This window comes from Bombyx mori, chromosome 12 (assembly GCF_030269925.1).
Source record: "Bombyx mori chromosome 12, ASM3026992v2".
Taxonomy (NCBI): Eukaryota; Metazoa; Arthropoda; class Insecta; order Lepidoptera; family Bombycidae; genus Bombyx; species Bombyx mori.
The window spans coordinates 11,592,575-11,736,753 of NC_085118.1; the positions used below are offsets into that span (position 1 = coordinate 11,592,575).

A 144,179-nucleotide genomic window follows, 5' to 3' on the forward strand; every position below is an offset into this window, starting at 1 on the left:
TCCGTCGCGGCAGCGATGCGGCTTAAACGGCTCACAACATTAATGAAGTGTGCGGAGTAAACCCTACAAACTAACCCACGACCCATTATTCGGTTGAAGACTTCCGACAAGGAAATTTTGATCGAAACAATGAACCCCGTGGTCGGCCGACAACTAAAATCAATAACAACAAATGGTGGTAGTGGAAGCTGACGATGGTCAATGTAGGTACCTAAATTAGCAGCAGCTTTAAGATTTAGTATCAAAAATATATTGGTTTCATTTTTCTTCGAAAAAGTGGCGCGATGCGATGACCCTCTTATCGTGGCCGCCTCTAACTACATATCCGAGCCAAGCGAATGGGCAACGCAAAGCCGCCGTCGCCAAGAATATTTGTCGGATTCTCCGGATCCACTCTCAGTGCTTTTAGGCTCCAAGCAGTGCTAACTGTTCTCGTCGAAAAGTTCGACGTGCAACCTATCCTATAGACACAACGCATTGAGTTTCTCGCCGGTTCTTATCAGTGGGTCGTAATTTCGACCCGATGGTAGATTAGGCAGGGAAAAAGGTCCAATTAGCAAGGTAAAAACTTGTTAAGTGGGTTCCACACGAATGGAACAATGCTTAACATACAGAAACGAACTTTCGATTAAAATTTATTCTTTTTGATAGTTGGAGCGGTCATTTAACATGACTTGGTTTACCTAGGTAATGTCCCAAAGAAAAACTTACTCCAAAAAAGTCATGGTCGCTGTTTGGTGGTAATGCCACCAACATTACTGCGAATGTGTACTGTGAGGAACTGGACACAATTATCAAGAAGCCCGCGGAGCTCTGGCCAAGCTTGGTTAATAGCTCACCTCCGTTGTTCCTACACGAGAACATTCGACCACATACGGCACAAGAGACGGTCCTAAATTACAAGAACTAAGGTTAAAAGTTTTGCGTCATTCATCGAACTCACCAGACCTTGCGCCAACAAACTTCTACATTTTCCAAGGTTTGGACAACTTGGTAGGGAAAAAAGCCCATTGAGTTTCTCGCCGGATCTCAGTGGGTCGCGTTTCTGATCAAGTGGTAAATTCTGCGAAGCACTGCTCTTGCTAGGGCCAGTGTTAGCAACGCCTCTTGGCATGAGCCCCGAGAGCTCACCGACACCTCATTACCTCATCTTAGGTAGGAAAAAATAGATAATTGAGAAGCAGTACAAAATGTCTGAAGAGTTAGTTGGCTCCCATACACCTGACTTCTTCAAGAAAGGCATTGAACAATTACCACTTCGCTGGCAGAGATGCATTGACACCATGGGTGCATGTTTTGCTTGATAGAAATAAACATTATTTACAAAAAAAATATCTTTCCTTTCTGTGGACTAAACCGAGATTTCGTAGTAAAGATTCAATAACGTGACTTCCGTGTTTAACGATTGCTTTATCCACATTACCATACCTAGAGACATTATGAGTTAGTGAAAGGTCGCAAGGAGGCTGTTCATTGCAGCTTAGATTGTTTGAGAGATTATATTGCCTAACTTATTTAATGACATACTCTTTACAGAATTACATCTTAATGAAATTATGGATATATTGCGACCAATGTGTCAATCAAATTATGAAATAACATAATCAGCTTGCTTTCGGTAGCAGAATCACGCTACATGCATTAAAAAGCGTACTCTTTTTTCTTGGTATTGTTGAAAATTTTGATTTTGAAATCAATCATGATTTGCATGTGACTAACCAGGCGTGTTAACTGTGCATAATTATATTGTTAAAATCAAGTGGAAATCCATTCAGCATTTTTTCTTAGATATCTTACACAGTTTGAGTAAACCGTAGTAGACCATGAGCAGACTACAGTAGGCCCTCCAAAACAGAAGGCCATAATCCCCTCTGTGTGCAATGGCAATAAAAAATAATCTTTAGTTTGTATTAATTAAACTATAGGGAATCAGACAGAAAATAAAATGCCACTGTTTTTGCAATATATTTATATTTCAATAATTTTTAATCAATGTTGAGTATTTATCAATATTTTGCTTGGTATTAAAATTCAGTACTCTAGGTTCAGTAAAGCTGGGTGCTGCCACCATGTAATTGCACTGTGCAGTGCCACTGACTGATTGCAGGCTGATTTATGAAATTTCAAGATGGAAAAGTATATACTTCATCATTCTTTCTTATTACCCTCTGCTGGGGTGTAGGGCATATAAATATAATAATATATATAAAGTATATACTTAGCTTAAAAATATATATTTTGTTTCTATGTACTGCAGTATTTAATAGTCATGTTAATTTTGGGAATTATCTCTATATTAACATTAGTGATGCAGGAGTATCGTAGGAGCCTTAGCATTTTTCAAATTTATTTCCAGATCCCCAAGCACAAATCCACAGATACAGGAAATCTGTCTTGCACTGAGGTCTTTTCAACAACATTATTGTAAATACAGTCAAACCTGGATAAGCGAGAGTTCAAGGGAGCACAATCTCATTCTCGCTTATAGAGGTTTCTCACTAACCCGAATTTCTCGCTAATGCACCCTCTGAATTTCATTTCGCGATTTTCTAGATTCAAACACATTCACTATTATAAGTTTATCATCACTTAATGACAGTATTTTAATTTTCCGTTTTGACATGATGCAGAACAGAACTTTTCTTCGCAATTGATTAACGATAAACTGAGTAAGTCCGACAAACAGGACGGTACACAGGCACACGTGTCCATTCAAAAAGAATGCGATAAAATAACAAGTTATTTAGTTTCACGAAATAGAATAGGTTCAATATTGACGAGAAAACAATACAAAAACAATTGTAGGAAGTTCCACGAAAGTTAAAAATGAGTCATAAAATAGCAGATGTTAAATTTGTAATTTGTTTTGTCATTTGTCCCTCCTAAATAATATAAATAACTAAAGCTCAACTGTCGCTTATAGAGGTATAATAGATAAGTAGCAGTCTCGCTTACGGAGGTCCATGAGGGAAAAACGACTCTCTTATCAAGGTTTTTGTTTCTCGCTAATAGAGGCTTAAAATGACGGTTCCTGGCTATTACTCTCACTTATAGAGTTTTCTCACTTATCCAGTTCTCATTTACCCAGGTTTGACTGTAATTATATACGAAAATAAAAATGGAAATAATCAAAAAGTGAGATCACCTTTAAGGCACTGATCAAAGAGTAAACTTATTATATAAAATGTGAACTATTTAAAAAAATATGGGATTACTCAGTCTGAATTCAGCTTTAGAGCAAAGTTTGTTTCTAAAGCCATGAATTATATTTTAATTCTTCATTTTACCAGAATGTATAGTATTTCATTCAAGTTATTACTCTTTCGAGGGAATTTATCATTCTAAGCACCATTTCTTTATCAAGATCATAAATCATTGTATTTGCTTCTCCATTAAAATTTATAGAGCTTGTTATCAGTTGCAGGATAGGGTACTGACTAGTTTTAGATTCGCTGCTCCCAAGAACAAGCTTCAAGAGCCAATCAAAGCTAGTAATAACTTCCCCATACGAACAATTGTGATGATAAATACTCATTAGTACAATATCTGACAATTTTTTTTTCAATAAATCTAAAAAAGCGATAAGTTTTTCTTGATTCCAATCTTTAGTGTTCAAGTGTTCTATAATCATGTTAATGTCATATTTATTCGTTGAAATGATAGTCCGGAGCTCCTGTTTTGCAGTTTGAATCACATTATTTTCAACAATTTCTGAAATCTTTTCATCGCTTCGAGTATACATGTTGTTTATTATTTCGTTACATATCTAATAAGGAAGAATTTATTTTTAGTATGTATTGGTTTCACTTTAAAGAAATTCAAAGACATTTAAAATAGACAATTTTGTACTTACTATATCAAAATGTTCTATAGAGTTTATTTTCTTGAATATAATATCCATTTCAGTATATATTTTGATAATACACAATTAGTTAGATTTTAATAAATTGATTGAAGATCAGTACGCTACCTATTCAAAATTTCAAATCATTGTTGTAATCTTTTTTTTAGGTATTTTTCGACCTGGTAACTAAGACCTTTAAGGCATGTCTTATTTTTATTTATATTCTTTTTTAATGAAAAATTCTAATATGGAGTGAAATGAAATGAAATGATTAATTTGAGACATTAATAAACTGGGATGAAATTAAATGAAATGAGGTGAGATGAAATGATATGGGATAAAATATAATTTTAGTAAGATGGTGGTCATTTACTGAAATTTTTCAGTGGACTTTTTGGAGGATCCCGAGAAGTTACGTCCAACGGCTATGTTTCATTATCCCACATTTGTGCACTTTCACAGATATTAAACAGTTAATAAACCACCATTATTACACATTTAAACTTGAAGAAACACTAAATTCTAAATAGACAAAATAAAACAAATGACACAACTTCACTCCTCGCGTTCCCGCCAAAAAGCCGTTATTACACTTTTTTTAAGGGATTTTATGACCTGGTAACTAAGACCTGTAGGTCAAGTCTTATCTTAATTTTTAATCTTATTTTTATGAAAATTTATAATATGGAGTGAAATGAAATGAAGATGATTAATTTGAGACATTAATCAATTGGGATGAAATTAAATGAAATGAGATCAGATGATATTTAAAGGATGAAATAGAAGTCGTCGTGGCCTAATGGATAAGACGTCCGGTGCATTCGTGTTGAGCGATGCACCGGTGTTCGAATCTCAGGCTGGTACAAATTTTTCTAATGAAATACGTACTCAACAAATGTTCACGATTGACTTCCACGGTGAAGGAATAACATCGTGTAATAAAAATCAAACCCGCAAAATTATAATTTGCGTAATTACTGGTGGTAGGACCTCTTGTGAGTCCGCACGGGTAGGTACCATCACCTTGCCTATTTCTGCCGTGAAGCAGTAATGCGTTTCGGTCTGAAAGATGGGGCAGCCATTGTAACTATACTTGAGGCCTTAGACCAAAAATATAAATATATATTTGTGGCATCTTCTGTTTTTCTATGTTTAAACTAAACTAAATACCTACCTATGCGATTTATGCGAAATCAAAAAAAGAGGTAGGTACTTACGTAGGTAGGTACGTTAATATCGAATACGCTAAAGTACCCGAGTAGGTACTTCTTCAAATTAAAACCTGTCAAATGTGTTGACTTGCAAAAAATCATCCATTTAAATAAGTTTATAAAAGGATAGAAGAGCATTTTATTTTATTCGAACAATTCTGAATTTGACAGTGATAACAAGCTTACAAGGCCCCGATTACTCATTTTATATAAGACCCTCCGAATACAGCCTGTTGATATATATATCTGTGTCATAAAATGCGCTAAATACAAGGTGCCGTTTCTAGTAGATACGGTAATACCGAAAATCAAGATTTATGAGAAACATTGCCAGAATGAAGCGATCCTGTGATGGATAGCCCGTAAATTAATGAACACTATAGTCGGATTTTTAATTAGACGAAGCCAGCTGACAGTAGCTAATGTCACTTTGTGAAATAATGTTGCTATATTTAAAGTAATAGTGATGCGTTCAGTTCTCGTTCAATCACATGAATGAACAATGAGTGTGAAGAGTTAATCATTAATTTCAAATTATAAAAGAATATAATTTATATTGTACAACAAAATTGTATTAAAGTGCTCCAATATATGTTACTAGTATGTAACTACAATCAGTTTTTTTATTTTCATTACCTACCTATAATTGTTATATTTTATACATCTATAGTTTCAACTATATGATGTATTGGAAATAGGACAGTCTTACAAGCTTCCTCGCAATGTTTTTCTTAATGTTTAAAACACTCGATATTCCGTACAGGTAGATACTTTAGGAACATAATATTTCGTCGAAAAGTCGTTGGTATGTACAAAGCACGCCTAAAATTCGAACCCCGTACCAGATATCGGAAATTCGGCACACCGACTATTCACTAGACAATCGAGGCAATTTAATTAATTCAGGAGTTTTTTCAATCGTTCACTTTGTCACAACACTATTTTTATTTCATCAAAAACTGACAACACAGTAAACGTCAGTTGACTTCGTCTAATAAAAAATCCGACTATAGAGGTAAAGTAATTAAATCAAAATTCGCATTAAAAATTAAAATAAAATTACAATTTAATGGTTTGGATTCATTATAACTATCTTTGTCGCTGCAAAGAAATATGTGTCTTATATTAATTTTCAGTGCTCTGGCATTAATATGCTACTTTAAAAAAGTCACGTCCGACGTAATTATCATGCAAAATAATACACAGTACAATATTTTTCACCAAAATCAACTGACAATTCCAGCATCTTTTGCTAAGGAGTAGAAAATGGAGTTTTTATCGTTAAGTAGTTGTTGAGGGGCCGCATATTCTACGAGCTGCCCGCGGTCGAGCACCATCACTTTGGTGGAGTCCATGATGGTGTTGAGGCGGTGCGCGATAGTGAGCACCGTGCACGACGCGAACTCCGAGCGGATCGTCTTCTGGATGAGGTCGTCAGTCTCGAGGTCGACGGCCGCGGTGGCCTCGTCCAGCACCAGCAGCGGCGTCTTGCGTAGCAGCGCGCGCGCCAGGCACACGAGCTGGCGCTGTCCCACCGACAGGTTCTCGCCGCCCTCCGCCACCTCGTGCCGCAGCCCGGCCGGCAGCCCCTGCACGAAGGCACGGAGGTGGGCGTGTTCCAGCGCGCGCCAGATCTCCTCGTCGCTATACGCCTCGAACGGGTCCAGGTTGGTGCGCAGCGTGCCCGAGAACAGGATCGGCTCCTGCGGGATGATGGTGATGCGCGACCGCAGCTGGTGCAGCCCGAGGGTCGCGATGTCGACGCCGTCGATCAGGATGCGTCCGGCGGCTGCCTCCACGATCCTGAGAACCGTACCGTAACGGATCAGATGCATATCGCACAGATAGACTGCGATCAGGCCCTTGTGTGGTCGAGTAAGATAGAGAGAGAAATAGAGAGAGAAAGAGAGAGAGAAAGAGAGAGAGAGAGATCTCACCTGAAGAGCCCGAGCGTGAGAGTAGACTTGCCGGCGCCGGTGCGTCCCACGATGCCGAGCTTGTCGCGCGGCGCGACCGTGCACGTGACGTCACGCAGCGCCGGCTCGCCGGGGCGGTACTCCAGCGTCAGCTGCTCCAGCTGTAGCGCTCCCGTCTCGGGCCACGTCACGCCGGGCCCTTTCCCTAAGTTCCACGCAGCTTCCTAATAAAAGCAGTTATTCGGAAATTTCAAAAATTCACATGAGTGCTTATCGATTTATCTCTCGCAATTTCATTTAAAATAGGTTATTAAAACAATTACGGCTCAAATCAATCGATTGCCTTCTAATTAAACAATATTGGTAGAATCTTACCTTATTTTTCTCAGAGTATTCTTTTATCCGTTCTACAGCTACAATATTACTTTCAATTTCAGAAGCTAGCCGAACAAGCCAATTCAACGATGCAGTTACCTAAAGTCCAAACGTAATCTTTTATTAATTCAAAGAATAATAATTTTAAAATAACGTTGTGCTTGTTTTTCTTTAAAGCTAAATTACCTGCATAGCGTAGGTTAAGGAAAGTCCCACGAGACCCGAGCTTATAGTATCTCTGCTGAGAACAGCAAACATTGCAGCGAAAAATAATATGAAGTTTCCAATGAATTCTAATCGGAAACCAAGCCATCGCTTTCCTACTACAATCGCATAGCAATAAGCGAGGTTGCGATCTAACTTTTCATTTGATTCTTCAATAAACCTGCAAATATAACTTAAATATTTAACTGATTACAGAAGTGAGCGAAGCATTCATCATTTTGCTCATTTTGAAATGATAGAGGAGTAACGCACATCATACCCTTTCATGCAATGTGTTCTCGGGCGAAGTGGATATGTGTCTTACCATTAATGCGCAAGTGGTGGTTATTAACCGAATTAATAAGACGGGTATTATGAAGGGTAGAAGAAATAGGTATCAGAACATTGTAAGGTTATGATTACAGCGTTACTGCTTTGCATGATGTTGCATGCCGCGTATCTTAATATAACTAGTCAGGTCATAAGTATTGTCACACAGTAAAAACTTTTCTTTTAGAATGCTGGCCACAAAAAAGTTTGTTGAATTCGAATTTCGAATTGTTCATGAAAATAAAAATGTATACTTTTAGAATTTTACTCATTTTTAAATATGGAGTGGACGCTTAAAGAAGACCGTGTTGCAGTTATTGCGTTGCATCGTTGCGGTTACGCGCCAATTCAAATTTTTAACATACTGAAAAATTTGAATATAACTAAAAGATTCGTTTATCGTACCATCAAACGATACAATGAAGACTCTAGTGTAGATGACAGGTCAAGAAGTGGTCGCCCTCGGTCTGTTAGGACTCCAGCAGTGATAAAAGCTGTGAAGGCGCGAATTCAAAGAAATCCCAAACGTAAGCAGAAACTGTTGGCCCTTCAGATGGGGTTAAGCAGAACCACGGTGAAAAGGGTGTTAAATGAAGACTTAGGGCTTCGGGCATATCGAAGAAAAACAGGACATTGTTTGAATGCTCGTCCAATGAACCTGAGATTGAAGAGATGCCGCGCTTTGTTGAAGCGGTACGCGGGAAAAAAATATCGCGAAATTATGTTTTCGGATGAAAAAATTTTTACCGTAGAAGAGAGCTACAACAAACAAAATGATAAGGTGTACGCACACAGTAGTGAAGAAGCGAGCAACCGTATTCCGCGTGTCCAACGAGGTCATTTTCCATCCTCGCTCATGGTATGGTTGGGAGTTTCTTATTGGGGCTTAACAGAGGTACATTTTTGTGAGAAAGGTGTAAAAACGATTGCAGTTGTGTATCAAAATACAGTCCTGACGAACCTTGTGGAACCTGTTTCTCATACCATGTTCAATAACAGGCACTGGGTATTCCAACAAGATTCGGCGCCAGCTCATAGAGCGAAGAGCACACAAGACTGGCTGGCGGCGCGTGAAATCGACTTCATCCGGCACGAAGACTGGCCCTCCTCCAGTCCAGATTTGAATCCATTAGATTACAAGATATGGCAACACTTGGAGGAAAAGGCGTGCTCAAAGTCTCATCCCAATTTGGAGTCACTCAAGACATCCTTGATTAAGGCAGCCGCCGATATTGACATGGACCTCGTTCGTGCTGCGATAGACGACTGGCCGCGCAGATTGAAGGCCTGTATTTAAAATCACGGAGGTAATTTTGAATAAACTTTAGTGTCATAAGAATCTATGTTTTGTTAAGTTCATTTTGGTATATGAATGGTTACATAATGAATAAACTTGTTTCAATTATTTTACATTAAACATGTGACAGAATTTATGACCTGACTAGGTATATAATACTAGCTAACCCGGCAGACTTCGTAGTGCCTCAATCGATAAATAAAAGACCTAAGCTTTTGTATAAAATAAACTTAAAACAAACAAAAAATCCGTACGACGGGGGAGACATCAAAGGAAAAACAAAATTGTTATTTTTATTTAATTCCGAGCATTTTCATATTTATCTACATTTTAAACCTTCTCTGGACTTCCACAAATAATTCAAGACCAAAATTAGCCAAATCCGTCCAGCCGTTCTCGCAAGACTAACGAACAGCATTTCATTTTTATATGTACAGATTATAATTTAGTCAGACCCAAGTGTTGAGCTGATTTACCAGCCTGCGGCTTTAGATCCACACTGTCAGGGCAGTAGGTGTCAATAAATGGCACACCGGAGAGAAAAGTTGAAAATGTTTCCTATGGTTAACATTCGTAGCATTGTTTTGATCATCATCATAAAGGCGTTATCATTAACGAGACAAATCTGAATCAACATTCATAAAATAAAAATATTAACAATGTATTTAACGGTGAGACGACAACGAAGTTACTGCTTTTTCTAAAGAAATTGTTGGTTACTTGAAGTGAACAGGCTTACCTTTAATTATGGAAATATAGCGTGATCCATTTTAGAATTATAAATGTAAAGTAGCTGAAATCGCGAGTACACCTAATAGCATTTTATAATGAAAATCAGCAATTGGATACCTATACCATGCCATATCAGGAGATTAAAGACACGATGTCGAATATCTATGATTTTTAAATTCGTTTAAATACTTTATTGAAGCACTGCTTTTCGATTTACCAGATTTTATTTATATGCGGATGATTCATTTTTACTGATAGATTTCTATGCGGCCACTTATAGAACCCAAATCGAAAAAAAAGAACTACAATAATTCATAGTTAATTCTAAATATTATTTTTGTAATAAAAACTATAGGTATTTAAAAAATTATACCTCTCGGTTACGTTGAAAGCGCGAATGGTGGCTGCTCCACTGATCGTTTCGCCGAAGTGTGAGAATATCGGCGAGCGAGCTATGGACTCTAGCCGCTTGAGCTGACGAGACGTAGCCACGTAGAACCGTTGTATTACATAGTACACTAGACCTACTGGTACAACTATTGCTAAGAATGATGGCGTCGACAAGCTTATCACGAATAAAATGCCAATGAGCTGTGAATAAATATATTTAGATGAGTTCAATCGGAATATATTTAGGGTACCTTTTTACGTATATACAAATATATACATATATAGGTGGAAGGGGGATTCTGAAGAATTGTTTGGGATTGATCAAGTGATATTGTTTTACTATCGCACCGCCTTAATATCTAGAACCACTAGAATCATTCACAGTGCTTTTACAGATATCTTTATTTCCACATACCATTAGGCTTTGGAATGAACTCCCACCCACGGTGTTTCCTGAACACTATGACATGTCCTTCTTCAAGCAAGGCTTGCGAAGTACTCAAATGTAGGTCAAGCGGTTTGACTGTGTCTCTAGCATGATAACTAGAGATGAATGGCGATAACCACTTCTCGCCAGGTAAGCCGTATGCTCGTCTGCCTATAAAGTAAAAAGTAATAATATATATTCATTGATTAAGTATGTTTACTCACTTCGAAGACGCAATACACCCCATTGATTAATTGAGAAGGTAGCATAGAGTCAATAATTTCAATATCTTTAGAGAATCTTGACAGTATTCTGCCAATAGGCGTGACTTCGAAAAAATGCAACGGCGTCTTTAACACATTGTCCAGTAACAGTTCGTGGATGACCTTCGCAGCTCGCCAGCACGCCAAGTATGGTATCAAGTCGGCTAGAAATGACGATATCGCTGAAAAGCAAATTTAAAATCATATTTCAATTTAAGCGGTACGTACTTGTCCAAATGATTAATGATTTATTAATCGTATGTCAGTGGTCCCATTTTTTATTACATTATTTAGGGTTGTCATAAAATTATGAAATTTAACGTAACGAACGCACAATGGCATGTTTTTAAACACCTACAAAAATTTAATAAAATGAAAGCCATTGACACAAATAATTAATTGAAGTAATCGTCAGAGAGGACCTTGAGCTAATCGTACCTTGTCCCATACCGAGGCCAGCGTATACTGCGAGGTACTTGTTCCGCTGGTTCAAATTCATAGTACTGTTAACAACCTGAAAAAAATAATCGAAACCAGTGATTAGGCGAATGTGAATTCATTCAAAGATCATTTTAAGTTCAAAATCACTTTACTCGTGACTAGGGGTCTAGGGCAGCTGTCGGGGAACTTTTTTAATTATTACACCAAAATATTTTTGTGTAAGTTGATATTATTACCCCATGGCGAAGAACAAAAAAAAACGAAATCTCTTCTTTTTAGCATATTTCATATTAAAGCCCCCATGATAATTTTGAAAAGAAAACGATAACTAAAAACTTAATTTAAACATCATTTATTCAATTTATCAATACATACATTTGTGTGTTTGTGTCTCTATGAACTTATTTTTTCGTTTCGTTTCATTTCGTTTCATCGAGTTTGAAATCACAATGATTCTAAAGAAGTTTCACTTCAATATATACTTTTTACTCACAAAAGTTTCATTTTTACCCCCCAAAATTTCACTTTACCCCATTTGGGGTAATTTGCCCGGTTCCCCGACCGCTGATCTAGGGGGACAAGGGGAACTAGGAGTCGTTTTTTTTTCCTACCTATGCTGATAGTCTTGAAAAGCTATTTCAGCGTAACCTTAACTAGTAGGTGAGCTTACGGGGCTCAAACCTGACGACGTTGCTAACACGAACACTAGAAAGAGCCGTGCTTCGCAGAATCTACCACCGGATCGGAAACGCGACCTACTGAGAAGATCTGGCGAGAAACTCGGTGGGCTGTGTCTGTGGGTTAATTTACTTGTCGAGCCCTTCGTGGTAAGCGACGGGTTCGGCGAGGATGCTGCCCCGTGCTTGAGGTACCCAAAAGCTTCGTTAATTCATCGGGAGGATCCATAATGACGTGTTCAGGACAGTATTGCTTACACATAGCGTGCTAGCGTTATGTTGGACGAACAAAACTGTGGTAAATTCATTGAATTCACGTACTTCGTTCTCGTTGTCGGACCATTCTGCCAACCAATAGCTCGAACCGATATGAAAGAGCTGTAGAACCACGTTCATTAGTATAGTAGCTGCTGCGGCCAGTACGCCGATGTTTTTCAAGTAGTGCTTGTAAACCATCCACGAAACCTAAAATTCCACGGTAGTTACTTAATAAAAATTTTATCTCGTAAAATTAAACAGGATTTTTTTTATCACACGAAGAGTTTCTTACACTGCCCCTTTCAGATTTCTCTTTTTCAGTATAACTAACGTGCTCGGCGGATTTATTTAAAATAATTTCTTCGATACTTCTTTTAAAGCTGATAGCTAGTTTTCCTGAAATACAAAACAAAATAAATTTGTGATAACAAAATCGAATAGTACAACTCGACCAAGCTAAGTTTGCACCTCGCATCGATTACGTCATACTGCCGCTTAGGTATGGTCTGAAAAAAGGATTCGCTATGACTTTAAAAATGTAAACAAATGTTTGTTAGATTTTACTTTGCATTTATTGTTTTTAACAATATATTATACATTAGAATATAGCGGTATCGGGTTTTTGTATTAAGACAACCCGGGCGTTCTTGCACTTTTAAAATTTGTATCTCAATTGCTCAGTAATAATTTTCCTTTATGTTTCTTTTTCAGGATTATGTTTCTCCCTTCACTGTGTATCACCTTTCTTTTCATTTTGTTGCCCACAAAAATCCTCTCGAAGTAAAATAAAATGAACATTGAGCGTTCAGTAACAATAATTCAACAAAAACTTTAAAAAAATAGCCCAATAATATAACAAACATCAACAAAAACCTAACAAGAACAGTTAAAACATGTAAATTTCAACGGATAGGGAGACGAAAATTCGTATGACGCGTGTCGGAGAGAAAGATGCTAACCGTACTGATGCGACAGGGCGATCGCGGGAAGGTGAGCGGGGAAGCGGGCGGAGCGCCGCATTCGAGCGAGATGAAAACTTAGCTTGGTCGAGTTGTACTTACAAACTATGAGTTAACAATGATATTACCTGATCGGTCCTCTGCTTCTGAGTTGCTCTCGGAATGTAAACGAATTCTTTGTAAATTCTGGTGGGATTCTGTCCTTGAGCATCTGTATTCGTGGTCTTGTTTTCTGACAGCTGAAATTAATATAAGAATTTAAAAAATATATGTAGGTACGAAGGATCAAGAGTTTAGATAAATTTTATTGTTTGAAAAAAAATTAAACTGTATTGTTGTGACAGTACGCAGTAATCATTACAAAAAAAAACCATTTCGGATAATACTAGAACTATAGGTATATTAATCGATTTTAGTGATGATTAGGCTTATTAAATGATAGGCTTAGTTTTGTACCTAGATTCTTATTCGTACTTATATATTAGAGGACATAAGTATCAAGTTACTTTAAAATAGAATTTTAATTGTGTAGTCAAAACTTACATTCGACTGATGACCGTTCTGCATCGCTTAGATGATGAAGCAGGAAGTCAGCAAAGGCGCCCTTCTTCTCGAGCAGGTGCTGGTAGGAGCCGGCCTCGGAGACCTGTCCGTCGCGCAGCACGACGACCAGGTCGGTCTGCGCGAGGTAGGACACGTTGTGCGTGACCCAGACGCGCGTCCTGTCCTTGAGCAGGCCGGCGGGCCCGATGACCTTGTCGAAGATGTGCTTGCCGACGTGCGAGTCCACGGCGCTGAGCGGGTCGTCCAGCAGGTAGTTGTCCGCCTCGTGGTACACGGCGCGCGCCAGCGACACGCGCTGCTTCTGACCGCCCGATAAGTTTATACCTATACAAGTTTATTATAGATAATCAAGAATATATTTACACAGAATCAACCATAAAAGATGTAACGTAACGATTTATTTACAACATGACAAAAAGTAAATTGTGATCGTTTAATTTCAATAGATTTCATATTTTTATTTAGTAACCTTGTACACCTTGAGAAATGAGACTGAAGCTTTGGCAAGAAAATTTGTTTTTTTTTAGATTACGCTATCATACCGTATGATAGCGGTACTAATTTTAAATTTTGAGAAAATAAATGAGGTATACATATTATTTTTCAGGATGTAGGGACATATTATCTTATACTTTGTCTAGACGTAAATTACCTATATTGTAATTGCACTAAATGATTGGTTCTCGTTACCTTTTTCACCTATCTCAGTTAGATCTCCTCCGGGAAATATTTCCAAGTCTTGCACAAGAGTACAGGCGTTTAGTACATTCTTATATTTGTATTTATTAAACGGCTTCCCGAAGAGAATGTTATCTTTCAATGTGGCATTCTGTATCCATGGCTCTTGTGACACGTATGCTATTGTACCTGGGAACGAAATTATAATAAAAGTTAATGAGGAAAACGCATTAATATAACCTGCCTATATATCCGAACGATGGTGGTATCATCTGAATAAGAACAAACTAGTTTATTTAGTTGGTTTTCGTTGTTTCTATTCATTCACCTTTATTTTTAATTAATTCTGATTTCATAAATTTTCGGCTAACCGCATTTTTTCATTACGTAGGTACTTGTGGAACATTTTTTTTCCTACCTAAGCTGATGTCCTTGAGAGGCCATTTCAGCGTAATCCTAACAAGTAGGTGAGCTCACGGGGCTCAAACCTGACGTTTTTGCTAACACGAACCCTAGCAAGAGCCGTGCTTCGCAGAATCTACCACCGGATCGGAAACGCGACCCATTGAGAAGATCCGGCGAGAAACTCAGTGGGCTGGTTAATATTAACAGACGAACGTTAAAACGTACGTGAACGTACCGTGAACGTTGACACGTCCCGACACCTTAGTCATCTCGCCCAAAAGTGCGGACAGTAACGAGCTCTTCCCGGCGCCCACAGCACCGACTATTGCCACCAAAGAACCTCGGGGCACACGCAAATTTATATTTCTCAACACCGTACTAGAATCTTGACCTTCCCACGAGAAGTGTCCGTTTTCCACAGTTATCGGATAGGCTAAAAACAAGGTGTTTGTTTGTATGTAGTAATAGTGATTTATAATGTGACTAATTAATTCACAGTAAGTAATACTCACAATATTGAGGGTCATGTTCGATTGATTCTAAATCTAAAACCGTTGAATTCAAAAATTTATTTAAACGTTTTATGCTAACGGAAGTCTGAAATAAAATTTATATTATATATTCATTGTTCACATGTCAGTTTCACATCACATCAAACAAGTCCAGAAAACATTACATTAAACTTCAATGAATTTTGATGCGTTTATCAATTGAAATTGTTTCCCTTAGATTTTCGATGGTACTTACTTGAACGATATTTGATATTGTGTTTGGCAGCATCATTAATGGATAACGTAATATGTTGAATAGAGATAAGGCCACAAATAATTTCTTTGAATCCAAACTCTCCGAATCATTTACTAAAATAAAACACCCAAAAGACGTGAGTGAAACCTAAAAAGAATGTTATTTTTCTGTACAATATATTACAGTACATAATTTAATAAGTTGGTAGGTACTTTTGTTCTTAAGTCATCGAAAGGATAACGAACAAACATTTAAAAAAAAACGGACTGTAAGTTTCATTACAAATATTAACGTAAATAATAATAATCATAATAATTAATTAAATCTTAAATTTTAAAGTATAAAGTCATTGAAATTTTGTAGAGTATTTATTGTTTTATCCAACACGTCGCAAATAGTACAAGTTAATATATTAATTTTGAAAATTAACGTAAATAATCATAATCATAATAATTAATTAAATCTTAAATTTTAAAGTCATTGAAATTTTGTAGAGTATTCATTGTTTTATCCAATACGTCGCAAATAATACAAGTTAATATTATAATTTTGAAATTGAGATCATAAGTTTCAGTGGATCAGCAAGATGTTTGTACGTTAACAGCTTCCACGAAATCTTAATCGAAAATAAAATGAAATAGTAGGTATTGGTCTGATGATGCACTCGAAAGGTGAGTAAAGGAGCCTACGAATCTTAAAGTTGTTTAATTGCTGTAAAAAAAAGGTTTTATTGACCCTGTAGTGTAGTAAGTAACCTTACCAGAAATGGTGTCGCAGACCACGTTAATGACGTCAGGGAATCTAAGTAAATCACTTTCTTCAGTATATTAAGTTCTTTATTTCTCACTTGGTCAATCTGTCCTTGAAAACTTAATTCCCAAGCATACATTTTTAGGACCTGTAGCAATGTAAGTGTTGTTTTGGTGTTTATAAAATATTAATAAATAAATCCGATGAAATTCATTTTCCGTAAAGTATTTGTAAGAAAAACGTATTGTGAAACACAAGTAAAGTTTGTCTTAATAGATAAAATGCCATGACTAAGGACTACTAGAGATGACAAAGTACCAGTGTGCTTGCTCAGTGTGAGTATTTAACTTCTCGATCGCGTAACCTACGTTTGCCGCTAGGGGCGCTGTTCAAACTCCATACAAATTTGAGTTAATTTTTACACGATCGAGTAATTAAAAAACTCGCACTAAGCACCTGTGGGTCACAGTTAAATGGTTATCAAAGCCCATAAGGCATCGCAACATAAATAACCACCCAACTTGAGCCATGAGGTCTCAATTTTAGGTATAGTATTACAGCTGCCTCACTATTCAAACCGGAACGACTACTTTACGACAGAAATAGATACGCTGATGGTACCTATAGGTACCAGCTATCAGTACACCTACCCTGGTAGCAATTACACAAACAAAAATTTTTGAGGGTTTGATTTCTATTACACGCTATTCTTTCTTTTAACAAGAAAGTATTGTCGGTGAACACGTGTAAAGTACGCAATTCGCTGGAAAACAATGGTAGGTATCAGCCTGCGTTATTTGAACACCGGCATAGTCGCATCGAATTCCATACGATTAGACGAGACGTCTTATCATTTTGGTCACGATGACCTTAAATCAACGTTTGAGTACCGCCATAGCGTTATCAACAAGTCCGCGAGCACTGAAGAGCCGGCGGTATTCCCACGCCCGCGCTTATGGATGCTAGTCTTGCGTCATCATCATCGTCAGCCCACAGTCGTCCACTGCTGGATATAGGCCTCTCCCAATCAACACCACTGAGCCCGGTCTTCGGTTCTCCTCATACACCTCTTGCCGTATGTAAATAAAATGTATATTTCCTTTATATATTAGAACAAGGTGGTAGTCGCTTCGATGTTGAGAACATGAAATGCGAGAAGAAGCTCATCAGTCGCAATACTCTGCAGTCGAGTACGTCCGACGTCCATGGAACTCCATACGATAATAATAAGAACCAGTGTGCTTAGTGCGAGTTTTTTAACGTTCTCGATAGCGTAAAAGTTAGCTCATATTTGTATGGAATGGGATCGTTTGCCTACGTTTGCCGCTAGGGGCGCTGTTCCAACTGCATACAAAATTGGCTTAACTTTTACGCTATCGAGAACCTTAAGAAACTCGCACTAAGCACACAGATTTAAAAAGTACATGGTAAAATACCACAGTACCTTAATTCCGTTCAACACCTCATTCATGATTTTAATTCTGTTATCTTTGAATTTCATTAATCTGATTTCCAGTTTCTCTTCCATACGAGCAATGAAACCGTTCATTGGAATTAAAAGAATCATAACCGCCAATCCGGCGAGAACAGAAGGACCTAGTACGCCCCACAAAAAATAAATAGCAAGCACAATCTGAAAAGGCGCAGACCAAATCATGTTTAATGTGCTTGTCAAACTGACGAATCTGGAACAAATAATCTTATACAACAAATCTTCTTAAATAAAAGTCAATGTATCAATGCCCTATAGCCTCCCGAAACGGCCAGATTGATTTCGATAGAAATTTGAAATTATCTTCTGATTGGTCTAGCGGGTGATCCTGTGAAGTTTGGTGGCAATCGAATTAATATCAAATCAAAAATGCCGAGCTGAGTTTGAACAGTATTTGATATGTACTATGCTATCTTTAATAAACAAAAAGTAATCTGCATAAATCTAACTTGTTCACGAACGCATTGTATATACTTCACGAGAGATTAACATCGTGTTATATTTTATACAGAATAAAATATTTAAAATTTTTTAAATTTGCTTTTTTAATTGTTTATCTCAGTGCAAGGGTAGACAATACGAATGTGCCTATTTCTATCGCGAACCAGTCATGCGTTCCAGTTTGAAGGGTCCGCCAGCCATTACAATAAAACATTGTGAATTCGATTTCGTGTCTAAAGGTGCATGCATGGTGGAATGAGCTCCCATAATACAGCCCACTGAGTTTCTTGCCGGATCTTCTCAGTGGGTCGCGATTTCGATCCGGTAGTAGATTCAGCGAAGTGATGCTCTTGATAAGGCCAGTGTTAGTAATTCTCTCAGCTTGAGGCCGTGAATTCACCTACTGATCCACGCGAAGGTGGAATAGCCCCATAGGCTACCGACGATTAGGTAAGGAAAAAATGGAGCTGAATGTTTTTGGTTCTGATAGCGTTGAACACCAGGACCATTATCATATTACCTGTACTACTAGAAATAAAAAATGTTTACCTTTGGGCATCCACGGACATCAGATTAATAATTTCACCAACTGTCGACTGCTTCCGCGTCGTATTGTTCATGCGAAGAGCCATTTGGTAAATAGCGTTCGTTAATGCTGTTCTTATCCTCATTCCGACAATGTTCATTTTCAAAGTGTAATGACTCAACAGCGTTGTTTCAAGAGCGGCACAACCAAAGAACAGGAAAGAATATAAGTAGCCCCTCCATGTTGGCTCATCGCTGCTTATAAACCCTATAAGAAGCCTATCAGACGAAACAAAGTTCAATGGTATAATTATTTACATTAAACTAATAGTAAAATGAACAGTTACAGTTTCAATGTTTAAATAAATTACCTACTTAAAATTGTGATTTAGTTTTACAGGTAATACATTGAATCTTTTTTATTTTTTATTGCTTAGATGGGTGGTAGTGCTCACAGCCCACCTGGTGTTAAGTGGTCACTGGAGCCCATAGACATTTACAACGTAATTGCGCCACCCACCTTGAGATATAAGTTGTAAGGTCTCAAGTATAGTTACAACGGCTGCCCCACCCTTCAAGCCGAAACGCATTACTGCTTCACGGCAGAAATAGGCGGGGTGGTGGTACCTACCCGTGCGGACTCACAAGAGGTCCTACCACCAGTAAAAATGATGTTATATGATATCTGATGTTATAAAACATAATTAATGAAACATTTACAGAGTTCGTCAATCAGGATTATAATTTCGACTGTGAGACTTTTGATAGTAAAATTATATTGGACTTAATTATTATTTTGAGTGGTCTGTTACATCGATAGTTCAGTGACTAGTAAAATTTCTTGTTCTGTTCCGTTTCCGTCGAATAAAAACTCCTGAATATTTGACCAAATTCTTACTTGAGCAGTTGTGGTGATAAAAAAATGGAAATATCACTCAGCAGTTTCAGGAATGTCCCAAACATGAACTGTCCTCCGAAGGCAAAGCAAAGAGCTGGTAATATTGACACAGTTCGATTTTTAGTATTAGTTTTCATGGTTCTATCAGTTGATCTTCTTCGAAATTTTGCTTTTATGTGTTTTGTTGATCTAAAATATGATACAACACAAGTTATTTCTTTATTCAAGTTTCAACAACAATCTACAAAAATACATATTGACAAATTATGAAATACTCACGAGTTACGTCTATTTGCCGGTTGTTCCCAGTATTTCTTAAATCTTGGTACGACTTCTGAAGAAGATTCTTGATAATTCAAATCCCACACATCGCCTTCTTCAAATTCCTTACGATATCCTTTTAGTACTAAAGAATCGAACCAACTGAAGGTTAGACGACTTAGAAAACCAGCAGATCTTTCGGGACATTGGTTCTTTAAAACAAAACAAGATTACTTTTTATAAAGTTAAAATTTTATATACTGTTTTCAAGAATATTAATTATACAGCGCGTTAGGCCTGAAGTACAAAAGTATACTGTTGGTAAACTCGAAACGCTCATAAGCTATTACTCATTATCATTATCATCATTATCCTGCCCTTCTCCCAGTCACCCGGGGTCGGCGCAACATGTTTTCTCCTTCCATACTCTTCTATCATATACCATTTCTTCGCTCACTCCCCTCTTACCCATATCGTCTTTCACACAATGCATCCATTTCTTCTTAGGTCTACCTCTTCCTCTATATCCTTCCACATTCATAGTTAACACTCTCTTAACAACCTCATTTTCATTTCGTCTCATCACATGCCCATACCATCCCAAACGCGCACTCCTCAGCTTCTCTGTCACAGGTGCCACTTTCAGACTTCCTATACTATTACTATCATTAAGCTAATACTATCATAAGCTATTACTATCATATAAGCTATTACTATCATAATTTAATAGAAAACATTAATTTTAGTTCAATAAAAATACTACTTCTGTTTCGAGACCCAGTAGAAACCATGAATTACGCCAGACAGTTAATTAGTAAGGAACAGTTAATTTGCAGCCGTTTTTAACGTTATCAATCTGATTATTTACTTTCCAAAACGTACGGGCAGTGAACATAGGCAGAGGTTTGGTTGTGATATTGGCATTACTGATGTCTGCGAGTTACGATTATCATTCACCCTCCGTTGAGTACCTTGGTAGCAGTCTACCTTCTTCTTCCTAGTGGGTATCGTTTTTACAGAGTTGTTGTGGTCATCATAATGTTGGTGGCCAAGCTTCACAGCACGCCGCCTAAATACAGTCAAGCTACGGATATTCTGGTATCAAAAAATATAGATCTATAGAACCTACGAATAAATACCTACTTATTATTTATTCGTAGTATAGAACTAAATTTTGATTAGGACAACAATACGTAATTACGTTAAATTGTTGGAGTTTGTATATTAAATGTAATGGCAGGCAACACTTGACACTTGATTAGATTTCGAATATTAGAATATTAAGTTCAAGCTATCTGCAATATAATTATAATGAAGCAGTTGTGTTTTTAAATAGCCTCTCATTACCTACAGAACCTAATCCCTTCAAAATGTAACCATCCAACAGTAATTCAAATTATTTTTACGGTTTAACTCCGCGTTTTGTTTTAATTGACATTTTAATATTGTGCTAGCTCAAATGAAAAACACATCAGACGTCCGTGATCACGAATGCTGTAAAGTATTGTTAACAGTAAAGCGTCATATATTTAAAAAACCATGGAAATAAGAAAAAGACAATCAAAGAAACGTAAGATTAAACCGTAAAAGTATTTTTAATTATGAAAAATATATGGTTAGTTTATGAAATATAGTTGAAAGTTCAAACCTGAGAATCCGTGTACACGGAATCACGTGGCGCTGCGTCAGCGAAACAATTCAATATTAACAATAATACTATCAGTCCGTAATGGATAGCAAGACTAATAAATCCGTATTGTATTCCGTTTACGAAGTTCATTTTCAATTCCAATGCTTTGCACCACAGCCTGGGTACTTCGATGACAGCTAACAGTAACCAGAAGAAAAACAGTACGCCGGAAGCTCGCATTCCATGTTTTTTGTTAAGCCATACTAAGCTTGCTGACAACGTCTACAAAATTTTAGGGATATAAATTTTTTTACAAAATTTTAAAATATTTGTAACTATATTTGTTTTGTTAGAGTTCTTAAACAGACATATATTTTAGGTAAAAAAGGGGGTACTCGAGTCGAGCTTTGTTTTTTTGCAAACATATTTTGGTTTCCATTAAAGTTAAGCCGCTGAGATTATTGATTATAATTTGTTTTAAATATAACTTTTTTTACAATGAAGCATAAAGAGTTCATTTACAAACGTCAATATTTTCATGATGTGTTGGAAAGCCAATGTTTGCGGCAACCGGAAGTATATGGTCATTCCGAAATCCACACACTTTAAAATGACAAGAAGCGTTATCATAACCAGCTTGGTAATGTTTAATACTGTCCACGGTATGTTTTTTTCGCGGCTCGTCATGAAGTAATAAACTTCAAATGCTGTAGCCAACCAGAGGTAGACGTATGGACTCCATATTAACACGGTGCTTTGAAAATGTAACATCTCGTTAGTACGGTTACATTCGTCGGAAACATTGTTCTGAAATAAGAACAAAAAATATTATTAAAATTCACTACTACTCGTCAAATAAAATATTATTTACTAGCGACCCGCCCTCGCTTCGCTTCGGAAACTGTTATTTATTATTGATTTCTCCACTATTTAATGGATGTTATTATACATATAAACCTTCCTCTTCAATCACACTATTAAAAAAACCGCATCAAAATCCGTTGTGTAGTTTTAAAGATTTAAGCATACATAGGGATATTGGGACAGAGAAAGCGACTGTTTTATACTATGTAGTGATATATAATATTAAATAATAATAATAATACATAAATGACGTCAGGTAGGCTGGCCGGTAGTAACTCATACCAAATTCCTATGCAGCATAATTAGAGGATATGCTGCGCCGATCTCACACAATATGGTATGCGGGCAAGAAGAAGCAGAATTTCAAAATAAAGTGAGGAGGTATATTAAAATTTTCACTTCTGATATATCACTAAAGGCGGTTATTGAAAGCGGCTATTTTTAAAATTGTCGGTATCACCTAATCAGATTTTTTAAAGTGTTTTGAACTTCTCAAAATATCTTCGATTAAAAAACTTCGGCATGCATAGGTACCTCCTAAAGATTGTATGTTGATAAAGAAAGGGTTAAAAATGGTTTGGTTGTTGACGATAGCCTAAAAGCACTACCGCATCTCCTTCCGTAGGTGTGTAAAAGAAGATTTAGTGATTTATTGGAGTGTTTCACTAGTATGCTGTGTTCGTTAACCGGCATTTCTTAGTGGTAGGGTATGCGTATTGGACCCGTTTCGATACCACCATCTTGCCTATTTGCTAAGTGTCTGCTTTGAACACACTTTTGATGTTGCGGTTCGAATGGGTCAGTCGCTATAGAATAGAGTTGAAATAACCTCATGTCTCAAAACAGGGTATTCACTATGGGATTTCTATGGCCTCCGGTCATCACGTAAAACTAAATGGGCAGTAATTTCGTTTGTCTATCTAACTTTAAAAAAAAATTCAAAATACGGTACAACATGAGGTTGAAATACTTGAAAAAAATTGAAAGATTTACTAAATCTAACCGTGAAAAGCTGTGCACGGATTTCCATCACTTATCTTACAGAAACAGATGACCCACACAGAACAAATAAATAACTAGGTATATCGAAACGCGTTGATCAACGATAATATCAAAGGTAGGTATAAAACATAGAAGGTATCTTAGATACTATTATAAGCTTCGATCCTTTGTAACGTATCGATAAAGATGTTTATATCATTTCATATAGAGAGATTTCATTTAAATGAACTAACATCGTAGGACAAAGATAATAAAAATACTTATTTTAAATAATGCTCAATAAATTAAATCCAATTGTATATTTTAAATGCTCGTCATGAGAATGCAAAACACTCAAGTGAACTTTTTAATTGAAAATAAACATTACGATGACCATGAAGTAATTCCAAGACCATGACCACATTAAAAATAGATACCATGCAGCATTTAAATTAGAAATCAATGTCATTATCATTTTATAAGAAATAAATACGTACCGTTGAATTCATAGTGCAACAATCACTTAAAGAAGGTTGTGAAATTATTTCGTAACTTTGAATGCGAGAATTTTTGCAACGTCACAACACGTCAGACCACCGCCACTGTGAAAATAAAACTGAATGCTCACGATTGCCGTGAATTTGCCTTAATCATTTCAATAAATATTTTTCTTAGAATTTACGCAAAAAAAAGTTATTCATTTAAATTAACTGGATTAAGTGTGTGCCGTGTTATTTTGTTATTGTTGATGTTCACAGCGCAATCACCTTTAAACCAAGCAAACAACTTCGAACTCAAATATTCTACATTGATAAATAGCTCTTAGCGACAAGACTTGACATTAGAATGCCAAAATGAAATGTGAATTTGCTCTGGATGGAGTTAGATGGTGTATAATAATAATTTAAACAGTTCGCTCTGATCTAAAATAGCCTGCCTACATATCCGAACGATGGTGGTATCATCTTTAAAATATTCATTAGAGTGGTTTATTCATCAATCTGAGAGCTTACTGAATAAGAACAAATTAGTTTATTTAGTTGGTTTTCGTTGTTTCTATTCATTCACCTTTATTTTTAATTAATTCTGATTTCATTAATTTTCGGCTAACCGCATTTTTAATGATTACGTACTTAGGTACCTACTTGTGGATCACATTTTTTTTCCTAAGCTGATGGCCTTGAGAGGCCATTTCAGCGTAACCCTAACAAGCAGGAGTTCAAACCTGACGACGTTGCTAACACTAGCCCTAGCAAGAGCAGTGCTTTGCTGAATCTACCACCGGATCGGAAACGCGACCCACTGAGAAGATCCGGCGAGAAACTCAGTGGGCTATACCTAACTGTGGGTCAATTTACTCGCCGAGCCCTTCGTTACAAGCGACGGGTTCGACGAGAACGATGACCAGGTGGATTGCATGATATCTCATTGACACTATCAGACTATCTCTAGGTTCATTCATCAATTGCGAGGACTCGCATGTTGCAAATTAGGTATACTTACAAAGTAATTATGAAAATTTAAACTTTTAATAACTTTGTCATATTTAATTATTGATTGAATACACAATGTATAAGATACAAGAAAATGACCACAAAATCTTAGACAGTAAGTACAGTAACAAATTTATAATGAAAAGATATAAAGATACCTAAGTGAAAACATGTATCGACAATCGTTTTAAATTAATATGCCTGACATTTTTTTTAGATAAATAAGCACAAATGCTGTAGATATTAGTTTATATGTATTTAAATGAGTGTTTAATCTAAACGTTAAAGCTCGTTATTCACTGGACTGGTCAAAAAATTGGTTACTGTATTGTCAATAACAGAAAAACCGTTGTGTGTCTTATGTTTACGAAGCGACATGTACTCGTCGTATTTAAAAATAGGTAGCCCTAATTTTGTTTTGTTCACTATTTACTGGGTTACTACTTGGTATTTACACTAGTTGAACGATCGGCAGCGATAGGCAAAGTACGCCCTGTAGCCAATTGGCCTATTAAAGGTACCTACTAGTTAGATTAAGTTCTAAAAATTCATATGTTGGTTTCAGATGTCATTAATGTGAATTGATGTACCTAGAAGGTTTTTCAAGATTTTAATTAAGATGAAACTTCAATTTAAGACAAATTTAATGAAATATTTTCGTTTTCTTTTGAAATTGCTACATATTCTAGTAACCTCGAAGGGGTTATACTAGATTCACAGAACTAGTAGGTGAGCTCACGGGGCTCTAACCTAACGACGTTGCTAACACTAACCCTAGCAAGAGCAGTGCTTCGCAGAATCTACCACCTGATCGGAAACGCGACCCCCTGAGAAGATCTGGCGAGAAACTCAGTGGGCTACGTCTATGGGTTAATTTACTCGCAAGCGACGGGTTTGACGAGAACGGTGACCGGAATTTTCCGTGAAATGGTCGTAAAGCAATCCATTTCGCTACCTATTTATAAGATTAATTTTTTCAGTGGGGCGTAATACCAATTCGGTTGTGGTTGTATGCGCAGAGTAGCTGCCTTTGGACTGCTAGGCTTCCTCTGAGGCGCTCGGACAGTTGTCAGTAAGACCACATCTGTTGTCAGAGCCCACGCTAGCCGACCCAACTTGGGGAAGCTGAAAAAGCTTTGGGAAGACGAGATATCCTTTTATCACAAAATCCCTTCGACGAAGACTTCACGCGAGTATAAATAAGGATGTTCAATAAAACAAAACGTATTTTTAAATATTGTATTTATGATAAATAAAGGCAAGTAACAAAACCAGATAAGTACCTAAAATAAGTAATTCCGTAAATTAATTATTGAAAATTCCAATAAACACAACAAATCATCAATTAGAGAACGCGATATATATATACTTAGATATTTTTTACTAATTAAGAACAAAATTCACTCAATTGTTAACTTCTTTATATCAAGATCATAAATAATTTAGGCACATAGTGTGGTCCTAACTAAATACTAACATTCTATTACATAACAAGCTTCGCACATTAACATTATTACCCAAGTACCTACATAACTTGTTTATGATACATTACTATTCACATTGTGTATTAATAACAGACAAACACATCACGGTTGTGTCAACTATTGTAAAATTATGAACAATAAAATGCAGATTTTGTTCACAATAACGACATTACCTAAATAAATCGACTTAAAACTATTTTGTAAGTACGTATATACTAAAAGTTTAAAAATCTCGGATGTGACATTTTCATTAAGTTATTATTTAAAGCAAATGAGCAATAAAATTTAATAACCAATCGTATTTCTTCACCCTTAAGTACCAGTATTTTAAGTAAGTGTCAACTGTTGTATTATTACAGATTTTTACATAGGCAGTGTGGTGGTAACTTCGAAGTATTTTCTCAAAGCACAATTTGATAATTTATTAAGTTAAAACGTTAATAAATATGTTAATGACAACAGTTCGATAACGAATTATTCATTTTATTCGTTTATTTTACGTATAAAGGATACCGCACTTCGATCCTAAATTAGGAACACAAAAGTCGAAATCACAAAAATGGTAAACAATAGATTAGAATGGCCGCGGCTGGATTTAAAGTGAGGTTTCCTATGAAACGACCGATTGCGCAAAAACTCAACAAAAACATATTATGTACTGCTAAAATTTACTCAAAATTATTTATCAAACCACGTTTTTTTTTATTGCTTAGATGGGTGGACGAGCTCACAGCCCACCTGGTGTTAAGTGGTTACTGGAGCCCATAGACATCCACGACGTAAATGCGCCACCCACCTTGAGATATAAGTTCTAAGGTCTCAAGTATAGTTACAACGGCTGCCCCACCCTTCAAACTGAAACGCATTACTGCTTCACGGCAGAAATAGGCGGGGTGGTGGTACCCACCCGCTAGGACTCACAAGAGGTCCTACCACCTGTAAATGTCTGTCTGAAAGATCAATTACCCTAATTCAGAAACTTGATATGTAATGAAGTTATCTTGAACGAAGACAGACATTTCACATTGTGCAAGCAATGATCCCGAACGTGACAATTTTTATTTAGCTTTGCATTGCGCGCAGTGCGAATACCATTGTTAAATTAATTATTTCCTGCGACATGTCTTCTTATGAAACGCCCACATATATACCTTTTTACCGCAATTTTTTTTCATATTTATGAGCAAAATCAACTTGTAGTAAGTAAGGCGCTTAATTGGATTTACAACATGTTACATGGATAAACATGTTACAACAACAATGTTCTAGTACACTTCTATCAAAGTAATATTTATTCAAATAGCTACAGTGTATTAACACATACAAATATTATAAATTTATAAAATACATTTTGCATGAAAATTTATAATTACTAAGGGGCGGTGTAGGATTACAAGATGTTTTATTATACCTAGGTCTAAGAGACAAAATTACATAATTAAGTGCAATAAATACTGTTGGTAGAGAAAAAAAAGATATATTAATATGAATAAATGCGATGTTAAAGTACTTAAAAAAATCCAGTGATTATGACATTAGTTAAACAGTTTTCAGAACGTCCTTTAGGGTTTAAATTTATCGAAATATAATATATGTAATATAATAAACATTCTGCTGTTCTACATAATATATGTAATATATTATATTTCGTTGAATTTCATTTAGTAAAATTCAAAAGTTCAAAATTACTTTCACTTCAAGACACACCCTCGAATATGATGATGTGCGATTTTTAATTTTGATGATGTGCAAAATTTAATTTTAAAAATAACGGTTCGTCAGCGGTTAAGTCTACTGATAATTTTATTTGTAATGCGGCAATATCTCATTTTTTGGGAACTATTGGTTTAATTCTTCTGAATATTTTCTCTCAGACAAGTTTTTAAGATTTATTAGCTTTATTATTAAATTAGATAGTGAAAGGTTACATTGATACATTATGCTGCCACAGATATTGTCCATGCTAGAAATATAAACAGCCGCCTTGGAATGGAATCTTCTCGCCTATTAATGAATAAACGCAATATAAATATAAAAGACACCTTTTGATTGATAAAAGTTGAAAAGGTAGGTAGTGTATTTGTAACATAGACGGTGAAAATTTGCAACGGACCATTTAAAAAAAAGCAGTGGAAAATCACAGGCACTCGCTTATTTACAAAATTTTGCAACATACAGGTAACACATATCTACAGCTATGTTACAAGATCAGACAAAATATTTGTCTGATGACTATTATTTAAAAATGGAAATAAATAACCAGTTTGAATTAACGATTGAAGATTTCTATGATTTATTAATAGTTTGACATTTTCCACAGATAAAAATGATAATTGGCAGTAGTTTGGTAGGTATTTGAAAAAATTGTTATGTTTTGAGTAGTTGCGCAAATCTAAAAACAATCGTAATACTTAGAATTAATAAACTAAATCATAATACAATGTAAAACTTAGTGAATGTATATTTATAAACAAATATTGTAACCCTGTCTTTGAAAATCTTAAATTAAGTACAGTGTTGATGGCAATGTGATGTCGGTTCAATAAACACTAATAACATACAAAACTTTTTAAGTCGAATGTTGCAATTGACTAAAACGTATCAGCTCTTTAAATTTCTACATTTTTATAAAAAAAGTCGATGAATTTTTCTTCATATCAGTATTTTTAACAAACAGATCATATTTTTTATTCGAGTTTACGATGACTTATTAAGAATTCGAGGTTTACGAGGTACCTTAATAAACAGTGTACAGGTACCGTCAACAAAATCGACGTATTTTTATACAAATGTGAAAATTTGAAAGTATTCTAAATCAATATACATAGTTGTTTTTTTTGGAGTTTACTTCTTAAGAATCGATTTACATATATAGGCCCGGGGTATGAAAATTATGGGGACCAAAATCGTACTAGAGAGTATAGCATGTCACACGAAATGCGTTATGCGCCTGATTGGCTCCTGATTGGCCAATCAGGAGCCAACGCGCGGCCGCGTTATCGCAGGTGACGCCGGGCTGCTGCGCCGGCAGTCCGCCACAAAGCCTCGTACTGATCGCGCGTTTCTCTCATTATTGTATTTTCATATATTTGTTAGTCGTTTGTTTTGTGTCTCGTTAATTTGTTAATAATCTGTAGTGTATCGTGTTGTCGTAATATAGAACTATTTCTCGTATTGTTTCGTTTAATTTACCGACATCGTTTTGCTTGTGGCCGGACGCCGTTCGGGTTCGATTCCTGAACGTATCAACTGTTAGTGGGTTGATACCCGAATATAACCCGCTACAAATCATTTATTAATAAAGCTTATTAAATATAAACAATTCCTTCTATCAGTGAATGGACAACTTATATATTAATTGTAAAAGTGAATTATATAGACTTACTTAATTACCGCATCCACGTGTTCCGCAACTCCCGGATCATTCTCACTAGAATACGTACCTTCCATATTTTACTGTATTCAACTGACACAAATTTATATTTATATCCAGTAAACTCCAGTCGTGCGTCGGAGCGGACACACACACTTTTTTTTTTACATTTTCAAGGTTTACGTGACATTTCACGTTTTAGTGTTTAGCGATGCCAAAACCGATCATATGAATCGATAGTCAGCTGTTTCTATCGGAATGACGGATCGTCAAACTGTTAATCGGAATGTGTATTTTTTTTTTTTTTTTTTTTTTTTTTTATTGCCCTTGTAGACAGACGAGCATACGGCCCACCTGATGGTGAGTGGTTACCGTCGCCCATGGACTTCAGCAATGCCAGGGGCAGAGCCAAGCCGCTGCCTACCGCTTAATACTCTCCACAAGCCTCGTTTGAAGAAGGACATGTCATAGCGCTCGGGAAACACCGTGGAGGGGAGCTCATTCCATAGCCGGATGGTACGTGGCAAAAAAGACCTCTGGAAACGCACTGTGGATGACCGCAGTGGCTCCAGGTAGTATGGATGAACTCTACTCCGGTGGCGGGCGGTGCGATGGTAAAAACGAGATGCCGGTATCATCTCGAACAATTCCTCAGAGCACTCCCCATGGAACATACGGTACAAAATACAGAGGGAACCGAAGTCCCTCCGCAGACCCAGAGGTTCCAAACGATCCGTGAGACCGGGATTATCGACAATCCGAACGGCCCTCCTCTGTATGGAGTCAAATGGAAGAAGCTGGTATTTGGGAGCCCCGGCCCAGAGATGGGAGCAGTACTCCACGCGAGGCCGGACTTGTGCTTTATAAAGCAAAAGCCTTTGTCCAGGCGTGAAGTACCGCTTCGCTCTGTTGAGGACTCCCAGCATTTTGGACGCCAACTTGGCTTTGCCTTCCAAATGACTCCGAAACTGGACATCGCTCGAAATGTCGACCCCAAGTATCCCAATACTCTCGGAAGGTTGCAGGGATACTCCTTGGAATTGCGGCGCCATGACAAAGGGGTCCTTCTTCGCAGTGAACGCGCAAACTTGTGTCTTTAACGGGTTGAATTGAACCAAGTTCAATTCACCCCATTTGGAGACTCGCCCCAGAGAGTTCTCCACTTCAGACACAAGTTTTGATCGTCTCTCTTGCACCACGCTCCGAGAGAGACTCTGATGGCCGATATATCGCGCATCCCCCGTGCTGTCATCCGCATAGCAATGCATGCCATCAATAGACAGCATGTCATTGATATACAGGATGAAAAGCGTGGGGGAGAGCACCGAACCTTGTGGAACGCCAGCGTTAATGGTCATGGTATCAGAACAGTCACCGTCTACAACGACCGTGATGCTCCGCCCATCCAAAAAGCTAGCGATCCACTTGCAGAGACCCTCGGGGATTCCGTAAGATGGTAGCTTCGACAGAAGTGCCCTATGCCAGACCCTGTCGAAGGCCTTCGCAATATCAAGGCTCACAGCAAGAGCCTCGCCCTTGCTCTCCAAGGCTTCAGCCCACCTGTGAGTAAGGTATACAAGAAGATCGCCAGCTGAGCGACCGTGACGGAAACCGTACTGTCGGTCACTGATCAGCTGGCGATCCTCCAGATACTTCAGGAGTTGTATATTAATTATTCGCTCCATCACCTTGGAAAGCAAGGAAGTTATCGCGATAGGCCTGTAGCTCGATGGGTCCGACCGGTCACCCTTCTTGGGGATAGGGTGGACGTGGGCAGTCTTCCATGAAGACGGAACCCTGTTAGCGCAATAAGAGAGGCGATACAAACGCGTTAGCGCAGGCGTCAGCTCAGGGGCGCACGTTTTCAGAACCACTGCAGGGATGCCGTCTGGCCCGCTCGACTTATGGACGTCCAGGAGTCGGAGTTCCCGCCTGACTGCACACTGTGTAAAGCAGATCTCCGGCAGGGAACTATCACACCGGAGGATGTTCGGTGGTGTGGCACCCCCGTCGTCCACAGTCGAGTTCGAGGCGAAGAGTTTGACCAGAAGGTCAGCCTTCTCTTTCGCACTATGGGCCAGACTGTCATCGGACTTGCGTAGTGGTGGGAGACTAGACCTGCAAAAGTTACCTTCTGCAGCTTTGGCGAGCGACCAAAAAGCACGGCTCCCAGAGGGATAGCTCTTCAGTCGCTCGCCAATTCTAGCAACGTGCTCCGATTTCGCCCTGGCAATAACCTTCTTGTAGGACCTGGAAGCGGCGTTATATTTCCGCCTTTCCTCTGAGATGTTAGGATCCCGACGTCTCCTAGCATCATCCCATGCAACGTATGCGGACCGCTTGAGGTGTGCAGCATCCCTGCTGGCATTGTTATACCAGGGTCTGCCGCGACCCCCAACGGGCACTTCAGAGGAGGGAATAAACAATTCCATCCCCTGGAGCACCACGTCTTTAAGACGGTCCGCACAGACGTCAGGATCAGCAGAGGAAAAGCAGAACCGCCCCCATGGGTAGGATGCGTAAAACTCACGCAATCCATCCCAATCTGCTGACAAATACTGCCAAACTCTTCGATACCTGGTCGTCGTTCGACGACTAGGACGAGAGAGTGGTGTGGCAGCACGGATAAGGCAGTGATCAGACGATCCAAGTGGAGCGTCGACCACCACACTGTATCCGGCTGGATCGGTGGTCAGCAGAAGGTCCAACAGAGAAGGCTCGTGCCCCTCAATATCTGGGACACGGGTGGGCTGTGTCACCAGCTGGGAGAGGCCGTAGGCCAAGGCGAAATCGTAGGCAGCCCGACCCGGGAGGTCAGTGGTTCTGGACCCCAACCACTATCGCACGGGGCACGCCGTCCTCAGGACGTCGGCTAATCAACTGTCCCTTAAGTAAATGGCCATGGAAATTCATTATCTCAAATAATCTGTTCAGTTTAAAACTTTAACAACTTACCGGGATCGGTTTATTAGCATAAGATTTCGACCAAATATGTTCGTCAGTTAAACGTAGCTGTCACTGAGTATTATCCTGTTGTTCGAAACGTACAATTGACATAAGTAGTTTTTTATACGCTTATAACACTTAAAGAGGTTATCAAGATTTTCTTGAAGTGGAAACACTTAGTTAACTATTCCGGCATCTTTAGCCATGGAGTAGAAAATGGAGTTTTTATCGTTAAGTAGTTGTTGAGGGGCCGCATATTCTACGAGCTGCCCGCGGTCGAGCACCATCACTTTGGTGGAGTCCATGATGGTGTTGAGGCGGTGCGCGATAGTGAGCACCGTGCACGACGCGAACTCCGAGCGGATCGTCTTCTGGATGAGGTCGTCAGTCTCGAGGTCGACGGCCGCGGTGGCCTCGTCCAGCACCAGCAGCGGCGTCTTGCGTAGCAGCGCGCGCGCCAGGCACACGAGCTGGCGCTGTCCCACCGACAGGTTCTCGCCGCCCTCCGCCACCTCGTGCCGCAGCCCGGCCGGCAGCCCCTGCACGAAGGCACGGAGGTGGGCGTGTTCCAGCGCGCGCCAGATCTCCTCGTCGCTGTACGCCTCGAACGGGTCCAGGTTGGAGCGCAGCGTGCCCGAGAACAGGATCGGCTCCTGCGGGATGATGGTGATGCGCGACCGCAGCTGGTGTAGCCCGAGGGTCGCGATGTCGACGCCGTCGATCAGGATGCGTCCGGCGGCTGCCTCCACGATCCTGAGAACCGTACCGTAACGGATCAGATGCAGATCGCACAGGTAGACTGCGATCAGGCCCTTGTGTGGTCGAGTAAGATAGAGAGAGAGAGAGAGAGAGGGAGATCTCACCTGAAGAGCCCGAGCGTGAGAGTAGACTTGCCGGCGCCGGTGCGTCCCACGATGCCGAGCTTGTCGCGCGGCGCCACCGTGCACGTGACGTCACGCAGCGCCGGCTCGCCGGGGCGGTACTCCAGCGTCAGCTGCTCCAGCTGTAGCGCTCCCGTCTCGGGCCACGTTGCGCCGGGCCCTTTCTCCAAGTTCCACGCGGCCTCCTAAATGTTAAGTTTTATTAATACACGTTATTTTTTTATTAGTATATTTTTTATGTTCTTTATAGTTCATTAGTTTGACTTATATAAGTTACTGCTCGCCGCAATCTGCAATTTTTGCTCATTGCTATTTGTCATTATCGTTGCAAACTCAGGCTCCTTTAAGTCTTAGACTAAATGAATGCTCTGAAATCTCTTTACAGTAATGCTGGTCCACTGGCACATTATAATGTCTTGAGTTTCAATTTCAAAAATGGATTCTGTTTTGACGCCATCCGAAACATCCTCTCAAGGTAAAGGCGCGTCCGGGCTCTTCGATTGTTTTCAAACAAATAACTAAATTTCTCTGAACTAGAAATTTGATAGTTGTCAGATCGGTACGTACCTGTTCGGTTTCCGCGTACTCTTTTATCCTTTCGACGGCGACAATATTCGTTTCAACTTCAGAGGTCATTCTGACCAACCAATTGAGTGTTTGAGTGATCTGTTCGGGAAAAGTAAATACGTTTATAAGTAAGAATTTTGGATTTTTTGGCGGGAACGCGAGGAGTGAAGTTGTGTGATTTGTTTTATTTTGTCTATTTAGTATTTCTTTAGGTTTAAATGTGTAATAACGGTGTTTTATTGCACGGTGCTTAGTATCTGTGAAAGTGCACAAATATGGGAAAATGAAACAAAGCCGCTGAACGTAACTTCTCGGGATGATTACTTTTTGGAGTACGCTGAAAAGATTTCAGTAAATGACCACGGATTTACTGAGATTATATTTCATCCCATATCATCTCATCTCATTTCATTTAATTTCACTAGGTTTTTTTTTTATTGCTTAGATGGGTGGACGGGCTCACAGCCCACCTGGTCTTAAGTGGTTACTAGAGCCCATAGACATCTACAACGTAAATGCGCCACCCACCTTGAGATATAAGTTCTAAGGGTCTCAAGTTCAAAGGGTCTTAAGTTTTCTTCGTTTTTTATTATTCATAAACTGTAAATAATTAAAACGGTGAATTATAAAAATCTTATTACTTGACAGTGGCTAATGCAAAAACCGTGCCGAAGCCAAAAAAATAAAGTAGAAGAAGAAGTAAGAATGTTATCAAATTATTTATGGACATACAGTGACGGATTTAAGCTTGATTCTGCCCTAGGTCCTGTTTATCGCGCTGCCCTTAGTGTTACAATAAAATTTACCAAAATTTGTAATGTCCAATGTTTTTTTTGTATTTAAAATAACATTATAATATATTATTTTAAATTAATCTGGACTCATTGTCAAAGGTCTGATTGACTGTCTTTCCTTTTTTTCGTCTCTGAGGTTTTGGTATTTCAAAATATTTTGCCACCCCTCAAATCATTCCGTCTTAAGGCCTCACGGGCATAGGCATAAATTCATCACCGTGGACATATGAAAATTCATTACCTGTAGCGCATAGCTGATCGAGAGTCCTACAATACCCGGATAGATAGAGTTTCTACCGAGCACCGCGAACACAGCCGCGCTGAATATAATGAAGTTTCCAATCATTTCCAGACGGATGGCCAGCCACCGATTCGCGATGCAGCTCGGGTAATAGCACGACTGATTGTGATCCACTCGACTTTCGCTTTCTTCAATAAATCTAAAATTATTATTGTATTGGATTGTAATTGATTTTCTATATACATGTGGGGTTTTATATTAAGGGTGGGCCGGTGAAACGGTTGATCACTTCACACAAACTTGATTATTTATTACGTCTTAATCTATGTAACTAAAATATAAACGTCTTGCTTCTTCAGAGTTACACCGCGTCCGGCAACTACCGTCCTCTCAGTTAAAAAATTAAACTCAGTGTTCCGAATTCATTCGCCGTCTTTCTTACTTCCTAACACGACATCTCCTATCTCTCTCACTCAGTCATGCTCCAAATATCTGTCATCCATTCATACCGTTCCGTTCCGTTCTTATATACATATATATAAATCAATTGCCACATGTACATATGTATGGGCATCATTCGAGAAGGTCTCAACGGATTTCGTTGATATCTTCAGTTCTATTCGCCATTGTCAGAACAAGGCTTGAACGAAGAAAATTCATTGGATTTTATAAAACTATCGTGAACGGGCTTCACACAAATAATGCGGTATATTAGACGTAATTATTTTTCATACCTATCAGTTACACCGTAGGCTCGTATTGTGGACGCCCCGGTGATACTCTCGCCGAAATGCGAATAGATGGGCGATCGCGATATCGACTCCAGCCGTTTGAGTTGCCGGGACGTCGCCACGTAGAACCTCTGGATCACGTAGTAGATCAGACCCACCGGGACCACGATCACTAAGAATAAGGGCGTCGACACGCTTATCACGAACAGCGTTCCCAGTACCTATATACGAGACGAAAAATCAAATTAATTTTACAATATTTTATTCGATTAGCTGACAAAAAAATTAAAAACGACGAATCGTTTGGGATCAGTTTACAAATGTAACCATTTGAACATATAATATGTACGTATAAGGAACCATTAAAATAATTTAATTCGAAACTTTGAAAAGAAAATAAAGCAAAAAAAAAAACGAATAGCAACAAATACAGTGCAGCAGTATTAGTGTACGTTGTGATTGTTTTATTAGATTTTGATAATGATCTCCTGAAGCTATGGCTCCGGTATGATATTGAATGTGAAATGGCGAATGTTTCGATATGTATCCAATCGATTGACCAGACGAATCGATAATGATGACAGCACAAATGACATCGCGCAAAACATATTAAACGAACGGAACGACAAGGAATATACACATCGACAGGTGAAAGGCTATTGGGTTTAAGCAACATTTTTGCAACTTTACAGGCGAGTCATTTAGAAGTTTAAAATTTGGAAAAAAATGTCATAACAAAAAAAAAACTCCTTCAACTATTTGAATGGAGTAAATTTAACACTAAACATACCATAACGGGTCAAATGACCCATTTTGAACTTTTGCATTGAAAATGCACGTATCATCTTATTCACTTTGCGCATTTGACTTCATGACTTTTTCTTACCAATACAATAATTGTACGATTTTTTTTTGTTTATTTTGAGTACTACTTGTATACCGTTATCTACCCGCTATGGTAGAAATAGGTACCAGTAAGTGTTGGTATGATTAGTGTTAATTGAAGTTCAGATGCAAATACCAAATTAAACGCAGCATTAACTACAAAGATAAATGTCGCGTATTAAGCGAAATGTCGCTTAAACCGATTAGCCTTCCACCCTTCGATATACACGTATGTCCGTTTACCTCGAACGTGCAATATATCACGTCTGAAGCCTCCGACGGTAGCGAAGTGTCCAAAACGTCAACGTCTTTACCGAATCTAGACAGTATCCTGCCAATAGGCGTGACTTCGAAGAATTGCAACGGCGTCTTTAACACATTGTCCAGTAACAGTTCGTGGATGACCTTCGCAGCTCGCCAGCACGCCAAGTATGGCATTAGATCCGCGAAAAATGACGCTATTGCTGCAAAAACACCCGCGGCACGTTAAATGACTTGACCTGCGCCGTTGTGCCTACACTGTGCCCGATAATAATGAATACATCGTTTCTCAAACTAACCACTACGTCTACTGGTCTCTGTGAAGGCGGAGTGTCAAAGAGTGCAGAGCAAGCCAAGTGGGTGAGAATACATAGCTAAATGAAGTATAATGTTGTGGCTAATTACATGCACAATACTTCACTAAGGGTGTGCATAAAGTCTTCGCAGCGTGACCTAGAAGCGTTAGCGTGTACTATAGATAGGGTAACTTAGCGTATATAAGGAATATGTAATGTACTTAATATCTAAAATACAGAACTTATTTTTAATTTGCATATTAATATTTATAAACTGATCCCTTGATTTAATGAAAATTACTATTTTTATTTTCTTTGAATTTAAATATCATAAATTGTTCAATTTAAATTTGAAGAATAAATTAATTCGTTTGAAATGACTAAGATGATTTAATTATTTGTAGTTTTACAAAAGCAAACAATCGGAAGCGCATTTAACGCTTACAATACAAAAAAGCGTTATGCGGAAACATCAACATTCGGGGTGAGTAGTCTCTGTCCTGGTCGTACCGAGAAGAAGCAGGACGTCCAGCCCCGCAGCGTCATGGGCAGCGTGTTGTCGAGCACGTCAACGTCCTTGCTGAAGCGGTTGAGCACGCGGCCGACGGGCGTGCAGTCGAAGAAGCCGATGGACGGCGCCCGCAGCACGCCGGCCAGCAGAGTCGCGTGGAGGGCGCGCGCCGCCGCCAGCGTGCCCAGGTATAGCGCCAGCGACGACACCGACACCGACAGCACTGGGCGCCACACACACGTCACGCTCACCAATACCCCCCCCCCAACCCACCCCGCGCACATCACTCTACCGCTGCCTTTCCCAAAGTGGGCGACAACGCCCCCTTGTAGGCGCTGCAGGTCTAAAGGGGGGCGTTGTGTAGATGCTTGGGAGGCGATTTGAAATTTCATCTACGAGCACTCTTAGACATCGACTGAGCTATGGCTACAGTGGTATTTTTTATTTATTTTTATTGCTTAGATGGGTGGACGAGCTCACAGCCCACCTGGTGTTAAGTGGTTACTGGAGCCCATAGACATCCACAGGATAAATACGCCACCCACCCTGAGATACAAGTTCTAAGGTCTCAAGTATCGTTACAGTTACGTAGGTGTAAAAAAGGGGGCGCTAAAAAGTAATTTATTCTCAAAGTGGACAGTCGACAAAATAAGTTTGGAACCCCTGCACCACTACTGCGTTGTAGTCTCCCCACGAAATTTGTACTTTTGTACCAAATATCGAAAACAGTTCGCGTGACGATTTAATTTAATCGTGTTATTATGTGAGAACTCGGTGTGAGACCCATTTTGAAACTTAACTACTATAATAGATACGTAGAATTTTTTATGGATGCGGTAGAGGTATTGGCCATTTCAAATATTATTTCTGTACACATAGATTAATTGAACAGGAGAGAGCGCAGGAGTGGCGTTTCGATGCATGCGTGTCTTTGTTGATAGTTTAAAATAAAAAGATCACTATGTACCTACTATTGCAAAAATCACTTTCTTAATTACCATTTCTGTTCATGATCGTTCTCAAATGAAAGTAAGTGAAATCTGCATAAAGTAATTTCTAGCTACCAATCTATTTAAAAGTACAATTAATTGAAATTTAATAAAATCACACCATGCATATTATTGTTGGATTTAAACCATGCAATTATTGGTAAGTAAAAATGTTATTAAAAAGAAAATAGTATGAAGCTATAGTCAATTTACATAAATAAAACATTGCAAAAATGTATTCATTATTATACACTGACACCAAGTTAAAGTTCTTTTTATATTTACAAACCAAGTATTAAATATAAATTATATAATATTAAATAATACATTATATGTTAGAAAACGTCAAATATTATACATAATTTACACTGATCTAATATCACCAAGATTCCAATCCGTATATTATTGTAATTCTAACGATAATACTTGTGTTATGTTTAATCTGGAAATGTTTTGTATAAATAATTCCGAAATAAGTAGATTTTTTTGTTTTATTTATGTTTTCTGTAAAATATCTAACATTATCAAAAAGTTTCATTCATATTTTACCAATTTATTTACACAGAACTGAGCAAATCACAGTGTAGATTGATTGAACAACAGAATTGAGTTAAAATGTAGATGTTAATACAGTTTTTGTTTTTATCAAAAGGTTAGATATCCGAACTCCAAAATAATTATGAATCCATTGAGTAATTACTAGGTTAGAAACATTATAAATGTATGGTTTTTTGGTATTGCAGTTGCATACGAAGGAATATTCACGATAAATATATAGGAAACACGTATATTGTCGTTTTGTAATTATATTACTAAAAAAAAACAAATCCCTAATAAATTGAAAAATGAACTTATAGTGAACGAGTCTTTCAATAATTGACAATTCATTTAATTCCGTGATGCCGATATAACAGAACAGATATGCCTAAAATTATTAAAATAATATTTAATTTATATTATTATACGATTCCCAATAGAACTCATTAATTTTCCTTTTTTTTTCGACACAAAGAATACAGGAATAATAACTTATTTTATATTAGAAGTTTTAAATTAATTTGAGTTTTTTACATAATAATTTATTTATAATGTGATGCACTATTTGAACCGCTTTATGTAGTTTAACGAGTACCCTCAGTAAGTATATTATACATATAAGCTCATATTATTCATATAACAAGCAGAGTTTTATATATTTAGATTCCACCATGTTGGCTACAGCCGTGCAGAATATAATACGGATGTCCTTTTTTCAGTTTGATACCATTCTAGATGCCATGCTTGAGGCTTCGAACATGGGACGGAGAATAATTTCACAGTTGGTTCAAACTGATTTGATGAATAAAAGTATTTGGATCGGTAATGTATCGTTTGATCAGAATATAGCACTTACCCTGTCCTGCTCCGAGCGCTCCATACACACCGAGGTACATGTCCCTTTTTGCTCTGTCCACTGTTCCGTTAACAATCTAGAAAATTTATAAGAACAATGTGCATTAGGTATAGCAATCACAATTTAATTAATGTTACATTATGAACAACACGTTATGGTTGGATGACATCCCATAATACAATACGACAGCCGTTCTGCTGTGACTGTTTGTATACAGAGGAGGCGCGTCTTTGCATAGACAGCGGTGTCTAACGATTGAGTTGGTACCATCGATCACCCGGATGGTCCCCTACTGCACAGCCTGTACCTTTCAAGCGGGAAGACGACTGTTTCCCGGCAGAAATAAAATGGACGGTGGCCCCATAGCAATACTAGCTAAAATTATGTTTTAAAAATGTTGAACCTATATTGTTACTACAGAACATTATCCTTCGGCGTGAAAGTTATTCATGTTTGATTTCAGTGTTAATTTCCTAAACTTAGCTTGGTTGTGTGAACACCATCGGCCAATTTGAGATCTGATATATATCCGTTTTAAGTACCGTTTAGATACATATTTTTATAGTACAATATTTTTAATCTAATCTTCATGAAGATTACTATTCGTTTTATTAAAGTTTATTTTTTCTAATTCAGAATATTAAAGGGTTTGTTTAATATAAAATGACTGTTGAGTTTAATTTAGTTGAGTGTTTGATTGATTTTGGGAATTATAATTATTACCCAAAGACAAAAATTGACAGCAACTTACGATTTTCGAATCACTGGACCACTCCGCCAGCCAGTAGTTGGAGCCGACTTGGAACACTTGCAGGATCAGATTCATCAGAATCGTCACGACGGACGCGAAAACACCGACGCTCATCAAGTAGTGCTTATATATACTCCATTTCACCTTTAAAAAACGTATGTTGTATTGTAAGAATGGCTATAGAACTCTTCAAACAGGGAACGCCGCCGAATAGACAGGAAAGTGATCAATGACACAGACAATTAAAGTCGTCGTGGTTTAAAGAATAAGAGGCCTGGTTTATTAGTATAGAGCGATGCGAATGTGCCGGTGTTCGAATCCCACAGGCAGGTACTAATTTTTGTAATGAAATACGTACGTACTTTGCGTAATTACTAGTGTTGGGGCGTCTTTTGAGCCCACACTGGTACATACCACCCACCCTGCCTATTTTGGCCGTGAAGCAGTAATGCGTTTCAGTTTGAAGTATAGGGCAATCTTTGTACTGTAAAACTGAGATTTAGAATTTAGTTCCTAAAGGTGGGAAGCGGTACTTGGGTGGTGTTTATGGGCTTCGATGATCCATTCACGTAATAAAAAAAATACATTACTCTCTTATCATGCTTTTCTGAATTTTGTGTTATTTTATTTTTGTTTTATAAACTCACACTTCCTGTTTCCGCTTTCTCGGCTTCAATCAGTTTGTTCTTTTCTTTGAGATTGCTTTGAGTGAGGGCGTCAGGAGTCTTTTGTTTCACGCTGCCAGCTCTATCACCTGTAGATAAGTTTGTATTTCACATATTTATAATGATATACAGTTAGTGTAACAAAAATATTTGGATATGCAGAAGTTATTATTATATTATATTATTATGTAAAATATTCAGCTACATAGACAAATACAGGTTAAGCAAATAAAAGTGTGCCAAAAACACAAGTATAGGGATGTGTGAAGTACATTAGAAAATATACAAGTTATGTTTACCTGCGGGAGTTTGTTCCGACTCTGAAGTACTTTCGGAGAGCGAGCGAGCCCTTTGCAGTTTGTTCTGGAATTCTGTACCGAGTTTTGTTTCCAGGTCTTGCTTGAGAACATCTAACTCTGTAACAAGGAGTTGTTTGCTTAAATAGCTTTGTTTATAGAGTGTATCCCAAACACCCTGTACAATCTCGAACTGATATACAGGATGTTGAAACAAAGTCGAAACAATAATAACTAAAATTGTACACCTATAAGTTATATTATTATTATTTCGTATATACAGTTATTTCGTAGAACTGGAAATCTACATATTAAACTGTTTCTTATCTTTTTAATTTACATTAAAAGATGCCATTCTGTAGAAAAAGTATGAAATTTAGAAATTATTAATTTATAATAATCAGTATGTAGTGTTTTTTTAAAGGCAGAGTATACTGGTGTAGTGGTAAGTGACATAGTCACTACACAAGGGGGTCGCGGGTTCGAATCCCGCCAAGGGAAGATATTTGTATGATAAATATAAATGTCTTTCCAGGGTTATGGGTGTATATTAAATATATGTATGTGTATAATAAAAATATTATATTTATTTCCGTTATCTGGTACTTGTAACACAAGTTCTTTACGAACTTAGCACGGGACCAGTTAACGTGCCGTGATTTTTAGTAAATATTTATATTTATTTATTTACTGTGTAAATATGTGGAAAACTAAAATAGCATTATTAAGAAGTGATAATGAATCCGTTAGTTAACTTATTATTATTATTTATGCAATAGTAACCGTCAGGCGAAGTTTTCTCGATGTCGCTCAGATGATGAAGCAGGAAGTCAGCGAAGGCGCCCTTCTTCTCGAGCAGGTGCTGGTAGGAGCCGGCCTCGGAGACCTGTCCGTCGCGCAGCACGACGACCAGGTCGGTCTGCGCGAGGTAGGACACGTTGTGCGTGACCCAGACGCGCGTCCTGTCCTTGAGCAGGCCGGCGGGCCCGATGACCTTGTCGAAGATGTGCTTGCCGACGTGCGAGTCCACGGCGCTCAGCGGGTCGTCCAGCAGGTAGTTGTCCGCCTCGTGGTACACGGCGCGCGCCAGCGACACGCGCTGCTTCTGACCGCCCGATAAGTTTATACCTGATAACAATCAATACAAATCACGTAATGAGTTTTAATGAAAAAATTTAATGGCGAACGTGAACAATGACGTTATTATATTCCGCAGTGTTCTCTTTCTCTCTGAGTAGCAGGAAGACTAAAATGATTAATTATTTCAATATCGTTCGTTATTTGAAGCGAATAAAAATAAACTCCTACATTTTACTTTTTTCTACAGGTTCGTTACAATAATTTAACTTTAAATTTTTTTATTGCTTATATGGATGGACGAGCTCACCTGGTGTTGGTCAGCCCATAGACATCTACGACGTAAATGCGCCACCCACCTTGAGATATAAGTTCTAAGGTCTCAGTATAGTTACAACGGCTGCCCCACCCTTCAAACCGAAACGCATCTGCTTCACGGCAAAAATAGGCGGGGTGGTGGTATCTACCCGCGCGGACTCACAAGAGATCCTACCACCAGTAGTAGTTTGGAATATTTGATAATATTAATTATTTAGTGTTAATATCCAGTCACCTTTCTCTCCGATTTCGGTCTGATCTCCTCCAGGTAACACGTCAAAGTCGGGTTTGAGGGCGCACACATTAATAACGTTATTATAAGACTGCTGCTGCAGAGGCTTCCCAAAGAGTATATTATCTTGTAGCGTGGCATTTTGGATCCAGGCCTGTTGCGGGACGTACGCTATGCTGCCTGTAAGGAATACATTTCAAATATTATTTCCACTTTCGCCTTTAGTTTTTATACAAAGAACGATTTTTAAAATGACACTTGCCGTGTGTATTCACTCTGCCTGATATCTTGTTCATCTCGCCAAGCATTGCAGCGAGCAATGAACTCTTCCCGGAACCTACAGCTCCGACTATGGCCACCAAAGAGCCACGCGGTACATTCAAATTAATGTTCTTCAATACAGGATCGGCATCTTTTTCGCCCCACGTGAAATTCCCGTTTTCGATAACAATTGGACTGGCTGCGAACGACGTTTCAATATAATAATAATAATAAAAAAAACATTCCCTTTGCCTATGACTTAAAAAGAAAGAAAGTTTTTTTTTCTTTTGAAAGAGTGACAAGACATACAGAGAAAAAAGTCAACTTTAAAAAACGAATTATTATGTCTTAAAATTCAGGAAACACAGCCAAACGTTACTTACGCTCTTTCTTGTCGTGATCGACGGAACTAATGTCGAGCTCATCGCAGTTCATGAATTTGTTCAATCTCTTTATGCCTACCGACGTCTGAAAATATTCATTGATGAAGTCAAAGCGAATTGTTGTTGTTGTTGATTAGATTTATGAAGTTATAAATAGAAACGTCCCCTACACCAAGCGGACCTATTCAGTTCAACCAATGTATTTGCATGCTTGTTTTTTTTATAAAAGTTATCGTCTACTGTTAGTTGCAATCAAATAGGAAAAATTAACATGATTTTGTTCGTTATGTACCTATTTGGAGTGTTCTTAAGAAGTTTCTATAAAGAAAAAAAAAGAGAAAAAAAAACAGGTGGCTTGCTTTTTATTGTGATTTAATTACAATTCAAAAATGTTCCGGCTACATTAGTGCTATACTGTTGAAATATTTGTACCATTATCGTCACGAGTTTTCTGTTATTCTGTTTTCAAAGTGACGTATTATTTAAAAAAAAACTCATCAGTAACGATCAATTATTTAAAGGGTCAAGAAAATCTAAATAGCCTTGAACACGATACGCTTCCATCATTCGTATGAATTAATAAATACGAAGCGTGGGAAAACATTGCATCGTATTTCAAAGGAGCGATACATTTGAAGATAATTAATTAATATAAAACTAGCTCCTACTAAAACTACTACGTACTGTACTATTTAGACGTATTCAATTTTAAATCCAAAACAGAAGCCACCCTGATTAAATTTAGAATTTTTTTTAAATATGAACTTACTTGTACTACATTCGATATAACGTTAGGCAGCATTGACAGTGGAAAACGCAGTATGTTGAAAAGTGATAATGCAACGAAAGCCTTCTCAGAGTCCAGAGTTTCCTTATCGTTCACCAATACAAAGCATCCGAACGACATCAGTGAAACCTACGAGACCATACCATTGATTAGCTCTTACCTGGAGGGGTACATGCATACTGTCCAGGACTAAAACCCGTTTCAGCTTGTGTTGTTACACATTTTATTCCACATTCAAAGTCACAATTTGAAGGGAATCTGTTTGCCTTCTAAACGATTTACATTACGATTTTTTTCTCAGTACTTATTGTGACAAAAATAAAATCATGAATTTTAAATATATCTAAATTTATTTTCATGTTTACGCTAAACAATTAGTGACGCGCGGTAATTTGTGAAAAAAAAAACCAAATCTTTCGGGAAGGAATTAAAGAAATAACCTTCCTAATTCTGATATTTCTTACAAATTTGATATTCCTTGATACATTAATATGTGAGTTAACTGTAATTTATTCAGTTTGGATGTTGTTACAAAAGATATAATTCATACTTAAGATTTCACAATCTTATTTATGTGTCTTTGATTGGTTTAGTTATCACACATATGCCAGTGAACTGTGCTTTATATTTGATTTATGAACTGATAAACTGTAAGATATATAAAATTTGTTCCTATAAATTTTAGAAGTTGTACTTCATAAAAATATATTTTAGATTTGTTAGCTAAATGTTTAGTTTTTTATGTGCAGATTCATGGGAGTAAATCCGTCGATTTTACTATTGAATAATTTTTCCAAATTTCTGAGAAAAAAATCTCACAAAAATCGATCGATTCTAATCGATTAATAGATATTATATATATATCGATATTATGAATAATCGTCGTGAACAACGCAAAGCTTTAGAATGTTTAATTAATTAATTATCGCATGGCCAATAATGCGGTTAGTGAAGTTCGGATGGGATAGAACCATAGCCTCCTACACTCCGTACCGTACACAACATAACATGTTGCTCTACCTCTATAGCGGAAACAATGATGAAAGGCAGAAAACCTAGTGGTACGTTCATTGTGAAAAACAGCGACATCGAAACAAATATCCTTTCGGCAGTCGGGATATTATTCTCAGGATCGGATATCACATATGTGAAGAACGTTAAGAAGGTCACCTTTAACATAAAATTATTATTAATATATTATTATTTATTACTTGTTTTCTCTTCTTTTTCACTGCAATGCCACTTGCGATTGCAAGGATACATGTATTAATGATGCGATGTCATTTTATTAATTCCACGGCCGCCTATTGGATCGTCAAATTGGTAAAGCGGTATAAAAATATTAACACAACACACCGACAGTACAGAAGTACAGCTCATTTATGTATAATATACTTCATTTTCATTCAACCTACGCTCGGTGCTCGTGCTAGGGCTGTCAACTGCGGCTTATAAAGAAAAATGTGTGATGTAGAAAAGTCTATGAACATAGTACCTACATATATACTGTGGTGAGGGCACTCATATCTAGTTGTTTTATTAATTATTTTATATTATTGCGAATGAAACAGGAAAAACAGAAATAAAAAACCATTCATAAAATAATTAAAGTTCAAAGTTATAATTAATTAACACGTAATTATTTTAATTAAAACTACGTTTAGTTTAATCTCACGTTTATCATTTTCATTTTCTTATTTTCAATGATTCGTATTAAAAAGGCATAATTATGACCACGATTGGTGAAAACTGAAGGGAAGACGATATACTGTTAAAACTACTTTTATGTTTTAATCTCGCATTTTTGCCGTCGTCATATTATTTGCGATGTTTCGAATATTTTTCAGTTTCACGTGGTCACGGAAGAAGTAGTTCTAGAGGAAGAGGTGGACCTAAGAAGAAATGGATGGATTGCGTGAAAGACGATATGTGTAAGAGGGGAGTGTGCGAAGAAATGGTCATATGATAGACGAGTATGGAAGGAGACAACATGTCGCGCCGACCCCAGGTGACTGGGAGAAGGGCAAGAGAATGATGATGGAAGACGTAGTTTTAATTATATGCTACGACTTACGGAACCGCAAGAAAACACTATACTATAGGTAATATTATTTTATTTATAAAATTATACTGAAAATTGCATCCAACGCCAAGATTTGTCCGAGATTAATTTGCACTTAATATTCGGACAGGTTGATTGCTTATCGATTTCAATGATGTGACTCACGAAAAAGCCAAATATAACGTAAAAACTTCTGTTCTGCGACTAAATTACGATAACAATTGTATTTTACGAACCATTTCCTGATTGGTGATTATCCCTATAAAACAATACGAGCACATACCTGACTACTCGGGTTTATATTATTTATATATTATTATTAGCTTTTATTTTTATACGTTACGAACCATCCAATTACAAAAAAATTATCTATATACTTACCACCCTGAGACACCATATAGTTAATTAAACGATAATGCGCTAATATCATAGCAAAACACTGTCTACAGAAGGCGACCCTCGTGTTTTCATAGTTCCCGCGTATTCCGAGATTTATTTATTTATTTTATCGAGGTATGATTACTGGTCGCCCGAAGACCTTTCCAGTTTCACCAGGACAGGTGGGCGAGCAATAGCTCAGCTCGAAGGGTTGGGATTTGCTAACAGCTGCTCGAGTGCCTCCAAAGGAAACCTAACAACTCAAGAGCAGCTTTTTCGCGATTAAATCTACTACCGGATCGGAATTGCGAACCGCCATTCTGAGATTTAGTATTAGCGATTACACATATATGTGTAGGTACCCAAGCGCGCTCCTACAAACTTTGACTCGACGTATTGATTCACAAAATAAGGTGGGATTACTTGTACTATGGAAGACAGAAGTAAAAATAGTAACAGTTAACTATAATGATTATGAGCAGGCTATTGTCATGTAAGATTCTTTAATCTCAAAATCAGATTTTGCAAAAAATCCTTCATTGATTAAATTAGCGTGAAACTACAAACGATTTTTGTTTATCATACATTAATTTGTAATTGAATTATTATTATTTATTGATATACGAGTAATATATCAAATTATCGAATTCGGTAAGTTGTTAATATCAATGTTTTGACATTTTATTGCGTGTTGTAATCAGAGATTATTTTGTAATACTTTATTTATTATCAATCAGAACGAAATGTAATTGTTAATAAATGATTTTGCAATTTACGGTCCCAATTAGATAAGGATATTTCTTTATATTATGAAATGTGATAAGTATTATTTGAGTCTCCTAAAAAAGCGGACATCTTCAAAGCGACTGTTCTGACCACAGGTAAATAATATAGTATTTTCTTTTTCCGCGAGTCGGCCTTTTACGTACACCCAAAACATATTCTTGATATGGATTGTCCATCACAATGGCACTTTATCACTTCCTGTGAGTATGGAAAGCAGCATTCTCAGAGTTCTATACGGCATATGGCGTATTATGAGCTTGTCCGGCGGTGTAAGCATCTCCCACAATCACATATTCTGTCGGGCCGCAATAAAACATTCAGATTTTCAGAACGTGACAATCGTTGTACAATATAAATACGTTCAAAGCGTTGATATTAATTAGAATTTCGTTACACTTCAATATCTTTACAGTCTTTAAAGACATCATGATGATGAGGGAGTTCATATAGAGTCCCATCTTTCTTTCGCCGTGAAGTCGTGTTTTATGTAATTAACATCACAGTTGAAACAATATAAATTTTATTGATGTAGCGGCATAAACAATTCTAGCTAATTATATTATATTAGTTAATTAACACATTATAAAATGTTTTTATGTTTTAAATATTTGGCGGTAAAAAGGACCCGTGTCACAGACTGTATTCTGTTTTCCACATCTCGTGCGTTCCGGCTTACGCATCATAAAAAGGTGCGTACTTAAACGCCACAATGATATAACCTATTCGCTACTTACCAAAAACGGAGCACATGACCAAATGAAAGAGGTCGCAGAATTTAGATACGCCGTTTGTTTCAGTACGTGCATTTCCTTGTTCCTTATTTGCAGGATCTGATCTTCGAAGCTAGGCTCCCAAGCGTACATTTTCAGAACCTGTATTAAATAATTAAGTCGCTTATCAGTAACAATTCTTTTTCTGTTTCATTTAAATAAAATTGAACTTAATATATTTTAGCAGATTTGTTACATTTGCAGTCTATATCAATAGAACGGTAATCAAATTTAAATTTCATAATATCAAATTTTGATGGGTCTGTATTACATAGTATCGAATGTGAAATACAAATTTTTAATATAAGACAATATTATAAAACTAGCTTAAAATAAATGGTAAACTTTGTTTTTAATTTCAGTTCTTGAAAGCAGCTGATCGCCGGGTCAACGACCTCGTCTGACTCGAGTTCAGCGGTTTCGCTTCGATTGCTGGTTCACGAAAATAAAAGTTTGTTATAAATATTTTTTAGATATTTTTGCATGGAAATTTAAATGGCAAAATATTGATTTTCGTCGTGCGAGAACGATCTTCCTACACCCGTATAAAACAAAAAATAAACTATGTCGATTATCCGGCCAGTATAATTTATATATAACAGATAGCATTAAACCGGTGAGTACGGAATAACGTTATCTCGTGTTTAATGAAATCGGCGCCGAGGTGACGACAAGCCACTTTCACGTTCATGTCAATAAAATCCTCGTATACGTGCAAATATTATATTATTATGTACAATATGGATATTTCTACCGGGTAACGGTCATGCGTTCGATTTCGAAGTATCAGACAGGCGCTGTTAGAATAAACTTCCTAAATGGACGTTTCTGGAAACCCCATAATAACTTAAAACCACTAAAAATATAACCAACCATAAACCAATTTTTTTTATGAAATTGTCATTTGAATACATTTGTTGTTGAAATTGTTTTTTTTTATGCTTAGATGGGTGGACGAGCTCACACAGCCCACCTGGTGTTAAGTCGTTACTGGAGCCCATTGACATCCACAACGTAAATGCGCCACCCACCTTGAGATACAAGTTCTAAGGTCTCAAGTATAGTTACAACGGCTGCCCCACCCTTCAAACCGAAACGCATTACTGCTTCACGGCAGAAATAGGCAGGGTGGTGGTACCCACCCGCGCGGACTCACAAGAGGTCCTACCACCAGTAAATCCAGTAAACCAGTAATAATGTTTTGTATCAATGTCATAAATGCTTTATACGGTTACGATTTAAATGTTATCAAATTATTTACGGCTTTATTAATAAGTAGCGGTTAATTCGTTCTGGATACTAGTGTCATTTACAGACTCATTTTTATTAATCGATCGATACGATAACTACCGTAAATTGTGCAATGATCTTTGTTGATTGTATTTCACAATAATTTCACAAGAAATTTATGATGCGGTGAGTTTATTTTTTTGGCAACACGCTTTAATCGTTTATTATTGATATAATGATTTTAGTGGAGATAACTTATCGGTGGCATCGAATGAGATAATGTTAGAAGAATTGATATCGCGACGACCTCGACGCAAATACATCATTTATTACCCAATGTTTTCAAATCAGAGGCAACGTGTGTTTTTGTCAGATAACATTATGCAGGAAAAAGTCTCTTAGATTACTTTATTTTCAGGGCTACTTTTTTATCTTTTCTCAACAACTTCTGGTTATAAGCACAAATTTAAAATGTTTACCTATTTATAATGATTATAATTATTTTTTCACTCACCTTAATTCCATTGAGCACTTCGTTCATAAGTTTAACTCTCTCATCCTTGTACTTCATCTGTTTTATTTGCAATGTCTTGACCCTGTTCGCTATTAGACCGTTCACCGGTATAAGAATGATCATTACCGCCAAACCAGCGAGAACTGACGGACCTAAGATAGCCCACAAGAAATATAGGGCGAGGGCGATCTGCAGAGGCGCCGACCATATCATGTTCAAATATGCCGTTAACTCAACGAATCTGTTCGGACAAATAAATCAATAATGTATAGATAGTTCAATAATTAATTTACATCAATTTTAAATACGAACAACATTAAGTTTTATTAACAAGTTTTTTTTTTCTACCTATGCTGATAGTCTTGAGAGGCTATTTCAGCTTCACCCTAACGTGTGTAGGTGAGCTCACGGGGTCAAACCGGAGTGTTGCTAACACTGACCCTAGCAAAAGCAGTGCTTCGCAGAATCTACCACCGGATCGGAAACGCGACCCACTGAGAAGATCCGGCGAGAAACTCAGTGGGCTGTGTCTATGGGTTAATTCGCTCGTCGAGCCTTTCGTCGCAAGCGACGGGTTCGACGAGGACGGTGACCGGATTAACAAGTCATCAATCTATCAACGAAATACTCTTTTTATGATACTGCTCTGCAGAGTTAATTGATTTCATGCGATTTCCTTATTAATTCCATTATATTAATAAAATTTCAAATCAAAGGAAACCCGCGAAATGGAACCATTTTCTGGATCTTATTTTTGCCTTTGTAAAACTTTTGGATACTTTTGGGAGTACATAAATGTATATGGAGGTTTGACCCTTGTTATTTTTCAAAATCAAGTATAAGTGATAAAAATATTTCAAAATGTAAATTGCGTGTCCGAAAATAGTAAATGTAATATCGGTATTGTTTTTTATTTGTTTTACTTTTATGTAGTTTTCACATTACGCTTTATCTTAATTGGCTCTCTCGCTTGTAAAGCAATGCGCACAATTGGCGCTAGCTTGTAAGTTCAACGAACCTTGCATTGGATTCAATTTGATGTTAACAATATTAATATATACAAGCGGCCCGCTCCGACTCCGCTCGGGTCTTTAACAAAAATTTCAACGTTTTTTTTATTGCTTAAATGTGTGGACGAGCTTACAGCCCACCTGGTGTTAAGTGGTTACTGGAGCCCATAGACATCTACAACGTAAATACGCCACACACCTTGAGATATAAATTCTAAGGTCTCAGTATAGTCACAACGGCTGCCCCACGCTTCAAACCGAAACGCATTACTGCTTCACGTCAGAAATAGACGGAACGGTGGTACCTACCCGTGCGGACTCACAAGAGGTTTTACCACCAGTAATTACGCAAATTATAATTTTGCGGGTTTGATTTTTATTACACGATGTTATTCCTTCACCGTGGAAGTCAATCGTGAACATTTGTTAAATACGTATTTTATTAGAAAAATTGGTACCAGCCTGCGGGATTCGAACACCGGTGCATCGCTAGATACGAATGCACCGGACGTCTTATCCTTTAGGCCACGACGACTTCGATATTTGAAGTTGTTTTATTTAAAAAAAAATGTTTTTTTACATAAAACAACACTTATTGCGGCATAACTATAATAGTTAGACATGTGCTGTCGCGACACTATTTGTGAATAATAATGTGTTCTACAAAGTCGTAGTACATAATTTTATTCTATCATCAATAGTTTTCGCAGGGCACGCGATATAAAGAATATTTTAGGTAATTAAATTTACTTTAATTTAATTTAATTTAATCTGCCAATGATTAATTTAAAAAAAATAACGTAAAATGATAAAAGATTATAAAAAAAGTATATAAAATGTGTTTCATTTTTGCGTTTGTCAAAAAAGTTATTAGTAGGACATTTTTTGTAAGGTTTCCTAACATAACATAACAGAATAGTTATGTGATCAATTGTCAGTAATTATAAGTAATTTGTTTCAAATACATAAGTAATCTGTTACAGTTAATGTCATTAGAACTCTTAATCAACTTATAATCGAATTATTTTATAACTGATTACAATAAGTACTCGCTGTAATCAGTTACTTAAGTAACCTGTTACAAAGTATCTCAATTACCAATTAAAATGTAATTGTAATTTGTAATTATTAATCTGATTACTTTTTGCCCATCACTGTTCTAAGCTATGCAAGCGATTTTAATACGGTTTTCATGAATATTATAGAAGCATCGACAAACGAGAAAGGTTTTTGTATATAATTTAAAATATTTTAGACGAAATGGCTAATCTATGTTGGAGTTTTGTAAAAAAAGTATATTATATATTTCGTACGGTTACGTGGCTCACTCTTCGAGAACTATAAGAGAAAGTGTAGTTCACGCGAGCAAAGCCGCGGGCGGAAAGTTGGTATGGAGATATGTACCTAAGCTAATAAAATCAATTAAAACAGAAATCAGGATGGATTCAATCGAGAAATTTCGACTTTAGATCATATATTATGTAAATTTCCTGTTTTTTTGCACTTATCTGAATACCATGAATGTTATATTTTGCATTGGTTTACATTGGGCGTCCGAAAATTAATGAAAGATTTAAATTAAATAGAAGACAGAGTTTTTAATATTTTTGTTATTTTTTCATCTATACTACTATTATAAAGAGGAAAGATTTGTTTGTTTGTTTGTTTCGAATAGGCTCCAAAACTACTGGACCGATTTGAAAAATTCTTTTTCCATTAGAAGCCGACATTGTCCCTGATGAACATAGGCAACTTTTTTTTAATGTTTTTTAATTTTATTTTTTTCATTTCATGTGTGTTTTAATGTTTCCGAAGCGAAGCGAGGGCGGGTCGCTAGTTGAATTATAAAAGTATTAAAGAATTATAAAGTACCTTGGATAGGGTTATTCATGAAACTAGCTTAATCCCGCGACATTAGCCGCGGATATTGTCATACCGCGGGTGACGCCGCTCGGCGAAGCTAGTCTAAAAAAAGTATGTATATAAAGTATATAATCAGCTACCTGTCAGTGAAAGTCCCGTCAAAATCGGTCCAGCCCTAGAGATTAGCCGGAACAAAGAGAGACAGACAAAAATTAAAAAAAATGTTATTTTGGTATATGTATTTACGTACTTACACATTTAGTAGAAAGTTGTTATTTTATTATTACAGACACTCCAATTTTATTTATAAGTATAGATAATACATCGGGCAAATGGTCTGTCTCCACGGATTTGCTGGCATATAAGAACTCATTGTGGAAATTTTTCATAAACTTTCTGTGTGATTGTGGCTGAACTTCATTGATGCAGCATTTAATTTATTCTTGTAACGGATTCATGGTTGTAGGCTTTTCGACAGACCTTTAATTTCAATTAACCCCATAAGAAGAATAGAGCAAGAGCCCGCGACAGCCAGACCTTCGTTATTTTATAAAAGATGAAAGTTTCTCTGTGTATGTCTCCAACACAGGTAAGAACGACCCGCGATTATAGAGTTTCGATTGTGGTTACTTGGGCAGGTAACAGGCAGTAAAGGTATATAAAATAGTACCTTAAATTCGTTAAAGTATAAAGGTTTTTTTTTTAATATTTACTCCAGAATATCTTTAGAAATCACGATATCCGTTGCCGGACACTTTTTCCAGTTGTTAACCCCTGCCAGACACCCCTAAACTTTAATAAATTTTAATTATACTTTCGTTATACTATAAAAGCTAAATTTTATATATGTTACTTAGGGACTTATAAAAATATGTTACCCCAATAGCCGGACAGTTTTAATGGTTCTTACATCTTGCCAGACACTTTGAGAGCCCGCTGTAGGTGCGAGCGCGAGGTAGCAACTGTTCAAGCGGGTGTGAGCGAGATAGAGTGCTTAGTCTATTGTGATCTTTTAAGATATCCAAGCGGGTGAGTACCACCACAAGTGTGGGTTTACACTCTTAATACTAATAAAAGTTACCACCTGGTTGTGTTTTCATGATTTTCTTTAGATACCGAACTCATTATTTCGGAAACTAAAATTACATTTAAAGATTGTAATCCCCAATAACATTGGATATTTTAATTTAAAAACGATACGTGTTCTGTAAAATAAAAGATGAGAGATATAAAGAATTACAGTCCAACTTTATTAGAACCGTAAATGTCAGATTGTGGGTTGATTTGCTCAAGGTCACGATGACGTTTCTTATAAATTTTATCACGAAAGGATGACGAACATATGTAGTAGAGTATCTTAATAACAGAGTATGTGATGCGCAAAAAATACAACAGGCTTTATCTTTAAAACTATTTCTGTTTACTTCAAATCCGGAAGATACTTTTTCCTGGGATACATTAATAATCATACAATATACGTTTTGGGCTTATACCTTATATTTTATGTTATAAGTTAAGATATATTAATATCTTTATTATGTACATTATGTACGTGTAATATGTACAAAGAAGAAAGAAGCATTATTTAAGATTAGGTCGATTAAGTTTAAAAAAAATATTCACGGTTACCACCTACACTCCCTATGGTTCATGTTTCCTTTGATCTTCAATATCCATTTAGCAATGAATATATAACCTAAGCAAGTTCAGTAATAATAAAACCATTAATAACATAATTTTCAACATTTAGCACAATCAGTTCCTGTATAATAGAAACAACTATTTATTTAATAACAGCATTCCCAAAATAATTTTGAATAATTAACTTTTTTGTGTGATTATATTCGGAACCATTTAAGTGGTTAATTGGTTTATTCTACGGGTCATGGATTTTACGGGCGAACGAATGGATTTAATGTAGCTTAGTATTTTGAAGGTATCTGAATGTATGACAATATATTCATGGAGTTCATTCATTTTTTTTATTTTTGAAGTTATACTTCTTTAGGCGCGTTATGAAAAATTTATGAGAGTGAAATTTCACGATGCGCGCGCACCGTGACACAAAATTAACAGAAATGAAGTTGCCCACTAAATCGCTCATTACAATACGACCGACGTAATTTGGCGAGTCTGAATATAGCCGCAGGTGAACTTTCGCGCATGTACACTCGTAAAAAAAAGTGTTATTAGCATTCATTTTTTAGTATTTCTATACTAATATTATAAAGAGGAAAGATTTGTTTGTTTGTTTGTTTCGAATAGGCTCCGAAACTACTGGACCGATTTGAAAAATTCTTTTTCCATTAGAAGCCGGCATTGTCCCTTTTTTTTTTTGGTTTCATGTGTGTTTTAATGTTTCCGAAGCGAAGCGAGGGCGGGTCGCTAGTTATTTAATATAATTCATACTAAATATTATTAAATTATTAACGTTAAATATTTATTATTAAGAAATAAATTTAATAAAAATAAAGTATAAGTATAACATCTTACGCGCGTACATAAGTACACGCACCCTTTTTTTTGTCGAAGTTACATATCTGACTTGTGATTCTTTGATAAAAACAATCAATAGTCTATCTAATCATAGAATGAAAAGGCTTGTTAAAGAATTATCGATTTGAGCAGTTTTAACTTAAAAGTCTCGTCTGCCTTGTCTACAATATAATTTCGCTTTTTGTTTCATGTAAAAAATAGGATGAGTCTGTCGCATAATGCACCACTACTAACTAAAAAAAATCGAAGCTACTTTTATTGAAAAACTTTTTGAGGTTTGTGATTTAAAAAAAAAAAACATACTATTTTGATCAATGATACCTATGATAGATATGTAACGGATTCTTTCAGCCTAATTCACCAATAACGAGACGTCTGATTGACCTGATTTGGTTCATTGACTTGACTTGAATTATCAAGGATCAATGACAATAGAGTAATCACAAGTAGAAGTCGTCGTGGCCTAAAGGATAAGACGTCCGGTGCATTCGAATATAGCGATGCATCGGTGTTCGAATCCCGCAGGCGGTTACCAATTTTTCTATTGAAGTGCGTACCTACCTATTTATAGCCTTTCCCCTTCGATATATTCATTAAATCAGTATTCTTGCGATATGTACAGAATTTTTTGTTTTAATCACTAAATAAAATGTAATAGTTCTAAAAAAATTCTCTTCAAGGCAAACATCATCACAACGTATGATGTAATACGTGGCTAATCATTAACAGTGACGCGTGTGGCATAGTAACAGTAAAAATTACATCCCACATAATAAATTTGCCTTTAGCCTAATTTTGAAAAATGAATTTGTTTAGAAGGCTTATGCTGAAGTATGTTGTGAATCTAAAAGTAAATGACAGATCTTGAAACACAATACGAGTATATTGAGTGCCCGCCCGGTTCGTGTACGCGTTGACAAATTAACATTATGTATCTCTTTATTATTCAAACAAATTCAATTAAACACAATCTAAATGTTAGCCTAAGCTTATCTCAATTCATATCACCGAAAAAAAAACGTCACAATTAAATTCAGCTATTGTGGGAGTAAGCACGTTCTAATGTTTCAACTTTATTGTGTATAATAATATAAAAGAATCGAAAGGTTTAGAAAATATTTCTACGTTCATAGCATTGAAATTAATCACAGAAGTTGTTTAAACATTGCAAAATATTGAACAACATAATTAAATAACACTATCTCTTCTGATGTTTTATAAAGGATTTATGTCTTAGTTTTATCATGATACCACTTCTGTATCTGCTACATACACACAATGCTTGACGGTTTACGCCCGTAGCGAAGGTTTACGTTAATTGTGACGTCACACGGTCACAATGAGTCCAATCGATCTTCATTAAATTCGTTGTAGAGTATCAAGGATGGGAATTGAATTTTTTCGTTGCTAGTATTGTTTTCACAGTTGTATTTCAATACAGTTATGTCATGTATGTACCTGTTTTATATGCAAATTGCGTTCCAAGTGTTACGTTAAATCTTTTGGTACAAATTTCTCGAAAAACTAACGCTACTTTACTGGTGGTAGGACCTCTTTGTGAGTCCGCGCGGGTAGGTACCATCGCCCTACCTATTTCTGCCGTGAAGCAGTAATGCGCTTCGGTTTGAAGGGTGGGGCAGCCGTTGTAACTATACTGAGATCTTAGAACTTATATCTCAAGGTGGTTGGCGCATTTACGTTGTAGATGTCTATGGGCCACCACTGGTAACCACTTAACACCAGGTGGGCTGTGAGCTCGTCCACCCATCTAAGCAATAAAAAAAACTTGTTTGTAATATAACGGCCGTCTGGTGTAGTGGTAAGTGACATGGTCACTACAAAAGTCGCGGGTTCAAATCCCGCCAAGGGAAGATATTTGTATGATAAATATAAAATGTCTTTTCCAGGGTTATGGATGTATATTAAATATGTGTATGTGTATAATAAAAATCTTATATTTATTTCCGTTATCTGGTACCTGTAACACAAGTTCTTTACGAACTTACCACGGGACCAGTTAACGTGGCGTGATTGTTAGTAAATATTTATTATTATTATTATTATTATAAAATGAGTAATATCGTACAAAGTATTCGACGAATACGATCCGCGCGATGATACGTCAGGTACACAAAATACATAATATTTAGAATAAATGAATAAAATATTAAGTATTTTGTAAAAACATACGTTCATTTCCAAGTCAAACAACATAATATATTATATTGTCCTAAGACCTACTACATACACTACGAAGTTTGGAATACACTAAACGTATTCCAAGATTATTATTATATTACGAACATGAACGAATTAATGAGAAACAGTCTTCTAAGTGCCGTCAGAAATCTGTGGCTAGTTTTAATAAAAAAAAAGGCTATCCAGTTTAGCGGTAAATAGCGGTAGGCAGCGGCTTGGCTCTGCCCCTGGCATTGCTGAAGTCCATGGGCGACGGTAACCACTCACCATCAGGTGGGCCGTGCGCTCGTCTGCCTACAAGGGCAATAAAAAAAAGTTCAAATTAACCGATGATTGTATCATGGATTTAAAACATATCTCACTAAATCCTTTATTTAATCCTAATCTTTATTGCCTATAATTGTTACGAAATGCATTAGAATTACCAAATAAGATTAAAAATGGATATAAAGTAGTGTTGACAGTAAGCTTACCTTACAAACTCAGATTTTTTTTAAAACTTTAATAAACTTACCTCTGAGCATCGACAGACATCAAATTGACAATTTCTCCAACGGTTGACTCCTTTCTAGCCGAGTTCGACAAACGTAGGGATTTTCTGTAGATGGCGCTCGTCAACGCTGTTCTGATCCTCATACCCACTAGATACATCCTAGTGAAGTAGTGCGCCAATAGCATTGTTTGAGTAATGGCACACAGCAGCAGCGCGACGGCGTATGCGTAACCTTTCCAGTCCGGTTCATCGTTCTTAACGAAACTTATTAATAATCTAAAATCATATTTTAGTCTAATTAATACCTTTAATTTAATCTCATTAGAACCAACAAAATAATGAATAAGATGTTCAACAAATTTTATCGATATCTATACTAATATTATAAAGAGGAAACATTTGTTTCTTTGTTTGTATTGAATAGGCTCCGAAACTACTGAAAATATTTGAAAAATTCTTTCACTGTTTAGATGCTACACTATTCCCGAGTGACATAGGCTATAATATGTAAAAAAAATATATAAGGGATCCTTACTCCAATAATGTAAAAAAATTACCTAAAATATACTTTACATCGCGTGCCCTGCGAAAGCTATTGATCATAGAATAAAATAATGTACTACAACTTTGTATATCACATTATTATTTACAAAAAGTGTCGCGATAGCATATGTCTAATTATCATAGTTATGCCGCAATAAGTGCTCTTTTATTAAAAAAAATAAAACAAAGTTGTTGAAATTTTTATTAAAGACCCAAGCGGGACCGGAGCGGGCCGCTAGTAATATAATAAAAGTAATATATACAGTGGTTTTACGGATGTTCCGTTATAACTATTGAACCATGCCTCCGATTGACTTGAAACTTGGTATCTATGTAGAAAATACATGTACTTAATGGATAGGCTAATATTTATTTGAGTGTTGGACTCCTTACGCCAGTTGCGGGGGCGTTAATGATGAGAATCTTTGTGAGGGTGAAAAATAATAATGTTAATTTTAAATGCCCAGCAAAGCGGACGGGTATAGCTAGTACATTATATAAATACAGCAAACATTTATTTTGAAATTCATTCCAAAATGACTAAAATCGGAGCTTTTCAAATTTGGTGCTGAGGACAATTATTGTCAAATTAACAAAAAATAATGCAGATGAATAATCTGCATTATTTTTTGTTGCATGACGGTCGTTCGTGACGTCATCGATTTTAAAGTTCATCATGCGAGTGAGATAGCGAGATGTTTCCAAGCCCACTTCCTTCCATACTAATCATGAAAATATGAATTGGAAGTCCTTTTATAACTAATAAATATTACTTTCTAGTGTAGGCGGATACTGGCTCGATTTAATCAAATTGACGTACTTACTTGAGGAGCTGTGGAGATATAAACATGAGAATATCGTTGATTAACTTCAAGATAGAACCAAAAAGAAACTGTCCTCCAAATGCGAGACACAGTGCTGGTAATATCGAGGCTGGCTTCTTTTCATTTTCTGGCTTGAAGTTGACACTGGCTGAAGTTTTTCGGTATGTCGCCTTAGTACCGTTCGATCTAAACGTTACAAATAAACAAACATACATTGAACTGTTTGGTTTGTACAATAGATTCCGGATTTTATAGTATAACATGTTTTAATAGTTCACTCACAGTTCGCGTTTCTTCAGAGATCTTTCCCAAAATTTATCGAATTTCGGAACGCATTCTTTCGAAGAGTCCGGTGGGTTCAGGGCCCACAGATCGTTCTCAACAAGACTCCTGCGGAATCCAGTCAGGGCGAGCGGATCGAACCAGCTAAACGTGAGGCGGCTCGGGAATCCCGCTGCATTCTCCGGACATTGATTCTGTCGAATTAGAATTCGTTAATTCTGACTTGTCCTTTAAAAACCACATTATAAATAATGTAAATCCCATATTTACCTTTTGATACTTATAAGGCGTGTCCTTAGGTGGCAAATCGGCAAAACAATTAAGTATGAACATGAGAACTATCAAAGGATAGTAGACCATGTAACTAATAAAATTGTATTTGACGTTTTCGTCGTCATCTAAATTCTTGTGATCGATAATTTCGGATCTTAGCTGGGGTATTCCAGCTACGACGAGCAGTAACCAGAAGAAAAAGAGCACTCCAGATGCTCTCATACCATACTTTCTGTTATAGAATAGCAATGTTGCTGATAAGCCCTGGAAAAACAAATGGGGTCTCTCAAGATGCAACAATTTTTTTTATTTTTTTATAGCTTAAATGCTTGGAGGTTCTCTTGGCCCACCTAGTGTTAAGTGGTTACTGGAGCCCATGGACATCTACAACGTAAATACACTACCCACCTTGAGATATAAGTTCTAAGGTCTCAAGTATAGTTAGTTACAACGGCTGCCCCACCATTTAAACCGAAACGCATTACTGCTTCACGGCAGAAATAGGCAGAATAATATTTAAAGTAAATCGTTAAACGAAAACAGGTCTAGAATGTTGTGAACGTCCCGAGTCGAGTATAAAGATGACGCGTAAACGCGAGACGCGTATCTACAGTAAATACCAGTATTCTGCAACAGGATTGACTTGTACGATTCCGATCTCTGATATTAGAATGTATTTAAATTCTTCGTTTTATCTGTTAGAGTATATAAGCCTTAACCATTAATATACTCGAACTAAACATCCTTGGAATGCAATCAACTATTAAAAAGATGACGCTATTGAAACAACAAAAAATTATGTCGAAAATTCAACGTTGTTTAGATTTAGTATTTTAGTAGTTTTTTTTATTGATTATTACTGCCAAGGTCGTTTATCTGTAGTATCCGTTTTGTATACCGTAATTCATACGGTCAAAGTTAACGAAACAACAACCGCAATGTATGGATGTATAAGTATAATTATTGAATTTGGTTATATGACGCAATATTTTTTTTTTGCTTTCGTTGCTACCCAGCAGTATGAGTGTTTGCATAACACATGTAAATCTTTGGACGTGTTTATAACGTGAATATCGTCGTTAACTCAAAACGCGAATATGAGGTTGAACGGTTCTACTGTCATAATAGCTTTTATTTATTTACTTAGATGCAGATAAGAATACGGCCCACCTAATGGTTAGTGATTACCGGTGCTCGAGGACATAAGCAATGCCAGGGGCACAGACAAGCCGCTGACTATTGCGTTTAAAAAGTACATGCCACGCCATGGCCGCGGAAAACCGCGGAAGAGAATAATAATTCATTCTAAAGCCGGATGAAACGTGACAAAAAGTTATTTGAAAACGGACTGTGGATGGCCGCAATGTTGCAAATGCACAAAAGCGATTCAGCGCACCAAAGCACTCAATTGTTATTATTGTATTACACAGATTGACTGAACCCATCGTATGCATCTATATCTCCTATAAATGTTATGTATCTAATGCTATATTAGTCTCTTAGTGTACCTATGAAATATGGAACAACAGACAGACAGGTGATAGGGATTTTGTTGTTTCCATATTTAGCAGCTTTCATTGATGCGTGTTCCAAAGCTTAGAGATTTCAAGTAGCTTTTCTTCTTCCTCTCAGGAGGCGCCGGAGTCCGACATAATCCGATCCGTTACCCCCTCGACCGGGTGTATCCGTAAATGGATTTCCGTTAAAGCGTTAAAAAAAAGATACAAGTGTATTCTAGTCATTTGGTTAAATAGCCATAAAAATAGATATAGGCATGGCGGGCAAAATAATCTATCAAAAACTATGAATCATCATAGTGTTTTCAATGTTAAACTTTAGTGGCTCTGGTTTCAATGTTTACCTATGTGTGTTGTAGGCCATATAAAGTGTCTGTTGGAAGAATATGGTAATTTATATTTTAATTTAATAGCTTGGTAATGTCACACATATTTTAATTTATTGGTAATGTATGTATCGAGCACAATGTAACCTTTTGGAAAAAATTTGACAGATAGCAGTGATCCGACAAAATATAATTCGTGCTAACAATGACATCTTTCATTTTACAAATTCCGAACGAGAATGTTTTGACAAAAACACGCTTTCGGTAAAAGATCTTCCCTTTACTGTAGAAAACACTCACAACTACATTTTCACTAAACTTGGTCACACTAATTATGCTCGATGGTAGATATTTGTACTTAAATTCGAAAATTAAATTTGTCTTAGGTTTAATTTAAAGAATTAGTTCTCTTCGGGAACTGTATTCTATCAATTTACATCTATTATATCTGAGATTCTATGGATGGCTAAGCGATCCCATTAACAAGTGGAACAAACAAGGACGTGTGGAATGGAATAGTGTGTTGGAATATAGATATTGCAAGGAAGGAATACCAAATATATTTTTTTAACTGCGCGCAATGTAACGCATTTCGAAACAGCTGATATGCGCACTGGACAGTCTGGTCCAGTCAGTTTTTGTAGGCATCTGCCTTCGTTGTCTATGGCAAGTTGGTGTCTTGGTATAACGAAGTACTTAGGTATTTATAATTCGTTTAAAAAAATCATTTTATACCAATGTGTTGAGCCTGCCAATGCGGTAAATTATTATCATTTCGGCTTCACAAATGGCTTTCTTAGACACTGTTTATGTTGCCACAAATATGGTATTTGTGGATGGGTCTTAAAACAATCAGATGAAGTTACTCAATCACTTTATTATTTCAATTAGTGTTGGCGAGTTTAACTGTGAATATTTTTATCCTACAGCTACAGATTCATTACGCGTGGTCCGACACGTGACTGCCCGGCTTTATTGAACAGCTGTCTTTCAGAAATGGACAAGACTGCCATCACAATTTGAATGGCCTATGATTATTATTTAGCATTTACAAAGTTTTATTAGATATTGTTCGTAAAGTATTCTGATATTCAATATATTATTATGTATATCCATGATTTACTCAGACTACTAACATATTATATTGGTAGAATCACTATCCTCATATTTTTTAAATATGGTTGTATTATCTTTTGAAGAAATACTTCAAGCAAATTGTCACAGTAGGAGCAGATGCAATTTTTAGATCATTTGTTTCAATTTAACATGGTTTTTCTGTTTCGTAAAGGTTTTGATTAATGTTTAACTTATAGTTTAATTTTTTTATTTATTTATAATGTAGGTACTTTGCAGAGTTGATTGGAAAAGTTTCTTGAATTTAAAACTTTAGTAGCAAGGCTCCATTTTGGGAAAACTATTGAAACATTATTTTTAATAATGCTATTTTTACTTTTCAAACTAATGATACATTAAAGTTAAAATCGATAATTCTGTGTACCATGGTTAACCTCACAATATTCTAATAGCATTTATAGTTGTAAAAAATGTATATAATAATACTTACGAATGTTAATATTTTTATTACAGGACTGTAATAATTCGCATTGTAGACTTCCTTTTCTCCGTTTGAAGATAAATGGACTGCTACACCCAAGTCCACAAATTTCAAAACTATTAAAAGACATGTTACTAGCAATTTCGTGATGTTCAGTATGTTCCATGGTATATTTCGTTCCTTACTATTGAATATGTAATATAAGTCAAGGAATGCAAACACCCAGAGATAGAGACAGGGTGTCCAAATGAGGACAGTCTGCTGGAAACATGGTGTTAGTTCAGGATTATCCGTGTACCAGGTGGCAGTACTGTTCTGTAAATTAAAAAGATTATTTTTCAATTACTGGCTGAAAATTATCTCTTCAATTAATAATCAGATAATTTGTCTTATCTTTCATGTTTACATATAAACACAAATTAAACACCATGCTTTTAGTTACTCACTAATGAAGAATCATTCTCCCCATTTAGCTTATAACATAATAATCATCTTCTGATTTAATAAATTATGATTTTATCAAGCTTAGAAGATTGTAAAAGTTTTCTAGTAATCAATTTCACATTTTTAAACTAAAATAAAACTTTTTCATTGACTAACAGTATTCCTGAATAAACAATAAATATATTTTTTTAAAGAAAAACTAGTATAAAAGCGCTCTGTTGTTTTATTACTTTTACATTTACATTTCAAAATATTTGAATTCACATGTACATCTATTACCTCTTTTCTTGTTTTATTTTTCAAGAAAACTTACATAGTAAAGTCAGTATTTCTAAATAATAGATGGTGATTGAGGTTTTTATGTCCATTTACTTGCATCTGAAGGATGTTATTTAATTTTAAGTGAGAATTTACTACTTTTGTTTTATCTTGCATTTAATTTTGTCTATGACTCATGAAAATTTATATAATAAATTTACCCCTATTAAATACTATCCTTTTGTTTATCAATTAAGAACTGTAGAGCAGATAATGATCATACAGTATAAGCAAAAATAATAAAATTAATAAACCTAAGTCATGTTTATTGAGTCATGTTTTGGGATAAATTTTTGAACATTTCATATTACCCTCACATTTCATTTCTTAACAACAGAGGGTATAAGGTGTTTATACAAGGTATTTATCTTTTTCTTCAATTTTTCCTTGTAGTTTACAATTTGAATTTGCTGTTTAGTTATTTCGGACTGGAATTATTTTAGTGAAAATGTACATCGAAACTTTTTTGATATATTTGATGAAACAATCTGCATCTGTTTCCACAAAATGTTTTAGTGTGATAATTAAGGGACCAAATTTTTTAAATAGAATGTATTTCTATTTATCTTAATGCAATTAAGCACTAAAATTTGTTATTTCATTCCCTTTAATACTGGTATTTTGTGATGTGACAAATATTAGTAGTGATTGAAGTAAGTGTTTATTTCACAATGTTAACTTTAAAAATAGTTTTGTTCTACACTAATATTTTGTACAAGCTATCTACATAACTGGTTCTTTGAAGGTGATAATGTTATTACATAAAAAATGTAGGCATAAAGTCATGGCCAATATTCTGATGTGAAGTGCATCTTTGATTTAAAATTAATAACTTTCTAGTTTTATTTGCCAATTTCATATATATATTATTATAATTTTTTTTAGCAAAAGGTAAAACTAAACCCGAAATAAACTGTAACACGAAAATAAGAGCCTCTTTTGAGTTGCCTTTTAGATTTTATTATTGACGAAAACTAGAAAAGTTTTACTAGTGTTGCGAGTAACCTTTCACCTGATCATTATGTACCACAGCAAAGCATATAATCTAAGAGCTCTCTTTTATAACTCGTTCATCAAGAATTGTACAAAATCATCTAGAAGTTCATGACCATAGCTGATGTAATTAACATTAAATCCTGAGTTACACTTAGACCTACTTACCCAAAACGGTGTCCCGCAAAAGCTGTCAAGCGTGGAGTTGTAAGACATCGTAAGTATTAGCAGTTTTATTTATTTATTTTGTAGTTGCCATAAAGTTAACCATTGAAACTACACGAAATTTTGAATTCTAAAATTTGTAGTCGATGTTCAAAAAGTACACAATCACAATATTTGTATAGTTTTCATCACTAATCACTGAAGTTTTGTTCCAGCAGATTACAGCACCACCAACTTGAACACCAACTTGTACAAAGCACCACGCGCAACTCGATCGTCGTCGAAGCCGCTGTGCCCCGCTGCTCCAGCCGCTAAATCTAAAAAGTAAAAAGCAAAGAGTAGGAGGTAGGTTGGTACCTACCAAGGCTGCCAACCTCAGCATAGTGCAAAACTGTAGACATGCTTCAAAAAAACTTTAGAACACTGTAAATATAAAATTAAAAAAGAGAATATCTACATCCATATCTTTATATTATATTTTGTATAGTTTAATGGTAGCAATAAATAGAATACATTGTACGGAGGGCATTAAAAACAAGAAAAATCGTGTAAATAATCAAAGTTTTAATCTAATTAAATGTCAAAATCAAAGGTCTCAAAGTTGCAAATATTCCAGTGCCTGCATGTTAAATAATAATAATAATAAATAAATATTTACTAATAATCACACCACGTTAATTGGTCCCGTGATAATTTCGTAAATGTTACAGGTACCAGATAACGGAAATAAATGTAAAATTTTTATTATACACATACACATATTTAAGATACATCCATAACCCTGGAAAATACATTTATATGTATCATACAAATACCTTCCATAGGCGGGATTCGAACCCGCGACCCCCTTGTGTAGTGACCATGTCACTTACCACATGTCACTTACCACACCAGACGGCCGTTTAAATAATATTACTAGCTCTTATTTCATTTTCAATTTCATCCTTATTTTTGTTGAAATCGTACATATTTTTATCAAATTCTTTGAAATGGTCGTTTGTCACATTAAACTCCAAACAATTTTAATTTCTGACCTAGTGTACGGACTAATAAGAGTCAAGTGTATAATCTATGGTACCTACCTAATTTATTCTGCTTCTGGACTTTTTGGCGGGAACGCGAGAAGTGAAGTTGTGTGATTTGTTTTATTTTGTCTATTTAGTGTTTCTTCGGGTTTAAATGTGTAATAATGGTGGTTTATTAACCGTTTAATATCTGTGAAAGTGCACAAATGTGGGAAAATGAAACAAAGCCGCTGGACGTAGCTTCTCGGGATCCTCCAAAAAGTCCACTGAAAAATCTTAGTAAATGACCACCACTTTACTGAGATTAGATTTCATCTCATATCATCTCATTTAATTTTATCCCAGTTGATTAATGTCTCAAATTAATCACTTTCATTTCATTTCACTCCATAATATCATTTTTCATAAAATTAAGAATATAGATTAAAATAAGACATGACTTAAAGGTCTTAGTTACCAGGTCATAAAATCTCTTAAAAAAAAAATATTCTGCTTCTGACTTTTTGGCGGGAACGCGAGGAGTGAAGTTGTGTGATTTGTTTTATTTTGTTTAATGGAACGAAGTTCCTTATCGCGCGTTGTGAAAGGGGGCTAGACGGAAAAAATTCTTACGAAAAGTTGTCACACTTTTTATTTTTAGAGATACTACTGCCATCTATCAATTTTTATGGGAACAACTTAGACTGTTGAAACTATGGAATGAGTGCAACAGTTACTAACGCATCTAACATCTGTATTATATTATAATATGAATGTCACACAATAATAATAGAGAAGTACTGAAATGTTTTGCAATTATAAAATTTGGTGAGCCACAAAAAAACAGCATTGAAATCATTTGATCGGCGTACAAAGATTTTGTTTGCAATTAAAAAAAACAGGCAGCAATCCTTGTTGGAACGAACAGCAGAAGATTTTTATTATTTATGTATAGTCTTAGTATAATTAATGGCTATAGTGTCTAATGTATAGTCTACATGCTGACGGTCATTATTATTATTTACATAAATAGCTGTTCCTTTGTATATTATTTATATATTTTTTTGATAAATCATTGTGAATAAAATGAAGTTGATAATGTAGTTTTTTTATTGTTATCAATAAAAAATGTATACCCGAATAATTATTTTCTTTATACCTCGAATATAACTTAAAATTAATATTTTTATAATAAGGAAATTCGTTCCTGTCCGGTGTCCCATGACACCACACATCTTTTTAGTATTCCTTCAGGTTTAAATGTCTAATAACAGTGGTATATTAACTGTCTAATATCTGTGAAAGTGCACAAATGTGGGAAAATGAATCAAAGCCGTTGGACGTAACTTCTTGGGATTCTCCAAAATGTCCACTGAAATGATCTCAGTAAATGACCACCATTTTACTGAGATTATATTTCATCCCATATCATCACAGCTCATTTCATTCAATTTCATCCCAGTTGATTAATGTTTTAAATTGATCATCTTCATTTCATTTCATATTATCTTTTTTCATAAAATTAGGTAAGAATTTAAATTAAAATAAGACATGACTTAAAAGTTACCAGGTCACAAAATCCCTTAAAAAAAATTCTGGCTCTTTTTCAGCATGGCAATCAGTTTCTGCCGATGTTAGTGTTGCTAGCATCGCTTTAAAACATGTACCGTACCCTATACAAATTTTTTGTACGTAGGAATCATGCCCTGTTTTCCAATTACAGCACAAGAGCGCATTATGTGGCATAATGCTCAACGTTGAATGTTTCAACTACAGCAACGCTTCGCATAATCGAGTCGGTATCGATTGCGAGTATCACGCGAGAGCATTACTTTTGAATGCTTGATTGTGCGAAGCGTTACTGTAGTTGGATGTTCGACCAGCCCATACCGTGGGCCCCGAAGGTCAAATATTTAGGCGTCACCCTCGACAGTAGGATGACATTCCGCCCTCACATCAAGACGGTACGCGACCGTGCCGCCTTCATTCTAGGACGTCTCTACCCGATGATATGTAGGCGAAGTAAAATGTCCCTTAGAAATAAGGTTACACTCTACAAAACTTGCATACGCCCCGTCATGACCTATGCAAGTGTAGTGTTCGCTCACGCGGCCCGCATACACTTAAAATCATTTCAAATCATTCAATCCCGTTTTTGCAGGATAGCCGTCGGAGCCCCGTGGTTCGTCAGGAACGTCGACCTCCATGACGACCTGGACTTAAGAGTCCATCAGTAAGTATCTTCAGTCGGCGTCGATGCGCCACTTCGATAAAGCGGCACGACACGAGAACCCTCTCATCGTAGCCGCCGGTAACTACATTCCCGATCCTGCGGAGAGAATGGAAAGCAGTCGACGTCGCCCAAAACACGTCATCTCGGATCCTCCCGATCCACTAACGGTGCTTTTAGGTACTTCAAGCACCGGTCATCGTTCTCGTCGAACCCGTCGCTTGCGACGAAGGGCTCGACGAATAAATTAACTCTCAGACACAGCCCACTGAGTTTCTCGCCGGATCTTCTCAGTAGGTCGCATTTCCGATCCGGTGGTAGATTCTGCGAAGCACGACTCTTGCTAGGGTTCGTGTTAGCATCGTCATCAGGTTTGAGCCCCGTGAGCTCACCTACTAGCCACGGTTACGCTGAAATAGCCTCTTAGACTATCAGCTTAAGTAGGAAAAAAAAAAGCTGTAGTTGAAACATTCAACGTTGAGCATTATGCCGCATAATGCGCTCTTGTGCTGTAATTGGAAAACAGGGATAGTTAATATTTTAACTTATTTTTATATTATACTATCTGACCCGGCAAACGTTGTTTTGCCATGGATGTTATTTCTAGGAAACATTTTTTATAATAAAAATAACTATCTACTATAAGTATCCGGGGATATATTTATAATCGAAAGCGTTATAAAGAATAAATGTTTTATTTAAGTTAATAAATAAATCTTTATTAAAGTAACAAATATATTTCAAATTACAATCTTTGATATCTATCTATCTGCGAGTTACTCTTCGTCCTAGTCATATAATAAGTGTATAACCTATGGTTCAGCCAAATGGGGTAAATAGGGACAAAATCGAACTTCAGATTGAATTTTAAAATAGTTCCAATTAAATAGTCACTGCTCAACCAAAGAAATAAGTTGAGTCTTGAACGTACCTAGGTGATAAACCGTTACATTATTTTTTCATTTTAAAGAAATAATCGGTAAAGTAATGGCCGTCCCAATTTATCCTATGTCTGGGGTAAATTGACACGGGTAAGGGTTAAATTTGGATATTTGCAAGGGCTGTCAGCTCGCAGTACTGCGATATATAGGTAGGTAGGACATACGATCGGGCAGATATTACAAAGTGAATGTCGCGAAAAGAAAAGTAATTATATTGTGGGCTACTCCCACATATACACTTACGCACAACTGGTACGCATTTACATACACCACATTACATTTTATTCCGACACATATTTCAGCCGTGACGATGCGCACCAGTCAACTACATTGGACACACGCACCCAAAACCGGTTCGCTGTGACGTCGGGCCGATACGTCGCCGTCCGCGCATAGAATCGCGCTGACTTCAGGCAGAGCCTACCCGCATCGACTAACGTCCGCTTACGTTTCGTTCCGATAAATTTGTGTATGTATGACCTACGTCGCCTACGACATTTGCAAGATAAGTCTTCGGATATAAAAGTTCCGAATAACATTTGGACCGTCGGTCTACCGAGCAATATCACCCACCGTTGTTAAACCTTTCCAAAATATATATACATGCTTTTATTCTACCTATAATACTTACATAAACCACATTACCCTTCTTTACATTACGCAATTGATAGTATAGGCAAAAAAATCTATTATATCAGTGACAACCCTAACAAGTCATCCCTATTTTGTCTTTTCGCGTTCCAATTTTGTGTTTTCTCGTACCTAATGTTTCCAGTCTCGTTCCATTTTACCCCACATACGTCCCAATTTCCCCCAAAAAGAAAGGAAAAAATATACATTTTTTTATTTTGTCTTGTCTTTGTTTGTTGTGGTATTTCCGGGTGAATTAAAAACTTATATAAACTGTGATCTTATTGAAAAAACAACGATAACATTATTTTTAAAAGTTCTTAAGCTGTTTTAAAACGCACTTTTCAACCACTATTTTCAATTTAATTTGACGAATTTTTGGGGAACTCATATTCAGTGTTTCCATAGTTAACTTGGTTTTTCTTCTATACATTGATTAATATTACAATAAACAAAATTAGGTAGACTCCGTGCTACAGGTACTTTGAACATCTTCCACAGGTTTGTCCCCATTTACCCCAGAATCCCTATTTATCCCATTTGACGGTTCTAGTTGTCTTTGTTGATTTCGTTCATCTCGTGCCTCTTGTAATCGTGATTTACGTAACTGTGACATTCTCACACGCGAATCTGCATTGTTTTCTTGAATTTGTTCGCTTGATCTTCGTGCTCTTATATCATGCATGGCTCTAGCATGGATCGTTCGACGGCTCAAATTGGCCCCTTTCCTTTTTTTTGGCATTGCTGATTGTACATAGAAAATATAAATAAATGTAGTGAAAATATTTAAACAGGAAGAAAAAATTGTTTATATTTGATAAGCTTTATTAACTGTTAATAAATGATTTTCTAACATCATAGGATTTAATAACTATTTATTAACAGTCATTATGTAATTTATTAAGTATAATTTACAAATATTTAATAAATATTTATTAATGGTTAATGAATTATATATATATATAAATAAATTATATGATATTAATAAATGGTTTCAAAGATGATTTTTGTTCATAAGCAATCTTCAGATCATTTGGCATTGCAAGCAAAACAAATTCATTCAACAAAATATTTATTAATTATAAATATTTATTTGAATATACTAAGATATTTTTGACATAAATATTTGTTAACTGTTAATAAATACTTATTAACAATTAATAAATGTACTTTCTTCCCAAATAAATATTTATTGAATGTTAAAAAATATTATTTAAATTTATTAAATTAAATAAATTATTATTAGTTAAAAAATCCTTCTATCAGTGTATTGATTGAAAACAGTGACTTTAATTGTGTTGTTTTCATTTGCTTATTATTTGACTTACCTTTCACAATAATAAAATAGGTATATTTATTAACCACGTATACGTTTTCGTTTTGATTTAAAACAATTCCCAAAAAAATTTAAGTACAATTTAAGTATATACGGGTACGGTAATGGCCGTTGTTGGCGTTTGTTTACATGAGCTCACTTAATTAACTGAGAGTTAAAACTGTCTTTGTCAGATTAATAAATTGTAAATAAATAATTATTGCACTGAAAATTAATGATAATTTTACGATGACAGTATAATTAACATGAGAGTTGCACAGAAAAATTAAACTAATACGTTAACAGTCACTGCTACGATTGATACACAAATAAAACCAAAAAAACATGGCTGAAAAATGTATAGTTTTTTTTAAGGGATTTTATGACCTGGTAACCTTTAGGTCGTCTTATTTTAATTTTCTTAATACGTAACTTTTTATATGAAAATGATATTATGAAATGAAATGAAGTTGATTATTATGAAACAGCATGAAGTGAAATGAAAACGAAATGAAATGACATGAGATGAAATGATATGGGATGAAGTATAATATCAGCAAAATGATGGTCATTTACTGAGATTTTTTTCAGTGGACTTTTTGGAGGATCCCGAGAAGTTACGTCCAGCGGCTTTGTTTCATTTTCCCACATTTGTGCACTTTAAAAGATATTAAACAGTTAATAAGCCACCGTTATTACACATTTAAACCGGAAGAAACACTAAATAGACAAAATAAAATAAATCACACAGCTTCACTACTCGCGTTCCCGCCAAAAAGTCCATAAAAAAAATGTATAGTTTTTTTTAAGTGATTTTATGACCTGGTAGCTAAGACCTTTAAGTCATGTCTTATTTTAATTTATATTCTTATTTTTATGAAAAATGATATGGAGTGAAATGAAATGAAAATGATTAATTTGAGACATTAATCAACTGGGATGAAATTAAATGAAATGAGATGATATGGGATGAAATATAATCTTAGTAAAATGGTGGTCATTTACTAAGATCTTTTCAGTGGACTTTTTGGAGGATCCCGAGAAGTTACGTCCAGCGGCTTTGTTTCATTTTCCCACATTTGTGCACTTTCACAGATATTAAACAGTTAATAAACTACCATTATTACACATTTAAACCCGAAGAAACACTAAATAGACAAAATAAAACAAATCACACAACTTCACTCCTCGCGTTCCCGCCAAAAAGTCCCAAAATGTATAGTTTTGTTTTTTAAGGAGATTTTAACTTAATTCTTAGTGAATATCTGTGACCTTGCTCGTTCACGAAGCCCGCTATAGAAAGCAGGGTATTAAATACACTTGACATTGGCGAAATCTAAAAGGAAACGCCATAAACCTAAGAGATAGATAGATAAGGAGATTTTATGACCTGGTAACTGAGACCTTTAAGTCATGTCTTATTTTAATGGATATTCTTAATTTTATGAAAAATGATATTATGGAGTGAAATGAAATGAAAGTGATTAATTTGAGACATGAATCAACTGGGATGAAATTAAATGAGATGATATGAGATGAAATCTAATCTCAGTAAAATGGTGGTCATTTACTAAGATTTTTTCAGTGGACTTTTTGGAGGATCACGAGAAGTTACGTCCAGCGGCTTTGTTTCATTTTCCCACATTTGTGCACTTTCACAGATATTAAACGGTTAATAAACCACCATTAATACACATGAGGGAGTGCATATAGAGTCCCTTCTTTATTTCGCCTGGTCGTGTTTTATGTAATTAACACCACAGTTGGAACAATATAAATTTTATTGTTGTAGCGGCATAAAGTAATTACATTAAATTAGTTATTTAACACATTATAAATTATTTTTATGTTTTTCATATTTGGCGGTAAAAAGGTCTGGTGTCACAGACTATATTCTTTTTCCCACATCTCGTGCGTTCCGGCTTACGCATAATAAAACGCCACACACATTTAAACCCGAAGAAACACTAAATAGACAAAATAAAACAAATCACACAACTTCACTCATCGCGTTCCCGCCAAAAAGTCCCAAAATGTATAGTGACTACAGGAAACCATAGATTATATACTTAATATCAGGAGACTGGCTTCGTCCGGCTCAATGAATTTGGGCCCCTTTTTTTTATTTTCGGATTTTTTTAAATTTTTAATTATTTATTCGTCGTTTGTTCGTTAATGTTCAAATGTAGAAATTGTTTCTTCGTCTTTTATTTATTTATAATTAATTTAAAAAATGATCACCCTAAGTTGCCCCCTCTTATTAGATATCTTTATTTTTATCGCTTATCAATACTACATATAATAAAATCGTAACTGGTCGCTGTCTGTACATGGAAGATATCTGAGGAAAACTGTTATAGGGGGCTTTATGAACGCAATAGAACCCAAAAAAGTTAATTTTAGAATTTTTGTCTGTTTATCTGTTTGTCTGTGCGTTTGTGCACGCTAATCTCAGAAACAGCTCTGCCGATTTAAATGTGGTTTTCACTAATTTCCTGTGGTAGGCTTTACTTAACATTTAGTGTTTGTTTCATGTCAATCGGTTCATAACTAAAAAAGTTATACCAATTTAAAGAATCACGTAGCTGGGCGTCTGTAGATTGTTTACGTCTCTGCAGCCGCCCGTGTATACATAGCGCGCCGATGCCGCGCCGCTGCCTCCTTGCCGAGCCGAGGGCTCGACGAGTAAATTAACCCATAGGCACTTTTTTTTTCTATATTTAAAAGATTAGGTTGAAACGTCCTAGAATAGTTAAATCTTCAATACATCATCATAATCATCATTATCAATACATATAATAAAATCGTAACTGGTCGCTGACTCTACATGGAACATATCTCAGGAAAACTGTTATAGGGGGCTTTATGAACTCAATATAATAAAAAAAAAAGTGATTTTTAGAATTTTTTTCTGTTTATCTGTTTGTCTGTGCGTTTGCGCACGCTAATCTCAGAAACAGCTCTGCCGATTCAAATGTGGTTTTTACTAATTGTTACTAATTGATTGTAGTACGCTTTACTTGACATTTAGTGTTTGTTTCATGTCAATCGGTTCATAAATAAAAAAGTTATGCCAATTTAAAGAATCACGTAGCTGGGCGTTTGTAGATTGTTTGCGTCTGTGCAGCCGCGCGGGTATACAAAGCGCGCCGATGCCGCGTCGCTGCTCCCTTGACGAACCCCTCGCTTGCGACGAAGGGCTCGATGAATAAATTAACCCATAGGCACGTTTGTTTTCTATAGTTAAAAGATTAGGTTGACACGACTTGATAGTTATTAATAATTAATAACAATAAACTGTAATAAAGTTAAACTGTGTAATAATCTGTAAGTATTTATAATTTAGTTTTATGATAAATACGTGTTTACCAAACAACGTTGTGTTAGTGGGTACTACTTATTGTAAGCATGCCTCGAAAAAGATCCAACCTCTCCCAGTGCAGTAGGAATGCTAAAAGGATGAAATTAGTTTGATCACAAGAATCTGAAGCAGGTCATGAGGCAATACTCACTACATCTCAGGAACGTCAGGCGAGGTTTCGTGTTAGAGAAACTTCGGCTCAGCGAGAATCTCGATTGAGTTCACATTGTTCTCAAAAAAGACCACTCGAATTAGGGTGAAGAGGGAACAGCGTGACGCAAGTTTGTCCATCGATCGTGAATCTTATACACTATCGCGTGAGTCTGAGACTTTCACTGATAGGGAATCCCGCCGGAGCTCCTCAGAGGGTTTGGACAGCAAATTCCCGGTTTTAGGAGACACTTGAAGAACGAGAAACACGTCTTACTGCCGATCGCGAGGCACATGCACTATCGCTTGAGTCTGAGACCTTTACTAATAGGGAAATCCGTCTGAGCTTTCAGAGGGCTCGGATAGCAATTACCTGGTCTCAGGACACACTTGAAGAACGAGAAGCACGTCTCTCTGCCGATTGCGAGGCTCATGCACTATCGCTTGAGTCTGATCCCTTAATTGATAGGGAAATCCGTCTGGGCTCTCAGAGGGTTCGGACAGCAAAAGCTTGCCCGGTCTCGGGAGACACTAGAAGAACGGGAAGCACAACTCACTACCGATCACGTTTCCATTGAGCCTATACTTCGTGATGATAATAAATAAAGCCCAAGGTCAGACGCTAAAAGTTGTGGGTGTAGATATAAGTGTTAACTGCTTTTCACACAGTCAACTCCGTCACACGGTTATGTAGCTCTGTCACATGTTAGCAATCCTAGCAATCTGTATGCTTTGATCCTCGATGGCTATACGTCATATCGTGTATAGAGAAGCATTACTTTAAATTAGATTTTTCTAAATACCTAAATGACGGTGCTTATAAACCAAAATATATGTCTTAAGACTGCTGCCCAAAGTCACTATTCCACGCGGGCGGAGTCGCGGGCACAGCTAGTTAACAAATAAACAAAAGAGAGCAAAGTTTCTAGCACTAAAATAATTACCACCACAGGAAGTTTATTCGAAACGCGATTTTTTATAAGTTAGCAGCTATTATCTTGCGTATTCAGAGTTGTTGTGTGAAATTTCAACATTCTACTATTAAACTACAAAAAATGGAAGATTTTGCAACGAATTTAAAACTAATATTGAGCGTCGAAAGATTTTCCTGGTTTTTTCCTCAATCACCTCTTAATCCCTAATCGCCCCATTTTACGGTACCTAAGCGTTGGTAGGTAATAATTTTACTGCCGGAGAGTGTATGGAGTTTATGGCAACATTGCAAATAAAGCCAATTTTTAATTTCAGAGATTTCATGGACTTTTCTTCGGTATTTTAGATATACCAGTAGCATTTGACATGATTGTCTTAAATAGTTAAATACTAGTTATAATTAGAAATTTTAAATGATATTTTCACATTGTTATCTGAATTATACGTTTAAATACCTACATTGGTGATACATCTGCTGACAATATTGGTTTGATCCGGTGTTCGTTTCTACGATATAACAATGGCAGAGTACTTGGCTGCTATATTTGGTACAGAAAAGGATAAGTAAGTTCGATTTGCAAAAATATTTAAATTGTTAAACATTGAAGTAAATTAGCGCCAAATATTTTGGATCAAGAGGTTATGTTTTGCGTGTGTGTCAGTAAAAATTCGAACCCGCTTTGATAAGAGCTTTATACACTTATTTTTTTTACTAGAGCTATTACCATTGCTGATTATTTTTTTAACAGAGACTAGGATATTATTCTACATAAATAGCTTGTGAAATTTCAGAGTAAACTGTTCATTTTACTTCAAAATTGGAGCGTGCCGACACGGTGATCGCTGTTCACGCATTCATAACAAGCCAACCTTTTCTCAGACTGTATTACTACAAAACTTGTATGTAAATCCACAAAATTCTGCGAAATCAGCCGATGGCAGTCATTGTAAGTATTTTTCATTCATACTAAGTTAATTATTGATCATGTGGCATTGAATTCTTTCTAAAAATTCTAAATGTTATTCTTTTTAAATTCATAAACGGGGACAAAAACGGGGAAGTGTAGGAACATAACATAATTTAAAAGCAGTGGACAAGGAAAATACGTTTCTGAAAGAATATGTACAGTCCAGCCTTAGTTTATACATTACGTGTTCATAAAATATGAATTAATTAAAATGACATAAATTTATGCTTAGCTTTCTAAATGTATTCACACATTATTCATTAAGTCAAAACCTATTTTGGTTTTGGAGAGCAGGATTCTTTACATTTTACATTGTAAATAATTTTTTTTTGTGATAGTATTATAATTTTATTGATTATTTATGATTGAATATTAAACAGAAAATGAGTGTCATTACTTCATTGTTTGAATTTATAAAGTATTTTTAAAGCTAAATTGTTTGTACTTCAATTTACAATATCAAATAATAATGAAGATAATTTTCAAATGAATTTATTTTATTTATAAAACAGTGGTTGTTGCCAACGTGTCTGATGAAGAGATGCAGGAACACTATGACAACTTTTTTGAAGATGTATTTGTTGAATGCGAAGATAAATATGGTGAGATAGAAGAAATGAATGTTTGTGACAATCTTGGGGACCATTTAGTTGGAAATGTTTATATTAAAGTAAGTATTTTTAAATTCTATATATATATTTTTTTAATTACAGGACTACTAATTAATATAAGTGCAAAATGTACTTGTAACTTAATCTTGAAAAGAATGAAGGTTGAAATTTTAGTCTTTCTCATTTCTTCATAATTCATTTTCATCTTTTAGTGTTTTCAGTTCTAAGCTAAGTAAGCATAAACCAATTGAGGTTCTTTTTGATTGTGTAAGATATATTAGGCAAGGGTATTACCAATGTTTAAGAGAAAGGTTTACGGTAGTTTTAGTGGTTAAAAGTGCTACTTATCCGACCCAGGTGAAGGGGCAACGCAAAGTCGCCGTCGTCCAGAACTTGTCTTGTCGGATCCCCCAGATCCACTTTCGGTCCTTTTAGACTCCTGAAGCACCGATCACCGTCGTCGCCCATCTTGTGGATTACGACGAAGAGTTCGACGCGCGAACTAACCCGTAGACACGGCCCACTGTGTTTCTCGGCGGATCTTCTCAGTGGGTCGCGATTTCGATTTGGTTGTAGATTATGAAAATCACTGCTCTTGTTAGGGCTAATGTTAGCAAATTCACTCAGGTTGAGCCCACTGAGCTCACCTACAGGTCCAGGCGTAGTTGGAATAGTCCCTTAGGCTACCAACGAATAGGTTTTTTTTATGGCAGCGTCAGATCATATACCTTGGGCTTCCATAATACCATAGTTAAAATTTATAATTATGAAATCAGTTCTTTACTTAAATTGTTTTGTTACATTTGTAGTCAAATAAGCTCTGGCTACCAAATTTTAAGTGATTACATAGATATCACCACATGAATGCTGTCACCCTCTTTGGGACATGGGGTCTTAATCTCATGTTATTCTTTCATAATGGAAGTCACCTGTCAATTATGTGTTTCACAAGAAAAAAATGTACTTGCCTGTGAAATTTGAACACCTGCATAGTTACTAAGGTCAATATTAGGCATTTTGTCATTTACTAGCAGTGTACCAGTAGACAATGGTCTTATGATTTAAGCGATAATGACATCCATGGATCTTTTACTTCTAGGTTTAAAATTTGGTCCCTGTTTAAAGCCATGGCAAAAATAGTACACAATTTGCTCTATTACCAGTTGCCTAATTAAGTAGCTATTATGGAAAATAGTGTATAAGTTTAGTTTATTTAAATTACTTATTGATAATTGTACTCCTGTATCAATAGAAGTTAGAACATTATTAAAATTTCGTTTCAGTTTCGTCGAGAGGAAGATGCTGAGAAAGCAGTTAACGATTTAAATAACCGCTGGTTTGGAGGCCGGCCAGTCTATGCAGAACTCTCGCCGGTGACGGATTTTCGCGAAGCATGCTGTCGTCAGTATGAGATGGGAGAATGCACCCGAAGTGGATTTTGCAACTTCATGCATCTGAAACCTATTTCAAGAGAACTGAGAAGGTCAGTAGTAAATAATTATCTATAAGAGCTTATAATCACATTTGTCACAATCAAAATGTGGGTGAGCAAATGCTCAGCCAGGAGGGGTGGGATTTGCTAACAGCTACTCGAGAGCCTTTAAAGGAGACCTAACGACTCAAGAATAACTTTTTCGCGAATGAATCTAATACCGGATCGGAATCGCGACCCGCTGAGAAGATCCGGCGAGAAACTCGGAAGGCTGATGTTTAGATTAGGGGCTGATGTTTAGGTTAAGAAATTATATTTAACAACTATACATTACATACTATGTAAATGGTTAGGTACTACTGACTACTGTCTGGCCTATTTCTGCCACAAAGCAGTAATGCATTTTGGTTTAGAGTGTCAGACAGGTGATATAATTGAGATGTAATGTCTAAACTCATGGTTGAACCATTTGAGACCAGGTGGAGATTTCTGCCCATTACAAAATTAAATCTAACTTTGTAGCTGAACGAAGATTCTTCTATTTGTGAAAAAAAAATTGAACAAGTACAGAAAATTTTATTCACTTTTAAGGTGCAGCTATTTACAGTATTAGTCACACTATTTGTGTTAATGGGATAATTCATAAACTGTTTTAATATTAGTATTATTTAAGTTTCTATAAGTACAGTCTTGCTGCCACAAGTCCTATGTTGTAGGTTGAAGGGTGCGATAGTCATTATAAAACCGATTTTAATCTCATGTCTCAAGATGGGTGGTGGCATTCAAATTGTATCTGGGCTTCGGCAACTGCGGCATATATATATATAGCCGTTGTAATTATACTTGAGACCTTAGAACTTATATCTCAAGGTAGGTGGCGCATTTACGTTGTAGATGTCTATGGGCTCCAGTAACCATTTAACATCAAGTGGACTGTGAGCTCGTCCACCCACCTAAGCAATAAAAAAGAAATAAATAAAAGATATCAATCCGTCAAGAATGAACCTTAATTCTAATAAATAAAGACGTTTTGATGTTAACAGATACCTGTATTCCCGTCGCAAGAGCGGTCGTCGTTCCCGGTCCCGTTCCCGCGAGAGACGGCGCCGCTCCCGCTCCCGCGAGCGACGCCGCGAGCCGCCACGCACCTCGCGCTCCGGCCGCTACTGACCGCTGCTCACCACTACTCACCACCACTCACCACAGCCTCCGCTACAAGCTCGGTAGCTCGGTACCAGCATTTACATATGATTCCCATGTTAAGTCTCAAACCGGTATGCGGAGAACTAACGTTGATGTTTATCATCAAGTAACGATACACTTCTGTTGTATAATTTGAGTGTAGTACGTCTGCATATTTGATATTTGAAAAAATATAAATTAATGTTCCGCATATCTGTCCGCGAATTTTACACGATTTGTGAGCACGTGTGTTAGTGCGACCGTTCCGTAAACATCCGCATAGTGCCTCAATACATTACGATTATCATTTTAGTAATACATAGGAAGACGCATCTCGCATCGTTATAAAATTATTTTTTCTATATAAAGTAAGTAAGTGGTATCTTTTCACTATCGTGTCTTTCTATCTGTATTGAGTTAATTGATTAATATCAAGCAGTCTGTGAGCTCATCTGTTGATGTGCATAAAGAAATATAAACAATACGTATTAATATTCCTTAATATTTTAAGAGAATTCTTTTGTGGAGAGTGATTTCACTGTCACATTAATTATGACATTATAACTGTCACATATTTATATAACGACCATCCATGTTTTTGTTTATTTACATTTTATTGCATAGTTGGGTGGACGAGTCCACGGCCCACCTGATGTTAAAGGGTTACCGGAGCCCATAGACATCTACAACGTAAATGCCGCCACCTACCTTAAGATATGAGTTCCAAAGTCTCAGTATAGTACAATCGCTGCCTCACCCTTCAAACCGAAACGCATTACTGCTTCACGGCAGAAATAGGCGGGGTGGTGGTACCTATTCGTGCGGACTTATGACGTCCTACCACCATGTCATGACCATCAGTTACAAGTCCACAACAGTTATTCCGTTATTTACTTGGCGTTAAGTGGGCTCTGCACGAGCATAGCTATCAACATGAAGGTCACCACTTTACATGAGACTTGAATTCTAACACTTGTTGTACCATAAGATTTAACGGACTAACACCTATTGTGTTGTGTTGTATAACGGGCTTCCCACGGCTTAAACCAGATAGAAAGATTTGCTTTGCAACAAAAGAGTGCATGATGGTGGTAACCGTGCTTAGCTCACAATTAGTCTTACCACCAGCAGTATTTCATTATGTCGGGAAATACAAGGGAACCACAGTTCATCGAGCAAAACCTAATGCTAACTTATAGACGGCTAATTTGCTTTAGTAAATGTTTAGGTCTCAGTGCATAAATCACAGGTGGGCTTGATATTTAGAAGTCGATAGTCATTGACATGGCGGTTGACATTTGTTTTGTACGGACTTGATCAACATACAAATAACATGAGCATGCTTTTTCTGTCAACATGTATTGTCAGTTTTACAAATTACAATAATTTGTATGCGGCTTCAGTAAAAAATTATGTCATTTTCAAAGCATTTCACATTTCTATTAATACATATTGTAAAAAATTTGTGACAGAAAAATTCATAATCTTATAATTTAAGTTAGAACACATTATTTAACGAATGAATTGATAAGGAAACTTTAAATAACTTTATAATTTGTGTTTGCATACCTTCGTAATGACTGAGCAAATTTGTAAGGACTTTTCAATGATGATTGAAAGAAGCCGGTGTAACGTGTTTGTTAGGTATAAAATTGGTGTGGATGAAATCACGGTCACTTATCATTAAAACATATTTGAATAATATATAATGAAGTTTCAATTAAAGAAGTTATCGGTGTAACCGCTCGCACAAGTACAGTATGAGTAAATTGTCATTAATGTAATCACAAAATCGGGTGAACCGTCCATTGTTGGCTTTGAAACGGGAGTAGGCGTGAGCTGCGTCTTAAGTCAATACGACGATGCGAAATTTGTGGTGCCTCAAATCTCAATACAGTTTTGTATTTACTATGTTTTGAATACAATTAAATTTAAATTTAAATTGATGGCCTTCTGACAACTTACATCAAAAGACTGTTAAATACGGCCATCCAAATGCTTCTTAATAATGGTGTATGTGAGATGCTGTGTGCATATATCGCACCTTTAGAATTGAAATGGCTTGATTCAAAATTCTTGTTTTTTGGTAAACGCCAAAAATATAAATGAAGAATTGCAATTTTTTCGGTATTTGGTTTCAATGCTTCAAGCCTCAAAGCGCATACCTTAAAGGTTAATGAATGCGCTTATTTGAAAAGTAAATGACGGTAAATGTACTTTGTCCTTTTCGAACTAAAATTTTAATTTTATTTTTCATTTAAAAAAATATATTTTATAATCTGATAGCTCATGACATGCTTATAAGTCGTTGAAAGTATAAAACTCATTTTCTTAAAAAAATTAGTTAAGCAACTTCAATTCTAAAGGTCGAATTTATTTATGAAATCGATCATTTAACGTAAACAATTAAACCACAATTACATTCTCATAGTTTGTTTCAGTGAATAGTGTAGTGACAATACCATAATTTTGTTTTGAGAGTTAAAACTGATATGAATAAGACAGAATGAAATGTAAATAATTCTAATCACACGAAACGGATGTAATAGATTAGTTTAAATTTAATGAAATATAAAAAAAAATGATTGCCGCCATCGTTGTAATAATACACATATCCTCGCTACCTTTTTCTATAAGTATTAAAGACAAATAAATGTTCTGAGATAGATTACAGTTCAAGTTCTTAAATACTTTTCGTGTTAATATCAAATGTCTGCAGCGCCATCTACCGACGAATACCGTAGATCTGGTAAAAAAATTAACTGCGCGCTCGGAGTAATTTCAATAGTACATTGTGCACCGCGGGAGAAAAGTTGGACATTTCCTCCAGCGTCTTTCCAGCAATTTTACACGCGGGAGGAAATGACCAACTTTTCTCCCGCGGTGCACATACTATTTTTTCTCCTACCAGGCCGAAAATTCGTGGAGTACCGAGCCGGGGTCCAGGAGCGAAGCCCTGGCCGGGGGTAGGGAAGGCGGAGCCCCCCCGTACTCAAAAAAAACAAATTAACTGTTTTTTAATTTTTAAATAAACTACTACTGATTGAATAAGAACTGTCTGATGAACTCATCTTTGTTTAATACTTCACTATTAAATTTTATTGCCTTTTGTTTATATCACTTTTACACTAAACACCTATTTTTAATTACCCGAGCACAACAATAGCGGAGAATTTTAGGTGCGTGAGAGCAGACGTAGACACTAACGCGCATGCGCACTTGTCAGAACCCAGGGAGAAAAAGTTGCACTTTCTTCCCTGTACAGCGGGATGAAAAGTTACACTTTCTTCCCTGTACAGCGGGATGAAAACCGAACTTTCGGCGTAGGTAGGAGAAAAAATATTTCGTCTATATAGAGTAAGATATTGTTGCCCGAAGATGAAACCGCAATGGAATGCTAGTCTAGCGAAAGAAAGCCATATTGATTTAAAAATAATGCGTCCGAGGAATCTGGTCGGGAAACAGAGCGCAAACACACGGTACTGCTTTGACGTCTTTGCTCGGCTTACTGGTGATCTGTATGTTGTCAAGAGCTTGTATACAGGGTGGGTGACGCGGCAGTTCTCATTGAAGTCAAAACTGCCGCGTTGCTGATACGAGTATTAATGCAAACGCGTTATAGTAATAATATTGAAGGGCAAACTTTTTGAGTATCGTGATTGAGACCCGATATGACAGTCAAAAAGCGACAGTTAAAAGAGATAAACATCAATAGGATTTAGCTTGAGAGAGAAGGTGATAGAAATACTTCTATCGGTTTCACTTTTACCGCATGCGTATTGCACGCATGTTTTTGATTTTTTGCCAACGTTTTTACGTTGCTCACTAAACAAAACTTTCCGTCTATAGAATAGCAACTCATTGCCGTTTCGCCATCGGGACCAATCTACTCACCCTGTATATCGAGATATCTATAATTAGCGTGATTTAAGACTTATCACTAATTATAAAAAAATACTGAAAAATCATTTATTTATTTACCTACTCGTTTCTGACGTTAGCAGAAGGATGGCCTTCGGTGTTTTAAGAATCAAATTTATAATTAAAATGTGATTTTTTAATGAAAACAAATTAGTGTTTAAAATATTATAATCGTAGTAATTAGATGCCTGGTTTAAAATTTGACATTATCCCTGCACTGAAAAGTAATTTAGAATCTAATACGGAAACCTCGTTTAGCTGATATTATTTTAATAATTTTAACAGCTATCTAAATTAGTAAAACTAGTAAACTCATAATTAGTAAAATTAAAACTGAAGTTCTTGAATCGCGTCACAATAAAGAGAAAATTAAAATAAGATTCATAAAATACATTTCTTGTGAGGTTCAGTTTTTATTCTAACACTATGAGAGTTTACCTGAAAGTTTTTTGGAGTATGTGGCATTTGATTAACATGTGCGGTTGGTCCATGTCACACTATATTTTGGATGGTCAAAATCATTGGTATGGGCAGACCCGGTCTATTTATCTGTATTTTGTGGTAGTAAATGTGATTTGACTTAAGGTTTAACTAAACTGAGTTATTGAGGAGTTGTTTGTGACTACAGAAATTGCTAGGCTACTCGCAATGTTGGTAATTTTGTAAAATATAAAAAACGATTCTGATATTAAACCGTAATTAAAAACACTATCTTGTTTACGAGATGCGTAGATGTTGAATGATTACTGACGTAACTTTTCAGTTCTTGTTCAGGTACCTAAATGTTGTCAGAGCTATTTAGTCGAATGGCACAAAACTGCAATCGATGGTGAACAATCAGCAAAATGTTCTGTGTTTGCAATCATACGAGTGGATTGCACGTGGATTTGTATTATTTAATTCAGAGTTGAAATACTGAAGAACGTAATTTTTGCGCGAGTAAGTACCTCCATTAGAGTAAAGAAATTATTTTTTAAGAATATGTTGTGTATGGTTACATAATAAATAATTAAGCATTGAATATGTATTTGAATTTTTATTTCTCTTTAATTATGTAGTAAAACTGACCTGAAAAAAAACTTGGAACCTCACCCGACCATCGTGTGCAATTATAATATGACTGAGGAATTTCTACATATTACAACAAAAAAAAAAAACGCTTTCAAATATTTTCGTGGTAAATTTCATCCCAAAACCGAATGTTTTCATCATCTTCATCTTGAACGGATTTAAAATCATTCCCAATAATATAAGTGTTCTTTTCGGAATTTGTGAACGGTCTCCATTGTTCACTTTCTCTCTCAGATACAGGGCAACTGAAATATTGAAAAAGTAATTAACGTTATGAACGAAACAAAGACCGCTCTTTATCCACCGAAGTGTTCCTTTAAAAGCTTTTTAAATTGTATGCTTGTGTTATTTTATTACGTAATGAGTGGAAATTGTGATCCGTAAATAATAGATGTTCTTGTGTAAACATAAATACTGATTAAACAAAGATAAAACAATTTTATGCTCCGTATTTCAACCAATTTTATTTGTTTAGTAGCGATAGGTACGAACATTCGTTTCTAATAAATTTGGAAATACATAGTTTTTTTTCGGGCCTAAGAAAAAGTCGATAATAAAATTCTGTAATAAATGAACCCGAAACTCGGAGAGTAAATGATTATGGTAGAGATTTGACCACTAGGCGAATAAAATAAAAATATAAAGGCTATATTATGTAGAATATATATTATAATAGAAAGGCTTACCCTGTTTTTGCAAAATTGACCCACAAGCGTACCAATTTGTCGATTATGTCTTTAGATTCTTGTGTGAGAGGTATGTCGAGACAAGTGACATTGAAAAAATACATTAAATCATCAGAATGGCAGACTCCTTTTACTGTATTCATGTTGTAATTCCTTTTAGTATAATTTCGTTCGGTTTCGGCAGTGAACTTGTATAAGAACACGGGTTTTGAATTATGATGGTTGTGATACCTCGCATACCTAATGATGTTATACACGAAAAGGCGATCTGTTTCTAAATCCACCAATTCTTGATACATGTCTTGAGTAATTTCTTTGCCTCCACAGTAATGTTTTCTTATTTTTACATCCAATTCCTTTATATCTTCCAATTGCAATTTCAATTTTAATTCCCGTGGCACGACGCTCCCTACCATTGAATAGTAATTGACAATACGGGGAAGGTTTCTGACAATTTCTATTCCTTCCCCTGAGGTGTATCCCAAAATTAGGGGTATATTTGCCAAATGTCCTTTTTTAACTAAGTTAACCGGTGATTCGTTGAGAAACTTTTCAACATTGAGATTTGGATTTTCTATTACCGGTCCGAACTTTATATTGTCTACTAAATCTATGTTATTTATTTGAAGATATGGCAGTTCGTTGTTGACAAGCGAAGAAGCAGGAATGCTTCTTAAAAATTCTAGTAATTCAATTTCGTCTTCAGTTTCTTTCCCCAAGAGTTTACCCAACTGGAAGGCTCTTTCGCGTGCATATAAATTGTATGCCCATTCATTTAAACAAACACCACTTTGACAAATGGCTTTGTCGAATAGTCCTTTGCTCATATCGGATACTAAATGCAGAGATGTTGAGGCCGACCCTGCACTGCACCCAAAAAGTGTAATATTGTTTTTGTCTCCCCCGAATGCAGCGATATTTTGTTTAATCCACTTCAAAGCGGCCACTTGATCTTTGAGCCCAGCGTTTCCTGGAACTTCTTCATTGTCTAGACACAAGAACCCTAGAACTTCTAGTCTGTAGTTAAGTGTCACGAGTATTACCTCATGTTCCATGAAAAAATCTGGCCCATAAAATTCAGAGTTTCCCGATCCCGTATAGAAACCTCCACCATGTATCCAAACCATGACTGGAAGAGGTGTGGTCGGTTTCAGATTTTTAGAATACACGTTGAGATAGAGACAATCTTCACTGCCATCTTCGATTCTGTTCATTCTTTCGTTGTATTGTGGACATATCGGGCCATGTTCGTTAGCATTTCTGATACCGTCCCAAGGCTCAGGTGGTTCTGGGGCCTATTCAAATAAAATACCTAAATGAAATGCTACCACATCGTAACAATTGTAACATTTTATTCAGTAAATGTACAAAAACATAAAAAGAATACTAATGAACAACTTTCATGTGGAATATAAACATGCTTAAGTAACCGAGTCTATCGGTATGTTTTAATTTGGTAGGTACTTACTTTGAATCTTAATTTTCCGAGTGGTGGTTTAGCATACGGTATTCCTTTAAACGCCACGTATTTTCCATTATCACAAACAACACCCTCCAGTGTTCCTTGTTCGACGTGAGTCAAAGACATTTTGTTAACAACTGAAATTATTAATAATATTTATATGTTTCTTATTTATCGATTCGCTTTTCAAACGGTGTACTGGATTTTGATCAATTGGTTATTTGCCAAACGGTAGTTTCTTGATCTTGACATTGTAAAATTGTAAATGACATGTTGGTAATATCTGCCAAATTTAGCAGAAGATACTAGTTCGTTGTAACGTAATGTTGATCAAGGTCTCAGATCAAGTTGGCCAATGTGTTCTGAGACAGTTTTGTTACATTTTAAGAACACCGGATAAACGAATCAAAGATGAAACTATTTTTTGTTAATGTACCGTGAGCGCTATTTTACACCTTGAGGTATAAGATATACTCAATAGCTTTTGTATTACTCTTTGAACCGGAACCGAAGTAGATAGTAAATTATAAAACAATATGACGTTAAGGTACTTCATTAAAAATGTGCACCTGAACAAAGTCTGACTCTTAAAAGTATTGGCTACCAAATTTTATAAATGTAGGGTGATAGACGTTTTTTTATCTAGTTTAATGTTTATGTATAATATAAAGAAACTAGTGAGATCCTCACTCCGATAAGATCAACGCTAATCGTAAGAAAAACATCGATATCTTCAAAGTACTCGCGCGTCATCAGTTTATGGTACTATGTTAAACCCTTTCTTTTAAATCGAACCGAGAATCCTCGCAAAGCAGAGGACAAACAAGGAAAAATGCAAATGAAAATTGATTTTTATTTCTATACTTAGATGGAAACGTTTGCTGCACGCTAGCTATTCAAATTGTCTCAAATATTTACAAATAACACCTCAGTAGTACCGAAACAAAAATTTTATGTATTCGAAATGTTGCCGACTATAAAGTGGACATTATAAACACCAGATTAAACCTTCAACGCAGCTTACATTTTCCTATTTCATTTTAAATAATTTATTTATTTGTTCTTAATCATAGCTGCGTTTAGTTCCAGAACTAATAAATTATGTAGTATATTGCCACATAAGCATGCAAAAGTGACTAATATTGAAGTGTTTTTCTACAACATAATAAGTAATTGAATGAAACGTAAGTTGGTACAATATAGAAATATTTAAATTCTTATAAAGTGAAGTCGTCGTGGCCTAAAGGATAAGACGTCCGGTGCATACGTATGTAGCGATGCACCGGTGTTTGGATCCCGCAGGCGAGTACCAATTTTTCTGATGAAATACGTACTTAACAAATGTTCACGATTGACTTCCACGGTGAAGGAATAACATCGTGTAATAAAAATCAAACCCGTAAAATTATAATTTGCGTAATCACTGGTGGTAGGACCTCTTGTGAGTCCGCACGGGTAAGTACCACCACCCTGCCTACTTCTGCCGTGAAGCAGTAATGCGTGTCGGTTTGAAAGGCGGGGAAGCCGTTGAAACTATACTGAGACCTTAGAACTCATATCTCAAGGTGGCTGACGGCATTTACGTTGTAGATGTCTATGGGCTCCAGAAACCACTTAACACCGGGTGGGCTGTGAGCTCATCCACTCATCTAAGCAATAAAAAAAAAGTAAAAATATGTAATTATTACAAAACAATTAAGGTACTTTGCATTTGAAATGCAATGAACTTAACTCACATTTAAAAGTCAAGCGATCAATTTAGTCATGTTGATACAAAACGAAGGTCACGATAATTTATATATAGATAACGTTACAAATTTTACCTAGTCTCGGACAATGTCTGATAAGTTTCTTTATTTTTTATAGTTTTACACAATATTACACACACGTCTACTTCTCGCGTTTTAGTTCTAATTACTACACTGACCTTCGAGCATATTTAAAATCCTTAGGTTAATTTTAATTTGCAATACAAGCGGTTTACAATTTTGCGTTAAGTACTTTTTTACTGCATTTCTTGTCCCGGCCTTCACAGCTGAAGATTATGTTTAGTCATAATTTTGTTAGCGCAATTCATATATAAAGCCTTTCAGTGTATCTTTGTTCTCATCTGAGAAGCGCTGCTCTTGCTAGGGCTAGTGTTAGCATCGTCCCAGGTTAGAGCTCCGTTTTCTTTCCCTACCTTATTCCAGCTACGCCCGGACGAGTAGGTGAGCTTACGGGCTCAACCTGAGAAAATTTGCTAATACTAGCCCCACCTTTTTTTTTCATACCTAAGCTGATGATAGCCTTGAGAGGCTATATCAGCGGAACCTTAACTAGTAGGTGAGCTCACGCGGCTCAAACCTAACGATGTTGCTAATACGAACCCTAACAGGAGCCGTGCTTCGCAGAATCTACCACCGGATCGGAATCGCGACCCACGGAGAAGATCCGACGAGAAACTCAGTGGGCTAGAGCTCCGTGAGCTCACCTATCGAGGTCACTAGAAGAGGTAGTTAAAAAAATAGTTATCAGCTTTCTTTAACGTCATTGCAAGTATTGGAAGACTGGTGAGGAATTTTATTCGGTGTTTGCACTGCGCAAACGTTCGATTGCGTGATGTTGACCGCCCGTATCGTTTCTGTTTATCCATACCACCTAGAACCACCTAGGTATCACAAGCACCGGTCACCATCCTCGTTTTTTTTTTCTACCTAAAATGATAGCCTTGAGAGGCTATTTCAGCGTAACCTTAACTAGTAGGTGAGCTCACGGGGCTCAAACCTGAGGACGTTGCTAACACGAACCCTAGCAAGAGCTGTGCTTCGCAGAATCTACCACCGGATCGAAAACGCGACCCACTGAGAAGATCTGGCGAGAAACTCAGTGGGCTGTGTCTGTGGGTTAATGTGGCTCTGGAATTGCTGATCCAAGAATGACAGTAACCACTCACCATTAACTGGGCCGTATGCTCGTCTGCCTACAAGGTTAATAAAAATAAAATAAAGTGACTGTTTAGCAAGAAGTTTTTTTTTAGTAAGAAGTAGCTCGGAGTTAGTTGAGCATGTGTGTTGCATTGCACAGCATGTGATTGAGAGGTTTGTTCTTGTCAATAGTACACAGAGGGCTGAAGCGTTGGTTCTGTGAGCGATCTATGGAACGCGTAATATGGATCACCTACCGGACTTTCAAAGACGCTTTCAAAGCTTTACTTCTTTCGGTCGGATAATCGAAATGACCAATGACCAGCCTTAGTTTTATCTTAGTTTCTGTTTTATTAATATTTGTATATGTACAAGGATAACGCATGTAATGGAACCCTTGACCTTTCTACTTCACCTCAATTTATTAGCCATATAAAATATTAAATAGGAATTATGAATACGATTGTTTCACTCCTACCACGCAAGGTGATTGCATTTTTTTTTGTTGTGCTAGAAGAACAAGCTCATTCCGTCCAGTCTGATAATAAGTGGTCACCGCACCAATAGGTGTAATAAACCCTTAATAAAGGGTGAGACACCTATGTGCCCAGTGCGAGTTTTTTAATGTTCTCGAAACCGTAAAAGTTACCTGAAATTTGTATGCAGCTGGAACAGTGCCCCTAGCGGCAAACATAGGCAAGCGTTCCAACTTCATACAAATTTGACTTAACTTTTACGCTATCGAGAACGTTAAAAAACTCGCACTAAGCACACTAGTGTAATCAAGCAATGCTGTGCCAATGTTCATATCTCGCGGTTAGGTACCTACCTATCTTTCTAAGGAAATGCATCAGTCTTCAAAAAAGTTTTGTTTTATCTTACAGGTCTCTGGCCATTGGTCTGAATAGGGTTTCATTTTCAGGATAAGCGAATCTCCAAGTATTACTTAAAGTCCAACTCTTTTAAAGTTGTGCTATTATTCATTTCAGTGACCCCCTGGGAACTAACTCGTATTCTTTGGCAATTATTCGGATTTGGTCAAATCTTAACATATACCTACAATCACATTAAAACACACTCATAAACTGGAGACTAAATGCAGAATAAATTTAAGTTTTCTTGAGAACACTGTTCGAATTTTTAGTTAAAAATGACAATTTCAAGCTAATTAACCTCTGACGTTTCGTACCTTCGACATGTCAGTGGCAAAGTGTACCAGCTAATAATACTGTAACAGCACAATTGAAACAACGAATTAAATACTTATCTCAGGAAGTACTCTGTAAAGTTTGCGCAGAGATTAGAACCTGTGTTATCGTTTTAAGGCCGGTCGTAAAGTTTACGCCTATCAACTAGCACAAACCGCAGATGTCTCCGGCTAATTACTACCTTTCTGTGCATGTAAAATGAAATATGCACTTAATCGATGGGATGGTTTTATGTTTCTGGACAATACATAATATGCTGAGAATTTACTATATATTATTTACTTTATAATATACAAGCGGCCTGCTCCGGCTCCGCTCGGGTCTTTAACAAAAATTTCAACAATACGTTGTTGTTGACGTTGTTGTATTTTTTTAAATAAAAGAACACTTATTGCGGCATAACTATAATAGTCAGACAAATGCTGTCGCGACACTGTTTGTAAGTAATAATGTGTTCCACAAAGTCGTAGTACATTGTTTTATTCTATCATCAATAGTTTTCGCACAACGCGCGATGTAAAGAACATTTTAGGTAATTTTTTTACACCATGGGTTACATTATTGGAGTTTCAGTAAGGATCCCTAATATTTTTAAAAAAAGATATAGCCTATCTCATTTGGGAATAGTGTAGCTTCCAAACAGTGAAAAAAAATTTCTATTCGGTTTAATAGTTTCGGAGCCTATTCAATACAAACAAACAAATCTTTCCTCTTTATAATATTAGTATAGAAGTATAGAAAAAAGAAATGTTTATAAGTTAGCTAGTTTTTTTTAAATTTTATGATTGAGAAATTACTGGTGGCTTGGAGGCCTTTCCATTTTCACAAGGATAAGTGGGCGAGCAAGGGCTCAGCCAGGAGGGGTGGGATTTGTTAACCGCTACCCGATCGTCTCTAAAAGAGACCTAACAACTCAAGAGCAGCTGCTTCGCGAATGAATCTACTACCGGATCGGAACCGCGGCCGGCTGAGAAGATCCGGCGGGAAAATCAGCGGGTTGATGTTTAATTTAGGTTGCACGTCGAACTCTTTGCCGAATTCGACGAGTACGGTTGCCGTAGTCCCTAAGCCTGCTCCGAGTGTTAGAGCTAAAGGCGTCTAATGCAAGGGTTATTGGATCTTGCAAGGGCTATTGGATCTATTAGTTTGTTTAACCGATTGCCATAAAACCTGTTACTGTTGTTAGCACAAAGTGAAATCTGGCGAAAGTGCGTGTCTAACACACATACTATTCAGCTATAGAACGTAGCTAAAATTCACTTATCTTATCGATAATATTTAAGAACTTACCTCGCACAAATATTTTTTTCATTAAAAGTACATGTTTACTATTTGCTTTTTGAATATATTACAATAAACTAGAAAGTAGATGATGCAACTAAGATGGATAAAAAACCTAATAATTAAACTTAAAAAATATTTTATTCTTAGTCATTAATCTGCTACATACAACCCGTGCTAAATTATATTACAGATGAATGATATTATAGAAAAAAATATGCAAAAAACACATAATGCAGTTACCCCATGCGCTACATAATCACAAATTTATTCAAGAGTCTTCTCACATGTTTTGTTTAGTTTTTTTTTTGACGGATACACAATATCTCACTAAAAGGTTTCTAGTAGAATGAAAACAAAAACCAGCTGCTTTATATTTTATCAAAACATGTATATTGTTAGATATACTAGTAGATAATTTTATCACTAAGATCGTAAAACATTGTACCCGCTCGACTGTTACGACGCCGCACGCCTCTCTGACGTGTATTCGACAGGCTTTATTTGGACATTATTAAATTTGATTTTAGTAACTGGCAATATTAAAAGCGAAGTTGAGATGTAAATTTTCATAAAAATAAGAGGTAAAGGGACAGTGAGTGATAGGTAATGATACTATTACGAAAAGTAAAGAAAGCAAAAATAAATTAAATTATGGCGAAGCATTTAATACAAAGCTATTGTAATAAAAATAAAAATACTGAATACATAAAATATGATACTAATATTAAGACAGAAGACCTTATTTGATAAAATATGTTTGTCCGATTAATACTATTGTTACGCGGTGGGGTTCGGGATAAATAAAACTTTCAGCGAAGCACAAATTAAAACTATATTCGATACTTATATATTACTATAATTCAGCAGCGGCTTAGCTCTTCCCCTTGACATTGCTGAAGTCCATGGGCGACAGTAACCACTCACCATCAGGTGGGCCGTCTGCTCGTCTGCTTACAGGGGCAATAAAAAAAAACTTAGAGCATTTAACAAACACTACAATTCGTAATTCACTTCTTCCGCTTCGCTTCAGGTGATGCGTTCGCTGTTTCGTTTCGAGTAGATCCGATTACTCACTGCCTTGAGGCAGGATGGTGATACCTACCAGTGGGCCCACAATACGCTTTACCACTACAAAATGCCGTTCGACGATCACAGTATGCCTGTAGACAACGAACATTCTCTAGTCAATCCCTTTGTCGGTTTACCACTTCCTAGAGAAGATATGATGATGCTATTATGGATCGAAATCACACAGCCAAAATGCCTATAAGGAAAATAACTAGTTAAATACAATTCATAGGATATAATCACCCTAGAATTCTGATTGTGTAGTCCCGACACTAGTGTGATTGCTTACCCATGCGTCACTTCATTAGCCCTCGAGCGTTTGACATTTCCGGCATCATTACCGATGTTGATGAGATTAGGATTATTATCTACCCTGAAGGGGAAGCGTCGATGTATTTTGGTATAGGCCATACTGGTTATAGCGCAATTCCCTTCAAATCTCTTCGTCATTGTGGCCAAGAAGCTATGTAATCCAGATGACAGTTATCAAGGCATTCACCGATTGTTTTCTACGTTAGCAAATGACGCCAATGAAAGGACAGGTGCTGTGGGTAGAATTTCATGTGGTCGAATGGGATAGGTTTTAAAAGATAAGTCAGCCGTTGTATTTGTGTTTCGATCCATCTAAACAATAAAAAATACGGCCCACCTACCTACCTGTTAAGTGGTCACCGGAGCCGACAGACATGAACAACGTAAATGCCGCCACCCACCTTGAAACTTGAGTTCTAAATCTCAGTTTTTACAGTACAACGGTGGCCCCACTCTTCAAACGAAAACGCATTACTGCTTCACGGCAGAAATAGTTAGGGTGGTGGTACCTACCCGTGCGGACTCACAAGATACCCTAGCACCAGTAGTTACGCGAATTATAATTTTTGCAGGTCTGATTTTTATGACGCGATGTTATTTCTGCACTGTGGAATTCATAGGTGGACATTTGTTAAGTACGTGTTTCATCAGAAAAATTCACACCTGCCTGCGGGATTCTAACACCGAGCGGCACAGTCGCATTGCTAGGAAAGAATGCACCGGATGTTTTATCCTTTAGGCCAAGACGGCCTCAAACGGTATTGTAAACTTAAATCGAGAAATAGTAGAAATCCAGGTTGCAGGTACCAATTATTTTAAATGAAAAGTTGCTAAGCCGTCTTCACTAACGACTTAAATATTGAATGTCAATCCATGTTGAATCTAAAGCATCACGTTATCAACTAGTTTGTGGCAGGTTGCGTGTAGGTATGCACGGATACATACTAATAACCATTTTGGTTTAAATGATCAAATATAGCCGTTATGAACAATTCAATCGAGCTTCAATCTCATGTCTTAAGGTAGGTCATTCAAGTATTGACGTTTATCAGCTTCTGCAACCATCAGACCTAACGGCCCGGAATTATTCTGGACAACTATACTAATAACAAATATATCTAGCTCACAAACACCAATTTCCATTTGACTCTTGACGGAAATAGGGGTGTTGGAAATGTCGATAATCTTGGTTTCACACATCGATTGGACTGTTAGGATATGCTTTTTACCATATAAATCAGGGGGAGGGTCGAACACAACGGTTTTTTAGCATCACTCCGCCTGTCTTTCGACTAATTATTTGAATCGCTGTTTTCGTTTACAATGTGCTTTTATAGATTGTCATACGCGAGGCCCAAATCCCGCTATTTGATGGCATACCACTTACTTCACTATTTTGTATTTATTTCATTTTCCCACACTTACGCACGACAGCGGGACGGATGTAATATGTTCTGCGTCGACCCTCAATGGTCTTTGGACTCTGGTCTCTGGACTCTGGTCTCTGAACTGGGCTCCGGCTCGGTCCGGGTTCGGGCGCCGGCTGTGAGCGGCAGCAGTTATTGGTGAAGTTCAACTCCCACGGTCGGTGATTTTCATCTGTAAAAAAAAGATACCTATACACAGATCTTAAATACGCTGTTCGTTAGTCTCACTAACACTCGAGAACGGCTGGACCGATTAGGCTAATTTTGGTCTTGAATTATTTGTGGAGGTCCAGATAAGGTTTAAAAGGTAGATAAATATGAAAATGCTCGGAATTAAATAAAAATAACAATTTTGTTTTTCTTTTGATGTGTCACCCGTCGGACGGATTCCTTTTGTTTGTTTTAAGTTTATTTTATACAAAAGTTTAGGTTTTTTATTTATCGATTGAGGCACTACAGTCTGCTGGGTCAGCTAGTACTAAATAGTTATTATTATAGGCATGAGCCCGAGCCAAAACAAAAAAAAACTAACCCCAAGTCTCATTAAAATCTGTATGTAACAAATGTTTTAGTAAGCTGTTACAATTGCACATTTGGTGCACATTTCAACTACGAAATGCAATTAAATCCGTGGCCTACCAGTCATACAATAAACGATATTATAATCGCGGTTCACCAATTGTGTTAATAATTATTAACGTAGTTACATTTTAGACGATCGAGCATTTCAATTTATAAGCTTAATCTAATTGAATGTGCGTTGTAGCGGTTTGGTGTTTTATTTATCTTTTTGATCATTTTGATCTTCTGTCATTCAGCTCAGTTTGATAAACAGTGTAAAGAAGATTAAAGTGCTCGAACTCTCGGTCAAACTCTTCGATCTTCGTCTGAGATAGCCACAGAATAACATGATAAATGATAAGATAGCGTCACTCAGTAGTTATGGCTCATCAACAGCTTAAAACCATTACGTATTTTATGCGAAAACAACTGCGGTTTTTTAACTGGCGGAAATGTAGATACGTAAATTTATCTAGTTTTAAAACAAACAAAAAAATATGCTTAAATAATAAGTTAAAAGATAATAATTAAATAGTCCAGAATATTAGGTCAAAGTAGTAAAATTATTGTAGTGTCATTGATCCGTCATACGTATGCATATATTCTAGTTAATCGGATGAAGTTCGTGAATATTACGTTAAAGATACGATATGGATCAAGGTAATAAAATCGTGTTAAAAATTGTAGTAGAGTTAATATCAAACGATTTTTAAGCTTCCATCGCCTTATAGGTAAGATGCTCGCCCGGTCACGGTGTAAATAGATGGGTACTCTCAGTGACTAATGCTATCTGTTTTTTATACTGTACTTAGTGCAGTTTTTCTGCAAATGTCCTTGAAGAGGTTAAATCTATTACACAATCAAATGCAAACAAATACTGTACGTTGAGAAGAAAACCAAAAGTAATAGGAAATGTTAAGGAATGTTGTTGTTATCAGTTTCTAAAGTGAAGGGGAAATCCGGCAGCGAACGCGCGTTCTGGCATAGGAGACCGACGATCCGATCATGTTTCACATTGGAATTTGAACATTTTATGATATTATTCATAGTGTCATTCAGATTTACTATTCTATTAGATACCACATTTATCTTGCGGGGTAGGTAGGGTCGTAACATATGTAGTAGTATCATTTTTCGCCCTACCAATTCTAGTGACCTCGAGGGGTCATATTAGATTCACCGAGCGAGTAGCTTACTTACGGTGCTTTGGCCTGTGATAATAGTATCCATGCTGAGGTTAGCTTATATTGGTGATGATTAATGTCTCCACTCCACACCACACAATTCCATGCCGCTCCAACGCGTAGGCGGGAGTTGTCGAGTTTAATGTTTCATGGTAGTGTTAAGGCTGCAATTATTCTGTTATAATACTTAATTTATTTAACACTAGCTGACCCGGCAGACTTCGTAGTGCCTCAGTCGATAAATAAAAGACCTAAGCTTTTGTGTAAAATAAAACTTAAAACAAACAAAACACATCAAAGGAAAAACAAAATTGTTATTTTTATTTAATTCCGAACATTTTCATATTTATCTAACCTTTTGAACCTTCTCTGGACCTCCACAAATAATTCAAGACTAAAATTAGTCAAATCGGTCCAGCCAGTTCTCGAGTTTTAGCGAGACTAACGAACAGTAATTCATTTTTATATATGAGTCGTCTATTATCAAAGGTGGCAATCTGTGCATTTGGACAAAAATTTATTATTGATATGTCAATACAGATTGATTTGAATATAATCGTCTCCTTCAAAGAATACGGTTCAAAACCTGCATTAAATAAAGGTTAATAGTTAACCTGTTATTTATCTAAGATGTCGTTCTGAAGAGTTTTGTGACTGCCAATGGAATACAAAGTCAATAATTCGTTTTTCTGATTTACCAATCATTGTCCAAAAGTCAGATTGCCGGCTTTGATAATAGTCGACTCATATATAGATAGATTAATTCTCAATACCGGTAGTTTGGAAAACACTCTGATATTCTCACTTAAAAAATGTAAATTATAAAATGCGGTTTCAAATTTTAGTGACACTGGCAAAGTCTTTTGCCACATTAAACTGAATTGAACGAATATTTTAATTATATAATAATTTACATTAACACAACCACCATCAAAATGAATCAACTATGTCATGCGACATTTATGATCGGTGAAAATCGCCGAGGGAAGAAATCTTACATACTTTATCCACAGGTTCGTAGGTACCAACATTTTACTCTCAAATACTTACAGACGAAAGTGTGCTCAAACACAAGTTCCTCTCTTACCTTTGTTCAAGAAAGTGTATGCCTTAAAGATGCTTATAAAGATAAACGATACTTTGATGGTTGAAAACGTTAAGCCTTTATAATTCTTTGACTGATATTCCGGAAGGCGGCACCGACAAAATAATTTAGAGAATAGGCATAAGATAAGAAACTTTAAACAAAATTCATAAATCGAATTAAGAAATAATTTCATCTTTTTTTGTTGCTACCAGGTTGTTACCTGTTGATACCAGGTCTTTACTTTACTTTGACTTTAGGTAGGATATACTGGTCAGAATATTAGGGCGGAGTTATAAAGTCATTGTAATCAGACGATTTGAGGTCTGTGATAATGTCGTTCATATATTCCGTTACATACATACCAAGATAATAAAAGCGAGTTGAAAACGAGGTAATATGGAATAACTACTGTTAGGCGAGCTATGTGTCAATCATCCGAAATGTTGTGTTTTTGCATATCTTGTACGTATGATTGTTTAGAGCGCAATCCAAACTGCTCATCTTTAACAATGATCTTGGAATCATTCAAATGAGGATGATCTTGGAATCATTCAAATGAAATCTTTGAGGCGTTTGTAGAGTAGAAGTACGTACAGTTTACTTAGAGACATGCGGAAGCTAATCGGGCGTTAGCTGGCGGGGTGATTTTTAGGTTTATCAGGCTCATGTATGCTGATAACGTCTGCTGTTTTCACACCGCGGGATAGATGGTTGGATGGTAGGGTTCGTCATAGCGCCATTGGTTTACGAGACTGTATGTGTTAAAGAACCCTATCATCAGGGATAGGGGTCCGTCTGAAGTATACTCACTTACTAGCATCTATCTTGATTTAACAAATTTAAATGCTATTATACCTAGTCGGGTCATAAATTCTGTCACATGTTTAATGTAAAATAATTGAAACAAGTTTATTCATTATGTAACCATTCATATACCAAAATGAGCTTAACAAAACATAGATTCTTATGACACTAAAGTTTATTCAAAATGACCTCCGTGATTTTGAATACAGGCCTTCAATCTGCGCGGCCAGTCGTCTATCGCAGCACGAACGAGGTCCATGTCAATATCGGCGGCTGCCTTAATCAAGGATATCTTGAGTGACTCCAAATTGGGATGAGGCTTTGAGCATGCCTTTTCCTCCAAGTGTTGCCATATCTTGTAATCTAACGGATTCAAATCTGCACTGGAGGAGGGCCAGTCTTCGTGCCGGATGAAGTCGATTTCACGCGCCGCCAGCCAGTCTTGTGTGCTCTTCGCTCTATGAGCTGGCGCCGAATCTTGTTGGAATACCCAGTGCCTGTTATTGAACATGGTATGAGAAACAGGTTCCACAAGGTTCGTCAGGACTGTATTTTGATACACAACTGCATTCGTTTTTACACCTTTCTCACAAAAATGTACCTCTGTTAAGCCCCAATAAGAAACTCCCAACCATACCATGAGCGAGGATGGAAAATGACCTCGTTGGACACGCGGAATACGGTTGCTCGCTTTTTCACTACTGTGTGCGTACACCTTATCATTTTGTTTGTTGTAGCTCTCTTCTACGGTAAAAATTTTTTCATCCGAAAAAAGAATTTCCCGATATTTTTTTCCCGCGTACCGCTTCAACAAAGCGCGGCATCTCTTCAGTCTCAGGTCCATTAGACGAGCATTCAAACGATGTCCAGTTTTTCTTCGATATGCCCGAAGCCCTAAGTCTTCATTTAACACTCTTTTCACCGTGGTTCTGCTTAACCCCATCTGAAGGGCCAACAGTTTCTGGTTACGTTTGGGATTTCTTTGAATTCGCGCCTTCACAGCTTTTATCACTGTTGGAGCCCTAACAGACCGAGGGCGACCACTTCTTGACCTGTCATCTACACTAGAGTCTTCATTGTATCGTTTGATGGTAAGATAAACGAATCTTTTGGTTATATTCAAATTTTTCAGTATGTTAAAAATTTGAATTGGCGCGTAACCGCAACGATGCAACGCAATAACTGCAACACGGTGTTCTTTAAGCGTCCACTCCATATTTAAAAATGAGTAAAATTCTAAAAGTATACATTTTTATTTTCATGAACAATTTGAAATTCGAATTCAATAAACTTTTTTGTGGCCAGCATTCTAAAAGAAAAGTTTTTACTGTGTGACAATACTTATGACCAGACTAGTTATATAAAGCCTTGCCATAAGTCGACGTCTGTGGGCTGAAAGATATCTAAAGTATTCGGGGCCATAAAACATGGAAACTAACTAAACTATTAATGCTAACTTCATCAAGTGAATTAATGGTATGAAGAAGTAGAGAGATTTCTATAATACTCGTATGTAATAGTAATAAATCTAAACACATAAAAAATCATTTTTGCATTACTGTCCTTTATTATTTTTGTTATTAATAATAAAAATATTATATTTATTAAAGTAACCAGGTTTTATGTTCGAGAGTAGTATAACTATAAAAGTAATACATAGGCACCGAAACGTATTAGCGCTGAATAATTCATTCAATACACAACAATCTCATGAACATTCCGATCAATACTAGATATCGGATATAAAAGCGACTAATAAGTTTGAAGTTAATTCGAGCAGCAGATCTGCTCTCTTCGCTTTGCCGAGTCATTTAAATATGTTTTTTGAATAAAGTAATATCAAATTAAAACACGGAGGGATAGTCCGTTTAACACAAATTACTCATAAAACAAAATAATTCAGTTTTGAATAAGCGAATAGAACAATGCCAAAAGGTGATGTCGATTATTTTATTTAGATGCATTTTCAATTATAGCTGCAAATGTCGCTTTTTTGCTCCACTCACGAAGGTTTGGAGGGGAAGGGAGCATTACTTCTTCTTCATCTGACTTTCATCCTGCAGTATGTGGGGAGACGCCGCATGTCTTCTTATCATGCTTCTTAGGGACTTAGCATGAGTTTTACGACCGGACGCCGCCAGCGCGACGTCAACTCTACTTGGGGTAAATATCCATTTATCCATTGCATTGTGCCGTAGTGAGGGATTTTTCTGTTTCTTCTTTCAGTTACTCTTCTCAGTTAAGCCTTTACATGAAAATTTAGATTTTCAAAACCAACAAAAAAAAAGATGGAAGATAGAAATACATTTAAAAAAATATAATTTATCGAACAATATCGTTACCCTGTTTCCTCTTATGGCGACCTTTAGACCGTTTTATTCATTCTAATCCACGAAAATAGGTCGTTCCGTTTCGCATTAAGTTTTACGTCCACCGTGTAAGTCTTCCGTGTTTCAGAATTATATTTACTGTTACGATAGCTTTGGCCACACACCCACGATGTGATTTGTATGAAAAAAACGAACTGTTTCGTCAATTCGAGGTCGGGTCGGAACGAGTAACAAGCAAAATAGCATATTAACAAGCCATTTCTTGTGCAACAAGAATATTATGTATTTTCGAATTTCCTAACATTAACATAATTCATGCATGAACTAAATTATTACTATTTCGCGTGTTCTATGTTCTATTCGGTAATTTATTTTATCCTGTTAAGAGTTAAATTATTTTTTTTTACCAACAACTGTTTACGTTCTTACGCTCTCCTCGTGTTCTATGACTAGTACTTATATTATGTATATAAGCTATAATAAAAACTTCGGAAATAATACAGGGACCATGAAAACGCGAGATTAATCCTAATATTTTTCTGTTCACTCGCAGAAGTCGAGCATCGTCTTCCACAACTCTTCGCCGCCGAGTATCGACGGCACAACACTCAGTAACGACAAGTCGTTTCCTTTTTTTTTGCGACGAGGTCACGACGCCACCCCTCCCACGCGGGACAGACAACGAGCGTGTGCTCCGCCGTGTCCAAGTCGCAACCACAATGGTGGCACTCTACCGTCGGCTCGGATCCGATCTGGTGCAGAAACTCACCGAAGCAACTATGCCCAGTGAGCACCTGCATGATCCGGAAAGTGAGGCGTCCTCTGTCACGGTTCACTGAATCCACAAGGACCCTCCGCGCTCTGACCATACTGGGGCTGGGACGCGCCAGGCCCCGGCCACTGATAGTCAGCGGCGAACGCTTCCACCTCCAGGACCCAAGGCAGCGTCCCGGCCAGTACATACGTCGCCTCGAAGGAGATGGTGCGATAACCACTGATGGCCTTGACCGCGATGGTGCGTTGCGGCCGTCGCAGCAGCTTCGCCCTCCACGGCCTGGGACTGGCCCCGCACGGGCGTATAGGGCCTTTGATTGCAACGCCCCTGTATAGAGACAGCGTGTCGCCTGGCCAGGCCCCCCGACGTTGGGCAGAAGCCAGTTTAACGCGCCGGCCACCCCCAACAAACGAGGGAGAGTTTTAGCCGTTAGAATAGTTTTAACTATGTCTGCAACTCGCGAAAACCGAACAAAATAGTACTTTTATCTTTAAATGAATTGTGATTATCAGCATAGGTAGGAGAAAACAAAAACCAAAGACGTCTGGCATACGATTTCCCCTGTCAATTAGCAAAGTGATCACTTTTCTTGCCTACCTATCTACCAGTCACCTCAAGGGGCTGTACTGGTATGACCCTCGTTAGTGGGCAAGCTCACGGGGCTCAGCCTGACAGAATTTTGCTAACAACCACCCTAGCAAGAGTAGTGCTTCGCTGAATCTACCATCGCCTCGATATTGCGACACACTGAGGGAACCCGGCGAGAAACTCAGCGGATTGTGTTTGTGGATAATGATCATATTGTTTTACTATGCTACAATACGCATAATGAACAGGGCGCCGATATTTAGAAAATCATGGGGCTCTCAAGTAATAAAAAATATATCTAACTCATTATACATCTGTGTTTTTTTTTTACTTCTCAGTAGGTGGCGATTCCGATCCGGTGGTAGATTCTGCGAAGCACTACTCTTGCTAGGGCTAGCGTTAGAAAATTCTCTCAGTAGGAAAAAAAAGTGTACATACGTTCAGCAGTTAGGTACTTAATAAAAACACTATTTAGATTTGATGATATTATTATATTTTTATTGAGGGGTAGGACTGTAATAGTCACGTATCACGGCGACCTACATCGTCTTATTATGACCGATAATTGCTTATAGACAAAGAAATTGCGATTTTCATTTAAGGGCTGTTTATGATATGTACAATTCAAGGTAAGCCTGTGACGTTTTCGTTCTCGTGAGAATTTGTTCTATTACATCTTCAGATGACTTTTTGGACAGTTTTGAAAACGTGGGCATTAATTAATAACCGCTGGATACAGGTAGGTACGACCATCCTGCCTATTTCTGCCGTGAAGCAGTAATGCGTTTCGGTTTGAAGGGTGGGGCAGCCGTTGTAACTATACTGAGACCTTAGAACTCATATCTCAAGGTGGGTGGCGGCATTTACGTTGTGGATGTCTATGGGCTCCGGGTAACCACTTAACACGAGGTGGGCTGTGAGCTCGTCCACCCATCTCTGCAATAAAACAAAAATAAAAAAGGCAGCGCAGGACCGGTCTTTGTGGCGAGGCCTATGTCGCATGTGACGTCACCCCCATAACAGTGTTGTGTAGTTTGCGAGGGAGAGAGAGAGAGAGAGAGAGAGAGAGAGAGATGTTCGTACTACGCAGCTTCTTTGAAGACAAACAAGCATTCGATATACCTGAAGAGGAGTGGTCACGCTCATGGACATCGGCATTACTAGCGGCACGCTAAATCTGCTGCCTACTGCCGATGAGTTTTCAAAGAAGTTAAACCTTACCGATTATCTATTAAACTGCTCTAACAGTTTACCTTAAGGTTTTCTGTTGCGTTAAAATAAACAAAACATAATAAAAATGCCTCTCCCTTCATTGGTATGGAAATGTAACATAAATAATTGTTTTAATCTTCCTTTTGCTCAGATTTAGAATATTTTCCTTAATGCCGTACGAAAGTCTGATGTCAAAGACCCTTAAGATTAATATTCATGTTGGGCTCCTTTTTTTTTTCTCATTTGCAAAATATGTTATAGATTTAATCCTCGATTTCCGTAAACCTTATATTTCGCGAATGTAAAATGTATTAATGCTATAATCCTATGTCGTTGCGGTTAAGCTCTCCGCATATTGTAAGTGCCACAATGTGTTTGTAATTTTATATGACACACGTGTATTTGTTAAAGCCCCTATTAATCTTTCGAATGTGAACCGAATATAAGGTTGTTTTTCTTCTATGCTACTACTTATAATATTGTACAAATATAAGCTACTTATTTCATTGTATAGTACAAGAAGAGTTTGTGCTTACTAAAACCGCGACAATAATAATCTCTATGTATAAAAATGAATTGCTGTTCGTTAGTCTCGCTAAAACTCGAGAACGGCTGAGCCGATTTGGCTAATTTTGGTCTTAAATTATTTGTGGAAGTCCAGAGAAGGTTTAAAAGGTAGATAAATATGAAAATGCTCGGAATTAAATAAAAATAATAATTTTGTTTTTCCTTTGATGTGTCCCCCGTCGGACGGATTCCTTTTGTTTGTTTTAAGTTTATTTTATACAAAAGTTTAGGTCTTTTATTTATCAATTGAGGCACTTTTTTTTTTCCCACCTATGCTGATAGCCTTGAGAGGCTATTTCAGGTTCGCCCTAACGTTTGTAGGTGAGCTCGCGGGGCTCAAACTTGACGACGTTGCTAACACGAACACTAGAAAGAGCCGTGCTTCGCAGAATCTACCACCGGATCGGAAACGCGACCCACTGAGAAGATCCGGCGAGAAACTCAGTGGGCTGTGTCTATGGGTTAGTTCGCTCGTCGAGCCCTTCGTCGCAAGCGACGGGTTCGACGAGGACGGTGATCGGATGAGGCACTACGAAGTCTGCCGGGTCAGCTAGTTTAATATAAAAAAATAGGAGAACACACACAATTCACACGGTCCAAGTACTTTCTACATTTCAAATCTTAAATCTCTGACGTAATACGTCTAAAGGACTAAGCGAGACTGGAAAATAAATCACATTGTTTTCCATCGCAAAAGGAACGTTCGCTTGCTGTCTATTTAAGATTTTGTTGCTGCAATTTAAAACAAATCAAAGTGAAACACTTACACCCTTCAGGCAAGGCTTTATATTGCATTGAGACTAAATGAGGTCGCTTATAATCTCGACGAGAAACTTCAATTGTACTTTCTATGTTTTTTATTTTTTCATTTTGTTATCACAACTGTACATAATATAAAAAGCCTTAATGAATCGTAGTGTCGCAAAAAATAAGAATCGAATATTAAATACGAAACTTTCACAGTAGTTATTCATCTATAACTCGAGAAAGCAATAAAATACAAAAAAACTTTGCACTACCACCAAAACTTCTTTCGCAAAGTACAAATTAAATAAAACTTAGTAATTAAACAAAAGCCAACTTACTAATGTTACTAAATAAAATAAATGTTCCATCTCCAGTGGTCGCAAGCGTTATTTTTTTTTGCTATTAACTTCACTTGTATGTATGTTTGTATGCTTGTAGGTTTGTAACTGACTCTTTTAGACGCGATTTTGAGCCACTTTAAACGGCCAGATTTCGTTCAAGCTTTGTAGATTTATCGAGGACCGATGACAATACACTAATTTGATAAGATTATTCCATTATTCAATTTGCAAAAAAAATAAGAAAATAAATTTCTATTTTTTTGTTGAATTTTATATAAAGCGTGTTTTTTTGTTTTTTTCAAACTATTATTTATTTCTTGTGTTATGAATACAAGAAACATATGCGAGACAATTATAACAAGCACCCAAGAACAATTAACAAATGAGACACAGTTCTCGTAAGCACAAGCACATTTCCCAATTAGCGATTGTTGAAGGTATCTTCCTATGACAGTCAACAATTAGCTTGTACACGCTCAGCTGGAGATATTCAGGAACAAGGTGATTAGAAGCCAGTAGGTATCGGATTCGTGGAATCCCGGTGCAAATTGTTTATTAAAACAGAAATGCTTCTATTGCAGAATACGATAATTTGTTCTTCGAAGGCAATAAATAATTGAAATCAAAGACAAATTCCGTTTGCAAATGAATGTTTATATCTATTTGATTTATACAGGCAAAAGGAATGGTTGTCAATCCGAAACTATGAACGCGATCTGTTTGGAAACGTAGTCCGTTTGATGAGCATAAATACTTGTTATTTTGGTAGTTTAATATATCGCGAGTCAGAAATGTAACGCGAAGTCGTGGTTCTTCGAGACCATGGACCTTTTTTAAATTATGTTAGGTTACCTTCTTTTTGTTTGGGCCGGGGGGCACTACCTGTGAGGTAACCAAGGGATATGAGGAACTCGGTGGCGGCAGATGTTAAGTGCCGCGGCCGAAGTTGTTAAAAAAACGTACATTACCAGTATTTTAAAACATTAGTAGAATTACGTCAGGTTAATCGCACATAGTTTTAGTTTATTCCGCCTTAGGGAACCGACCTTTAGGCCTTGTATAATATCAAATTATTTGATCAGTTAGAGAATTAAATGCATACCTTAGTTCTAAAGGCCCGGGAATACGTGGACTTAAGTAAAAACATATTTTTTCCTCCCTAAGCTGATGGTTTTGAGAGACCATTTCAGCGTAACCCTCTAACAAGTAAGTAAGCCCACGGGGCTTAAACCTGACGTCGTTGCTAACACTAATCCAACACTAAACCACCAAGCAAGAGCGGTGCTTCACGGTATCTTTTTTTTTTTTATGATTGAAGGATTACTGGTGGCCCGGAGGCCTTTCCAGTTTCACCAGGACAGGTGGGCGAGCAAAGGCTCAGCCAACAGGGGTGGGATTTGCTAACAGCTGCCCGAGCGCCTCCGAAGGAGACCTAACAACTCAAGAGTAGCTGCTTCGCGAATGAATCTACTACCGGATCGGAATCGCGACCCGCTGAGAAGATCCGGCGAGAAACTCAGCGAGCTGATTCATGGGTTAAGTTGCACGGCGAACTCTTTGTCGAGTTCGACGAGTACGGTTACCGAGGTCCCTAAGCCTGCTCCTAGAGCTGAAGGCGTCTAGTGCAAAGGTTATTGGATCTGATGGATCCGTAAGGACGTGTCTAGGGCGTCGACGGTGACTGGCTCCTGCATGATCAGGATTCGGGGAGTAGTCAGCGGCGGCTACGATAAGGCGATTATCATGACGCATAGCCTTATCGAAGTACCGTTCCGACGCTGACTTCATGTATTTCTGTATAGATTCGAGGCCCAGGTCGTCGTGTAGGTCAACGTTCCTCACGAACCACGGAGCTCCGACGGCTAACCTGCAAAAGCGGGATTGTAGAGATTGAAGGGTGTCTATGTGTGTGCGGGCCGCGTGAGCGAACACCACACTCGCGTAAGTCATGACGGGCCTTATGCAAGTTTTGTAAAGTGTCACCTTGTTCCGAAGGGACATTTTACTCCACTTACAGATCATGGGGTAGAGTCTACCGAGAATAAACGCGGCACGGTCACGGACTGATTTTATATGCGGGCGGAATGTCATCGATGCATCCAGGGTAACGCCCAGGTACTTGACCTTCCTGGCCCAGGGTATGGATTGACTAAAGAGAGTAATCGGGGGTGTGAGATTCCTCCTCCTAATACGGGAGGAAATCCGTGTGGAGCTTCCCCTCTGAAATAGCACCGCAGTACTTTTCGCTGGGTTGATGTCTATGCGCCATTTTCGGAACCACTGTCCTAGGGCTAGGGCTGCGCTCTGAAGCTTCTTCGCGATTAGGGACTTGTTTCTACTGGAATAGTAAACAGTCGTGTCGTCGGCGAATAAAGCTAAATGGATCGGCGGCGACCGGGGAATATCGTTAACGAATAAGCTAAATAAGAGGGGTGAAAGGACAGAGCCTTGCGAGACTCCAGCTGTGAGAAGTCGTGGGGAGGAGCGGGTTCCCTCGACTCGATATCGAAAAGAGCGGTTCGACAAGAAGTCCCGTATGATGAGCACGAGACTATCCGGCACACCCATGTTGAATAGTTTGAAAATCAAACCGTTGTGCCAGACTTTGTCGAACGCTTTTGCGACGTCGAAGAATAGAGCTCCCGTGTATAACGGTTTTGGTCGATTAAGCCCCACAAGAATGTGCTCCGTGAGGCGGTGCACCTGTTGAACGCATGAGTGATTTGTACGGAATCCGAATTGTTCATCGATGAGAATGCCCTTGGATGAGACGAAGTCTCTGAGGCGTTTGTAGAGCAGACGCTCATACAGTTTGCCTAGAGACATGAGGAGGCTAATCGGGCGGTAGCTCGTCAGATGATTTTTTGGTTTACCGGGTTTATGTATGCCGATAACGTCCGCTTCTTTCCACACCGCGGGAAAGATACAGTTCGCCATAGCGGCATTGAAAATAGATGCCAACATCACGATGAGTTGGACGGGTAGAAGTTTAATAACGCGGTTGGATATACCGTCGGAACCGGGAGCCTTGCGAGGACGTAGGTCTTTGATCAAGTCTTTAACTTCCATCGGGGTGACGGGTGGTAACGCATCCGAGGGTGGCAAGGAGACTCTGCGTTCTACCTCACTGTCTACTAATTCTACATGAACAGAGTCCACGGATTCACAGTATCTATGTGGCAGGCTGTGTTTGTGGGTTAATTTACTAGCCGAGCCCTTTGTAGCAAGCGACGCCGCGATGGATTCAACGAGAACGCTGACCGGTAAAATAAACTAGATGGCGTAGATGGTTAGTTTCCATACATGCTTTTATACATAGAAGGCAACAAACAGTTCGGCATAAATGTAGTTGCGTGTACTTAGTGTCTTACTGGTGGTAGGACCTCTTGTGAGTCGGAGGTGCGCGGGTGGTACCACCACCCTGCCTATTTCTGCCGTGAAGCATTAATGCGTTTCGATTTGACCGGTGGGGCAGCCGTTGTAACTATACTTGAGACCTTAGAACTTGTATCTCAAGGTGGTTAAGTGGTTACTGGAGCCCATAGACATCCACAACGTAAATGTGCCACCCACCTCATCTCAAGCAACTCCTCAGAGTATTCCCCTTAAAGAACGATATATATGTCTTATTACATATTATTGCAATAAAGTATTACCACCAATAATTTGTATAATAATGATTAACAAAATTATAATTTGCGTAATCACTGGTGGTAGGACCTCTTGGGAGACCGCACGGGTAGGTACCACCGCCCTGCCTATTTCTGCCGTGAAGCATTAATGCGTTTCGGTTTGAAGGGTAGGGCAGCCGTTGTAACTATACTGAGATCTTAGAACTTATATCTCAAGGTGGGTGGCGCATTTACGTTGTAAATGTCTATGGGCTCCAGTAACCACTTAATACCAGGTGGGCTGTGAGCTCGTCCATCCATCTAACCAATAAAAAAAAAAAAAAAACAGAATCCGCTAGGCGTTAATTATATGTTCTATAATTTGTTTTTCTGTGCTTACTCTTATATGCATTTTCATGGTATGTTTTCTTCGTATATTTCATTTTCTAAGATTTTAATTTAGATTCCATTTACACCGGCTGGTAATAAGACAACAACAACAAATACAACACACCCAGACCCTAAATGTTCATTATCTGAAAACCAGCCTGGACATGTGCTAATACAGACGGATTAACTAGACTAGACCTACTAATCACGAGAACTATGTAGACGATTGAAGAAGTTTCTTTTTCGGGATAAAAGCTTTGCTCGTCATCATAATTTTTGTACAATTCTCAAGGAAGTCAACCAATGTATTTCCTTATTTTTTGTTTCGTTATATTACTATAATTTAAAAATGAAATATTTCATAACTTTGTGTTTTGATAAATATAACTATAATACATAGTTCAATATTATTAAATTACACAGACTATCTTGTTTGTTCTACCGGAAGTGAGGAAAAATGTACCAAACCCATTTTGTAAAATGCAAAATTAAGCTCGTAAAAACCGGAGCCTTTTGTGTGTTATGTTATTTTTTTCGGTTTCGGTTTAAGATGCTATTAAGATTTTGACTGTATTGTTTCTATCTGAGTTGTCACGACTTTCAGTACTAAATGGTTAAGCTTTGTGATTATCGACATCCAAGTAGAGACTTCAGAAACATCAGTGAAACAAATAATTTAGTGCGATTTATTTTGTGTTTCTTTTTGTCCGAAGCAACTGGTATTATTAAACAACCAGTCATCATTTTCGAGAATCGATTTTTAGACATAACGTTTTTTTTATGGCTTAGATGGGTGGATGAGCTCACGGCTCACCTGGTTTTCAATGGTAACCGAAGCTCATAGACATGTACAGACAGGTACAACATAAATGCCGCTACCTACCTCGAGATATGAGTTGTAAGGTCTTACTTTTAACAGTACAACTCAATTGGTGAAACGACTCGAATATTTTTTTTAACAGAAGACTTAAATTCATAAATGTTGTTTACAAATTTTAATTAAAATTTGTCATTAAATTTTAAAGTACTGTAGTTCCATAGCATAGTCTTTTCGTTAACTTCGTAACTAGTTAAAACGAAATTACGTATTATGGTTAAAATAATACAGCGAAAAAAACCGGATGACTGGTACGCAGCAAAAATAAACGAGATAGTGTTAATTGCAGAATTGTTACGGGCTTACTCACGATACGCCCTGCTACCGTTAATTTCGTACTAAATTTGGCGGGTTTCATTGTATTAAATCTCTTCTCGTGCCGTCTTTATTAAAATAGTAGACCGAACAACAGATTAACCGATCTACCTACCGTAACAAGATATGAAATTGAACTGATCAAGAATTTTATAACAAACAAGCGGCCCGCTCCGGCTCCGCTCGTCTTTAACAAAAATTTCAACGATACTTGACGTTGTTTTATTTTTTAAAATAAAAGAACACTTATTGCGGCATAACTATAATAGTTAGACATATGCTGTCGCGACACTTTTTGAAAATAATAATGTTTTCTACAAAGTCGTAGTACATTATTTTATACTATCATCAATAGTTTTCGCAGGGCACGTGATGTAAAGAATATTTTAGATGATTTCTTTACTCCTTGGGTTACATTATTGGAGTTTTAGTAAGAATCCATAATTTTTTTCACAAAATATTATAGCCTATGTCACTTGGGAATAGTGCAGCTTCCAAACAGTGAAAGAATTTTTCAAATCGGTTCAGTAGTTTCGGAGCCTATTCAATACAAACAAACAAACAAATCTTTCCTCTTTATAATATTAGTATAGACTAAATCCCACCCGCTATGAAAGGAATATTGGAAATTCCTCTGGGATCTAGATACAAAACGAGCATGAAAACTTACTATGAAAAATTCTTTAAAAATAAAATGCGCCTGCGGAACAACTTGGCAGGATTTATCGCGGTCTCGGTCCATTACAGTAAAACGCTCTTATTCAATACAGGCTTAGGGTGCGAGACTAGGTCGATTATAATTTCCTTTCAGTCCTTTCTTCAAACCGATTAACATTGCGTGAGTTAACTTCTTTATTAGTAGTATATTTCATTTATAAGTCCAAGAACAAAATACCTGATTAGTAGATATTATGAAAATAGATATACTAAGGGATCCAAACGATTCAAAACCTCTTTAATTATTATTTTTCTAACAATCGTTTATACATTATATAATTTCGAATACTTCTAACAAATTCATATATAAAATTATTCAAGAAAACCACGAACGAAACTCCATAAAATTAAAGTTTTAATTGTCTTGTACTGAATGAGCTAGTACTTGTATCATGCATAGCATGATACGTTTGCCTTTCACGTGTCTGCGATGTGAGAATTAACATTGAGTAATCATATATGAATCAGAATGATGCTGAAATGCTGGCAGCTATTTAGATGTGCACATATGGTCTATGGATACTGTTTAAAAAACAAGAATAAAAAGAAAGAGTTTTACGGTTTTAGTTTTAGACTGCTGTCGTATTCACAAGCTTACTAATACTGCAGAATGTTATTAAATACGAGTATAATTAATGTGTGTGTGTAAGAATGAGTTTGAATCTGTTGTTACAGTTTTGAGAATGTGGCTAATGGAGGGCAATGATTTCGACACCATCTAATGTCTTTTCTAAAAAAAATTGAACAAACTTGGGAGGCTATAGAGCTTTTTCTACGTATCGACGGTATTCCACGGTGTTTCCCGAGCGCTATGACAGTGTTTCTTCAAACGAGGCTTGTGAAAAGTACTCAACGGTAGGCAGCGGCTTGGCTCTGCCTCTGGCATTGCTGAAGTCCATTGACGACGGTAACCACTCATGATCAGGTGGGCTGTACGATCGTCTGCCTACTAGGGCAATAAAAAAGGTCCATTTTTTGAACAAGAATCAAAAAATTCTGTAACTATGCAATAGACAGTGGTGTGCTTCTGGCATTGCTGAAGCCCGTGACCAACAAATGATCACTCATTATAAGGTGGATCGTATGCTCCGTCTAATGGGGCTAAAAAAAAAAACATTTTTCGTTAATCGCTTGTATTTGTTTTTCATATCCGTTAGTTAAACTGACATGCGTTGATTTCCGGTGTAAAGAGTGATCGATATGAGAAGACGACATAATGTGACGTGATGTATTTCACAGGCCCGATCAATGTCAACCTTATTCCGTGTAATTCTGCAAAAGTAGGATTTTTTTAGCGAACATGCAAAATCTCTTAAAGTATTATCTTGCCTTTTCGCGTTTAATACAATAATAATACTCGCAGAGCAATAAGAAAGCGTACAATTGGCAGCCGCGCTGAAATGGGACCGGAGTTGAATTACTTCAATGTAATTTTACTTGAATTACGGAATTTCACGTTCGCAAAAAATTGTCGAACGAAATAGGCATTGCATTTAAGCCTGACTTGGAGGCTAACTTGTCTTCTCTTAAAAAAATCAATAAAACCATTAGTTTGAATATTGGACAATGGATTTGTATTATATACGCCATAAGCAAGTTTTTAACTTATATCTTGACGACAGAGGTATAGACTATACACGCAAGCTTTTAGATTGAACAATTCAATATGTATCATATGTCGTATCACTCTTGTCAGAGCGGTCGTGGATGTCATCCAGCATCATTGCTGTGGGCAGATGTTATGCGCCTGATGAGCAATCGCCACTCCTCCCGGTTTGTGGTGAGCCTGGTACACTCATGCAAACAGCAATGATGGGTAATAATAATAATAATAGTTTTGTCGGTGCAATACAGGATCAGGTTGTCAAGACGAACAATTATAGGAAGCACATTCTGAGGGATGGGACAGCGGACATTTGTCGATTATGCCGCCGACCGGGCGAATTCCTCAGACATGTCACCTCTGATTGTTCTATGCTTGCTAACACTGAGTACTTGCACAGACATAACTAAGCAGCCAGAATCCTCCACCAAGAGCTCGCCCTTAAGTATGGCCTCATCGAACAGAGGCTACCGTATTATAAGTACCAGCCGGACGCCGTACTCGAAAACGACCGCGCCAAGCTCTACTAGGACCGGCCCATCATCACAGACAGGACTATTCTTGCGAATAAGCCTGATATCGTGCTGGATGGATCGTGATGGACTGGACGGAGTCTCGGGTATTTCTGGTGGATATCACCATTCCCTACGACGAGAACCTTGTGCGCGCCAAGTCAGATAAAAAGACCAAATATTTGGACCTGGCGCACGAGGTAACCGACATGTGGAGTGTGGTATCTACAGAAATAATCCCGGTAGTTGTATCGGTGAATGGTTTGGTCCCTAAAAGCCTCTCAAAACATCTCGAGAGGCTTGGTCTCAGGAAAAAGTCGGTGGTAGCCCAAATGCAAAAAGCAGTCTTGCTGGACAATGCCCGCATAGTTCGCCGGTTTCTCGCCCAATAGTCCCTAACGCTCCGGCTGATTGTTGCCCGCCTCGCCGGAGTGTGTCCTGCCGTCTTCTCAGGCGAGGTAGTGTTTAATACACATAATAATATTAATACTCATTCAGTATGTAGTGGGTTAAAATGTGTTATAGACGTCTAGCCGACACTTTTTAATATACATCTTTAAGTGGCTTGTAAAAAAATTAAGTTTAAAGGTGAATAGACATTAATCTGTAATACAGCTGTGGCGGTAGTTATTATACAATACAAGATATTTGACAGTTGCCTAAATTTCGCTTACCAAATTTAATATATGCTTGCATACATACAAGTTCCGAACAATAGCATTTGGACGTCGGCCTACCGAGCAATATCGCTCGCTCTGTGATACATCTTCCCTTCGTCGTTAAACTACCAAAAAGCAATTATTCAAATGGTAGATCCGATGTTTTATGTTATGTTTTTTTTTTGTGTCATGATTGATTGACTTGTAAAGTTGCATGCGGCCACAAATGGGGCACTACTTAATAATTGTACAAAAGATTATTTAAATTGATTATTTTGAAGTCGTCGTGGCCTAAAGAATAAGACGTCCGGTGCATTCGTAATAGCGATGCAACGGTGTTCGAATCCCGCAGGCGGGTATAATTTTTTCTAATGAAATATGTACGTACTTAAGAAATGTTCACGATTGACTTCCATGCTGAAGGAATAATATCATGTACTAAAAATCATACCCGCAAAATTATAATTTGCGTAATTACTAGTGGTAGGACCTCTTATGAGTCCGCACGGGTAGGTACCACCGCCCTGCCTATTTTCGCCGTGACGCAATAATGCGTTTCGGTGTGAAGGGTGGGGCAGCTGTTGTAACTACACTGAGACCTTAGAACTTATATTTCAAGGTGTGTGGCGCATTTACGTTGTAGATATCTATGGGTTCCAGTAACCACTTAACACCAGGTGGGCTGTGAGCTCGTCCACACATCTAGGCTATAAAAAAAAAAAATATTTAAGATTCATATCATTGCGGTACATTTCTAATCGAACTTACCAGCTCTCGCATATCTAATAGGTACGTGTTAGCCACGACCGTAATTCCTGTCAGAGAAGTCACTCATTTCGTCACGTTACAGCAATTTGTGCAGCCAGGATCACGCATACATTATGTATGGAAAGTATACCACGTACCTAAGCTCAAGAGCCACCCTCCAATGTAGCTGATTCCACCCCCGAGACGCTGAGAAAGACCGTCTTCGTAACTCGGAAATATAGTTTTCTGAACAGTCACGGCTTCATTAATATTAAATAGGTTTTAGTAGGCTAATGTTTCTTTGATGTAAGTACCTATTATTTTAATTCGCGTAACGAAATATTTTTCTTATCTTGCTCGTGTATATTCTTCTGATATTCATATTTTAGGACTAAGTGATGAGCTGGCTATGCTCCTGGGTTTGCTGTTGTTTATGAGCGACGATACCTATAAGGGAACAGACGGGACGAAGTTATGAAAAATCTGCTACTTTTTAAAATTCGTTAGTAAAACAATTTAGTAGTGGTAGGACCTCTTGTGAGTCCGCAAGAGTAGGTACCACTACCCCGCCTGTTTCTGCCGTTAAGCAGTAATGCGTTTCTGTTTGAAAGGTGGAGCAGCCGTTGTAACTATATTGAGACCTTAGAATTTATATCTCAAGTTGGTTTGCGGCATTTACGTTGTAGATGTCTATGGGCTCCAGTAACGACTTAACACCAGGTGGGCCGTAAACTCGTCCAATCATATAAGCAATAAAATATAAATAAATAAAATACTCAATAAAATGGTACTTAGTCATCTTGCGGCTTGCCTGTGCCCCTGGAATAGCTGACATACATGAGCGACGATAACTGCTCACCATCAGGTGCTTATCTGCCTACAGCGACCTACAAAAATAAAACCTAAAAAAATGTATCAAAATTATTTCTCAAGTTGACGTTCAGCTATCGGCTATGCAAATGAATTCCAACGTATCGGTGGGCCCCTTTGGACGAACAATGGCAGAGTGCGTTACACTCAGTGGCAACGTTACGTGAGTAGCAATCAAATAGAACGAACTGGCTTGAAACAAGTCAGGACATAGACGTAACAAATTCCTAACAGCCATGCACGTACACAGACATATCAAAGAGAACAAGGTCACGGCGGTAATGTACCAAGTATTTAGTGTAATTAGTCAACCGTAATTATACGGGAGTCGTAGTTACAGTATACAGTTATTTAACTCGTCCAGTACTTAACGTTTATAGGTCTATGTTGTTTTGCTCGGAACTTCAACAAGATGTCTTACTTTAACCTCATTAATTTTTCATCTTTTCACGCGACTTGTGGTATAGAATACTAAAAAATATCGACACGGACAGAAACGCCGATATCCTAGGCACCGTAATTCATTGTAAATCGATTGATCTTTAATTAAAAAAAAAACTTCCAATTAACATTCTCTCAAACAACAGCTTAAATCAACAAAAAAATATTTGGAAAAATCTTAAGCATTGGCTATTTTGTCAATTTGAGATTGAAGTTATTTTATTAAATTATAAAGTAGAAATTTACCAGAACAATTTCAACTTGATTAACTTTGATCAAGCTATATTATTACTTTATGTGGTATTAAGTAAAATGGCGCAAAATATAATACTTGGTGCAAGTAGGCGATGGAGACATTGTCGGTTCCTCATTCCTTGACATCACTCTATGAATCTTTAAATAGAAGTCTTGACTATACTGTGATAACGTGCAATTCCTCATTCTTTTCGATCTGAATTCTGACAAAAAGTTTAGAAATTGTAAAACACTGCGCTCCTCTGATAAACTGATAGTGACTGATCGAAAAATAGGACAAAAGTTATAGAATCACTCATTTTCCAAGTAAAATTCACAGAAGAGGCTTGCATTTTTTGGCTATTTTTTATATCTTACTTTACTATCATAGCTATCTTAATTTACAATGTACGAGTGTTGTGCTCAAGAACGATTTTAGAATAAAAAAATAAACTAGAGGCTACATATTTATTTTGCTTTGTTGATTTTATCCACAAAAAGGGTTGGTTCTCCATCAATATTTTCATTTCCATACTATTAGGCTTACATGTTCGATGAGATAAAATATTAAAGTTGAGGGTTCCGATAATATTATATATGTTAACAATATCCCGGCGGTGGAGTGCAACGCGGGGCCATACGCTTCCCCCAGGCATTATTAAGGGGCTGCATATACAGTTTCGGAATTCCTTGGGGATGGCTAGGGTAGCGGCGAAATGAAAACTGGTCATGTGAAAACGCTTTCATTGCTTTTTACGCGTCGCCAGAGGCAATTTAGACGTTGCGGTGTTTTGTAGATAGTCGTTGTGCTCAGGGGATCGGCTGGTCGTTGCTGATTCAATCGCTTACGCTCTGCGGGAACGACGCCAATTACTTTGCTTCATTAATTTTCGCAACGTCCAAGCGAGTGTATATCGATGCTTTTGATAACAGTTTGAAAACGTTTATTGTCAATTAAGGTATTTGCCTATGATTCATTATTTGTGTCGTGCGTTGTTTTTGGTTATTTTATCAAGACGAGCTAGCTATTCGACAAGACAGGGCTACATAATAACGTGAAATTTCATAAAATATTGTTTATTTTGTGTTCGGATTCATTCAAAATTAATCGTTACGATTCTAATGGGAATTGTCAAGAAAAAGTTGATACTTTAATGAATGACGTTTTTGCGATGAATAGTTTTATTACAAATAACGATCGTTCTTGCTAGGGCCAGTGTTAGCAAATTCTCTCAGATTGAGCCCGAGAGCTCACATACTGATCCGTTAGCAGCTGGAATAGCTTCTTAGGCTATTAATAACTGTATAAGAAAGAAAAGGATTAATGATGAATTATTCTCATTTACAAATTGAATTTAACAAAATATGAGCGGGGCTACAATAGAAAATGAGAAGGGACGGGAAGAAAAAAAGGAAAGCTGATTAGGTGAACACTTCTTTGATTCATTCGATTCGAATTTTTATTACATTTATTTTGATAGAATTAATAATTTTAATATCACATTAGAGACAGCTCTATTGAATTATTGAATTTAAAAATTAGTCCTTGTTCCCAAACTTTGTTTCTCCTAAACGAGATTTGCAAAGGAGATCATTGTTCTGTCCGATCCTTATTTTATTTTTCTGATCTGAATTAGATCCGAATCTCAACGGCGGCAGATGGCCTCAGCTTTTATGAAGAAAAAAAAATCCTCACCACTCACACGTGCAAAAGATATAAGAGATATGTTACAATGAGATCTAGTTGTGCATATCTTTATACTTTTGTTGTTTAAAGGCAAACAAAGACTCGTAAAATAAAGAAAAGTAATCATCTCGGAATTATTAACATCATACTAAGAATCATCAGCCCTGCCTAACTTTCGTCGTTTTAAGGAAAGTTTCTATCTAATATTTTATATATTATATTTTATTTTATATTATATTTTATTTTATATATTTTAAATAAATGATTTTGGAATGGAATTATACATTAAGGAAGGGCTTCGATGAAGGTTCGTAATCTTAAAGTCACTTTGGAAATTCAGTGACAGTTGTATCATCCACTTGGGAGAGGTTGAAGTTACAGACCCATTTCGGGAACTTCAGAATCTGTGATGGCTTCGATGCCTATAGTGTTATCAGCGTGTGTGAGCTTGTAAACTTCCTTCTACCACTGGTCAAATACACTAGTGGTAGGAAATTTTGACAGCACGTGTGGGTAGGTACCACTACTCTGCGTATTTTTACTGCGAAGCCGTCATTTCCTCCAGTTTGAAGGACGAGTCAGCCATTATACTATTTTTTTTTGTTGCTTAGATGGGTGGACGACCTCACAGTCCACCTGGTGTTAAGTGGTCACTGGAGCCCATAGACATCTACAACGTAAATGCGCGTCCCACCTTGAGATATAATTTCTAAGGTCTCAGTATAGTTACAACGGCTGCCCCACCCTTCAAACCGAAACGCATTACTGCTTCACGGCAGAAATAGGCTAAATACTATACGATGGAGGTTGAGACCGCATGTTGCAAGACAAGTAGCTACATTCACATTTAGATAGTCAATAAATAAAAACAATGTAAATACTTACACAAACCAATACGCAATAGAATCCTCATAATTAACGCTGTTTTCATTTTCTTTCATTGTTAGATGCCCAACAATTCCGAATTACAAAGAATCGGTCGAATTCATTTTAACGTTATTGGCGTTCTTCCATCTCATACATAAATACATACACGATATTGCCACTAAAAAAACAATTGCAGTCTTCGCTATAAAATAAACAATGGGTTGAAAAGACCCCAGAGCAATCATTGGGGTAAAAAAACTGAGGGGCGCGCAGACACGGGCGCTCAGTGAAAAGATGAGCAAAATAAATTTTATTTCTCTTATCCCCTTGATAAACAACACACTTAATCAAACATTCTTCATGTTGTGCCCAGAGATAAGTTAATGTATAATTTTCAACTCTTACTAAATTCACATCAAGCTTATCCCAATTTGGCTTCACGGACGGAATGCTAAATAGTTAGTGACTGAATTAATGCAAATGTTAATTTTATAGTTCTATAGGTATGATATCTGTGTGTGTGAACGCGGTCGTGTTTTCGTCTGATAAGTTTTAAAAACTGTCTGTGGCTTTCTGCGTTATAAAAAACTTAGCGCGTCTTTTTGTGATTTCAAAATGTAAAATTGAAATTTGATCGAAATTGTGATCATCCTTTTCATTCATTTTTGAATGGATTTCTTTTTTTTTTTCTTTATTATTATTATTTTTTTTATAAAGAGGGTTTTCTCGATTTCGAGACGTAACCCTCAAAGTTTACACAAAAAATTTAAACGCGACGCTTTATACTTACGTCTACCAATTTATATAGCATTCTGGCTGCTGTTATAGACGCGTACATTGAATGGAAATATTTCGTTATGGATTCTCTTTAATTATGTATCTATACTTCTATACTAATATTATAAAGAGGAAAGATTTATTTGTTTGTTTGTATTGAATAGGCTCCGAAATTACTGAACCGATTTGAAAAATTCTTTCATCGTTGGAAAGCAACGCTATCCCCGGGTGACATAGGCTATATTTATTACATTTTTAAAAAAATTAGGGATCCTTACTGAAGCTCCAATAATGTAACCCAATGTGTAAAAAAATTACCTAAAAATCTTTACATCGCATGCTCTACTACCCAAGCGAAGCCGGGGCGGGCCGCTAGTTTAATTGTATAGTTATAACTTGTAACAATTTCGATTTTAAATGCACGCTAAGGCTTCGTGCGTGGCACGGTCAAGGTACAACAGTAGCATACATCGTGTATGGCTTAAAAATATATGAGGAAAAATAAAATAAAAATAAACAATTATTAAATTAAATTAAAAATTGCATACACACACGTATATAAAAAGTGGGTTAGAGCTAGTTTAAGAAACAGCACCAAACTTGTGTGTTTTATATTAAACATAAAATGAGGATTTCAGTGGGTACATTCAGTTTGTTTTTTGTTACGAAGAATTTACGACAGGGAACATTTGTAATACTTCACCAGAATTTCATTTCGACAGAGCAACCTTTGAAAGTCGTTCCTTTTCAGGTTTTTGTCCGCTCCAGATGTTTTGCAAGTTTTGCTTACTTTCGAAACTTTCCTACTCAAAAATATACAAATCCTGTGTAATGATAATGTAGGATTGGTAAGAACGGAACGTATGAAAAGAGTGTGAAACGGAGCGTTAAGATGTGAGTGAGAGAAAACGGAAAGAAAGGGAGAAGAGAATGACAAACAGAATGACAGATAATTGGAAGATGGCGAAGACGGTTGAAAAATGAGCAAGACGTCATAAAAGGGTTAATTGTTAATTATTATTAGAACAGAAGATTTTGGAACAGTGGACTTTTATTTTATGCGCTGCAATCCCTATTCTACAATAATAACACATTTTTCATAAACATTAATTATGCCGTTCGCTAATTATATTTCAACTTATCCTATTGCAGAACCATGAGAACGACCTCTAATGATGACACGTCATAAGTGAAACACCCTTTATGCAGCGTGATCTATTATTCAGACACAAAACCCCTCTCCAATTATGACATTTGATGTGCCTGTTCGTAGGGAGGTCTACATTAGACGATGAGGCAGTTGCATAAATTTTGTCAATTTGGCACGGAGTTAAGCAAAGGGAGGTTAGTGTGCTCGCTCGCAGGCCTCTTTGATTTATTTCGATTGTCAATTAAAAAAAAAAAAACATTTTGTTTTCGACGGCAGAACTCCTTTTAAAATATGATTGAATTTGAGGTTTTTTTTTATTGCTTAGATGGGTGGACGAGCTCACAGCCTACCTGGTGTTAAGTGGTTACTGGAGCCCATAGACATCTACAACGTAAATGCGCCCTCCACCTTGGGATATAAGTTCTGAGGTCTCAGTATAGTTACAATGGCTTTTTTTTTTTTTTTTTTCCACAGGAGAAAATCCCCGGATCCCCACCCGCACGGCAGGTGGGGTATGTGGGAGTCGAACCTCACTAAAAACTCCTGCCGCTCACAGCCGGCGCCCTACCCCGGACCGGGTGGGAACCCAGTCGGAGTTATTGAGACGGCGGGACAGGGTTTACGCAGAGCACATTACATCCATCCCGCCGTCCCCCAGACGCCGGACCGGCGGCCGCCATCAACATGACCGCCGGTTCCCTCGGTCGACGGGCCAAGAGCCCGATTGATAGCGCCGCGCTACACCTTCCCCCGGAGCGGTCGGGGGAACGCGACCTACCACGCTGCCCCACGCCTAAGCTCCTCCCCGCACAAAGCGGGTGGAGCCCGAAGCCCTTAGGGGGCCGGGTTACGGACGGGACCCCGGTCCCGACCCCCTGCTCGGCGGCGGCGGGTTTCTGCGTAGTGAGGAGAGCTTTGCCTCACTCGCCCCCTTCTGCGAGATGGTGCACTCGCAGAAGTCGAGCATAGCCTTCCAAGACTCGTCGCCGCCAAGCATCGACGCCACGACGCCAGGCAGCGACAAGTCCGGTCCTATCTTTGCGACAAGGACACGGCGCTGCACCTCCCAAGCGGGGCAGACAGCGAGCGTATGCTCCGCCGTGTCCAGGTCGTGTCCACAATGGTGGCACCTCGTCGTCGGCTCAGCTCCTATCCGGTGCAGGTATTTTCCGAAGCATCCGTGCCCAGTCAGCACCTGCACCAGACGGAAGGTGAGGTGTCCTCGGCCACGATTCACCCAGTCATAAAAGACCGGGTAAACCGCCTCGACGGTCCGTACACCCCACGTGGGGTTGGCCAACCGCCTCGACCACGATTCGAGCACGGACCGCCGAGAATGGGCCTTCCGCGCCCGCAGCTCACTTTTGGAGGGACGCGCCACGCCCAGAGCACGAAGCTCACTGCGCCACCGATAGTCGGCAGCGAGCGACTCCGCCTCCAGCTCCCATGGCGGCGTCCCCGCCAACACACACGCCGCCTCGAATGAGACGGTGCGATATCCACGGATGACCCTGATAGCAACGGTGCGCTGCGGCCGGCGCAGGAACCGAGCCATAGTAGCCCGATTGCGCGGCTCAGCCCATACAGGCGCACCGTACAGGGCCATCGATCGCACCACCCCAGCGTAGAGGCGGCGTACAACCTGATCCGGCCCCCCGATATTCGGGAGCAGTCGGTTCAAAGAACCGGCTGTCCTCATTAATCGAGGGACCAGCTCCGCAAAGTGAGCACGAAAAGCCCACCGGCCGTCCAACACGAGGCCGAGGTACCTTAACTGCACCCCGACCCCTATCCGGACGCCCCCAACCACGATGATAGTTACAATGGCTGCCTCACCCTTTAAACCGAAACGCATGACTGCTTCACGGCAGAAATAGCCAAGGTGGTGGTACCTACCCGCGTGGACTCACAAGAGGTCCTACTACCAGTAGGTTAATTATGATTTTAATAAGCATATTATTACTATAGCTGCTACCGGCAATTTTTTGTATTGTATAAAGACCATGCACTATGTTCAACCGGAATGTTATGGAGTTGAAAAATATGTATAAAAAAAAAAAACACCTTGACGTCTCGAGAACGTCAGCAGCATCAAAGCTATAGTTGACTTCTTGGAGAAGCTGGTGTGGCTGGAACGAAATTCCCACCAAAACCCAGAAAAAGGTCTTGATCGTCAAGATGCGAAAACCAGCCTGTTCTCAAGTATCAAGTGGCTGGCGGCGCTCATAGTTGCAAAATTACAAACAAAGATAAATCATGTTTTTGTTATGAATCTTACTTGTTTATTCTTAACTATGTGAACTTATACGTGACATTATAACCTAGTTTAGAATTCTTTTACGTGTTATTTACTTCCAATCGAATCTGAAAGGTATGTGATAAGAGCGATATCGACTTATAACATCGAATTACTGTTGTTTCCTTGAACATTATCCCGCACATCGTATTCCGAAATACATGTAAGACGTGGCAATCATATCGGTGGAATAAATCAAGCAAACACATAACCATACAATTGGGCGCCGGCCTCCGAGTCCCCCTATAATCGTTGTAATTGCGCAACCAAGCACCAGCCCTCCCCCGAAATATAACTATTACGCTTTTATTAAGCCCACGGATCCACCAAAGGGATGCTCATAATTTAATTACGAAACCCTAAATAAGTTATTACAAGATGAGAAAAGTATTGGGTGTCTTTTGAAAGTTATTTTAAGTGTTCCGTTCTCTTCTTCACATTCTTTTTTCCTTTATCTCCTTATAAGGTGCAGTAAGTTGAACATGTAACCCTGCTATAATGGCTTCCATGATGGTGGATGATATAATTATTTACACGGTTGGGACGCAAGTTTTTACATCCACCTTCCTTGGGAATAGCAGGCCTGGATAGGTTAGTATAGTGGTGGTAAATAGTACTAATATGTGAGGCGCTTTGACCTCTGTGATCTGTCTAAGTATAAATCTAGTTTATGATATAACAAAATAGTAATGGTTTTTGACGAATGAAATTATTGTGATCTTATTTCAAAAATAATCAGCTCACTTTTTTTTATTGCTTAGCTGAGTGGACGAGCCCACCTGGTGTTAAGTGGTTACTGGAGCCCATAGACATCTACAACGTAAATGCGCCACGCACCTTGAGACATAAGTTCTAAGGTCTCAGTATAGTTACAACGGCTGCCCCACCCTTCAAACCGAAACGCATTACTGCTTCACGGCTGAAATAGGCAGGGAGGTAGTACCTACCCGTGCGGACTCACAAGAGGTCCTACCACCAGTAGTTTCGATGGGATTTGACGTTTTATGTGCCGGAGTCTAGTCTTTGGTTTCTATGAAGCAACGCCTTACAAAGGAGGGCCGATTAGAACAAGGACAAGACCATAATGTTTATAAGTAAGAGACAGAGATAGAATATGAATCAAAAACAACTTTGTAGGCCTGTGAATAAGGCGTCGTGTTAAGTTGGAATGTGAACATTGAAAAAACTGTCACGATCCGTAGCAATAAGGGAGTGAATTGAAGGAGAATCGTTAAGGAATTCGGGAGTTCATCGGATAACATATCAGTCGAATGTGAACTTTTTATTTGCTTACGCAGGCAGATGGGCAAGTGAGTTGAATACAAGTTACATTCGATTTTAATTTTCATCTTAAAAGAAACGCCTCTCTTCATTTAAGATGAAAACGCCTTTCGGCGTTGCCGTTGTCAATAAAAATCAATCTAAATAAATATTTGTAATAGAATTTGTAGTGACATTACAATTTTTCTGACATTATATGTGTAATGTTATACTTACTCTAACATCTAAAAGAAAGGTTTGATTCAAATACATATATCAGGCTACCGGGTTCCTTATCGACAACATTGTGCTACAGTGGTATAGGAGCAGCAGACGTGAATAGTTAACTTTATGATTAAAATAGAATTGAAGACCTCACTTTCTTATGGCATTTTGAACTTAACTCATATACACATAAAAATAATAATAATAATACACCAAACGCAAGAAGCAAAGTGTAAAAAATAACAAGTTTACAACTCACACAGACTTAAACCGACAGACACAGCCTTGGCGAGTTACAAAATGTAAAATACCAAAACCAAAAACTTCTACATGTAAAAGAGCAGACAGTGCCACGGGCTCTTCGCAAAAGCGGAACATAATTAATTATTTGATATTATTAAATATGATGGGTAAACAGACTAGGTAACATCGACTCAGCAGAGTCGTTAACTTTTTTTTTTTTTTTTTTTTTTTTTTTTTCCACAGGAGAAAATCGCCGGATCCCCACCCGCGCGGCAGGTGGGGTATGTGGGAGTTGAACCTCACTAAAAACTCCTGCCGCTCACAACCGGCGCCCTACCTCGGACCGGGCCGGAGCCCAGTCGGGGCTATTGAAACGGCGGGACAGGGTTGACGCAGAGCACATTACATCCATCCCACCGTCCCACGGACGCCGGACCGGTGGCCGCCAGCGAAACGACCACCGGTTCCCTCGTTCAGCGGGCCGAGAGCCCGCTTTGATGGCGCCGCGTTACACCTTCCCCCAGAGCGGTCGGGGGAACGCGGTCTGCCATCACCCGGCTTCCTATTGCGGGTGAGCGTGCAAGCACGCCACCCTACGTCTGGGTCTCTCCCCGCACAAAACGGGTGGGACCCCTAGCTCTTAGGGGGCCAGGTCACGGATACGACCCCGGTCCCGACCCCCTGCTCGGCGGCGGCGGGTTTCTGCGTAGTGAGGAGAGCTTTCCCTCACTCGCCCCGCCGCCTCCTTCTGCGAGATGGTGCACTCGCAGAAGTCGAGCATAGCCTTCCATGACTCATCGCTGCCAAGCATCGACGCCACGACGCCAGGCAGCGACAAGTCAGGTCCTATCTTTGCGACCAGGACACGGCGCTGCACCTCCCAAGCGGGGCAGACAGCGAGCGTATGCTCCGCCGTGTCCAGGTCGTGTCCACAATGGTGACACCTCGTCGTCGGCTCAGCCCCTATCCGGCGCAGGTACTTCCCGAAGCATCCGTGCCCGGTCAGCACCTGCACCAGACGAAAGGTGAGACGTCCTTCGCCACGATTCACCCAGTCATCAAAGACCGGGTAAACCGCCTCGACGGTCCGTAGCCCCCACGTGGGGTTGGCCAATCGCCTCGACCACGACTCGAGCACGGACCGCCGAGAATGGGCCTTCCGCGCCCTCAGCTCACTCTCGGGGACACGCGCCACGCCCCGAGCACGGAGCTCGCTGCGCCACCGATAGTCGGCAGCGAGCGACTCCGCCTCCAGCTCCCATGGCGGCGTCCCCGCCAAAACACACGCCGCCTCGAAGGAGACGGTGCGATACCCGCGGATGACCCTGATGGCAACGGTGCGCTGCGGCCGGCGCAGAAACCGAGCCATAGTGGCCCGGTTGCGCGGCTCAGCCCACACAGGTGCACCGTACAGGGCCATCGATCGCACCACCCCCGCGTAGAGGCGGCGCACAACCTGATCCGGTCCCCCAATATTCGGGAGCAGCCGGCTCAAAGAACCGGCCGTCCCCATCAATCGGGGGACCAGCTCCGCAAAGTGAGCACGAAAAGCCCACCGGCTGTCCAACACGAGGCCGAGGTACTTCAACTGCACCCCGACCCCTATCCGGACGCCTCCAACCACGATGTGGGTGTCAACTGGTGGCGCCCTCCGCGGCCCGTGAAACCACAGAGCCTCGGATTTACTGAGCGCCACGTCGAGACCCAGACTCCTTATCCTTCCGACGACGAGGGCCACTCCCGCTGTGGCGAGACGGGCAGACTCCCTAAAATCATCCCCCCGGGCCACGACCAACGTGTCGTCCGCGTAACAAATAACGCGGAGGCCCGGGAGGAGGGCGCCCCTCAGCACCCAGTCGTACCCGATATTCCACAAGAGGGGGCCGAGAACCGACCCCTGCGGAACACCACGCACGACCGGAAAGCGATGAAGGGTCCCACCGTACCCGGTACATACGACCGACCTGGCCCCCAAATAGGACCCAACCAGCCGGCGGAGGTAGAGGGGCACTCCATGCCTCTCCAGTGCCCCCCCTATCACGGTCCAGGGCAGAGTGTTAAATGCGTTGGCGATGTCAAGAGACACCGCCAGCGCCACCCCACCCCGAGAGACGGCCTCGTCCGAGAGGGACCGCACGCGAAGAATTGCATCCACGGTCGAACGGCCCTCCCGGAAGCCGTACTGCTCCGCCGACAGGTCAGGCCCCACCCCGACCAGGTGCCGAACGATGCGGGCAGCCAGAATACGTTCCAGCAATTTTCCCGCCTCGTCCAGCAGCACGATAGGACGATATCCGGCGGCTGTATCCACCGGGCGCCCCTCCTTCCTCAACAACACAAGTCTACCCGTCCGCCAGAGCGACGGAAACCGTCCCGACTCCAAGCAGCCATTATATAGCTCAAGGAGCCGGTCCCCCAGGGCACCGAGGGCCAAGGCCAATACCCGGCCGTGGACTCCGTCCGGGCCGGGGGCCGTGTCTCTCGCAGTCATCTTGACAACGGCCACCCGGAGCTCTGCCTCCGTAATACGGGGCACCTCAGCAGGAGCTTGGCCGTCGACGGTGTCAGACGGCCCGCCCATAGCGGGAGGGACAAAACCCTCCCGCTCCTGCGGGAACAACGCCGAAACGATGTCCCGCAGCTGCTGGGGCTGGAGACGCTCAGTCATAGAGGGGGCCCACGGGCGCAACTTGCCGCGTACCAATTTGTATGGGCTCCCCCACGGATCCGCTTCGAGCGCCTCCAAGAGTCTCTCCATGTTCTGCTCCTTGGCCCGCCTGATGGCCAGCCGCAGGGCGTCCTTCGCAGCGCGATATTCGCGGTGCAGCCGAGCTTCCTCCTCCGCGAACGCGACGGGCTCGTCGCGCCGCAGGCGGCGGCGACGGCGGTGTCTAGTGCACCGGCGGCTCGCCCGAATGGAGACCGCACGCAGTCTTGCAATTTCGGGCGACCACCAGGGCGACTGTCGCCGTCCAGAGTGCCGAGAGCCGACCCGGGGCATCGAGGCATCACATATGCGGTGCATCGCGCCCCGGAACCATTCGGCCTCGGTTTCCACATCGACAGGTTGTGGGCGCTTGGGCGCCCACGCCGCCACCATAGAGGCCTCCACCAGGAGCTCCCTGTTCAGGAGCTTCAGTGCCCACCTAGGGAATGACCGGGATGCACTCTGCGGGGGGTCAACCCCGCGGGCACCTGCAGCCGGCGTCGGCGCAGGGGCAGAAAGATCGTACCGGATATACCGGTGATCGGACAACGATTCCGCCCCCACCACCACTCTCCAGCCGAGGATGCGCCGTGCGACGGGCGAGCTCGCGAACGTCAAGTCCACGATAGACTCGCCCGTCCACCGCACGCAAGTCGCGATCGAGCCCCTATTAACGATACAGAGACCGACCGCGACCGCCCACTCCTCCAGCAGCCTACCACGAGCGTCCGTGAATGGGGAACCCCAAGCGACAGACTTCGCATTGAAGTCCCCCGCCAGTATCACTGAACGGGGAGCGAGGTGACGAGCGATCACCTCTAGCCCGTCCAGGAACCGCTCGAACTCGACGGTAGGCCGATTCGGAGAAAAGTACACCCCGATCACGACGATATTTTCTAACTGTACCGCGACGATCCCGGGGCCCCTGGTCACCATCGCCAGGGGGGGGACCATCGCGGTTCTTCTGATATGTATGGCCGCCAAGCCATCAACGTCCCCAAACCAACAGTCATCCGCTGGGGGAACGAAGTATGGCTCGGCGACCACAGCCACATCAATTGACCACTCCGCCATGGTCTGGAGCAACATGTCCTGAGCCCCAGCGGAGTGGTTCAAGTTTCCCTGCAGGAAGCGATAGGTGTGATCCATTAAGGCTGAACCACATCCATCGCTCCCTCCCCTACTCCATTGCCCCCGCTATCGGGCGCGAACGCCTCAGCGGGGGACAAAGTGCCGGCCGGTGCTCCCCCGGCCAACCGCTTCTTTTGACGCCGCTTAGCTTGGCGGCGCCGATTTCGTTCTGCATTCTTGCTGGCCGGAGGGCAGGCCTTGCCCCCGGCCCGGTGGTCAGCCTTGCGCCCGGCCGCCGCACATAATAAGCAATGCGGCGCAGCCGAGCACACGGCCGCCTTGTGTCCAGGCTGACCACAGCGAAAGCACAATCCGCTGCGGTCAACCGCACTCGCGCATTTAGCGAGGCAGTGCCCAGTGCTGAAGCATCTGAGGCACCGCCAGGCGCGTGGTTCGAGAAGGCGCACGCGGGCCGCTATCCAGCCCACGCGCAACCTGCCCGGTTCCCCCGACGGTCTACCGGGCGGAGGAGCAGCCAAGGAGGTGGCCGCCTCTACCGGGCAACGCACCCAAACAGAGCCAGCCCCGGTATAACCGAGGCGCAGCTCGCCTACAGTTATATTCTCCAGGGCGCAGTTGCCCCGGGCGGCAATAGCCGCCGCCACCTCATCCTTAGTGGTGCAGTCGTCCAGGCCGGTCACTCTCAATTCAGCCATTTTGACCGGCCTGTGCACTCGAACCTCTTCCTCAGGCAGAACCGTACGGAGCTTCGCCGCCAGACGCTCCGCGATGCCGGAACTATCGGCACCGGGACACTCTAGCAGCTTGGCCCCATTGGCCGTCAGCCTACAGCGGAGGCCCTCCCCCGCCCCGATCTCGTCCAGATCAATAGCCGCGCGCGCCCGGGAGACTACATCTCCGTATGACACGCCCTTGGCCTCGGCGGCCGGCAGCAGCGTTAAGACCACTGCCGCCGACCGCGGCGCGCGCGACGACTTCTTCTTCATCTTCTTTTTCTTGGCGGCCACAGGCGCTCGACCCTGTTGGGGAGCAGCCTGAGACGCCGCAGTGGCCGGTGCTCCACCCACTTGGGGAGCTGTCGGTACGGCCCTCTTGGCACCCCGCCGGGCCACCACATTCCACCCCTCGTCCATGTTAGACGGGGGCGGGGGCAGCGGACGGGGTTGAGGCGCTTGCGATGTGCACTTCGCGTTAGCGCCGCCCCCCCGCTTGGCTCTGTCTCGCCCCGGGCCCGCCCTAGTGGCTGGAGCCTGTACGGGGGTGGAGCGGGTCACTGCAGCACCCGACACCGCGGCATGTGTAGACGCAGGTCGTTCAGCGTCACTAGCGACAATACGTTTCGCTTCGAGTGCCGCCAGCCCGCCACCCAGCCTTTCCATTACAGCCTGGACGGTGCGATCGATAATCTCGTCCAGGCTGTAGCAATTCGGTTCCGGCAGGCCCACGATCCGTGGCCCCGCGGATCCCCGCTGCCGCTCGACGGCCGTCGCCTCCCTAGACCGCGGCGACGGGAGACGCGAACGCCGCTGTACCGCGCGCGATGGTGGCAGCACGGGCCACGGGTCGCCAGCCGCCGCTGAGGGACAGGGACCCCGAGGGACCCCGGAGACCAGCGGCGACACCGCCGGCACAGATGCCGGAGGAGTCCGCGACCCAGCGGCACGCGGCAACGCGGGCGACGACCTCGTCGCGGCTACCCGCTTGGTAGCAGCAACCTTGTCATCGGGCCGCCGCTGCGCCTGTAGCTGTGCTCGGAGCCCCAAATTCTCCGCCATCAGCTGCACCACCTGGTCATTGGCGGAAGCAACCGAAGGCAGAACCTTCGAGACTCGCGAGACGACTTCCCGCAGCCTGCGGCCAGCAGCTTTGGTTTTGGCACTGGTCGCCGCATACGACTTGACGGTCTTCATGGCCCTGCCTATGACCAAGGCAGGGTCCCGAAGACCGCCCTCCTCCTCTTCTGTCGTCCGCCCGTCCAGCGAGGCGACAGACATCGACGCCGATGACGGCGCCGGTGACGGTGCGCCCTTCCCCCGAGCGGGTCTCCCTTTAGGGGGCGGCATCTCCTCCGCGGCAGAGGCCGAATCGGAGACTACCACCACTTTCTCCGGTGGGGCATCCGTGTCAGAGGACGACGTTAGCCCCCCCTTCCCTTCGCGGGAAGAAACTCCCCTCGATTTCCTCTTCCGCCTGACTTTCCCTTTCGGGCCAGCCGCCTCGCAGTCGCTGACGAGCGCAGAGCGCGTCGAGCCAGCGCTGGCACACCTCGGTTCGACGGGTTTTCCGCTGCCCGTCGCACAGCCCCCTTCATCGTGGCATGCTTTGCCCCCCCCAGAATACGTGGGGCAGCATGCTCCCACCGAAGTGGAAGCACGGAGGGATTCTCCACCTAGAGTGGTACCCTCCTGGGGTAATGTTTTTTGTAAGTTTGCCATCATTCATTTTGTTCCTTTGTTATTTAACCAGGGGTCGGTCCCCTGGGACGGCCCTCACGACTGGACACCCTCCAGCCACTCATCCCATCACCGGGCACGTCACAGGCTTAGGATTAGGGCATTTTTATAGAGGTTTGCATCCTCGCGGCCCCTACTAGGCAGCGGCCCCCGCCCCCCACCAAGTGGGGATTACGGTATGGGACAACCCTTGGGACTAGACTCCCTCCAGCCATTCATCCCATCGTCAGGTGTCAAAAACTTGGGATTGGGGCATTTTTTATAGAGGTTCGCATCCTCACGGCTCCTGCTAGGCAGCAGCCCCCGTCCCCTACTCGGTAGGGATTGCGGTGTGCTTCTTCGAAGCCACGCCGGTAAACCGGTACCCCCCTTTGGGGGGCCTTCCCCTGTAGCCGCCAAGAGGCAGCCGGGGACATGGCAACCAGCGACCGGAAGGGAGTGCCCTCCGGTTCACTTCTCATCCACGTGGGGTCTACCATTACTGACAGACCCACACGTCTGACCACGGTGTGGCCACGCCGGCGTACCGGTACCCTCCTCTGGAGGGCCTTCCCCTTTAGCAGCCAAAAAGCTGCCGGGGACATGGCCTAGCATTCAAGAGGGCTCCAGAAGGGAGCCATCTCCCGCTTCACGCACCCTTTGTCCAGCAAAGGTGGGAAAACGGGAACACGGTGTGCAGTCCTCTTTGTTCACGGCACCCCTGTGCAGACAACGCTGCTCCACGGTATCGGGGTGCACGCTTAAGCCCCACCGCCGCGACAAGGCGAGACCACGTTCGGTGGGGAGAGTCGTTAACTTAGGTTTATTATTTGTTAATATCCTTGTTGCGTCTGAATAAAGGCTTTAAATACAAAAAAATATCTCTTTTCACTTTATGAGCATTCAATGAGATGTCGTTTTTCGTAATTAGAAGGATAATGCTGGATTTAGTTTATGCAAAAATCGATTTATGTGCAGATTTGTTTGTGACTTTTTTGCTTTTCTCTCAGAGATTCCACCTCTATAAAGAAACTAGTACAGTGTGACCATCTCTAAACTATAGATCCTGATATTGAAAACCTGCCAAATCCTGCCAACGTCTGTAGTAAAAAATGCCTTATTAATGCCAACTTTATTAACCGTTGTGATGTACCAAGAAAAGTAAAAATACAGGAGTTTCATATTTTCACATAGGTACGCTCTTTCATATTTTCGCTTCATCACCACCACCAATAATAATAAGTATCGCCCAAGAAATGTCACTAACAAGATATTATCACCTTAAAATCTAAATCGAATCTATCAATAAGTATGTATCTAGGACTGATTAAATTGAAATATAAACCGTAAGCTCGTTTATACTCGTGAATACTCGTTTCAAGATGATCAACTTTCTAAGCAAAGTTTTAAAGTTGTTAATTGAATGTGATACGAATATAGCACGAGAAGTATGGGGAATCCCCTACATGCTCACGAAGTATCTTCAGGGTTGTAAATTTTTACATTTTATTGTGTTGCCATAAGGAAATTTATTTTCTTTATCCCAATTCCCAATACTGCCAAAAACTGCCAGAAGCTAAAATAAGAGCCAAAATGGCAGGATCCTGCCACATATGGTCACACTGAACTAGTATTTGCTCCATGATCGAAATTCAACCCTAATTACTGATACTTATTTTATTTGATATGTTCTTATCTATGTATTTTGTATATATGTATATTGTATGTATATCTATGTATCTATGTATTTATTTTGGTAATGTAATTATAACGTAGTGTTTATTTTCACTCATGTCTAATATATATTTTTAAATTATCACCATGTATTACCTTTATCACAGCTACGCACTTCTTGAATCTTTTACTTTATTAACGAGGGTTAACTGGAAGAGAATGCCTGCATGGCGTTAAGTTCGCCCGTTGTACAAAGTTTTTGTGCAATAAAGAATCTTCAATCAATCTTTAGTCTTAGTTTTTATTGTTTTTTGATTGATATTTTGAAGAAAAAAAATTAGTATATAAAGTAAAAGTATTTCTGTAATGGCCCATTTGTTCACATGTTTTGTTTGAATTGCGAAAGTTACAACGCTACGCGGCCGGTGGCTATTAGTTAAATTAAATAAAATGACGCACAACAGGTGTTTGGCACTGGCAGTATTTCCTCTGTGATGTGAAATTTTATAAAAAAAAAATTAACTTATATTGTACCATATGGTTTGAACCAATATTTAATAAAATATGGACCCAATTAAAAAACAACTCAAATAGCAACAAATTATTATTCGACGGTAGGTATTTGAATTGTGTAATTTTAAGCCATTTTGAAATTCCAAACATTTCAAATTTCGTTTGAAACTAAGCTACTACAAAAGTGAATTCTGAAGATTCCATATTTTTACTTATTGTGACTTGCAGAACTCTCCAAAAAATGCCTTGAAGGAATAATTAGCACAATTTTTTTATGAACAGATTACAGGTTAGCCAGACGCTTTTCTATTGCGACCTACAAGTGTCTTGTAAATATTCATTACTTATAATTATCACATTATTCACCGAGTCTAAAAGACGTAACTATACATACGTACATAACTACAAGATGTAGTGGGTTTCCTTCGTATTGATATTAAAGTAATTAATAAAACCCAACACGCAATGAAACAAAATCTGAAAAGTTTGTGTACCTAAATGACCTAATTTATGGTTACTAATAGTGCATAGCAGTCAAATTTATAATAGCTTAACCATTAAGATCGTGTAATTGCGACCCAACACGAGGTATGTCGTGTCACTCTCGCTAGGGTTTTTTATCGAGAATTTTTTTAAGTGCAAGTCGAAACGCATGCTTTAAAATGTACATTAAACCACAAGTACATTAAAATCAAAAGAAAATCACGCCTTTGAGTGTGAATATGGCCTTACTTAATGATGATAATGACAATGTTAAATACGCATTTTCCGTAAATGTAGGGAGATAAATAAAAGAAAAGCGAAAAAGGGACACGCTACACTCGTATATTTGAGTGTTTTAATGGAAATTCACACAGTTTTATGTGCGGAAGAAGGAATGCTATCCTATATTTGCGCGATGTAAGTATGTTTCGTATACAAGATGGTAATCAATCAGAAGCTTATATTTCGCGAGCGAAGATACAACCGGCAAATGTGGGAACACTTGGGTCCACATGCTTGTTTGTAATGGAGTGATATTAACGGGCACATTTTTAAATTATATTGTGGCAGCTTGACAGTGTGTGATGTTTGTTAAAAAGTTAAATGAAGTTACATGTAACAAACACGTGGAGTCTTTCGGCAGTATTGTGGCGACGGAATAAATTTTGTAATTGATTCTCCCATTACATTTGGTGTGATGTTGCGTTTGGAATTATATGGGATATGCGAAATTAATCGCTCTTATCCTGACTGTCCTCAAAATGCATACGACTTTAATAAATTCGGGCAATGTTTTTTTTTAATATTTTTTAAGTAGGTATGTGAACTTAAAATGCACTCAGTGTAAAAACGGTTATTAATTTTGTTAACTTTTAAACACCAACCTATAAATTATTGAAGTGTGTTTTTCTTCTGTTTTTTTTTTTATTGCTTTGATGGGTGGACGAGCCCACCTGGTGTTAAATGGTTACTGGAGCCCATAGACGTCTACAACATAAATGCGTTACCCGCCTTGAGTAAGTACTAAGATCTCAGTATAGTTACAACGGCTACCCCACCCATCAAACCGAAACGCATTGCTGCTTCACGGTAGAAATAGGCGGGGTGGTGGTACCTATCCGGCGGAGTCACAAGAGTTACTACCGCCTATTACCCATATTAAATTGCAGTTTAGTGGTAAATGTGCGAATGCTAGTTGAAAATTCTGTCGACAAAAGGTAGCACGCCTTCCGTATTATATAGAACGGAGCCGTTAAAGGGAAATGTTATTAAGGATCATACGAGTCCGGTGAGGCTCTGAAACTGGGTAGATAATAATGGTTTGCTCTTCAATATTACTCTATGGCTGAATGTCGTTCGCCGGGCCTCAATAACACGAACAGATGGATACTGAGTGTCAACAGGGAAATAAAAATAGATATTATCTATACTATAATATAATATTATAAAGAGGAAAGATTTGTTTGTTTGTATTGAATAGGCTCCGAAACTACTGAAACGATTTGAAAAATTATTTCACTGTTTCGAAGCTACACTATTCCCTAAGCCCTATTCACTAAAAAAATGAAGGATCCTTACTAAAACTCCAATAATGTAACCAAAGGTGTAAAAAATCATCTAAAATATTCTTTACATCGCGTGCCCTGCGAAAACTATTGATGAGAGAATAAAATAATGTTCTATGACTTTGTAGAACACATTATTATTTACAAAAAGTGTCGCGACAGCATATGTCTAACTCTATTATAGTTATGCCGCAATAAGTGATATTTTATTTAAAACAAATAAAACAACGTTAAGTATCGTTGAATTTTTTGGTAACGACCCGAGCGGAGCCGGAGCGGGCCGCTAGTATTCTATAAAATGAATGATTGTGGTCGTGGTTGGTTCTTATTTTCTGATTTTACCGTTTCAGGGAATCTTTCTGGTGTTGAGATTCACTGAGATTCTGGCCGGATTTTCTCAGTAGGTCGCGTTTCCGATCCGGTGGTAGATTCTGCTCTTGCTAGGGCCAGTGTTAGCACCACTCCGGTTTAAGTCCCGTGAGTTCACCTACACGTTAGTGTGAAGCTGAAATAGCCTCTCAAGGCTATCAGCATAGGCAGGAAAAAAGAGTCGGTCATGTTTTTGCAATAACTGTCTCGCTTGATTTACACATGCGGATTGATGATTGAGCTGTTGAAATACTCGGAGAACGCTGCTGTTAATTCGCTGGAGAATGTAATAGTCACCTTTTACGCCATCCAAGGGGGAGATGATGTGTCATTTTTTGAGGCCATGAAGATATGATCAAAAAGTTCTCGAGTGGCTACATACGCAGTGTAGGTGGACTTCCCACAAGGTGAGCCGGGCGGGAGAGTCTATGTCTTGAAGTTGACGTGTGTTGGTTAATGACGATTATAATTATCTTACACAATAGATTGTCGAAGGAAATTAATGATTAGATTCATTTGTTATATATTTAATTAGAAAGCATTAATGTTTAATATATAGACGCTACGATGAGGCGGCTATATTTAGGTACTTGAGCAGGTATCCAACTTTTTAAATAAATATATACTTGTCATGTTTTTATTGACAACTTCTATGATGAAACCATAGCATATGTTGTAGTTGTAGGACCCATTGTGAGGCCACACGGATACTTACCACCATCGTACTTCTGTCGCAGACTGCATGTGCAACCGGCGCAGTTGTTGGCTAAATCAACCGATTTTTATTCCCCAATTGAAGCTTATGTAATTAATGGCTATATCTTTAAAAACGTGTCTTTGTAGTAAATTTTGTTGTAAATAAGGTGTGTCTCAAATTCGTACGAGACCGATGGAAAGGGTGAAATACATGGTTGTGTTTTCATCCTGTACCGCTGTGACTGCCCGGGCTGTATACAGCTTACATAAAATGTTAGCGATTAAGGTTCAACACGTTTATGTAGTATAGACTAGTTTTGAGAATACAAATTGTTATAACGGGTAATTTAAAACACATATTTTTTTTTGTGGATGTGGTGGTGCCGTTTTTTTATTTATTTTCTGTATGGAATCGGTGTTTCTTTTTTTTGTCTCGTAAATATATTTCCAAAATTTGGATGCGAATCGTGTTAACTTTAATGGCAAAACTAAAATTCTATACGGTATTCGAATTCCCATGCAAGCCACCAATTATTTCACGTGAACTTGTCCACTCATTTGTACAATGAAAAAAGGTTCAGAAAACAGGTTATCAAGGATTTCTTTGCTATAAATTTAAGTATTTCATAGTGGATTGTTGTTAGTTCTTAGAGAGTTCAAATGAATATCACATTTTTTTAATTCCCCAAGGTTTCCCTTCTTCAAATATCATGACGTTGTAGTAATTTTATGACGCGACTATGTCGAGATAAATACCTTGAAACACCAAAGAGAACAGAACTTTTAGTAACTAAGAGCGGCTCTCGGAATGAAATATTTAGCGGCAGAAATGCCCCGTAATGCTTTGTTAAAGAGGCTGGGGAGAATAGGGGAAGGGTACGATGTGCATTTGATGTCGTAACTACATCCCTCATTGAAATTTTGGCAGGGGATGGGTCGATTCAAGCTGAAATAATATTCGAAATAAGCTTGTTTAGCATAAGCGTTATAATACGATTGCCTAATGAGAGCTGTTTAGAGAATCAGAAATAATAAAACTAAAATGAGAACTCGATCTTTTAATGGCGTAAGAAATTATGCGGAGTTAAAAATAAATATTGTAGAATGAATTATATTTACTTATAGAGTAAATAAAGGATTATGGTAACATATCATTTAGTGCCCAAATATATTAATTTGGAATAAATTTACAGTGACTTAAATATTACAAAAATATTTTTCCGAAATATTCAGTAAAATTTAAGGTTTTGTGGATTAAACACCTAAGAAATATTTATTTCTTCATTTCGTTTTGTCCCTGGCGATTCCCCTGGTATGCTTATATTGGCGTAAAAATGTCGATACAAAGTAATCGAATGTAGCTTATGGCACACCACTCTATCTCTACAAGCTCCTCATAAAACAGAAGAAAGCGTTATTTAAGCCCGGGATAAAAGCTATGCAATAGCTTAAAAGTAAAACTCTAATGAAATGTAAAAACAACTTGATCCTATTAAAAGTAAATCTACCTAATGACTACATTAATTCATATTTTAAATATTAACAAATGATTATAAATAAACTGTTTGCTTACGAAACCTTTTAACAGACATCCTGATAATCCTACTACCCATACCCGACTAACACTCAAAGTTAATTTAGGCGTTATGTCGAAATTGTTTTTGTCGTTGATCCTTATTTTTGGAATTGCCGTTTAGAACAGTTATACAGAAACAAACATTTTTTTATAAATTATCTTTTTTTCTTTCAAAATATGCACCCATGGTATTGATTCATTTCTGCCAGTGTAGTGGTAATTTTTCAATACCTTTCTTGAAGCAGTCACGAAGTGTACGGTATCCAACAAATTCTTCAAAGGCAAATTTTGTACTGCCTCTCTGGTACTGAATTTGTTCCCGGTCGATAAAATGTTCAAATTTTTGAAAAAGTAGAAATCTGTCGGCGCAAGATCTGGAGAGTTCGGCGGATGACGAAAAGCTTGCAATCCTAGATCTTGTAGCTCAGATGAGGCGGCACAAAGTGGGTCCTGTGCGCCGGCCACGGTGTGTCTCCTGAGACGACGTCCTTCGGGATCTTCCCGAGGAAGAAATCCCGTCTTATTATCAGGATGGGTACCGGCCAAGGCAGACTTTCGGCGCGCACTGCGGTACCGTGGGTTTTGTGGAGTCGGAGTAGTGGAGCTCGATGGGGTTTAGTCGATAGTCGGTTTTGCGGGGCTGGTCTTGTGTTTCTCAAGGTGTAGGCTCCTGGCAGGAATTGGAAGAAGAGGAGGACCTCGGACTTTCTCTTCTCCCTCTTCTTCTTTGGAGGCGCCGGAGTCCGACAAAACCTTGTTACCCGCTTCGAAGGGGTATTCGTAAACGGGTTCCCCAGCGTAAGAAAAAGGTCAGAGAGACCTCTGTTGTGCCCTACACGGTCGAGCGGGGACGAGTGATAAGTCGAATAATATTGTTGTGAGAGTAATATTTTTTTTATACTAACCTTGAAAGCTGTTGCTAACTTAGGGGTAGATTGGGTATCGCCAGCTTCCACTATCGCCATTAATTTGTCATTCTTGACTTTAGTTTTAGGGCGACCACGCTGTTCATTTTTAGATCAACATTGTCATGCCGGAAGACTTGAAACCAATAACGAGTCGTGTATTCGTTTGTAAGACGTCATTAAAGTTGTGAGCCGACGTTGCTACCGCGACGGAGCTCGCAATTCATAGTTATTCGTATTTTATTCGTATTATCGTGTCCATATTGATGAAAAAGATACAAATTTAGTGAAAATAAAATAGTAATCGATAAACATGAGTTTGAAAACAAAATTAATTTGAATTTAGAATTTATTGTCAGCCATATCTAAATTACGTTTCAAATGGCCAGTATCTTAACTTCATAAGTAAGAAAGAACTATTATATTCACGGACTGCTTAGATGCATTATCGTATAGATACTGGTAAGTACACACTCTATTTTCTACGTCTATGAATAAACAGAACATGCTGAGGAAAAACATCGTCATAGGTATTTCAAAATTAAAGCTTACTAAAGTTATATAGTGTTTTATTATTGTTGTTATTTTAATTAGTTCGCGAAGTCTGAAAAGATTTCAAATCTTTGATTGTTGAAGAAATATTAAAATACATATCAATTAGTAGTGCTCTTTCTTTTAAGAATGTAACTGACGATGTTCTCAAGCTGAATAGAAAGCGAATCCTCGATTCTCTTGTTCATTGCCTCAAATCAATTATGCCTCTTGTTCGAAAATCTTTTAACTAAACTCCCTCTTAGTTTTGTACGTAAATAATTGTTTTCCAGTAATGTGTTCGAATACTCATTAGGCGCTTGCGATAGAGGCTTCTCTCATGTTTATTAAACACTGTGTTTATTCATGCTCCAAAGTTTTGCTAAATTCCCGCTTGAGCGATTTATCAATAACAGGATCCGCCCAATGATCGAATTTCGACTATAATCACTGAGACCTCAAGTTTTATACTCAGTTACAAGTAATTTAGAAAAAAAAAAAATATTTCAAAAAAATAATATTAATAAACTATGACTGTCTCGGTGGTCTAGTAATTAGTGGCCCTTACTGTTGCGCCGAGGGTCGTGGGTTCGATTCCCGCATCAGGCAAACATTTGTACGATGAACAGGTTTGTTTACTCTTTGTTTGGGTGTTTATTATCTATATGTCGGAGCACGCCAGGTATGGCTGAGCGGTAGTTTCGTCATCACTCGTATTCGATTGAACTCAGTTTAGTTAATAAAACTTTTTGAATAACAATTATTGAAACTCAACACACACAACTTTCACAATGACAGGATAAACCGACAGTTTCGTTGCACATTTTTTTTTTTTTTTTTTTTTTATGATTGAAGGATTACTGGTGGCCCGGAGGCCTTTCCAGTTTCACCAGGACAGGTGGGCGAGCAAAGGCTCAGCCAGGAGGGGTGGGATTTGCTAACAGCTACCCGAGCGCCTCCGAAGGAGACCTAACAGCTCAAGAGCAGCTGCTTCGCGAATGAATCTACTACCGGATCGGAATCGCGACCCGCTGAGAAGATCCGGCGAGAAACTCAGCGAGCTGATTCATGGGTTAGGTTGCACGGCGAACTCTTTGTCGAGTTCGACGAGTACGGTTACCGAGGTCCCTAAGCCTGCTCCTAGAGCTGAAGGCGTCTAGTGCGAAGGTTATTGGATCTGATGGATCCGTAAGGACATGTCTAGGGCGTCGACGGTGACTGGCTCCTGCATGATCAGGATTCGGGGAGTAGTCAGCGGCGGCTACGATAAGGCGATTATCATGACGCATAGCCTTATCGAAGTACCGTTCCGACGCTGACTTCATGTATTTCTGTATAGATTCGAGGCCCAGGTCGTCGTGTAGGTCAACGTTCCTCACGAACCACGGAGCTCCGACGGCTAACCTGCAAAAGCGGGATTGTAGAGATTGAAGGGTGTCTATGTGCGTGCGGGCCGCGTGAGCGAACACCACACTCGCGTAAGTCATGACGGGCCTTATGCAAGTTTTGTAAAGTGTCACCTTGTTCCGAAGGGACATTTTACTCCGCTTACAAATCATGGGGTAGAGTCTACCGAGAATAAACGCGGCACGGTCACGGACTGATTTTATATGCGGGCGGAATGTCATCGATGCATCCAGGGTAACGCCCAGGTACTTGACCTTCCTGGCCCAGGGTATGGATTGACTAAAGAGAGTAATCGGGGGTGTGAGATTCCTCCTCCTAATACGGGAGGAAATCCGTGTGGAGCTTCCCCTCTGAAAGAGCACCGCAGTACTTTTCGCTGGGTTGATGTCTATGCGCCATTTTCGGAACCACTGTCCTAGGGCTAGGGCTGCGCTCTGAAGCTTCTTCGCGATTAGGGACTTGTTTCTACTGGAATAGTAAACAGTCGTGTCGTCGGCGAATAAAGCTAAATGGGTCGGCGGCGACCGGGGAATATCGTTAACGAATAAGCTAAATAGGAGGGGTGAGAGGACAGAGCCTTGCGGGACTCCAGCTGTGAGAGGTCGTGGGGAGGAGCGGGTTCCCTCGACTCGATATCGAAAAGAGCGGTTCGACAAGAAGTCCCGTATGATGAGCACGAGACTATCCGGCACACCCATGTTGAATAGTTTGAAAATCAAACCGTTGTGCCAGACTTTGTCGAACGCTTTTGCGACGTCGAAGAAGAGAGCTCCCGTGTATAACGGTTTTGGTCGATTAAGCCCCACAAGAATGTGCTCCGTGAGGCGGTGCACCTGTTGAACGCATGAGTGATTTGTACGGAATCCGAATTGTTCATCGATGAGAATGCCCTTGGATGAGACGAAGTCTCTGAGGCGTTTGTAGAGCAGACGCTCATACAGTTTGCCTAGAGACATGAGGAGGCTAATCGGGCGGTAGCTCGTCGGATGATTTTTTGGTTTACCGGGTTTATGTATGCCGATAACGTCCGCTTCTTTCCACACCGCGGGAAAGATACAGTTCGCCATAGCGGCATTGAAAATAGATGCCAACATCACGATGAGTTGGACGGGTAGAAGTTTAATAACGCGGTTGGATATACCGTCGGAACCGGGAGCCTTGCGAGGACGTAGGTCTTTGATCAAGTCTTTAACTTCCATCGGGGTGACGGGTGGTAACACATCAGAGGGTGGCAAGGAGGCTCTGCGTTCTACCTCACTGTCTACTAATTCTACATGCACAGGGTCCACGGATTGAGTGCTGGGCGTGCACTGGGTTTGCAATGTATCGGCCAGCAGCTCTGCTTTTTCGTCATCATCGAACGCCGTGAGTCGGCCTGAGGGGCCTACGAGGGGGGGCATAGTTACTACCGTATCCGATTTGAGAGTACGAGCTAAGCGGTAGTAAGACCTTTGGGAGGGCGCGAGTCCTTCTAAGAAATCAGACCATCTGGCATCTCGGACTTCGGCGATGCGAGACTTTACGTCGCGTTGTAGGGCACGCATTCGAATACGATTTTCCGCGGTAGGATACCTGTCGTAGGCGCGTATCGAGGCGTTCTTAGCTCTAAGGAGTTCCCTAATATCGTCAGACAATTTGAAGCGGTGAAGGAAGTCCTCCGCTACAACTTGTTTCGATGACCTATCTAATGTCGAGGTGATGTGTGACGTTAAGATGTCTATGGCTTCAGCGGTATCCTGAGGAGACGGGGTAGAGTCCGGGCTAAACGGTAGCGATGGTGGATCAGATTCAGCCAGGCTGATGCCCAGCGTGTGCCAATCCACCACAGTCCTCGTGACGGGAACGGAATCGGGAGCGCGACCGAGCTTCATAACGACGGGACGGTGGTCTGAATCTAACTCTGAAACTGCTTCGATCGAGTGTAAGCGCAGAGTTACGTTTTTTAATAACGCTATGTCGAGTATATCCGGGCGATGCGCGATATTTAGCGGGTAGTGAGTCGGGATTAGCGGAGCGACGATATCGAAGGCGAGATTATCGACTAACGCGTCAAGCCGCCTGCCATTCGGGGTTGTGGTGTGTGAGTTCCACCTAATGTGTTTACAATTTAGGTCGCCCGCCAGAATGACAGAGCTCCCCATGCCGAGCAGCGCCTCGATATCACTGCTTAGAACGATCTTATCCGGTGGAAGATAAACGGACGCGATAACGATCGGCGCGTGTCCCGTCAGTGA

General features: G+C 38.7%; 4 protein-coding genes and 1 non-coding gene across 23 annotated transcripts; 1 reads left to right on the top strand and 4 right to left on the bottom strand.

Moving 5' to 3' along the window:
• Positions 1-1,954: 1,954 nt before the first annotated feature.
• Positions 1,955-25,614, bottom strand: LOC101746565 (multidrug resistance-associated protein 1). Of its 7 annotated transcripts, none has more exons than XM_021348239.3 (24): positions 24,058-25,614; positions 22,238-22,522; positions 21,734-21,997; positions 20,104-20,297; positions 19,825-20,013; positions 18,951-19,205; positions 17,913-18,153; positions 16,479-16,616; positions 15,719-15,865; positions 15,484-15,568; positions 15,207-15,404; positions 14,579-14,755; positions 13,868-14,212; positions 13,453-13,563; positions 12,658-12,761; positions 12,429-12,572; positions 11,428-11,503; positions 10,951-11,171; positions 10,283-10,500; positions 7,533-7,731; positions 7,347-7,445; positions 6,993-7,195; positions 3,854-6,858; positions 1,955-3,766 (listed from the first exon to the last, which is right to left on the bottom strand). In XM_021348239.3, exons 1-23 carry the CDS (start codon positions 24,067-24,069, stop codon positions 6,282-6,284), a joined length of 4,482 nt encoding a protein of 1,493 aa, XP_021203914.2. In that variant the 5' UTR covers positions 24,070-25,614; the 3' UTR covers positions 1,955-3,766; positions 3,854-6,281. The 7 variants fall into 7 exon arrangements, with proteins under 7 accessions (XP_021203914.2, XP_037870233.1, XP_037870237.1 ...); XM_038014305.2 differs by lacking the exon at positions 24,058-25,614 and adding an exon at positions 23,583-23,704; XM_038014309.2 differs by lacking the exon at positions 24,058-25,614 and adding an exon at positions 23,114-23,238.
• A 664-nt stretch (positions 25,615-26,278) lies between these two features.
• LOC101746706 (multidrug resistance-associated protein 1) lies at positions 26,279-73,118 on the bottom strand. Of its 5 annotated transcripts, XM_062671541.1 has the most exons (26): positions 72,350-73,118; positions 67,299-71,765; positions 66,220-66,533; positions 64,306-64,611; positions 60,896-61,162; positions 60,626-60,819; positions 60,344-60,529; positions 58,998-59,252; positions 50,916-51,156; positions 49,136-49,273; positions 45,158-45,304; positions 44,389-44,473; positions 44,003-44,204; positions 43,748-43,920; positions 42,901-43,245; positions 42,121-42,237; positions 41,804-41,910; positions 41,157-41,300; positions 40,406-40,481; positions 38,026-38,246; positions 37,199-37,432; positions 36,074-36,291; positions 35,340-35,538; positions 34,305-34,403; positions 33,720-33,922; positions 26,279-33,609 (listed from the first exon to the last, which is right to left on the bottom strand). In XM_062671541.1, the coding sequence occupies exons 3-26, from the start codon at positions 66,265-66,267 to the stop codon at positions 33,033-33,035; spliced, it is 4,782 nt and encodes a 1,593-aa protein (XP_062527525.1). In that variant the 5' UTR covers positions 66,268-66,533; positions 67,299-71,765; positions 72,350-73,118; the 3' UTR covers positions 26,279-33,032. The 5 variants fall into 5 exon arrangements, with proteins under 5 accessions (XP_062527525.1, XP_062527522.1, XP_062527521.1 ...); XM_062671538.1 differs by lacking the exons at positions 37,199-37,432; positions 45,158-45,304 and adding an exon at positions 46,196-46,345 and having other exon boundaries at positions 38,023-38,246; positions 72,913-73,118; XM_062671537.1 differs by lacking the exons at positions 37,199-37,432; positions 45,158-45,304 and adding an exon at positions 46,196-46,345 and having other exon boundaries at positions 38,023-38,246.
• Positions 73,119-77,044: 3,926 nt separating this feature from the next.
• LOC101742886 (splicing factor U2af 38 kDa subunit) lies at positions 77,045-85,919 on the top strand. The gene is made up of 5 exons (XM_004926481.4): positions 77,045-77,344; positions 77,573-77,727; positions 78,261-78,418; positions 79,643-79,842; positions 80,835-85,919. Exons 1-5 carry the CDS (start codon positions 77,301-77,303, stop codon positions 80,959-80,961), a joined length of 684 nt encoding a protein of 227 aa, XP_004926538.1. The 5' UTR covers positions 77,045-77,300; the 3' UTR covers positions 80,962-85,919.
• Positions 85,916-96,990, bottom strand: LOC101743027 (juvenile hormone esterase). 9 transcript variants are annotated; one of them, XM_062671552.1, is made up of 5 exons: positions 96,851-96,990; positions 96,317-96,490; positions 88,120-88,250; positions 86,652-87,946; positions 85,916-86,210 (listed from the first exon to the last, which is right to left on the bottom strand). In XM_062671552.1, the coding sequence occupies exons 1-5, from the start codon at positions 96,909-96,911 to the stop codon at positions 86,057-86,059; spliced, it is 1,815 nt and encodes a 604-aa protein (XP_062527536.1). In that variant the 5' UTR covers positions 96,912-96,990; the 3' UTR covers positions 85,916-86,056. The 9 variants fall into 9 exon arrangements, with proteins under 9 accessions (XP_062527536.1, XP_062527537.1, XP_062527538.1 ...); XM_062671553.1 differs by lacking the exons at positions 96,317-96,490; positions 96,851-96,990 and adding exons at positions 90,041-90,148; positions 93,752-93,983; XM_062671554.1 differs by lacking the exons at positions 96,317-96,490; positions 96,851-96,990 and adding an exon at positions 93,957-93,987.
• Mir2807a-1 (microRNA mir-2807a-1) lies at positions 91,660-91,755 on the bottom strand. The gene has a single exon (NR_107392.1). It is a non-coding gene; the product is annotated as a microRNA mir-2807a-1 (primary transcript).
• Positions 96,991-144,179: the final 47,189 nt, after the last annotated feature.

Coding starts and splice junctions, on each gene's coding strand:
- LOC101746565 (XM_038014305.2), bottom strand. CDS start 23,609: ATGGAAATCCGTGCACAGCTTTTCACG. Junction 18,154..18,950: donor ATGTCCGTGGATGCCCAAAG/GTAAACATTTTT, acceptor TATTTGTTCCAG/ATTCGTCAGTTTGACAAGCA. Junction 16,617..17,912: donor AGGTGTTGAACGGAATTAAG/GTACTGTGGTAT, acceptor ACATTGCTACAG/GTCCTAAAAATGTATGCTTG.
- LOC101746706 (XM_062671541.1), bottom strand. CDS start 66,267: ATGTCTTACAACTCCACGCTTGACAGCTTTTGCGGGACACCGTTTTGG. Junction 49,274..50,915: donor AAGTGCTCAATGGAATTAAG/GTGAGTGAAAAA, acceptor TATTTAATACAG/GTTCTGAAAATGTACGCTTG. Junction 35,539..36,073: donor GCCTACGGTGTAACTGATAG/GTATGAAAAATA, acceptor TAATAATTTTAG/ATTTATTGAAGAAAGCGAAA.
- LOC101742886 (XM_004926481.4), top strand. CDS start 77,301: ATGGCAGAGTACTTGGCTGCTATATTTGGTACAGAAAAGGATAA. Junction 77,345..77,572: donor TTTGGTACAGAAAAGGATAA/GTAAGTTCGATT, acceptor GTGAAATTTCAG/AGTAAACTGTTCATTTTACT. Junction 78,419..79,642: donor TTGGAAATGTTTATATTAAA/GTAAGTATTTTT, acceptor ATTTCGTTTCAG/TTTCGTCGAGAGGAAGATGC.
- LOC101743027 (XM_062671552.1), bottom strand. CDS start 96,911: ATGTGCAATTGTAACAGCTTACTAAAACATTTGTTACATACAGATTTT. Junction 87,947..88,119: donor TCGGAAAATTAAGATTCAAA/GTAAGTACCTAC, acceptor TTATTTGAATAG/GCCCCAGAACCACCTGAGCC. Junction 86,211..86,651: donor GTCAATTTTGCAAAAACAGG/GTAAGCCTTTCT, acceptor TCAATATTTCAG/TTGCCCTGTATCTGAGAGAG.